General features: G+C 41.0%; 2 protein-coding genes and 1 long non-coding RNA gene across 5 annotated transcripts; 2 read left to right on the forward strand and 1 right to left on the reverse strand.

Annotated features, from left to right (window-relative positions):
• The first annotated feature begins 1,786 nt into the window (after window positions 1-1,786).
• MXI1 (MAX interactor 1, dimerization protein) lies at window positions 1,787-85,414 on the forward strand. 2 transcript variants are annotated; one of them, XM_044240484.1, is made up of 6 exons: window positions 1,787-2,214; window positions 20,337-20,469; window positions 46,282-46,311; window positions 78,970-79,084; window positions 79,699-79,870; window positions 82,863-85,414. In XM_044240484.1, exons 1-6 carry the CDS (start codon window positions 1,953-1,955, stop codon window positions 83,024-83,026), a joined length of 876 nt encoding a protein of 291 aa, XP_044096419.1. In that variant the 5' UTR covers window positions 1,787-1,952; the 3' UTR covers window positions 83,027-85,414. The 2 variants fall into 2 exon arrangements, with proteins under 2 accessions (XP_044096419.1, XP_044096420.1); XM_044240485.1 differs by lacking the exon at window positions 1,787-2,214 and adding an exon at window positions 18,856-18,998.
• A 5,625-nt stretch (window positions 85,415-91,039) lies between these two features.
• Window positions 91,040-103,367, reverse strand: SMNDC1 (survival motor neuron domain containing 1). 2 transcript variants are annotated; one of them, XM_044240486.1, is made up of 6 exons: window positions 103,177-103,367; window positions 101,850-101,969; window positions 96,837-96,979; window positions 96,073-96,234; window positions 92,826-92,979; window positions 91,040-92,349 (listed from the first exon to the last, which is right to left on the reverse strand). In XM_044240486.1, the coding sequence occupies exons 2-6, from the start codon at window positions 101,967-101,969 to the stop codon at window positions 92,212-92,214; spliced, it is 717 nt and encodes a 238-aa protein (XP_044096421.1). In that variant the 5' UTR covers window positions 103,177-103,367; the 3' UTR covers window positions 91,040-92,211. The 2 variants fall into 2 exon arrangements, with proteins under 2 accessions (XP_044096421.1, XP_044096422.1); XM_044240487.1 differs by lacking the exon at window positions 103,177-103,367 and adding an exon at window positions 98,973-99,160 and having other exon boundaries at window positions 101,850-101,927.
• Window positions 103,368-103,506: 139 nt separating this feature from the next.
• LOC122901105 lies at window positions 103,507-125,676 on the forward strand. The gene is made up of 3 exons (XR_006383359.1): window positions 103,507-103,566; window positions 107,650-107,747; window positions 125,548-125,676. It is a non-coding gene; the product is annotated as an uncharacterized LOC122901105 (long non-coding RNA).
• The last annotated feature ends 18,503 nt before the right edge of the window (window positions 125,677-144,179 follow it).

Genomic DNA, 144,179 nt, shown 5'->3' on the forward strand with positions numbered 1-144,179 from the left:
CACTTACAGGCTTTTAAACATGCGTTACTCAGGTTGTGGTCCCAACAGGAACAAAAAGTCAGTAGTTGTTCTGATAAGGTGAACTTTTATTTCATAGCTCCTAGGAGCCTTCATTCAATCCTAGCTAAAGGATGCAGAGATCAACCATGCAAAATTTGTCTCAGGACCGAAAATGGACAGACAGTATGTGTAGTAGGATTATATTATGGTCCGAAATGTGAATACATTTGGCTTTAAAATGCCAATTACTGATTGCTCCTCTCAGCAGCAAGGTTATTATATTCTGAAAGTACACAGACTTTCTTGAAGGTTCTGTGAGGGTATGTGTTCTCTAAGTTTTACATAATGAATGTTTTACAAAGAAATGTGCTTTCTCTCCTTTTAAAAAAAGTTTCCATTTCTAATAAGGGTCTTTCCAGACAAATGCCTATGAAGCCGCTTCTGAGCAGGATGGCTGGGTTGCTCAACTGCAGGGGGCAGTATTTAATGTGTCTTCTATGTAAATGGTTCCCCTGAAGGAAAATTCCAGTTGGCCTTGCAAGGTGACAATATTTAGATGGGTTTGTTGCAGAGACTTTTCCAACAGTGCAGAAGAGCCTTGTTTCCTGCGGCTTGTCCCCCACCCCACCCACCCCTTAGATGCAAGTAGGGGACCCAGGTTTTTATCTGGTCTGGGTTGAAAGAAAAAGATCTTACCATGGGTCAGGTAGTGTGCTAAGTGCAGATATGATTTAATCAACACAAGAAACTTATCAGAGTTTCATGGATGGGGAAATAGGCCAAGAGTGGTTAGGGAACTTGCCTGAAGCTTCAGGGAACAGCCTGTGAGCTTCAGAGCTGAATTTGAAGCCTTTCTCTGTGACACTCCCTAATGGGCTTCAGCTCTCCCTCTGACTCCCACTGTACCTCTCCCAAGCCTGGAAAGCATCCCTGTTGCCCCGCAGATCCTGACTAGGTGATAGCAGCAGTAAAAACAGCAATGTCAATAGGCAGGAGTCTTCAGAGCCAAAAGGCGGAATTCAGCTGGGGTGGGTGGTGGGGAGGGGGCCATGTCCCAAGCTGCCATTTCTGCTGCTCTGTCAAATAAAAGGGTGCCAGGTGCGGAGGCACCCTAGTGTGAGCTTTGCACAGCTGGACCAAGGCTGGGACGAGGAGTGTGGAGAGAGATGCTTACATCTCCTCCCCCTTCCTGGAAAATAACTTTGCATTTGAAGGGAGAAAGAAAGAGTGAGTAAATCTGTAACTGGGATTTGGTGGCCTGGGGATTTCATATGATCCGGTGAAGACACATGCCTGTTCCCGTCTGTGTGCAGGGGTGTGTGAATCGGGGGAAGGAAACTTCAGGATACATGTGATGGGGTTTTTTGGATTGGGTTTTTATTTAAAAAAAAAAAAAAAAAGTCCTAGCAGCTACTATTTAATGGGGACCCACTCACTACGTGCAAGGCATTGTGCTGGACCCTTTACGAGGTCTTATTTTTATGTGAAGAAAAAAATAGCTTACTAGTTTGTTTTTATGCAGGTCCACTTAGAGGCATCGAGTATTTTTTCCATTCGTGTTGAAATATAGCGCTCTACTCTGAGGTAAGATTTGGGGAGAGGCGGGGAAGGTGCGGGGACGGGCAGAGGGCGGTCCCTGCCTCGCTTGTCTCCACCTTTTATTTTGACCGGTCCGATGGCGACAGGCTCGCACTAGGACCCAGGCGCCAGAGCGCCTCCGTCTGTCCTGTAGGTTCATTCAATCTCCCATACACACAGACCCACTGCGAGACCGACACACACTCACACACACTCACACACACAACTGAACGCACCGAGGCTCGGGAAGTCAGGTCGCCTCCTAGCCTCAGCGCCTCCTCCGCTCCAGCCAGCCGGGTCTCCTCTGGGGACCGGAGCTCGGCCGGGCAGCGCAGCCCCAAAAGAGGACCAGCTCCGCGGACCCCGGTTCCTCCATGGGCAAACGCGGGCGGCCGCGCAAGGAAGCGCGCTGTGAAGGCGCGGGGCTGGCCCCCGCCGCGCCCCCCGCCGTGGCCGCGCCCCAGCCCCCGGCCCAGCCCGAGGAACCCGCGGGGGCCAAGCTCAGGTGCCCCTTCTCGGACATTTTCAACACCAGCGAGAACTCGATGGAGAAGCACATCAACACTTTTCTGCAGAACGTGCAGATTCTGCTCGAGGCCGCCAGCTACCTGGAGCAGATCGAGAAAGAAAACAAAAGTAAGTTTAGGGGCCCCGGCTCCGCCTCGGCGCCCGGCTCTTTCTTCCTCAACCACTTGGGCGACCCCTGTCGCCTGCTCGGCCCGCGCCCCCCTCCCCCCAACACACACATCCAGCCCTCGGCAGTAAAGCCGATGACACCGGAGAAAGGACACGCACGCACAAAGCTGCTAAAGATGTAACAAAGACGAGGGGGGGTGGGGGGGCCTGTTGGTGCGTCCGTCTGTCCGTCTCCCGGAGGCTGGGAGGACCGCGGGGAGCAAGCGGGGGAGTGTTGTTTGCTGACAACTGAGCCCAGAGCTCATCTCTTCGAGGTCGCCTTTCTTCCTTTTCCACCGCCCCCCCCCCCAGCCTTGTCGGGCAGACAAGTGTTGTTTTTCTGTCGCTCGTTTCTGGGTGGGGTGGGGATTAGAAGCCGAAAGTTGGAAATCGTAGGCAGAGCTCCGCGGTTCGAGAAAACACACACACACACACACTCACGCACACACATACACACAGAGACACACGACAACAATAACAACAACCACCACCACAACAACCAAACAGCCCTCCGCGGCGTGGGCTTGAGCTGGCTGACTCGGTTCTGCTTCTCCCTCCTGTCCACTGTGCTTTTTTCCTCCCCTCTCGCGGCAGGGTTCAGGCCATCACGTCCTCGGATACAGTCCCCCAGCACCTCGGTTGCCCTGGGGTGTCGCCGCCCCCCTCCCCCAAACAGGCCGGCTGGGCCAGGCAGCACCAGCAGCTCGCCCCGGACCCGCCGTCCTGCGCCCGGGAAACTTGGCGAGGGGGACACAGCTAAAAGGAAACTTTGGGATCTCGCAGGAAACAATAGTTGGGGAAGAAGGTGTGGGTTGTTGTGTGCGGTTTCTTTATTTTCCGCGAGACGACTTACGAGGGAGCGCGCCTGGCGAGGAAGGCAAGCGCCTGCCTTGTCGATTTCTGCCGTCCTCCCGCCCCCCCCCCACTCCTTCTCTTGGGTTCAGGTGGAGAGCAATGTTTGTTGGGGGGGGGGGGTGATGTGCTGGGAGCCCCACCCGGGCCTGGCCTCCTTTTTGTATTTGTTTGTTTCATTTTTGTCCCTGCCTGCTGGGTCCCCCAGTCTTCCCAGGCAGTCGACTCAGCGTCCTAACGGGGGCACGCGTGTGCGGCGTCTCCAGCACGGTGCTCACAAATAAGAGCTGGGGGAAGGGGTCGAGGCAGATAAACCCACGGACTGGAGAAAACCAGGCTGTTTAATCTGTCCCAACAAGTAGGAAGATCAATGAGACGAGAAAGAGAGAGAGAGAAAATGGTCCGATTGCAACGTGTCAGATCTTGCAACCCCCCCCCCCAAACACAACAACAACAGTCATCAAACACAAAAACACCTCAGCTGACCAACACCCCAGGCCTCCAGGGTGGAAGTAACCGTGTGTTGCCGGCGCAATTGTGCAGTGGCTGAAGGCAAAAACAAGGACCTATGTTGGGAGACGGTTGTGTGTGTTCTTTTCTTTCTCTTCTCTCCTGTTTTCTCGGAGTGCCAGGGTTGCCAGAAAGGCGCATCGCTGGCTGCGTAGCCGACTCAGTTTGCAATTATTCATGGTGTGTGTGGGGGGGCATTCGTCAGGAGGGTAGTTTCTGAAAAGCCAGAGCTGGTGGGGAGCTGGGTGAAGACGTGGTTTTGTTTGGCGTGTTTGCTTTTGTTGGAGGGGGGAGGGGCGCGATTTCTTTAGCTACCCCTCACCCCTGTCCGGGGTTCTCCGGAGTCTGTCCCATGGTGCCGACTCTGGCGGGGGGTGCACCCAAAGAGGGCACCTTGGCAATGTGTGGCAAACCTGGTCCTCCCCCCCACCCTCAGCATGGTGTACTAGGGAGGCTGCTGGAGCTTCCACCGCGTCCCGCCCCCCCCCGCACCCGCAGACAATCAGAGACCTCCGCCCCCCCCCTTGCCGCCTCCCCCGCGGCGTCCCTCGCCGCCCTGGCCGCCGCCACCTCCGAGTTTACCCCGTGCCGGGGCTCCGGCGTGGCCACCAGTCACGTAAGCAGAGGGCCGGGCGCGCCGGGCCGGGCTACCCCGCACGGGGCGGGCCAGCGGCAGCCGAGCCGGGCTCCTGTGGCGGAGGAAGCCAGGGGGCTTCCTCCCGGTCCCTCTCCCGAGCGTCAGCGCTGCAAGCCCCGCAGCCCCCCGAGAGGGGTTCTGGAACCTCAGCGCCCCAAAGTCAACTTCGTGTGCGTAATCAGCCCCTCGGCCCCACTGCCCCCCCTCCGGCCGGCTCCCCGCGGGAGTATTTTTAGCTCTCTTGCTTCTATTTGCCGCCGCTGTTTGGCTCTGCATGACGTGATGCCAACGGCCCCCAGATTTCCCCGAGAGCTTGGGGCGCTGCGCCTTGCCGGGCTTGGCTGCGGGGGCCCAGCTCCAGGCCCTCGCCCCCTCCCCAACAGCTCTCGCTGGCGAGGGTGACCTCCAGCAAACTACGGGCGACCATCGCCGGGTCCTCTATTATGCCCTTTGCAAAGAGAAGCGGCCCACGGGAGGCTGCTTTATCCTCCCCACTTTCGTACCCCCCCAACCCCTCCCGCTGGGTCTGGGTTTCCTGGTATGGAAAACGGCGGGCCCTACATCTGCCTCATTTTATTGGGGGCGCTTCTTCGCGCTGGCGCCGCTCGCCGTTGTTTTCTGCTCGCTGCACACAATGCCCGCGCGTCACGGCGGTCCGCGTGTGCACAGCAATAACGCGAGTTGGGGGGCGGGTCGTGCGTGCGCCGGGCTCGGGCACTGCGGGTCGCTCCGCGCGCGCGGGGCTTGTTTTGCTTCAGAGCCCCGCTTTCCGAAACGCTGACATCATTCAGTCGTTGGGGGAGGGAGGGGGATCTGGGCGTTCCGATAGGACTCCAGCATTTCTCAGGTCCCTGGTTTTTGGAAAGAAGCAGGGATCCTAGTTGTTTAATTATTATTATGATGGGAGGGGGGCTCAAGCTTTGTTTGTTGGGCAAGTTTTTTTTTTTTTTTTTTTTTTTTTGCTTTTTTGCTTTTTAGGTCACTACTGCAAAGGGCATTGCTGGCCGGCTCAGGTGCACAACCTCCCCGCCTTCATTTCTGCCAGTTCCCCTGTAATCACTTGATCTCAGTTTCTCCGCCTCCTCCTCCTCCCCCTCCCAGCTAGAGACACATGGTTTCCACATGGAGACAAACTTCTTTCCTCTGACTGGACTTGACCTAGCTGCGTTGTTCAGCCTATCGCCAGCTTCAGCTTTCTCTGACGTCACGCGTTGCTGAGGCCAGAGACTGGTGGGTGGAGCCCTGAGAACGGGGGTCAGCCTTGATTCTCCATTTCGGGTTCTGTGAGACCTTCCCGAAATGCACCAGTAGACCCTGGTCACGAGATCACACGTTTCGTTTTTACTGTTGTTTGCAAAGTACTTACTTGGCAGGAGCTTGCCTTATTTTCCATTGTTGCCAGAACTGCTTTTCATTGCCTCTTTGAGGTTTCCGTAGTAGGAGTGCTCACCAAGCTGTGGCCACAGTGTTGAATTATTCCCAGTAGATATGGTGCGTCTCCTCAGGGGAGGGTATTCAAATTAAGTCACCCACTACTGACCGGCTGCTCTGTGCAAGGCAAGGATTCCCAAGGATGTGTGGGTACATTTTCCTGCCATTCCAACTGATGTGACTCCTTAAGGATCTCAGATTAAAGGACTTCAGAAATATTAATCATGGAGACTAGGACCAGTTATCACAAAACCAGAAGTTTTACGTAAGTCACCTCTGGCTTGGTCTTCTATAACTATTTGGGGTCCAGTGAATGGGGCGGGGGCGGGTGGCCGCCTAGGACTGACTGATCGTTAGAAAAATATTTACTTCCTGTTTTGGAGAAGATTAAAACTGAAAGGGAAAAAGAACCAGACTCACAGAAAAGCTGCTCAGTGGACAAGCAGAAGCTGCTGCTAACAGGTGACATCCAGAGGATAGTAATGGGCTGCTCAGTCAGTGTCTGGGCAAGGTTGCTTTGGGGGGGCAATGCTTAAGACAGAGAAGAATGATTACATGGGAGTAGAGGTCATGGATTACTGTCTGGGGTGGATTATCTGGGTTTGAGGGTGAGATGCTTTCCTAGGGGCATGGACAGGCCAAGGAGCAGCCTCTTCCTCCTGATGGAGGAAACTGCTGCTTTGTGGTGTCATTTGGCTCCTCCCTGCCTTCCTGATCTCCTCTGCTCCTGTCCAGCAGGTCCACCTGCAAGCACGTTTCTCGGTCATGACTCTCTGCTTGACTCAGACTCTTCCCTCTGTCAGAATGGCTTCATTCTCTTACTCCTCTAGGGTTATCTGTATCTTACTCATCCTTCAAGACCTAGGTCAGCTCCCACCTCCTCTGACAGCCTCCTCTGGCTATTTCTTAATTCAGGGTAGTTGAGAGACTGAGAGCTTTACAGTGAACCCAGAGCAGGGCCCAGACTCCTCCTCCTTGCTGCTTACTGGCTTTGTGACTTCGGGTACAAGTTAACCAGCCTCTGAGGTTCCGTTTCTTTTTTGTAGATTGAGGATAACAATAGAACCAGCCTCACATCATTGCTGAACAACTAAACAAGGTGCTCCATTTAAACATTTAAAGTCCCTGGAATATAGTAAGTGCTCAATAAATAGCCTCTTCTCTGAGCTTTGATAATCAGTAACCATGCAATCTTCTACCCACTACCTGTGTATTAGCTTTATCTTCCCAGGGAGATGATTAGCATAAGGGAAAGATCACCTATAGCATTTCAGTGTATCCCACCATTGCATATAGCATTCCACTGGGCATACAGGAGACACTTAATATGCATTCTTTGGTTGGATTTGTCATTTACTGGCTATGGCACAGTGATCAGGTTTGAAGGCCAGGGGACACAGTAAAGACTTTCTGGGGGCTTGGAGAAGTGTTGGAAATTCTGATCTCTTCCAAGGAAAGAGGTTCTCCTGTAATCAACATAGGTTGCTCTTGGCCTTTAAAGACCAGGGGCTGCACAGAGATGGTAGGTTAGGGTTGTGTGAAAGTGCCCACTGTCATCCGCTGTGACCCAGAAAGTGAATAAGTTACTAGCTTAGAGAGCAGGGGACTAGGGCAGCCTTGCTAAAATTGAGGACTTTAATGGCAACTAATGTTCAAGCAGGTCACATTTCTACATAGCAGGCAACTTACAATTCATTCATTCATTCCACAAATATGTATTGAGCATGACTATGTGCATTCGCTTTTCCCTGACAACTCTGTGGGTTGATTTATGGTGGGGGTGGAGAGGGATATTTGTTTTTTGGGGGCTTTGTGAAAAGAACATTCTTAAGTCAGGTCTTTATTTTTGCTGCATCCTAAATTATGTTTCTCAGATTCAGTCCCCCCCCCCCCAGTTTTAAATATAATGTCTGTCCACTGGTAAATGCCAGAAGAAGACTTTGAGGATGTTGTTGTGGCTTTCAGAGCCCCAGAGCTCCTAGGGACTGGGCACACCACAGAGGGGACCCAAGGGACCCTTAGGAAATTGGAGAAGTTGAACTGAGCCATTCCTGGTGTGTGTGTAGGGGGGAAAGGAGGTCCCATCAGTTCCAAGACAAAACAATAGCTGCTCACTGACCCTCCATGGCTGATGGAAATACTCTCCCATTGACACACCCAGAAATGGGGGTTTTTATCTGAGGATGGCTGGGCAAGAGTTTGGAGGGAAAACTGAGGGAAATGAAGACGGTTGCATGTTGCAGCACCAATTAACTGTGTTGCATAATATAGGTACTGGCTACCATTTTTGAGCATGGACTATATACCAAGTATGGGGCTAAATGTGCATGATCTCCTCCAATCTTCACAACAACCCCATGATATGTGCAATTTTATTACCCCATTTTATGGAGGGGGTAACCAAGGTGCAGGGATGTTGAGTAACTTGCCCAAAGGTCATATGGTTTAGTAAGTTTTGAACCTAGGCTTCTGATTCCAGAATGAGCCTGCCGTCTTAAGCACTTATGCATGTACACATTTACCAGCCAAGGAATGAAGTCCAGAGACGTAAAATGACTTGCTCAAGGTCACCCAGCAACCCAAAGCAGAGCTGGTATTTGAAGCACTCTGTTGATTGTTCAAGGTCTTCCTGTACATACCCTGCTTAGAAAAGGCTTAGAAGTGAGGCCGAGGACAGAAGAGCCAACCAGAGAGGATTTTTTGTTTTGTTTTATTTTGTTTATTATTATTATTTTTTTTGTTGTTTTTCAAACTTGTTCAACTCTCCTGGCCCTAACTCAAGTTTAGGCTCCTAGGAAACACCACCCCCTCCTGCTGCCTTTCCCAAGTCTGTCCTCTGGGCATATCAGAGGACTTGGGCTGTTGCTATGGTACTGGGGCCAACAGCAGGTTCATCAAAAGCCGGGTCTTTTGCCTTTTAAAAAAAAAAAGCCTGGCCCTGCAGAAATGAATTGGCCACAAAGATTTGCATCTGTCATTGTGGCTTATTCTGTTGTAGATCCCCCCCTGCCTCCTTACCCCATCCCCTCCTCCCTACCACCACCACTTTCTATAAATACAGTTGGATAAATATTGATTTAAACTGGGTTTCTGGAGGAGAAGCACATGGCTGCCCTGGCCTGGTCTTTGCTTAGATACCACCAGTATGCCAGGCCTGACCCACCTAACCCCCCGACAGCTCTGGCTTCCAAATGACCCGTTTGGGGAAGGTGAGTTGTGGTTTTGTGGCTTTTGAGTTGAGAGAGAGAGAGAGAAGGAGAGAGACAGAGGAGAAAAAGGAGTAAAAAAGCAACAACCCAGCAAGAAATAGGAATCTTCTTGTGGAATGAAGAAAGCAGTTTTCAGCAGGCAGGAATCAGGGGTGGGAGGCACATACTGCAGTCTGGCCTGCTGAACCATTCTCTTGCCTTTCCCATTCTTCCTTCCACTCCATGTCGGGGTTTGTTTTTATTATTATTTTTTTTATTTTTTTAAAAGATGGGGCGCCTGGGTGGCTCAGTGGGTTAGGCCGCTGCCTTTGGCTCGGGTTATGGTCTCAGGGTCCTGGGATCGAGTCCCGCATCGGGCTCTCTGCTCAGCAGGGAGCCTGCTTCCCTTCCTCTCTCTCTCTGCCTGCCTCTCCATCTACTTGTGATTTCTCTCTGTCAAATAAATAAATAAAATCTTAAAAAAAAAAGATTTTGTTTATTTATTTGACAGATGGAGATCACAAGTAGGCAGAGAGGCAGGCAGAGAGAGAGAGGGAAGCAGGCTCCCTGCTGAGCAGAGAGCCCGATGTGGGGCTCGATCCCAGGACCCTGATATCATGACCTGAGCTGAAGGCAGAGGCTTAACCCACTGAGCCACCCATGCGCCCCTGGGGTTTGTTTTTTAAAGGAGGCAGGTGGTAAGATAGAGTGTCAGGGCTAGAAGGAACCCCAGCGGTCACAGCATCCATCACCCTCACTGTAGAGATGGGAAGGTGAGGCCCAGAGAGGGACAGTGGCTTTCCCAAGTTGACACAGCAGAGGCAGAACCAGACTCTTCTGGGCCTTTTGCCTGGTGGTGAGACTGTATTACAAGCAGAGCCCCAAACGGGGCTTTTGTTTTACAGGTCAGGTGCTTATAAAGTCAGCAGTTCTCAAACCTGGTTTACTGATCCTAGGGTGTGTCCAGTTATTGCAAAGGTCATTGCAACATTCTCAATAGTCTTTCAAAATGAAGCTCATTTGAATTTGCCATTTAGAAAAAAATATTTTCTTTTACATGGCTGCTGGAGGAAGCAGGACGAGCCCAAAGGCAGTGACAGTGACAGGATGGCTACCCAAGCCTTATCTGAGGAGGAGAAATAAAAGTCTTCCCAAAGGGGCCTCCTCTGGGAATGGTGGGTGGAGCTCTCGGCTCACACTGGAGAGAGGCTTCCATTCCAGAGGGACCAACACCTGCTCTCTGGCTCTTCTGCTACTAAGGGGAAGTAATTGTCCCTGATATCATTGTCCCTGAGTGGCCTGGCTGGAGGTGTGAAAGCTGTCAACAGCTGACTTGATCTCTCTGGCCAAAGATAATGGGAATTTACCACCACCCTCCAGAGCTTGCAGCTTCTTCTTTGCTTCCTCATCTTGGCCTGAGTTGGGTTAGGCCACTTGCTTGTGAAACATTTTGAAAGTTCAGGTGACCCTTGCTTTGAGCAATAAATCTCCAGGAAATATACGTAAATAGGAACCCTTTAAAAAAAAAAAGAAAAAAAAGAACTTAGATTGGAGAACCTCTCTTTAATTAAAAGGCCCTTGCGGCAAATCGTTTTACAATCTGTGGAACTAGGTTGCTTATCAAGAATTCTCCCTACATTTGTTCTGTGAATTTCTTCATTCATTCATTCATTCATTCAACTAATATTTAAAGAGCACATACTACTGCTTTATGTCAGGCACTGCTGTGCTAGTCCAGCCCTCATGCGTGGAGTGTATACTCTATTCCAGTGCTAGGTTTTAGAAATTCACTTGTCTTAAAGTGAACCCCAACAATGTAGCATTGCATCTGACTTGGACTTTGTGTCTTTGGTTCTAGCCATCATTGCAGATGGGACAAAAATTTATCTTAGGTTTCCTTAAAGGAATAGTCCCTCTCCCCTCCCTGCAGCCCCTACCCTCACCCTGTGTTTAAAATCTTTTGTGTTTAGTCTTTGTCTTTGTACTTTTTACAGATCTGACTTTTTTTTTCCCCCTGCCTGAGCTTAGGAAACTAAGTACCCTGTAAGCAGCCTTGTAAATAAACACATTCCACTCTCAGTTCTTTACAGATTGGGGCATCTGTACTTGGAGGTTTGTCCATAACTAGTGTTCCTACCAAGCCCACTCTCCCATATAACAAACATGCCCTTGGCCACATACCTCTTATATCCAACTCCAGCATCTGCTAAGGAAATTTAAACACTGCAAAATTAGAAAGATAAACATAGTGTCCTGGGGGAGATTGGGAAATTCAAACTAAAGCCAATAAAAAGGGATTTGGATTACCTATTGTTTGAGATATTTTACTCTTGTGTCTTTATGGCCATTAGCAGGAATACTTGAATAAAGATGATTTGGGACAATTTTGATACTGTTGTATTAAAATGGAGGGCATGCCCAGGGCTGCTCTGTTTGTGGCCGTGGGTGGCAGGTGGGAGCTGGGGTGGCCTCTGTTTTTCTTTCTGCAGGGGCCCAGAGCTACCCTATGGCATCCCTGTGTTAATCTCCCTCTTCCTCCACCACACCCAACCTCCCATACCATATTTCTTGGCTCCAAAGACTCTGAGTGCCTTGCATGCAACTTTCTTTCATTCTTTCTACCAGCTATAAAATTTAGCTCAATTCAACAGATAATTACTAAAACCTGCCAGGAGCCAAGCCCTGTGCTTGGTGCTTTCAAAGGGCAGACAATATGGTCTCCAGTTCCAGCTCATATTCCAGCACAAATGATAGACAAATAGAGACCAATAAATAATTCTTGCCTGTCTCCTAGGAGTTTGATAACCTGTCCCCAAGGGGACTGCTGACAAGTGCAATGTTGTCTCTGTTTTCCAAAGGCATAGCGATAATAACCCCTTTTACTGAGCAGTTACTATGTACCAGCACAATGCTAAGTGCTCTGTATTAAACCCTCACAACCATCCAAAAGGAGGGTGCTAGAATTATCCTGATTTGGAAATGAGGAAAGCCTCAGCCTTGGCAAGGCTAAGTTTCCCAAAGCCACATGCTAACACAGAGTGGAGCTGAGGCTCAAACCTAGGTTTTTCTTTCTTTTTTTTTTCCTTAGGAGAAGCTGGGCCTCAAGGGGCAAGAGGCAAGAGATGGAATCTGGAATGTTTGAAGTCCAAGCTGAGGGTTCCCCTTGGGGAATGCCTCCCTGGAGTGAGTTCCTTTACTTCCCACTCCTCCCAGGGCAGAGAGAAGGCCGCTGAAACCTTCCAGGGCTCCTTGGGTACTGACACTAAAGTCAGATTAAGGCCCGTTTTCTGAAGGGCAATAGTCCTAGGGTGTCGCTCCTTGCATGTGCAGTACCGCCTTGCCCAGCACCCCCTGGGGAACTCACCCAACCAGTAGAGCTCCTGTGGCTCTGCACACTAGGGTGTCAGGGGTGTGAATCCACACCCTATCAGGCTGTACTAGGTTTGCTGAAGGTGTTCGAGCTTGTAGGGCAACTGGTCTGGCCCTGCTTGGAGCCAAGGGCTTCTGCCAGAGAAGCTGGGGTGGGCGGGGGCGGGGGAGAAGCACGTGTGAGTGGCAGAGATGAGCTGTAGACCCTGGCTGCCACTGTGACCGTGTGGGCCAGCTGGTTCCGGTCAAGCGGCAAAGGTCCAGCCTCTTCTTCTCCTCAGTGGAGATCGAGGAAACAAGAGTGATCTTCAATATAACTGGGCTCATGTCGCGGACTTGTTTCAAACCTGTCAGTAGTTTCTTTCCTATCTCACCCTTACTGTTGAGAGCGAGTGTAGTCTCCTAAGATGGGCAGCCTTGGCCTCTGCTGGGAGCTTGCTGGAAAGGGGACTCCCAGGTTCCGCCTCAGACCTGCTGAATCTGAATCTGTATTTCACCACGATTTCCAGGTGGTTTGTGTCCTCGTTCAAGTTTGAGAAAGCCGGCCTAGACAGCCCTTGTGATTGCCCTGGTCTTTCTGTCCACCCGAAGCCATCCTGCATTTAGTATTTATCCTTTATCCTACGTATCACGATTTACCCTGAGTTTGCTTGCTTGTCATCAGTGTGCCGGGCTCGAATACAAGCACCGTGAAGTGAGCCCCGGGTCCGCTGACTGGTTTCATTCATGATTCTATCTTCGGCATCTAGCTTAGTGCCCAACACAGAACAGATGCTTAAGGAATAACTATTGAATGAAGGATGAGTTCTCTCTCTTTAACCTTCTGACCTAGTGTTTCTCAACAGGGGAGCTACTGGTGAGACAGTTGTTCTTATGCGGATTAGTCAAGAATACTGCAGGATGTAACATCCTCGGTTCCTACTCACTAAATGACAGCAGACCCTCAGTCATTGTAACACTCAAGAAAGACTCTCCTACTTATGTCCAAAGCCTCCCAGGGGATGGTATTACCCTTGGTTGAGACCATTGCCCTAAACAGTTTTGTTTGGTTGGTCTGTTTAAACATACCTTGATGTATGCTGTGGGGTTCCAGACTTAGAAAATCTAAGTTTGAATCTGGTCATTACCTGTGTGACCTTGGGCACATCTCTTAACCTTTCTGGACCTCATCTGCAAAACAGGGAGTCTCAGAGGTGTGCAGAGGAGCCCATGAGCTGACTGTAGGAGCAGCACTGTGTACGTAGTTGGCTGTCATGGCATGGAAGCTGGTATACAAAGGGAGGCATATTGTTCCAAGCTTTCTGGGGAATCCCAGAATCCTAGAATCAGAATGCTGCGGCTGGGAGAGATGGCAAGATCACGCTCATCCTTAAGCAGGCAAGGAAGGGCCTGGTGTTTTTATCCTAAATGGTGCATCTCAGGCAGAGAACTCAGCCCTAAGGCAGCAGGCTGGGTGTGTGACTTAACAGTGTCCAGGGCCTGGCAGGGCCTAAGAGTGACCGCCACAAGTTTCTGCTGCCTGGAAGGGAGCGGTGATGCCAGTGGATGGGGGCAGGGCGGCTCTAGCCAGGCTCCTGGCGGGGGAGGGAGGGTTACCCAGGACTGTGGCAAGAATGTGGGGTATCCTCTTACCAGCAGGGAAGGCCTCTGGCAGTCTTTTTTTTTTTTTAAGGTTTTAAAATCAAGTTGCATCTACCTTTGAAAGTAGAGATCATTGGATCCAAAGCCTGATACATGCAACAAAAGATATGAATAGTATATTCTTGCTTTTGAATATAGATGCAAACATTCTAAGGAAAATACTAATTCATGGAAGGAGCAGTGTTTCAAAAGAATAACATACCGTGGCTGAGTGGGCTCTATGCCAGGGATGGCTGAAAGTCACGAAATCTACCAGTATAAATGATTATAACCACAAATTAAAGGAGAAAAATAAGGGACTAGAGCAACAAATGATGAAATGTCATTTGAAAAAAGTAGTCAGGACGCATTCCCGATGAAGGAAACCATTTCCATACAAGAAAGATTATTGAGGTTAGGCCCATGGCTTGTGGTCATCACCAGCAAGGGAGTTGATTCCAAGGCCACCCTTTCCTTAGAGAAGAATGAACCTTAAGCCGAAAACAAAAGCAGGCGTTTGGGATGTAACCTGATATTTAAAGGTTTTGGGGCTCACGAATTTAAAAAATCAGAAAACTTATTCTAATTAATGAATTGATTTATATGTCACAAATCAACCAGAAAAAGACTTAGGGAGATGGGTAGAGAGCACAGGACGGGAGTCTGTGGGCCTGAATCCTAATCCTTGCTTCGTGGCTTTGATAGACAGCAGCTATGTGGCCTTTTGGTCAGTTCTGATATCTCTCTGGCCCTCAGTTTTCTCATCTGAAAAATGGAAAATGGAGACTGGATTGAGAAAGAAGCTTAATGATGTAAACGTCTATGAAATAAACCATGAAATGTTATGGGGGGGCATTAACTTGGCACATCCCTAGCAAAGTCCTTTTCCAAAATCCGGAAGATCGGTTTAGTTGCACCCCCAAGTGGGATGGGTGTTCCGGGGCAGCAGGTATCTTAGATGTGCCTATGAACAGAGTCCTGCAATGCAGATTTCTTCTTGGATCCAAGTTAATGCAAAAAAGAAGCGAAAGGACATTCGAGAAGTTAACACATCCATTATAATCACCGAAATAGGCTGCTGTAATAAGGGCCATTTAATGAAATTGTAAGAAGCCCTTTTCTAAGGGGGAAGAGATAGGCCAGGATGGAAGTCAAGTGCAGCTGTTTGAGCCTCTGCCAGTGGCCTGATCTCACCAGAAAACTGAAGTTAAAAAACAACAAACTTCCAGATTCAGCAATCTCAGATGAACACTGCCTCCCCCTGCCGTTTGCTCCCGCCCCCACGTCCTTTCTCTCCGCTCCCCAGCTCAGGCACCTGGGTGGCTCGGTGCTTTTCCGAGTGGTGGGGATGTCAGCCCGCAGCCCTGGCGACTGGAGCCCTGGGAGGCGGCAGCTACCTCTCGGGTTTAGCATTACGTCATCCTTTCTAGACCCAAATTTATCTCGGCTGCACGCAGATCCGCAGCTCTGAGCTGCTGCTGACTTGAGGAGAGCTTACGCATGAAGTTAGGCAAGGCTGACTCACTGGGCAGAAGGAAAGGTTTTCTGCTGCTCTTCACGTTTTTGGGCCCTGAGGGGGAAGGAGGCTGTGTTGTCATTTTGGGGTGGAGGATGGAAAAAGACGTATAACTGTTAAGGCTCTCATTTAGGAGCTCAGGACTCACCCTTCCTCCATCTTCAGCCTTCATTGCTTGAAACCCCCCCCCCCATCCTTACAGATAATGGCAGAAAACAGTGCCCTGCACACCAAGCGTTTTGCACTTTCAGGGAAGTTCTCTTAAGCACCAGGCGTTACCAGAGCAGTGACTTTGGACTTGTAACTTAACCTGACGGTCCCTTCCCCTCTTTCCACCTCTCCTGTCTGCAGAAAAGATGTAATACAGACCAGTTTCCATTGTTCATGAATCTGCAATAAGTCTTTTGGAAATCTGCATGGAGTAAACTGACAGAAAGGACCCCGAAGAATGGAGAGCTTTGCCTGCTTGCTCCAGGAGGCAGCGCATCCCCATCTGGGCTGTGTTTGTTAGAGGCCTGGGGGATTCAGGGGGACTTTTCCCATTTTCAAATAAGGCTCCCTTGAGAGAGATACTTTAGGGAGAGGACAGGACCAGAGATTGTGGGTAAGATTCCAGCTTCTTTGGTTCTTCTCTCAGTTTCCCCATCTGCGTTTGTAGGACAAACTGGATTCATTTGAATAAAAGAAAGGCCACAGCTGCCTCTGGGTTCCTCCAGGCTGGGACTGGAGCTGAGGGATGGGTTATGAAGAGTATTCCTTTGCTGAGGCTAGAGCCCCAAGCTTTGTGCTGTGGGAGGCCATTGTGGCCAATGCCAAAGCAAGAATTCTAGGAGTCAGCCAGAGCAGGGAGAAGGAAATGGCACCTTCAGTTGCTATTGGAAAAGAATGACTTCCTGTATATAAATCTGCCCTTAACACTGCCCACTGCCCTCCATCACCATTACCTCTGCTATTCTTCAACATAGGCAGGTGGGCCTTTTGGGTGACTCTCACCCTACTTTCCATTTCCTCCTCTCCCTCTTGGTCGTTGCTCTAAAAGAAGGGTTGGTTAATTAATTCATCTGGAGGTCAGCTGTGAAAGGTCAGGCACGTGCCCTGAGCGTCAAGCTTTCTCTTAATAACCTGCTAGGGCATAAGATCTACAGATTTAAACCCATGTGTATTTTCAGTTGGTACTTTTTCTTTTTTTTTTTCTTTTTTGATTGCATGTCACATGGTTTATCTCCCACTGGGGAGACTTTTATTTGTCATGAACCTACCTCTTTTAAATTCCTGCAGTAGCACTTAGCAGTTTGGGATCTAAAGCTTAAGGAGTCTACAAGTAGTAGAAACTAACTTTCAACCTATTAATTTCTGCCCTTAACTAACAGGTCTTAGCAGATAGCTATTTTCTTTTAAATAATTCCTTTCTTCGCTTTGCCCCATAGGTCCCTTGTTGAGAGTAGTTGTTACCAGTATCCAATGGGAAACCCCAGATCTGAAGTGATCTATCCAACAACAGAAGTAAGGTCCCTATTTTAAAGTCTTTAAAAAAAAAAAATGACTCTCCTGTGAACAGCTGGGAACACCTCTCATTTTGGGTTTCCTTGCATTTGATGGGACATCTATTTGGTTCTTAAATGTGGTTCCAAATGTAATATTTAAAAGGCTGGCATAATTTTGCAGTTTTTGACTTCACTGGAAATTGAAAAGAAGAAGAAGAGTGAAATGAGAGAGAGAGAAGGCATTAAAATGCAGCATGGATCTCGTGACATTTTTCAGAGTAAGATTTTCATTCTGACATGTTATTTTCTGCAGTAGCCACTGGAATGACCATAGGGAAGGGGAAATTCTCCCCTCACCAAGAGCTTCCTGTTGTTTTGGATGTCCACCAGCAGGTTAAAATAATCAGGGTGGGAAAAAGTTATGGATGTTTATACAATTCCCAGCTTGCTCCTAGAGCATTCAGCAGTTATGACCCTCTTGCCCTTCCTCTCCCTAGACCAGTGGTTCTCAACTGGGAGTGACTTTGTGCCCCGGGAGACATTTGGCAGCGTTTGGAGACGTTTTTGGTTGGTAGTGTGCTACTGGCATCTAGAGGCCAGGAATGCTGCTGGGCATCCCACAAAGCACAAGTCCGCCTCCCCCCCCTGCCCCACACGCATTATTTGCCTGAAATGTCAATAATGTAGAAGTTGAGAAACTCTGGTCTACACTTGAGGGCTTGTTAGATTGAGGACTTGAAAACAGAACGGCAGAGAAGATAGCCGTTGGCAATCCTTTAATGTGGTCCCTGCTCTCTTTAGCCACTGCTTTCAGTTCCCTCTCTGTGGGGGAGAACAAGAGAGGAAACAATTGCCATAGCTTCCATTAACTGAGTGGCATGTACTAAATGCTGGAATTTTTTCATTTAATCTTCACAATAAGCCCGCTTGCCCATAGACTCCTTGAGAGTAGGATCTATGTCTGTTTCTCTCATTACTGTACACATTATGTCCAGTACAGTGCTTGACACATGGCAGACCCTCAATGTTCGGATAAATGGAGTAACTATATCTATTTTATACATGAGGAAATGAGGCTTGGAGAGTCCAGACAGGTAGTATAAGTAGAAGAGTCAGGATTTGAACTGAACCCTTTGTGACTTCAGCACTAAGTCACTTACCCACTTAATTATGTCCTTCACTTGCAATAGTGGAAAGGATTTTTAGTCTCTCAAGTCACTAGTGAGGGCCTGAGGCAAAATAAGTTTTTAAACATACAATTAAAAAAAAACAAACCAAAAACACCACCATGAAAAACCGAACTACCTTTATGTGGAAACCACTGTGGAAGAAGGGCCTCATGGCAACTTTCTCTGGTACTGGAGGGATCATCCTCTGTTTTTGAACAGTGATCTTAGCTTTTCAAATGCTTATGTGTGCACCAGCTGAACAGCACATTTTGTGATGGGGAAACTGAGGCATGTAAGTTACATAGAAAATTTGCAGTAGTAGATAGAGGACTAGAACATGGCATTTCAGATAAAGAATGCTCCAGGTCCTGGGCACCCGTCGGAAGTCGCTGGGAAAAGAGCTTTCTGGAAACTGGCTCAAATTCTTCCTTCCCAGAAGTAAAGCCCAGAAAACTTCGTCTTTACACTCTGGAGACAGAAGTCGAATGGGACTACATTTCCCAGCTGCCATTGCGGAATTCGGCAAGGCGCAGGCCCACTGAAGTGGTGTGTGTACTACCACTCCCGATGTGCAGTGGGAGGGGGGGGGGACTACATTTCCCAGGAGGCAGAGGAAGGGGCGGGGCGGGGGCGGGCCTCGGTGCTGCGCCCGCCCCTCCCCCGTGCTCGCGCGGAGAGGTAAACAAACCGCGCGCGGGCTGCGGGCGGCGGCGGCGGCAGCGGCGGGCGCGGCGGGGGCGACAAGGGCGGCGGAGAGCGCGCCGAGCCGTGGCCGGGCTGGCCCGCCCGCCCGCCGCACATGTCCCCGGGCGGCACCGGCCTGTATCCGCCTGCGGCGCCTCCTGTCGGCCGGGGAAGGGAGCGCGTAGAGGTCCCGGTCGCCACCAGCGGTGCCCATGGAGAGGGTGCGGATGATCAACGTGCAGCGCCTGCTTGAGGCGGCCGAGTTTTTGGAGCGCCGGGACCGAGGTAACGGCTGGGCGCCTCCGCCTCCGCCACCACCTGAGCCCGCGCACCACTTCTCCACGCGGGGAGTGCGGTGTGGCGTGTGAGGGGAGGGAGGGTGCGTGTGTATTGGAAGGGGATGTGAGAAGGGGTGCGCGCGTGAGAACGGGGGTGCGTGCGTGAGCAGGGGAGGCAGGGGTGCGTGCGCGAAGGGTGCGTGTGTAAGAGGTGCGTGCATGAGCAGTGTGTGTGAGGGGAGGTTCGCGTGCAAGCAGGGGTGTGTGAGGGGAGGGAGGGTGCGTGTGTGAGGAGCGGTGCGCGTGCGACAGGTGCGTGCGTGATGAGGGGTGCGCGTGTGCGGGGAGGCGGGGGTGTGTGTGAGGAAGGGAGCGTGTGTGAGGGGGTGCGTGGTAAGGGTGTGAGGAGGGGTGTGCGCGTGAGGGGAGAGAGGGCGGGGAGGGGTGCGGGAGGTGGTGGGAACCCGGAGCCTGCGAGGGGAGGGGTGCGGGAGAGGCTGCGCTGGCCTGCTTGTGCCGGGAGGACTGGGGGACGAGGTAGGGGGGAGGGACGGGGATCTGGGGGCAGAGGGGAGGTGGGGAGGTGGGCAGAGCAGAGGGAGGGAGTGTGTTGAGAGTGGGCGCCAGCCCGAGGACTTGGGAGGTTGGAGGGAGGTAAGAGCCGAAGGAAGGGGGAGGCGGCGGCGCAGGTAGGGGTGGAGGAGGCGAGGCTGGGAGCCGAGGAGGGGAATGCCTGCTGAGGAGCCACTGGGGAGGAGGGTGCGCGCGTGTGGGGAGGAGACGTCTGAGAAACAGGTAGGAGGAGACGCGACCCTATTTAGGGACTGGGGCTGGAAAAGATGTAAAGAAACTGGGGAGTGAAGAGTGGGCACTCTGGAAATTATGGTGTCAAGGGAGAAAATGTCCTCTGAGACGAGGCAGTTGAATGGTTTGAAATACGTGAAAATGGTGCGCTTAGTGAGAGACCCAGAATGGGGAGAGTTAAAAGGGGATTTTGAGGCAGGTGAAGTAATTGAGGTGGATGGTAACTAGTCTCAGAAATTAGTGTGTTTCAGTTAAGAATTCTTGGAGAAAAGGATTTTTGGAAAGGGTGGAGAGATTACTTGGTTTAGAAGAAGTATTTGTACGCCTTTCAGGTGATGGGTTGGCTCTATATATAATGTTACAGGATAAATGTCCTCACAAGGACTGAGAATTTTATCTTCCAGCCAGAAAGTGGAAAAATTTTACCTCCTTTTCTTCTGCTGTTTTCAGCAACATATTACTGCAAGAACTTCAGATCTGTGGATCCATGGATTTGAGTAAATTCCTGTTCTCATATCTTTTTCTCTTGCTGTCTCTTTAGAGTGTGAACATGGCTATGCCTCAACGTTCCCCTCCATGCCGAGCCCCCGTCTGCAGCATTCAAAGCCCCCAAGGAGATTGAGCCGAGCACAGAAACACAGCAACGGGAGCAGCAACACCAGCACTGCCAACAGGTAGCAAGCTGGGGAGGTTTAGAAAGGGCACCTGGAGAGAGGGAGCACATACTCAGGCAAAAGTTCAGGTCCAACTGACCTCACTTCTTTAACACCAAGTCTGGAGCAACACTGAATAGTCAAATGAGTTCCTTTACCACCATCCCTGGAGATTTGGCCCTTTTAAACTGATACAGTCTAGATATCATAACCTGACTTTGTGGGGAAGGGCAGGAGTAGAATTCAAAGGAAAACCAAAGAGTTCTTGCTGGGTTTATTAAGTGGGAGCATCTGTGACTGAGAGGGACAATAAAGTGAAACCTGACATGTGTCCATGCATGCAACCACATGCTAAAAGTAATCTTAGTCCAGCTTTAAACTTGGATGATCCAAGAAGAATTTTTAAATGCCAGAAATAGCTCAGGCAGGATATAAAGCAGAATCAAGGGTTTTGTTAAAGGAATAAAAAATGTTTGGTTGGAGTAGGAAGTTAGTGGGCATGGTTTGTTTGTTGTTTAAGGGTGAAAGGGAAGACCATGCTATGAAAGTTGTGTCTCTTATTTGAGAAGACAGAGTTGGTAAGGGAGATTTTAAAGAAAAAACAAAACAAAACAGAAAAAGAATGAAGATGCTTATTTTTCAGTCCAAAGGGTTCCCTAGGAAATGCTTGTCTGGATGTACTCAGACATAGTTGACTTCCATTTTTTGAAGACTTTTGGTAGTGCCTGGCTGTCTTTTCAGTGTTTTGCCCCAGAGGGCCAGGGAATTCTAATGATTCAACTCATAGGAAGTTTTCAAAAGGCCACCTTAAAACCAACGGATGCTGTTTTTTCCATTTATAAGAGGAATTAAATGAGACCTCTTTTCCTGATTCCCCAAAGCTTTGTCTAGAGAATGTAAGAATTTATTTTGGAGAGACACAGAGCAATCTCTGGGAAACTAAGGTTACCTGATGAGTATGGGGAACTCCAGACAGGTAGTTAGGTAGTCACTTGGGGAAGTAGGTTGGGAAAAGAGCAGGAATAGGAGCTTTTACTAATAGATGGAGGAAACTTGAGGCTCTTATAGATAATAATTAGAGCTCGAAAGGTTGGATCTTTGTACTCTGCATTTTTGACATTGCTGAGGCGAAAGTAGGATTCACTCTTCCCTCTTTGACTCATCTTTAAAGCTGTGAGTTTCCTTTTTTGGCTTTTTCAGTAGGACTATTCTGTGTTTTTTAAACTTAGTTTTTAAAATTATAAAAATAGGTATAAGCGTAATATACTGTATTTATTTATTTAAAGATTATTTATTTATTTATTTATTTGACAGAGAGAGAGAGAGAGAGGGAGCGTGAGAGGGAACACAAGCAGGGGAACTAGGAGAGGGAAAGCAGGCTTCCCACCAAGCAGGGAGCCCCATGCAGGGCTCGATCCCAGGCTGTTGGGACCATGACCTGAGCCAAAGGCAGATGCCTAATGACTGAGCCACCCAGGCAACTCTTACTCTGCTGTATTTATGTTTATGTGTGGGTCTAGAAGGTTTTTCTATGATATGATAGGTTTGGAATGAAAGTATGTAATATGATACATAGCATTTATACAAATAAATTTCAGTTTTCTTGTTCTTCACTGTTTCTATTAGGATCTATATTTCAAGAATTCAGATTCAATCCATGTATAGATTAAAAAGGTTAAAAAAATTTTTTTTTTAAATTTTAGAGACATGCAGAGAGTATCAGGAAACCAGACCTGGGTTTTGTCATGCTACAAATATTTACTGAGTATTTCCTCTTTTGTAGAAGTTAGGTAAATGATCTTATTACATTTTCTCTTCATCCCTCTTCTCATCTATAAAATGAAGGGATGGACTACTTATTTACGAAGGTCCCTTTCTGCCCTGAAGTTCTGTGACACTGATTTATTGACAGTTCTAGAAATCAGTTATAATATTAGTTATTCAGTATACCACTCCATCATTACAGAGGCAGCCTCATTACTAACAATTCAAGGGTTATAGATGCATAAATAAGATACACATTTCTAGATTTTACCAGTTACGTTATAGGTCATTAATAAGTCTTTGTCATCTGTTGACTTAAACTTTGCTCAGCTTGGGGTTTTGACCCAGTGGTGTTTCTGTTTCATGGTAGGGTTCCTGTTAGGATTCTACTATGGTGTGTGGGGCCACAGTGCTAATTACTGTATGTTTTAGCAGAGCATCTCAGAAAATTTGTAAAACTAGAGGCATGCCATGTTCTTACAGTACCCATGGGAAAATAATTACGTATATATTGGACCACCCAAGACTAAGGAAGATAATTTTTCATAGGAATATAAGTAGTAAGAAGGAAGGAAAAAGAGAGAGAAAGAAACAGATTTTAGAATATACTAAGGTCCGCCCATGTGTGGGGTTTAGACTGGGGCCTATAGATGAGAATTAGTATGTTAAAGTGAAACTCTAGAAATTATTTTTTCTTACCGTTTGTTAAAACTTCTGCTTCATGGGATAGAGAAGCCAAGGATCAAATTCCCATGCTGGGATATGTGAGAAATGGGGTTGTTAGTCCATTTGAGGAAGACTTTATGGGCTTCCGATAACTTGAGGCCTATTACTGGATTTAGTAGAAATTTTATTACATTGGTTACATATAGCAGAAAGAAAGAAGACTTGTAAAAATTTTCCATTTACTAGTCTTCTGAAACAAGGAAGGTAATAGAATTATGGAATATCTGTCTTATTTTCCTGATCAAAAAGGTACTTGTGTGGAAGTTGCTGTTACTAGTATGCCTCTTGGACGTTTGTATCTTGTTTGTCCTGAGATGACGTTTATTTCCCTGACGTCGTAGCATCTTTCAGATACAATGTTGGCTTTCCCCCCCTAATATTCTCAGGTATAATATGATCTTCCTGATATAAAATGTTGTTTTTTAAGTTTATGCTGAATGTTAGCTCCTAATATTATGTCTAGAAATCTTATTTTTACAGAAGTACAAAGGAGAGAAAATAAGTGATATAATGTGATGTTACAAGCATGTACCTTGAAAATCCCAGTAATTTTATCATTTGGTATCCTTCTAACTGACAGCTCAGAAGTGGGTCCTGTAATATTTAATTATTTTTAAAATACCTGGTTGAATTTACTGTGGTCTTGGTCATGGCCTTCTGGCACATTTCCTAAAAATCACCCTTCCTAAGATGTTACTGCTGTTAGAAAACCTGGGTGCGTTGCTCTCTGGCTCATTGAGGAGCCTCACGTAAGTTCAAATTCCCAGTTTTTTACTGTTTGGTCTCACAACTGAAAAATTTCAAGATTTGTCATCTTTAAAATTCCACTAACACTACTCTGCCTGGCTTCATTGTAACACTCATTTTCTCCTAAATATTTCTTGAATCTGCTGTCTTTCCCCTTATCTTCATTACTTCCCTCCTAATGAGATACCATCTATCTCTCACCTGGAGACCTGTTATAACCTCCTAATCGGTATCCATGCAACTACACCTGGCCCATACACAATTCTGACGCATTATACTGGTTAGCTTCCTTTCTTTCTTCAATACACCATGTTTCTTCCTTCTTCAAGGTCTTTGCACATACTCTGTTCTTTCCCCTTTGCCAAGTAAGTTGTCCTTACCTAATAACACTCTTATCTCAGCTCAATCATAACTTCTTCAGGGAAGCCTTTTCTCATCAGGCAAAGTAGATTAGGTGTTCACATGATGGCACCCCTACTTTTCCTTCATGGTGTTTATTATAGTTTGTAGAAATACAGTTCTCTGATATAAATTCATGTCTCATTCATTGGGCTAAAAACTCCATGAAGGCAGAAGTTGAATCTCTTCTGCTTAAGGATTCATCCCCAGTATCTATCACAATGCCTTGTACATAGTAGGTGCTTCTTAAAAAATGGAAGGTTTTCAAACTCCAGGTAGATTGCCTTCTGTGGAACTGCATTTCTCTTTTGTGCTGATTACCATATTAAAGTATGGAAGGAGACATTATGCAACTCCTGCTTTGGCAAACTCTGATTACATTGTATTCTTTTTTTTTTTTTTTAAAGATTCTATTTATTTATTTGACAGACAGAGATCACAAATAGGCAGAGAGGCAGGCAGAGAGAGGGAGAGAGAGAGGAGGAAGCAGGCTCCCCGCTGAGCAGAGAGCCCCATGTAGGACTCGATCTCAAGACACGGGGATCATGACCTGAGCAGAAGGCAGAGGCTTTAACTCACTGAGCCACCCAGGCGCCCCTGATTACATTGTATTCTAAAGAATGTTAATGATAATATATTTGGAAAGGAAGATAATATGTAGTATTTGAAGAATAATAATCTCTAACTGCCAGTTCTTTTAAATGGGTATTACAGTATATTATAGTATTGTATATAAGTACATTATAGTAGACTATAGAATGCTGCAGTTAATTTTAAAAAACACTCACTGTCATCCAGTCATGAAATTAAAGTATTAAAACCTACCTGCCCTGCCAGAACCATAAGTCTGTCAAATATTGGCAATAAATGTTGGTATGAGGCTATGACACATAGTAATTGCATTGTTTTAAGGTGATGGAGAAGGTAATAGTAAGTACCAACTTGTGTTTGTATTTTAAGTTGACGAAAAATTTATTTTATTTGGTGTCCTTTGGCTATTAAAGAATCTCACAAGAGCAGCCACATTTCAATTCCTTCGGCTGGGATTGAGGACATCTTTTCCTTTTGCTTGTAAAGCTTTAGTTTAACTATTTTTTAACTACAGAATCATGAAATGTTTTAGTCTTAGAGGGAATGATTGTATTGTTGTATTTTCAGCTTTAAAGCCTTTTTGGTTATCTTTTGTAGAGGATTTTTTTTTTTCCAGTAGTAGTAATTTGAAATTTGTTTTATCTTCTGTTTTTATTCTTAAATACGTACCTGTTGGTTCACTGAATAGTTGAAGGAAACCTTTTTTTTTATTGTGAAATTTTACTATTCTATGCTTTTCAAATTTTCTATATAAAGAAATAGTTTCTGAGTCTCTGTCGAATAGATAATTCCTAGAGTATCAGGACAAAAGTAGAGATTAGTAACAGTTAAACTTTTGTGATGTTAGTATTGTTCTTCAGTATTTTCAAATGTTGAGTGATTAACACCTCCTGTGTGATGTTTTCTGTGATATTCTGTCTTCCCCTAAAACTGTTTAAATGAAAAATTATTAAGAATTATTTATATACCTCACTAAACAAACTCAGACTTTCCAATAAATGCTTCTTGGAAGCAGAAGTTTGCTGTGCAGAGTTTCTAAAGGACATATTCCCTTATGGAAGTATGTTTCAAGGAGACTTGACGATCATACCTTGTAAGTCAGTAGGACAGCTGCTTCTGTTCCTGTTTGATTAGTGGCCTTTTCCCAGAATATTGAATACATGATGTGGAAGATCACAAATTATAAAAAAGGAATTCAGGATTTCATTCCATGTAGTTCTCTGCTTTATGAAGGTATGATATTATCACTCATTTTATGATTAAAACTCATGTGGCCCAGAGATGGTAAGAGATACTTATTTAGCTTTAGGTGGTGGTTGCTTTAATATCAAGCTGGATATTCAGCAGAATTTGCATCATTCTAACCAGAGGACACTGTTGACCTGAAGAAAGCTTTTTCTTCTAGATTTCTCCTGATGAAGGGAACAGCATTGCTTTCTTTTGGTTATAGCATGATTCTTTGTCACTTCTTAAGTAAAGATAGTTTTCCAGATACTAATTTAATCAAAGAGCTTTGATGGTATCATTTGACAAAATGTATTTCCAGATCCTATTTGTGGTCGATAATGCTGATGTAATTAATATAAGCATACATATTTTTTGTTAGATTGTTTTTATTTTTCATTTTGGCTTTCTACATTTTAAAATATTGGCAGCTTTTCCTCCCCCTGCATATGTATATAGGAGTGTATGTGTGTGAGAGAGAGCGAGAGTGTGTGTGTATGTGTGCACCATCTTCATTACCATTTAATGAAGAAACACATGTTGTCAAAAGTAAACATATCAATGTATTATTTCAAGCTATGATGAGTTTAATGTAGGAAAAATAGATGATCCTATGAGGAGTATAACAGGGAGGACCTGATTAAGTTTGATAGATGAAGGGGTGCCTGGGTGGCTCAGTGGATTAGGCCACTGCCTTCGGCTCAGGTCATGATCTCAGGGTCCTGGGATCGAGGCCCGCATCGGGCTCTCTGCTCAGCAGGGAGCCTCCTTCCCTCTATCTCTCTCTCTGCCTGCCTCTCCATCTACTTGTGATCTCTCTCTGTCAAATAAATAAATAAAATCTTTAAAAAAAAAAAGTTTGATAGATGAAGGAAGGCATCTCAGAAGTGGAACCTCTTATAAAGCAGGGGTAAAGAGGTTTTCATGTTCATACACATCTGTTAAATCATTTTTAATTATAGCATGATATTCTGTTTCATGGGTATACCATAATTTGTTAAGCCAGTCACCCATTGATTTAAGTTCTTTTTAGATTTTTTTCATTCAAAATAGGGCTATTCAGAACATGTTTTTGCAGATAGCTTTGTGCATTTGTCTACCTAGATCCTTAGAATAAACATGAAGAATTAGAACTCTTGGGTCAAAGGGTAGGATCCATCTTCAATAATAAAAATAGTAACACCTTGCATTTAGTGTACTACTTGTCTATAAAGCCCTTTAATGTACGTTATTACCTCATTTGAATTTCAGAACAGTTCTGTGAGGTAAAATGAAAATATTTTCCTTACTTTTTTTGTTGAGGAAACTGGACTGGCAAGCAAGGTAACTTGCAAAAATAGAACTAGGAAATAAGACAGCTCTCTGGGATTTGTTTCTCTGGGATCAGCAAACAGCCCTTGGTAAGAATTTACTTAAAAAGTAAGACTTCGTGACCATAGCCTGACATGTGTTAGCACTCTCCTTTTCTGCTCTGCCTGAAACGCGTCGTCTGCATCTGCCGCTTTAAGGCTTTCCTGCCAGTGCTTTTTCAACTTTTGCAATTTGCTTCCTTTTTCACTAGTTACTGAAACTGCTTTCTTAAAGGTAATTTGTAACCAAATTTACTGAACTTATACAATGTACACAGAACATGCCTCCCGATGATAGAGGAGTTTATGGTGCTTTTGGAAAAATATGTATATAATAAAATGATAAATTATACAAATCAGTAAGATGTTATAAACATGGCTATTTTTATTTGTCAGATGATAGTATACAGATTAAATTATTTAAATTTATAGAAGATTATTACAGTAGGTTATTATAGAAATGTTAACGGATTCACAGTATATACTTATTCATTAACTTTGACATGCATTCTAGGAGACATAGGGATTCCATACCTTAGTATAAGTGAAATTCTTTATGTTTTATCTGAGTGAGTAATTTCTTATAAGAAAAAATATTTGGGGGGTGCCTGGGTGGCTCAGTGGGTTAAAAGCCTCTGCCTTCAGCTCGGGTCATGGTCCCAGGGTCCTGGAATCGAGTCCCGCCTCAGGCTCTCTGGTCGGCAGAGAGCCTCCTTCTCCCTCCGTCTCTCTGCCTGCCTCTCTGCCTTCTTGTGATCTCTCTCTGTCAAATAAACAAATAAAAATCTTAAAAAAAAAAAAAAAAGAAAAAATATTTGGTTTGGTAGACAATTTTGTTATTAATTTTACTATATACATTTCAGGGGAAAAGTGTGGGTTTTCTTTTTATTTAGCTTTATGATGTTAGATAAAAAGATTTCTGTGTGGTATTGATTTCCTTACATTTCTTTATTATGGGAATTATTTTCAATAGTCTTTTGAAAACACTATGTAAACACCATTTGTGGAGGCCACATGATGAGAGCTTTGAAGCCATTGAAATGGGCATTTTTAAATTATAAAAGGACATAATTTTATTTTATTTATTCATTTTTAAAGATTTTCTTTATTTATTCATGAGAAACAGAGAGTCAGAGGCAAAGGGAGAAGCAGGCTACCCATGGAGCAGGGAGCCTGATGTAAGACTCGATCCTAGGAACCTGGAATCAGGACCTGAGCCAAAGGCAGGCACGTAACTGACTGAGCCACGCAGACACCCAGAGTGTAATTTTAGTCTCAGTCAACGTATTTTGATAAAACAACTGATTTTCCTTTATTCTTAGTTTGATTAGACAGGGACAATTAGGATTCTCTTTAAGGAACTGTAAATAACTTTTTTATGCGATAAGAAACTAGAGGGTAAAATGTAGTAAGTTCGTCTTGGTATTAGAAGAAATGTAAATTTTGAGGTTTTTAATTTTGATTACCATAATCTTGTATGGGAGTATGTATCTTCAACATGAACAACAGAAAAAAAGTGATCTTCATATTTTACAAAAACTCTGGACAATATATTTTTGTTAATACTGAATCTGCTAGGATTGCTTTCTGTAGTCTTTGCTGGTAACAGTCAATGCACAGAGTTACAATTTAAAATTCAAACTTCTAGCTTGGATAGAAAACAAATTGACTGCTTTGTGTGAAGTTGATCTTGGGGTGTTGAATATCATTATTCTTATTGTCAGTTTATTTGTGGCAGATATGCTTACTGGAGACAAAGGTATGTTCGTGTTTTTAACATTGAAGTTGAAGCCTATATTAGAACAGCTGCGTAACGTGTTTCTTTTATTCTGCAAACATTCAAGTATCAGTAAGAATTTAATATTGACTTATTAAGTATGAGTATCTGTTTCATATTGTTGGCCATTTTCATAAATGTGGTAAATAACTTGGATGTTAATGGTAGAGTGTAACAAGCGTGAGGTACTGTCCTGTGAAATGAGGGTGTCCTATTCTGCATGTTCACATGAAGGAATTTTTGGGGTGATGGAGGTTTCCTAAAACTGGATTGTGGTAAAGGTTATGCAACTGTATAAATTTACTGAAGTTCATTGAACTGTACCCTTAAAATGGGTGAATTTTATTTTTTTTTTAAGATTTTATTTATTTATTTGACAGAGATCACAGGCAGGCAGAGAGACAGGCAGAGAGAGAGGAGGAAGCAGGCTCCCTGCCGAGCAGAGAGCTGGATGCCTGTCGTGATCCCAGTTCTGGGATCACGAGAGAGGCTTTAACCCACTGAGCCACCCAGGCACCCCAGGGTGAATTTTATAGTATGCAAATTATACCTCAGTAAAATCGTTTAAAAAAATTGCCTGTTGCTGTTTATTGCAGTAAGATAAGAAGAGTCTTGAACGTGTGATGGATGCTTAAAAGAACTAAAGGTGGAATGAACGAATATTAGACAACGAGGCCTTCAGAACTTGAAATGAGCCATTATGGGGTTAGGAGTAGGGAGTGTAGCTGTTTGGAAAAAGATACCCCCTCCATTCTGCAGCTACCAAAGCAAGGAGATTCAGCTACCCTGGCAGCCTCTCCTCCCTTACTTCCTTTGAGAATCTGTTTTCTGTATGATGTACTTGCCTTAGACATTAAGATTCTTTGAAATGCATGTGTAACATCTCTGTGCGTCTGCTTCTAGTACTATAGGGAAGAGTGGGACATATTAACAATAAAGCTTGGGATCTTTAGAAAAATGGGCTTTATATTTATAGAATTAATACTGTTAATTATGGTACCATTCATTTATTTTCCCTGCAAAGTACCTATTGAATATTTAAAAGGCTACTGTCTTTTTTTTTTAAAAGATTTTTATTTATTTGACAGACAGAGATCACAAGTAGGCAGAGAGGCAGGCAGAGAGAGAGAGAGAGGGGGAAGCAGGCTCCCTGCTGAGCAGAGAGCCCGATGCGGGGCTTGATCCCAGGACCCTGGGATCATGACCTGAGCCGAAGGCAATGGCTTTTTTTTTTTTTTTTAAAGATTTTATTTATTTATTTGACAGAGAGATCACAAGTAGGCAGAGAGGCAGGCAGAGAGAGAGAGAGAGAGAAGAGGAAGCAGGCTCCCCGCTGAGCAGAGAGCCCGACGTGGGACTCGATCCCAGGACCCTGAGATCATGACCTGAGCAGAAGGCAGAGGCTTAACCCACTGAGCCACCCAGGCGCCCAGACTTTCTACATTTTTAAAGGTTTTTAGAATGTTGCTCTGTGTTATCATATATTACGTGTTATCAAAATTAAATGTCCTGTTTTAACTTTTGGAAGTATGCTTAAGAGCAGTAATTTTAATTTTCAAAATTATCTCTGGTTTTTAACATTATTCTCTCACCTAAAAAGTGATGATTTCATGAGTAATGTGTAACTTTCGTATGTATCAGATGCTTTTTAATTTCTGGCACTACTAAGATTAGAAAGTGAAGTAGTTATTTTTTATTTTAAATTCTTAACATTTCAAAAAAAAGTAGGAGATGTATATAGTTGTAAGACTCCGCTAATACTAAATGACTTATAAAGAAGATTAACATTCCTCTGCCTCATCTTTCCCCTTCCAGTTTCTACTTCCTAGACGCCACCACTTCAGTGATTTCGCAGTTCATTGGCTGTTTGCTTTCTTACTTCTTTTCTTTTCCTTTTTTCTCCTTTTCTCTTTTCTTTTCTTTCCACGTTTTTACTTATTTAAGTAATCTCTGCACCTAACATGGGGCTTGACCTCACGACCCTGAGATCAAGAGTTGCAAGCTTTTCCAGCTGAGCCAGCCAGGTGCCCCTCCTTACTTATTTCTAAATAAGAAGCTTATTCTGAGAGTCATTGGGTGGCTTAGTCAGTTAAGCATCTGACTTTTAATTTCTACTCAGGTCATGATCTCAGCATCATGAGATCAAGCCCATATCAGGCTCTGTGCTTAGTGTAGGGTCTGCTTGAAATCCTCCCTGTGCCCCTCCCCTGCTCTATTTCTTTCTCTTCAAATAAATAAAATCTTTAAAAAAATTTTTTTTAAATAAGCTTATTCTGCTTATTATCTGATTTCCTGTTATGTTATTGATTTCCTATTATGGAAGATGAAGACTTGACTGTACTCTTCACTAACAGCAGATTAATTGTATGCCAGAAATGAAAATTTTTTTCAAGTACACATAAATATAGATATTTCCCAAAAGAATGAGGTTTTTAAATCATGTTCTTTCTAGTAATTTATATTATTAGTCTCCCACAATAAAGAATTAAAATTTTATTCTCATTTTTTGAGTGCTTTATGGTACAGTAGATTATTGCCTCAATTTCTGGATAAGCTCTATTACTTTTTAAAATTTAATTTAATTTTTTTATTTTTTTAAAGATTTTATTTATTTATTTGACAGACAGAGATCACAAGTAGGCAGAGAGGCAGGCAGAGAGAGAGAGAGGAGGAAGCAAGCTCCCTGCTGAGCGGAGAGCCCAATATGAGGCTTGATCCCAGGACCCTGGGATCATGACCTGAGCTGAAGGCAGAGGCTTTAACCCACTGAGCCACCCAGGTGCCCTGAGTTTTATTACTTTTTTGAAAAATAAGTTTTATTTGGATATAATTTCCATACAATAAAATTCCCCAGTTTTTAGTGTATAATTCAGTGACTTGACATATGTATACAGTCATGCAGCCTCCAGCAAAATCATAATAAAGAGCATGTTTATCAACTCAAAACATTACTTCGTGCTTCTCTCCAGTGAGTTTTCTATCTCTGTCTCTTGGACCTGGCAACTTCTCACATGTTTTCTGTCACTGCAGTTTTGCCATTTCTAGAGTTTCATATAAGAGGAATCATGTATATACTCTTTTTGTGTCAAACTCTTTTCACTTAGCATAGTGTTTTTTGAGATTCAGTTTTTCTGTTTCAGAAGTTCATATTTTTATATTGCCGAGTAATAATTTAATAATTTAATTTAATAATTTTATATTGATGAGTAATAATTTAATAATAATAATTACTTACTCAGCAATATTTTATATTGCTGAGTAATAATCCATTGTATGGATCTACCACAATTTGTCTATCCATTCACCAGTTGATAGACATTCAGGTTGCATATAGTTTTTAGCTGTTATAAGTAAAGATTCCATGTACTTCCATGGACAGGTCTTTTGTAGATGTATGTTTTCATTTTTCTTAGATAAATACCTAGGAGTGGAATTTCTAGGTCATATAATAAATATATATTTAACTTTATAAAGAAATTGTCAAACCATTCCCAAAAGTATCTGTACTATTTTATATCCTTTTTTTTTTTAGGATTTTATTTATTTATTTGACAGAGAGAGATCACAAGCAGGCAGAGAGGCAGGCATAGAGAGAGAGAGGAGGAAGCAGGCTCCCTGCTGAGCAGAGAGCCCAATTTGAGGCTGGATCCCATGACCCTGGGACCATGACCCGAGCCAAAGGCAGAGGCCTTAACCCACTGAGCCACCCAGGCACCCCATGTACCATTTTATACTCTGACTAGCAGTGTAGGAGACTTTCAGTAACCCCACAACCTGGTTGGCACATGGTATTGTCAGTCTTTGAAATTTTAGCCTTTCTAGTGGGTATGTCAGAATAACTTGTGGATTAGATAACATTTTCCTTATAACTAGTGATCTTGAGCGTCTTTCTATGGGCTTATTTGCTATTGATATATCTTCTTTGGTGAAGTATGTAATGATATTTTTTACCTTTTTTCTTTTGAGTTGTTTGTTTTCTTCTTGAGCTTTGTAAATTCTGGGGGCACCAGGATGGCTTAGTTGGTCAAATATCAGATTCTTGGTTTCAGCTCAGATGGCGTCAAGGGGCTCGTGAGCACAGAGTCTGCTTGAAATACCCTCTCCCTTCCTCTGCCCCCCACCTCACCCCCAAAAATAAATAACATCTAAAAAAAAGACTTCTCTAAAATATACAAAGACTTTCAAAAAAAGAGTTCTTTGTAAATTCTGGATACAAGTTCTTTATTACATATGTGTTTTGCGAATGTTTTCTCCTATTTAGGGTTTGCCTCTATCATTTTCTTAACAGTGTCTTTTGAAGAAACAAAGTTGCATATTTTGATGAAGTTCAGTTTATAATGTTTGTCTTTTATTATTTGTGATTCTAATGTCCTAAAAATCTCTGTATAATTCAAAATCATGAAAGATTTTCTCTTGTTTTCCCCTAGCAGTCTTACAGTTTTAGGTTTCATATTTAGATCTAAGTTTCATTTAGAGTTAATTTTTGTAGAAGGTGTGAAGTGAGGGCTAATGTTCATTTTTTGGCAAATACACTTTTTTTTTTGGACTCTACTTTCTCCATTGAATTTCCTTAGGATCTTTGTAAGAAATCAGTTGACCACATATGTGTGAGTCTATGATTGGTCCATTGATCAAAATTCTTTTTTTCCTTTCCTTTTTTTTCCCCAAAATATTTATTTTTATTCCAAAACCACAATGTCTTCATTACTTAGGTTTTTTTTTTTTTTTTTAAAGATTTTATTTGAGTGAAAGAGCAAGAGAGACCATGCACACACACTCAAGCAGGGGGCAGGGGCAGAAAGAGAGCAAGAAGCAGACTCCCCACTGAGCAGGACCCAGGACCCAGAGATCATGACCTGAGCCAAAGGCAGACACCTAAACTGACTGAGCCACCCAGGCACCCCTCCCCCCTTTTTTTTTTAATAAGTCATGAAATCAATAGATCTTCCAGTGTGGTTCTTCTTTTTCAGAACTTCTTTTGCCTATTCTAGGTCTTTTGCACTTTAACATATGTTATAGAATCTCCTTGTCAGTTTCTACAATAAAGCTTATTAGAATCTTGATTGGGATTGTATTGAATCTGTAGATTAATTTAGAGAGACTTCACACATCTGAACAATCTTGAATCTGATTCATGACCATGGTATATCTCTTCATTTACTCAATTATTTGGATGTTTTCATAGTTCAGCAATGTTTTGTATTTTTTCAGCATATGAGTAATATATATAATTTGTTAAATTTATCCTTAGGTATTTATTAATCTTTGATGCTATTATAAATGGACGTTGAATTTCTTAAATTAGTTCTAATAATTTGTATATTCCTTAGGATTTTCTAAATAGATAATAAGTGATGTTGTTTGCAGTACAGATATTTTTACTTCTTCATTTCCATTGTATATGATGTTTCTTTTTTCTGCCTTATTTCATTGGTGAGGCCTCTAATATGGTGCTGAAGAGCAATGGTGAGAGTGAATTATTCCTTGTTCTTAATCTTGAGAAAACTTGGATTCTCTTTCACCATTGAGTATGACAGTTGTATTTTTTGTAGATGCCTTTTCGCAGGTTCAGGAAATTCCTTTCTTTCCTAATTTACTGAGTTTTTTTTTTTTAAATCATGAATAGATGCTGAATTTTGTTAAATGTGCTTCTGCATTTATTGAGATTATACTGTATTTTTCAGATTATTCTGTTAATGCGGTCAGTTACATTGACTGGTATTTTTATTGAATCTTAAATTAGTCTTGCATTCCTAGAATAAACTCTTTGTGGTCATGGTATATTTTGTGATACTGACACCAACCACCCATAGTTAGCACTGTGTCCACAAGTTTAAGGGTGCGGTGTTTTTTTTTTTTTTTTTAATTTTATTTATTTGACAGACAGAGATCACAGGCAGGCAGAGAGAGAGAGAGGGGAGGAAGCCGGCTCCCTGCTGAGCAGAGAGCCCAACTTGGGGCTGGATCCCAGGACCCTGGGATCATGACCTGAGCTGAAGGCAGAGGCTTTAACCCACTGAGCCACCCAGGCGCCCCAAGGGTGCAGTTCTCAACATGACTGTCCTCACCATAAATGCCAGCTGTACTAACTGGCTAATTTCTGACTAACTGGCTACAGATTTAGGGGTTCTTAATCCCCTCAGGTTTGATAATTCACTAGAACTCCTCAGAGAACTCAGGAAGGCACTATACTTATGATTACAAATTGTATTATAAATAATAGAAATCAGGACCAGCCAAATGAAGAGAAATAATGGGGCAAAGTCTGGGAGAGTTGTGAACATGGAGCTTCTATGTCATTTTCGTGTGGAATCAAGATGCATTACCTTCTTGGCATGTTCATGTATTTATTAACCAGGAAGGTCACCTGAGCCTCACATTCCAGAGTTTTTATTTAAAAATCATTGCAGTCATGGGGCACCTGGGTGGCTCAGTGGGTTAAGCCTCTGCCTTCGGCTCAGGTCATAATCCCAGGGTCCTGGGATCGAGCCCCGAATCAGGCTCTCTGGTTAGCAGGGAGCCTGCCCCCTCCCACCTCTCTGCCTACTTGTGATCTCTTTCTCTCTGTCAAATAAATAAAATCTTTTTAAAAAAGAAATTTGTCCATTTCATCTAAGTTGTTTGAATTTATTGGCATAAAGTTTATAATATTCTCTTATCATCCTTGTAATGTGTATAGGATCTATAATGATGTGCACTTTTTCATCCTGTTATTACTTCTTTGTATTAGTAATTTTTCTTCTTTTTCTTAGAAGTTTGTCAATTTTTGTCTTTTTTGTCTTAGAAGTTTGTCAATTTTACTGACTTTTTTAAAGTCAACTTTCGGTGTTACTGATATTCTCTGTTGCTTCCTGTTTCTTATTTTATTTATTCCTCTTCTTGGCTTTATTATTTCTTTCCTCTACTTCAGATTTTCTCAGCCTCAGCACTATGGACAATTTGGGGCAGATAACTGTTTTGATCATCATAGGGCCTTTAGCAGCATCCTTGACCTCTCCTCACAAAATGCCAGTGATCCCCTCATTGTAATAATAGAAAATGTCTACATTGTCAGATACCTGCTGGTGAGCAAAATAGCCCATAGCTGAGAACCATTGCTCAACTTCTTTCAGTTTAGTTTGCTTCTTTTTCTAACTTCTAAAAGTGGAATCTCAGATCATTGATTTTAGACTCCACCCCCAGCATAAGGATTTAAAGCTAAACATTTCTCTTAAAATACTGCTTTAGCTGCATCAAACAAATTTTGATATCTTGCATTTTCTTTATCATCCTTCTGAAGACATGTTCTGATTTCTTTGTGATCTGTTCTTTAACCTGTGACTTATTTAATTTGCTCTTCTTTTTGAAGCTTCTTCTCTTTTTTTAACAAGATTTTATTTATTTATTTGACACAGAGTGAGAGAGCACAAGCAGGGGGAGCAGCAGAGGGAGAAGGAGAAGCAGGCTCTCTACTGAGCAGGGAACCTGATGTGAGGCTTGATCCCAGGACCTCTAGATCATGACCTGAGCCAAAGGCAGAGGCTTAACCCACTGAGCTACCCAGGCGCCCCTTTTTGTAGCTTCTTAAGGTGAAACTTAGACCACTGATTTTTAACCTTTTCTTTTTCTAATAGGAGAATTTAAAGTTAAACATTATTGTATGAGTGTTGCTTTAGCTACATCCAACAAATTTGGTATGTTGTGTTTTTATTTTCACTCAGAATATTTTCTAATTTCTCTGCATTTTGTTTTTTGATTTGTGGCTTACCTTCCAAATATTACTGTTTTTCTAGTTATCTTAACTATTTTTGATTTCTTTTTTTTTTTTTTTTAAGATTTTATTTTATTTATTTGAGAGAGAGAGACAGTGAGAGAGAGCATGAGCGAGGAGAAGGTCAGAGGGAGAAGCAGACTCATGGAGCTGGGAGCCTGATGTGGGACTTGATCCTGGGACTCCAGGATCACGCCCTGAGCCGGAGGCAGTCGTTTAACCAACTGCGCCACCCAGGCGTCCCCTATTTTTGATTTCTAATTTAATTCCATTGTGCTTAGAGAGAACATACTTAGTTCTTAGTTCTTAGAGAACTTACTCTGTGTAATTTTAATAGTTATAAACTTATTGAAAATTAGGCTTTACAAAGTGAATGACTTAGGCACGCTTATGTAGCGAGCCAAAAGATTTATCAGAGGCTTAAATTAGTTGTTTGCTATATTTGAAATAAGAATTGTTGGGGCACCTGGGTGGCTCAGTTGGTTAAACGTCTGTCTGCCTTTGGCTCGGGTCATGATCCCAGGGTCCTGAGATCCAGCCACATAGGGCTCTCTGCTTAGTGGGGAGCCTGCTTCTCCCTCTCCCAATCCCTCTGCTTGTGCGTGCACGCACGCTCTTTCTCTCTGTGAAATAAATAAATAAAGTCTTTAAAAAAGGATTTTTTTTTTTTACTGAATTCAGTTCATAAGCAATTAAAAGTTTTTTCCTGTTTATTGAAAATGTACATGCAGAAAAATATACAAATTCTAAATGTACAGCTTGATGAATATTCACGAAGGTAAAGAAATAAAATATAACAGACTCTTCTTAGAAACTCTTCCCTGGGGGCGCCTGGGTGGCTCAGTGGGTTGGGCCGCTGCCTTCGGCTCAGGTCATGATCCCAGAGTCCTGGGATCGAGTCCCGCATCGGGCTCTCTGCTCGGCAGGGAGCCTGCTTCCGCCTCTCTCTCTCTGCCTGCCTCTCTGCCTACTTGTGATCTCTCTCTGTCAAATGGATAAATAAAATCTTTAAAACAAAACAAAAAAAACAAAAAACAAAAAAAAAAGAAACTCTTCCCTGGTGGTTGGTGTCCAGGTGGCTCAGTTAGTTAAGCAACTGCCTTCTTGGGTCATGGTCCCAGGGTCCTGGGGTCCAGTCCTCCATCCGGCTCCCTGCTCCATGGGGAGCCTGCTTCTGTCTCTCCCTCTTCCTACCCTTCCCTCTGCTTGTTTTGTTCTTTCTCTCTGTCAAATAAATAAATAAAATCTTCAAAAAAATAAAAATAAAAGAAACTCTTCCCTTTGACTCTTTCTAGTCACTGTCATCCCTTCCCTGAAGTAACCAACTTTTCTAGCTTTTGATACCTTAATTTTGCCAGTTTTGCACTTTTTTTTTTTTTTAAGATTTTTAATTTATTTATTTGAGAGAGAGAGACAGTGAGAGAGAGCATGAGCGAGGAGAAGGTCAGAGAGCGAAGCAGACTTCCCATGGAGCTGGGAGCCCGATGTGGGACTCGATCCCGGGACTCCAGGATCACGCCCTGAGCCGAAGGCAGTCGTCCAACCAACTGAGCCACCCAGGTGTCCCGCCAGTTTTGCACTTTGTATGAATGGAATTATGCTGTATATATTTCTGTGTATCTGCCTTTTTTCATTCAACATTATGTTAAAGTTAGGAAGATTCACTCATGTTTTTGCACAATAGTCCATTTTCAGTGCTCTATGGTTTCACATTGTATGAGTACTTCACAGTTTGTTTATTTACTCCATTATTGATGGATGTTTGTTGCCAGCTTTTGGCTAGTATGAAAAGAATGAGTATTCTTTTGTATGTCCATCGATGAAAATATATTAGTTTGGTATTTGCCAACGAGTGGAGATGCTGAGTCATAAGGATGGTATATATTCAGTTTTGTTATGTAAGTTTTGAGAAAAATTTTATTGATTGTAGTTATTCTTATGTATCTTTTTTAGACACTTGCTTTTTTGTGGCTTTAGTTATTGGGGTGGTTATGTTTTTGTCATTCTTAAGGAAAAAGCAATACATTCCTTATAAGGCAGGTTTCCTAAAAGCCTGCAATGTTCAAGGTTTACTGTTTTTAATGGTTTTTAGAAATGTGTACCTTTGATAGAAATAAATATACAAAGTTATCTTTTTGAAATAATTACTTTAATAAGTCATGAAGGTGAGGAGCACCTGGGTGGCTCAGTTGGTTAAGTGTCTGCGCTTGGCTCTGGTCATGATCTCGGGGTCCTGGGATCAAGCCTCCTGTCTGCTCCTCCCTCTGCGCCTACCCCTGAATGTGTGCATGCATGTGCGCTTTCTCTCTCTCTCTCTCTCAAACACATAAATAAAATCTTTAAAAAATACATCTTGAAGATGAAGAGTATGACATAGAGGATGTAGTCAGTAAAATTGTAATAATATTGTTCAGTCACTACACTTACCGGGTGAGCGCTGAGCAATGTGTAGAATTGTTGAATCATTACGTTGTATTGAAACTAATTTAACACTGTATGTTAATTATACTTCAGTAAAATTTAACTTAAAAAAGAATTACTTTATTGGCAATTAGCATGATCTTCTATTACAGTGTTTTTCAAACTTTATTGAACACTGTATTATACAACCGGCAGCAAAAAATCTGTATTCTCATCAGCCCCCTTCAGGTATATACTTCAGAGACCCCACCTCTGATGTGGCTGAGGTTTTCTGTTTTTCTTGCCTTTTGAGTATATGTCGAGGAGATATAAACTTGAGGATACAATTAGAAGATAACGTGTTTAGCTTCAGAGAATGTGTTATTTTCATCATGTGGAGGGCAATGTTCATTTCACAACGCAAGTGAAACAAAAATGTTAACAAATTTGGGGCTTGCTCATTAACTCAACAAAGATAGAGAGGTCTTTTCTTTTGCTGGAAGAGAATATTAGTTCTGGGAATGGGGGCTTTTAGTTTTCTTCCACAGTGGCACTACTCTTGAGCCAAACTGTACTGTTTTGTTCCGTGTCAGTTCTTTGCTTCATTGCATTGACTGCCACCAAACTACACCCTACAGAATTAAAAGTTTATGTATTAGAGCTGTGTTGTAGTCCGTGAAAAGTCACAGATCTGGTTGAGATAATGACTCCCAAATAGTGAATTCATTAACGTGTCTCTCTTAAAGGGATATTATTTGTGAAAAAGATTACCTGCGATTCACTGATAAAATGATAGAAATGTCTTTTTTCCGTCCCTGGAAGTTGTTAAGAATTCAGAGTAAGGGTGTCTGAAAGGCTACAGTTCATTAGTGTTTGCTTTCAGAGGTACATTTTATTTGGAGAAGAAAAGTGGGCTAACCCAATGGATTATTAGAACATCTCAACCTTACAGAGAACTTACCATAATTGAATATCGCAATGGTATGTTATTGGAAGGATTTGGTTGGACATAATAGGCTCAGAGAAGCAAAAAGTTTGTTTCTGAGTGTACTAGTATGTGATACTCCTTTGTTGTCAGCACTATTTGGATCATCATTTTCTTTTTTTTTTTTTTAAAGATTTTATTTATTTATTTGACAGAGAGAGATTACAAGTAGGCAGAGAGGCAGGCAGAGAGAGAGAGGAGGAAGCAGGCTCCCTGCTGAGCAGAGAGCACGATGCGGGACTCGATCCCAGGATCCTGACATCATGACCTGAGCCGAAGGCAGAGGCTTAACCCACTGTGCCACCCAGGCGCCCCCACCATTTTCTTTATGTACATGTAATTAGTCATCTCTCTCTCTCTCTTAGACCCTAACCTTGTACTGTTTTCACAGCTGACTAAATGACTGAAATACTTCTCTTTTCTTTCAGTTTCTTTTTTCATCATTATGGTTGATTGTTTATTTCCAGGCTAATCTCAAGTGTTGTTGAGAATGTATCAATTTATTGCCTCATGTAGTATATACTTAATTGTTTTAGGTAGTATATTTTTAGTTTTATTAAAAATATTAAGTGTAGTTGCAATGACTAAAACATTTACTGAATGTTTATTATGTGTTAGATGCTTTTACATATTTTCCTCTCATTCTCACAGTAATCCAGCCAAGCCACATGTTATTATTTGTTTTACAAATGAGGAAACTGTTAATCAGAGAGGTTAAGTAATTTGTTTCAAGTCATACAGCTAATGTGAGTGATAGAGTTAAGACTCAGGACTTTTTTCCTCTAACACCACAGATCTTCATGACCTATACATTGTTGTTCTCTGGTTTTGCTTTGGACTTCATAGCCCTGCTTATTTATTTTATTTTTTTTTCCAAGTTTTTATTTAAATTTCAGTTAGTTAGCATACACGTTTCAGGTGTAGGATTTAATGATTCATCACTTCATCACAGAGAACACCAAGTGCTTATCACAAGTACCCTCCTTTTTTTTTTTTTTAAAGATTTTATTTATTTATTTGACAGAGAGAGAGATCACAAGTAGGCAGAGAGACAGGCAGAGAGAGAGGGGGAAGCAGGCTCCCTGCTGAGCAGAGAGCCCGATGGTGGGGCTCGATCCGAGGACCCTGAGATCATGACCTGACCAAAGGCAGGGGCTTTACCTACTGAGCCACCCAGGTGCTCCCACAAGTACCCACCTTAATATCCATCACTGATTTAACCCATCATCCTATCACCTCCTCTCCAGCAACCCTCAGTTTGTTTTCAGTAGTTAAGAGACTGTTGTATGGTTTGCCTCACTCTCTTTTTCCCCACCATGTTCATCTGTTCTGTTTCTTAAATTCCACATCTAAGAGTGAAATTATATGGTATTTACTTTTCTCTGAGTTGTTTCTTTTAGTATAATACTCTCTAGGCCCATTCACATAATTGCAAATGGAACTATTTCAGTCTTTTTTTATTGGTGAGTAACATTCCATTGTATACATACACCACAACTTCTTTATTCATTCATCAGTTGATGAACATTTGGGCTCTTTCCATAGTTTGGCTGTTGTGGATAATGCTGCTATAAACATCAGGATTCATGTGCCCCTTGGAATCAGAATTTTTGTATCCTTTGGGTAGATACCCAGCAATTGCTCGATCATAGGTTAGTTCTATTTTTAACTTTCTGAGGAAGCTCCACACTGTTTTCCAGAGTGGCTGCACTGGTTGCATTCACACCAGCTCTGTAAGAGGCTCCCCTTTCTCTGTGTCTTTGCCAAGATCTGTTGTTTCCTGTGCTGTTAATTTTAGCCTTTCTGACTGGTCTGAAGTGATACCTCATTGTAGTTTTTGATTTGCAGTTCCCTGATGATGAGTGGTGTTTGAGCATCTTTTCATGTGTCTGCTGGCCATCTGTATGTCTTCTTTGGAAGAATGTTCATGTTTTCTGCTCATTTTTTTTTTTAACTAAATTGTTTTCTGGGTATTGAGTTTTAGAAGTTCTTTATGTATTTTGGATACTAACCCTTTATCAGATATGTCACTTCCAAATATCTTCTCCCATTCCAAAGGTTAACTTTTAGTTTTGTTGATTGTTTCCTTTGCTGTACTTTTTATCTTGATGAAGATAAAGAGCTTTTTATCTTGATGAAGTCTTAGTATTTTATTTTTGCTTTTGTTTCCCTTGCCTCAGGAGACATAAGAAGTTGTTATGGCTGATGTCAGAGAGGTTACTGCCTGTGTTCTCTTGTAGGATTTTGATGGTTTCCTGTCTCATATTTAGTTCTTTCATACATTTTGTATTTATTATTGTGCATGGTATGAGAAAATGATCCAGTTTCATTCTTTTGTGTGTTGCTGTCCAGTTTTCCCAGCACCATTTGTTGTAAGGTCTTTTTACTATTGGGTCTTCTTTCCTGCTTTGTTGAAAATTAGTTGACCATATAGTAGTGGGCCAGCTGTGCTGCTTTATTTACGCTCCTTTCCACTTGGTACGTCCTCTCCCTTCCAAGTCTAGCCTCTACTAGTAGCAAATAGTCATCATTTAAGATTCATACCAAATGCTACCTTTTCCTAAAATTTACCCTGAAAGCCACATTTGGAAGTGAATTCTGCCTACTTTAAACTCCCACAATACTTTGTACTTTTCTTCATATATTTATTTTGCCTTGAATTATAATTATTCTTATACATGTCTTAAATTTATCAACTAGAGACTATCTTTGATGCCCTGTAGCCTAAGACAGTCTTAAAGAAGCAAAGTATTTGTTGACTTGAGATTACAGGTACAAAAGCCATCAAAATAGAAGTACTACTGTTGCATTTTTTTTTTAATTGGAAGATCATGACAGTATGGTAAAGATTATTACATACATGATCATTTTTGTTTCTTCGTATTTGAAAATGTTGTTAAATGTTACAAATGGTATAACTATATATGACATGTAATTATTGGTTTGGTGGAAAAGTTCATATTCTTGGCTATTTTATATTTTTTTAGAAAGGAGATAAATAAAAGGCTGAGATAGGTGGGTAGAACCTGCTGTTTTAATTTTGTTCACAGCAGTGGGTCAGATTATGTTCTTTTGGTGCTAGCTTTGATAATAAGCTTAATACAATATTGGAATTCAACAATTGGTTGTCTTTGGATGTATATATTCTTTTGTATTTATGGCTATGTGTGGGATTTCCAAACTGTTTAGAAAAAGTTTATGGTAAATAGTCTACCTCTCTCTAAATAGATTGTTTCCGTTATTACTTACTTTAGTATTCCATTGTTTGTTTCACTTGTTCTAAGTTTTCTTCAGATAAAGGCAATTAAAGCAAAACTTACTATGAGGGGTTGGGGAATTTCATATTGAATACCCATTCAAATTTTGAACAATATTCTTTATTTTAAACCTGTTTAAGATATGTCCTTTTCCTCTTCTGATTTACTGGTTTACTTTGACAAAAAAGAACTTAAACATTTTTATAAATAAGGGGTGCCTGGGTGGCTCAGTGGGTTAAGCCTCTGCCTTCCGGTCGGGTCATGATCTCAGGGTCCTGGGATAGAGCCCCACATTGGGCTCTTTGCTCAGCAGAGAGCCTGCTTCCCCCTCTACCTCTGCACTTCTGATCTCTCTCTCTCTGTGTCAAATAAATAAATAAAATCTTAAAAAAAAAGTTTTCAGGGGCGCCTGGGTGGTTCAGTGGGTTAAAGCCTCTGCTTTTGGCTCGGGTCATGATCCCAGGGTCCTGGGATTGAGCCCCGCATCGGGCTCTCTGCTCAGCAGCGAGCCTGCTTCCCCCTCTCTCTGCCTGCCTCTCTGCCTATTGTGATCTCTCTCTGTCAAATAAATAAATAAAATCTTAAAAAAAAAGTTTTTATAAATAATTATGTAGTGATAGAGATTTGGTTGTAATTTATTTATTAGGTTTTGAGCTCTTGGGTCTGTTAAACTGGAAATTCTGTGTTTTTATGATTTCTTTCATCTGAATTATGCATATCCTTGCTGTTCATTTGGCTGAACTCTTGAAGCATCTTAAAAATTTCTTTTCTTTTCTTTTCTTTTTTTTAACCTTTTAAGGGAGAAATTCTTTTATTAAGATAATCTCTTGAAAATGAACATTAGTCTTTTTCATCCTGTGTCACTTGGACCTTATGATACCATTAAGAAAGCAAAAAGTGGACAGGATACAATAACTCAAAGAAGGCTTTTGGCTTTTGAACTAAAACAGTGGGTAAAATTTCTACAAATTATAAGACTGACAAAAACACTCCTATTGTTAAAGTTTAGAAATATAATTTTTAAATATCCACTGGAATAATAATCAGATTAAAGTTATTAGTAATGTGATATTCTGAAAACGTTTGAAATTAACCAGGATGTATTAAATGATTAAAGTTTTAGTTCTGGTGACAGGAACTTAAATTCTCTTATATAAAATTACTATTATTGTTAATGCTAAATTATTATAAAAGTAGTACATGTTCATTTAAGAGAACTTGTAACATAATTCTAATAATAGCTAACTTTAGACTTTGTTATTTTGCTCTTCAGTATAAAGTTGTTTATTCCTCATAACAATCACGTGAGGACACATACTGTCACTTTTCCTATTTTACAGATGAGGAAACTGAGCACAGAGAAATGAAGGCACTTTAGGCCACACACTATTTGACCCCAGCAGTCTGGCCTTAGCCTCTGTGTTCTAACCTCTCTTCACCATGTAGTTAAGAATTTGGATTTTGAGATTGATGATTCACAGACCTGTACCCCTGAAGCAAATAATACATTATATGTTAATTAAAAAAAAAAGAATTTGGGAGCACCTGGGTGGCTCAGTGGGTTAAGCCTCTGCCTTCGGCTCAGGTCATGATCTAGGAGTTCTGGGATCGAGGCCTGCATGGTGCTCTCTGCTCAGCAGGGAGCCTGCTTCCCCCTCTCTCTGCCTGCCTCTCTGCCTGCTTGTGATCTCTGTCAAATAAATAAATAATTCTTTAAAAAAAAATAAAAAATTTTAAAAATTAAAAAAAAAGAATTTGGGTTTTGGGGCATTTGGGTGGCTCACTCCGATCAGTGTCTGCCTTTGGCTCAGGTCATGATCCTAGAGTCCCGGGATTAAGCCCCACATTGGGCTTCTTGCTCAGTGCGAAATCTACTTAATCACTTTCTCTCCGTCCCTCTGCCCCTCCCGCTGCTCATGCTTTTTCTTTCTCTCAAGTAAATAAATAAAAACTTAAAAAAAAAAAAAAAGAATTTGGGTTTTGGAGGAAGAGAGACCTGGGCTAAAATCAAAGCTACTACTTCTATTCTGGGGACAAGAGCCTGTCTCGACCTCTCAGAGGTTCTCAGAGGCTCAGAGATCTTATGTAAGGAAGAATATAAGTATTCTTACTTAGAAAACAAGAGTTGTTTGGGGGTAAAATGAAATATTGTATGTTAACTGCTTAACACACTGTTTAGCAGACACTATACTTGTTCAGTAGATGATGAGTATTATTATAACAAATACTGATAAGCAAAATGAAAAATAGTCCCCAAAAGAAAATAACCATTATTAGCATTTTGAGGCGTATCCTCCCAGTCTTTTAAAAGTGTGTTTCTTGATTTTGTTAATGTATTTTCTTTGATTTATATTATTTTCTTCATTGTATAACTTTGTTTTACACAAATGGCAGGAAAGCTTGAATTTGTATCACTTAGCAGTAAGGCCAACCTGTCAGCTTCTGTGCTAGCCAAAACGTTTTTCTCCCTCTGTTTAGGAGTTACTAAGTAGAGGTAGAAGAGGACATAGAAGTACATTTTTCTTTTTAAACAAAAATGGGATAATGTTTAAATTAAAAATCTGCAAGTAAACAAAATGTAGGGTATTAGAAGTAGGCAAGAGAACATGTGCTTGTATTAATGTTATTAAAATAAGAGTGAAACACCACTGTCAGAAGAGTTAGTTGTTAGCTGAAGACCCCTTATCCGAATAAATAGTTCTATTGAATGTAGACTGTTTCTTCCTGATGAGTGAGATTGTAGAAGTCTGACTATATATTGCATTGTTAAAGAAATTTGCTGGGTGTGGTATAGCAGTAACTAATCCCCCTTTCCATTGCCTTAGCAGCAAGTGGCTAAATGGTCTTTTTTGTTTTCCTTTTAGGTCTACACACAATGAGCTGGAAAAGAATCGGTGAGTCAGTTATGAGTGCAGCTTTCATTTACATTAAAAAGCAAACTCAATGTTTTACCTGTGAAAATAATGTAATAGCATGTATGTAGTTATATTTTTATTTTTTAAATGTATAGGATATCGTGATTCTGGTATATATGTATTAAAAAAAGACTTAAATAGTAAGTTTATACTGTCTAAACTGGAGGACATCAGTAAATCTTAAGCTCATTTGAATTTTGAGTTTATGGTGTAGCCGCCTTTCTTTATGTCTCTGAAAACAGGTTAACTGTGAAAGGCTTATGATTTAAATATGGTCATGCTATAGGTAGACAGAATAAAGGTTTCTGTAGTGTAGCTAATAAATAATAGTACAAATTGTCGGTCATTGGATTTCTCTTTCTTTGCAGTTTCTTCATTCATTTGTTCATTTACTCATCATCCATTCAACAAATCTTTATTGAGCATGAAGTCTATGTCAGTGCCAGGCAGGCATACTGCTTTAGATAAGAAATACAAGAATGTGTGATGTAGAGGACATAGAAGTACATTTTTCTTTTTAAACAAAAATGGGATAATGTTTAAATTAAAAATCTACAAGTAAGGGGCGCCTGGGTGGCTCAGTGGGTTGAGCCTCTGCTTTCGGCTCAGGTCATGATCTCAGGGTCCTGGGATCGAGCCCCGCATCGGGCTCTCTGCTCAGCGGGGAGCCTGCTTCCTCCTCTCTCTCTGCCTGCCTCTCTGCCTACTTGTGATCTCTGTGTGTCAAATAAATAAATAAAATCTTAAAAAAAAAAATCTACAAGTAAACAAAATGTAGGATATTTTTGTCCTTGAGGAGCTTCCAGCTTCCTGGGGGAGACAGACAGGTAATTAAAATACTGTATAGTGTGGTGAGTATGGTAATGGAGAAGCAGAAGGTGCTGAAAGATTCCTTTGGAGAGTCATCTGATTTTCTTTTGAGGGAGTTTTGGAAGGCTCTACAGAGGATGGTGAGTGAGTACTGTATATTGAGAAAACTCCAAGACACTCAGTATGAGTACTGTATTTAAGATTGTAGCAGGATGTAAGCCAAGCCAGATTATTGACAACTATGCTGAAGAGTTCGGGCTGCTTCTGAGAACAATGGGACGCAGTTCAGTGATTTTTTTTTTTTTTAAGATTTTATTTATTTATTTGACAGAGAACACAAGTAGGCAGAGAGACAGGCAGAGAGAGAGAGAGGAGGAAGTAGGTTCCCTGCTGAGCAGAGAGCCCGATGTGGGGCTCGATCCCAGGACCCTGAGATCATGACCTGAGCGGAAGGCAGAGGCTTAACCCACTGAGCCACCCAGGCGCCCCCAGTTCAGTGATTTTTAAGATGGGTTGTTATGTGATCAGATTTGTAAAATTTTCCTTTGGAAAATTATTTTGGCCATAATGTGAACACTTGGTTGATTGGGAGAAGGAATCTCAGAGGCAAGAAAACTCTTTTGGAAGCTATTGGAAGCTTCCAATGTAAGGGATGATGGTAATTATTGGAGATAGAAGTAGAATAAAGAGACTCTGGGGAGTAGAATCAGTAGAAACTGGTGGTTAGTTGACCATGGAAGGCTAGGTTTTAGATAGTATTACTGTTTACCAAGAAAGGGAATGCAGGAAGAGGACAAGTTTGGGAGAGAAGATGAGGATTGTATGAGTACAATATTTTGTTTTTGATACAGAGATTAGATTAGTAAACAATGAACTGAAATAATCTGCATCAGCCATTTTTGACAAACAAGATTTCCATGACCTTCAATTTTTTTGTCCTACCTTTTTTTTTTTTTTTTTAAATAGAAGGGACTTGGGGGCCTGGGTGGCTCAGTGGGTTAAGCCACTGCCTTCGGCTCGGGTCATGGTCTCAGGGTCCTGGGATCGAGTCCTGCATCAGGCTCTCTGCTCGGCGGGGAGCCTACTTCCCTCTCTCTCTCTGCCTGCCTGTCTGCTTGTGATCTCTGTCAAATAAATAAATAAAATCTTTTAAAAATAAATAAATAAATAAAAATTAAAAAAATAAAAATAAAATAGAAGGGACTTTACAAAGATTGACTAACCTAACTACCTCACTGCAGATGAATTTAAATGTCAAGTTCTCCTTAACAGGCTCTGCATAGTCCTCCAGGCTGACTTAGTGGCTTTTACTACTGTGTTTGAACAATGCTGTGTTCATCTCTCTTGTTGTAAAACTTACTCAGGTAGTATTGCAATTATCCGTTCATATGTCTCTTTCTGCTGAATGACTACGACTGCCTCAAAGGGAGAGATTTTTTCTTTTAAGATTTTATTTGTCAGAGAGAGAGAGAGAGAGCACAAGCAGGGGGAGCTGCCAGAGGGGGAAAGCAGGCTCCCCACTGAGCAAGGAACTTGATGATTTGGGACTGGATCCCAGGATCCTGGGAACATGACCTGAGCCTAAGGCAGATGCTTAATTGACTGAGCCACCCAGGCATCCCGAGAGATTCTGCTTTGTACAGTTTTGTAACCTCAGTACCTAGCATTTGATGCATTTATAGTTGATAGAAGCATAATATTGAGTGAAGCAGTATTAAAACTGGAGCAAAGTTAAGTGGTCTCGTAAAAAACTGCTTTGTGGCAAAGCAGTTTGGTAAACCTTACATTTTATTTATTTATGTTAAAGATTTTTATTTATTTTACAGAGAGAACACAAGGGGAGTGGGAGAAGCAGACTCCCCACTGAGCAGGGAGCCCAACACGGGGCTTGGTGACCTGAGCCAAAGGCAGACGCTTAACAACTGAGCCACCCAGGCGCCCCCCAACCTTTCATTTTAAAGAATCTCTTCTCTGCCTTTTATTTCTGGTGTGTTAAAGGAAGTAGCTGGCTAGTTTAAACATGGCGAAGACACTAAGAAGTGACAGCTCTGAGGATTCTAAAATTAAAACCTTATATTGTATTTTAAATTAGAGCATAGAGTATATATTGGACCACATGTTTTAAATACTGATAAACGTGGCTTTCATAATTATTTCACCCACCTTAATGTAGTCCTTGGGAGACCCTCATTGGAAAGCTGGCAAAAACCTTTAACACTGAAGAGACTCTTCAGTGAACTGTTTAGAATGGAGCTTTTTTAAGTCATTGAGTAAATTTTATTTAATGCATTCCATGTATCAATTCTGACTTCTTGATAACTTTATCACCCATATTATTACTTTGATATGTCCTAAAGTTGTTTAATATAGCATCTGTCTGTGGCACAGGTATAACATGCAGCTTTTGCTGGATATTATATGAACGCCAGTGTCTCCAGTGAAGGCATTTTTTCCCATTTTATTTACTTAGGTCAAAGACTCTCTCTCTCTCTTCTTTTTTTAAAGATTCTATTTATTTATTTACTTGAGAGAGACAGAGACAGAAGGAGTGTGCAGAAGCAGAGGGAGAAGCAGACTCCCCGATGATCAGGGAGCCCCATGTGGAGCTCGATCCCAGGACCCTGGGATCAGGACCCTGAGATCAGGACCTGAGCCCAAAGGCAGACGCTTAACCAACTAAGCCACCCAGGTGCCCCAGGTTTAAGACTCTCTGGCTGATTTCCTACCCTACCTCCCTTAAGACATGATTCTCTCATCCTCTTCTGTTTTCTTCTTTCTCCTTTCCTCTCTTCCTTGAGGCTTAATTGAAAGGTAATATAGAATTAATCTTTCCCAGATGCATTTGTTTTTAAAAGGGGTAGTTGTCAATATAAATAAATCTCAGCTTTAGTGGAATGTGTCAGAAGGTGAGTGCCAAAGGAAGAATCCAATTTAATAACCTGCACTCTACTTCTGAAAAGTTAGAGGCTGTGATCTAGCAAAAAATACAAATATTGGTAAACACAGGATGATTTAAAGTGAAGGAGGTGTTTTAGTCAAATAGCAAGAAGGCAGCACAGGAATACTTTTTAAATTTACATCTGTATTGTTATTACCTTTTTAAGCCCCCACCTGTTCTATTTAATGGTTCTCCTCCCCTGCGCCGGACCAAGACAACATTTTTATTTGATATATTAAAGAAAAAAGTTAACCTGGGTTTGCCTTTCATTTGCTTTTGAGTGTGAATTTACATGAGGAAAGTAATTCACTATCAAAAGGGTAATTTGATTTTGTCTTCATTCTGAGAAGATATTCCTAAAGTAATTTATAATCTTGAGATTTTGCCACTTTACATATGATATATTATGTCAGGAGTTACTTTTTTTAAACTTGGTTTAATATCTTGCATATAAAGCTGCTCTGAGTTAGTGTTTTTTATTGCAGCAAAGCAATGAGAATTAATGTAGATGATTTTAAATTGTTAGTGATTAACAGAAGAATTCCAAATTAAGGCTATCCCAAAGCCCTATGATTGTTGAAGCCCTGGTTCTGGCCTCAAAGAGAGAATACCCGGCAAACGTTGAGGTCCATACTCCTGCATCTCAGAGGAAAGCCTCATGGTAGAGATTTGGAATCTGGCAAGCCGATTGTAGTTTGGCTTACAATTACCCCAGTATGCAGATAGGCCAGTAGGAAGCTTAGGGTAGTTTCGGGACTTATCAAGGAATTCAGATTTTCTTGGATAAGTCCTAGGGCTTTATTTCTGCCTGAAGCCTGGATGGTTACACTGAGTCTACTCTAGATAGTTCAAAGACTTTGTTACTTGTATCCTCCCCTTGTGCCCCAAGACCCATAATGGCTTGAAACTGGCTCTGGAGGTGGAAGTAAAAGAGAAGCAGAGTACATTTAGATGTTCTGCATTCCTCAGGAATCTGTATGTGTCATTTCATGGGGAAATTAATGAATCTTTGAGATTTAAGGTTTAAGAATTTCATGTTATCCATTGGCTTATCAGTTGAATCCTTACCAGAGGAAAAAAAAAGCCATTCAGTACAGATTTTAGATCACTTCATTGCTTTTTCATTTTCTTAATTGAAATACGGGTGATGTTTTTGAAAGAGTCAACAATTTTAACAGGGCTTCAGCAGACTTTAATGGTCAAGAACCTTAGTGCTGACGGCAGGAGAGGCCATTCAACCCTAATAGCTGTCATTCCTTTGAAACAAAAGGCTCACCGTTATTGCAATTTTGGCAAAGCTAGATGGGCCAAATGAGGATACTGGCAGAACAGAAGTGCCTGAGTATTTGGGATAATAAAGAAGCAGTTCCGATGAATGGTAATGGTGTTCTCCATATAGAGACTCTCTCATATTTCTGAGGGAAAGATGAAAATGACATTTATGCAATACTTACTGTATTCCCGCACTATGCAAGACTATTATGTAATCCTATAAGGTAGGAAGGTGACAGTATAGGCTAAAGTGTTACTGAAAACTAGCCATTTTGACCATCATAACTACAATTTGAAGCAAGATGATGGGAACACAAAAGCAACCCTAACCATGGTTCCATCTAATCTTAAATATGATAGCTATATGTAATATCAGTCTTTATCTTCAGTAATGATTAATAAATACCATGTTTGGCATTGTGGTAGATAAAGTGATGTATGAGATACTGACTTTATCCTATCCTTGAGGTTAAGGACATTATAGTTTGGTAATTATGGATTTCATCTTTTAGTACTAGGATCTAGTTTAGTTACCAGTAAATGTCTAGAAAGGTGTATTAAAAGTATTTTCCCAATGAATCTTGGAACACTCAAAAAATAAAATGAAATGAAATAAAATAAAAATAATTTTTAAAAAGTGTTCTTCAAGTTGAAGGTTGAAACCCACTAGTAGTCTGTGCAATCATTTTAGTGAGTCATTTTGAAAAAGGAAATTTAAAAGAGTATGAAATACCAAAGTGCATTGCTTGAAGAAAAGTTAAATGGAGAATTTTGAAACTTGTACATACTTTTATGATATAAAACACTGTGGTCATAGAGAAAAAGCCACTGCTCCGAATTGTGAAGGAGAATGAATGTATGCTGAATCATGAAGAAGAGATAGAATTTGAATCTATGGAAAAAATAAGGGAAGGGGTCAGTGTGATTAGAGCCATGGAAGGGGACATCATAAGCTGTCTTCAGGACAGAGTGGACAGACATTAGTGCAAGAGTAAAGTCTATCAGATTAACAGTGGGAAATGAGGCCAGAAAAGTGTTTTGGGATTACATTGTACAATGTTATTGAATGTTACGGAATTTGGATTTTCTTTTGTTGAGAGCGGTGAGTTTTTGAGGCTTTTGAAGCAAAGAGATAGTATGATCAAAGCATTTATAAAGAAAAAAAGTACAGTCTAGGTTTAGAAGCTAGGAGACTAGTGTGGGTGCTTTTGAAGTAGTTCATGTAGTCATAGGATACAGGAACCAGCACTCAGGTGATGGACTTGGGAACAGCTAGGAAGAGAGAGGACTAAGAAACACCATAAAGAAAGAATATTATTTTCAGTTAACTACTACCATTCAGTTTTCCTTCCAATTCATTCTTCACATAGCAGCAAGAGTGATCCTCTTAAATGACATATCAGGGGTGCCTGGGTGGCTCAGTGGGTTAAAGCCTCTGCCTTTGGCTCAGGTCATGATTCCAGATCCTGGGATCAAGCCCCAGACTGGGATCTCTGCTCAGCAGGGAGCCTGCTCCCCCTCCTCTCTCTGCCTGCCTCTCTGTCTGCTTGTGATCTCTGTCTGTCAAATAAATAAATAAAATCTTAAAAAAAAGAAAAAGAAAAGGACATATCAGATCATGTCTTTTCTACTTATAATTCCTCCACAGGAGGAATTACTTTACCTAATTCCTGTTGCAATTAGGTAAAATCTATGACCTATGAAGTCCTACAACTCTATCCCTTGTCTCCTATGATCAAGCTGACACTGCATGGTTTCTTTTCCTGAAACACATCATGTTAATTTTCATCCTAAGGCTTTTGCACTTCTACCTTCTGCTTGGAAAACCCTTGCTCTACTAGTTCTTCATCATTGTTTAGTTGTCAGGTCATCTCCTTAGAGGACAATAATTGTTCCCCAGTCACTCTCTGTCCTGTTGCCTTTTCTGTCCCCTTAACATTTATCTGTGTCTGAATTATTTGTGTTTCGATTACTGGACTTCTTTGATAGAATGTATGTTTCAGGAAGGCAGGGACTTTGTTTTATTTACCCTTTACACAAAGCAGACATTCAGTTAGTATTTATTGAATGAAAAAATGATTATATGTGCTATTGAGTATATCCATAATCAATAGTATATGTAGTTGAATTCTAATGGCTTAAGTGAAAAATGACAACAACAAAAATACATGAGAGTTCAGCAGGCATATTATTATAGTAAAATAATTTCATAGGATGTATATGGAAAACAATGAATTTTTTAAAAGATTTTATTTACTTATTTGAGAGAGTGAGTGAGAACAGAGATCGTGAGAGAGAGAGAGATCATGGACAGGGAGAGGGGTAGAAGGAGAAGCAGACTCCCTGCCAAGCAGGGAGTCCTATGTGAGGCCAATCCCAGGACCATGGGATCATGACCTGAGCCGAAGCAGGTGCTTAACCAACTGAGCCACCCAGGTGCCCAAAAACTTAATGAATTCTTAAAACACAAATTATATGAAAAAAACTTGATAATTGGGAACATCTTAAAAGGTTTTTACCATAACAGATTTTATCTTGGTATCAGAAGAGAATCAAAAACTAATTGATTCTTTCAGTTCATTAGGATATTATATAGTGCGCTAAGGCACAGACATGTAATTTTGTAAAGAGGAATAGTTTACCTGATGGAGTTCATGCTCCACTTGTCTCCACTCCATGTCTTTATTTCTTTCTCATTCTGTGAGTTGAAAATGCCAAGTATTTTTACAGGGCAAAGATTTATATATACTCGGAGACTAAAATATCATAAATAATTTCAACTTTTTTGTATTAGAATTTTTGATGTATTAGTTACATTTATCCCAGTGGTTTGAACATGATAAAGAATACGATATTTCTTCCTTAGACTATCTACATATCCAATCCCCATTTGACATGAATATTTTGACAGAGTGATTGCTTTGGTCTACCTTATCCTAGAACAAAACAGAATACTAAATCTTTGTAACCATGGGTTAGGCAGTGGTTTCTTAGTATATTACCTGATTATTTAGGATTCCTTGGAAGGAGGAGCATACAGTAACTGGTTTTAGCTGCATATTTTGGGTGTTGGTATAACATTTCTTAAAAAGAGCATGCACTTTTATAAATAGTGAGTACATTTTAGAAAAAATTTACGTTTGTTAGGAGGAAAAGAAATTACCGGATTGGTTTGGCAGAACTTTCACTGAAACTCTTATCTCAACTAATAGTACCTAAGGATATTTACTTGCATTAAAGACAGGTTATGGGGTTAGGAAAACTAAACTTTTATTGTAAGTTTGAAATATATGACTATAGCTGAATCAAAAGTCCACAGTTGGGATTGGTTGGGTTCAGTAATTTTGGGAAGTTTAGTCAAAAACTCTTGGCCTTGGTTTATTACTAGATAATAAATCTCAGTATGAAAATACCTTATAGTAACTTCCTAAGCCTGGTAAAGGGCATTTTTGAAAACCCAAAACTAACATCATACTGTGGTGAAAGACTAAATGCTCTCCCCTAAGATCAGGAATAAAACAAGTATGTCTGCTCTTACAGCTTCTGCTCAACATTGTTCTGGAGGTTCTAGCCACGGCAGTTAGGCAAAAGAAAGAAATAAAAAGCATCAAGATCGGAAAGCAAGTAATAAATCCATTTTTATCCGCGTATGATATTATAGTCAGATGTATGGAAAATTTTTAGGAATCCACATATACAAAAAACCTATTAGAGCTCATAACCAAATTTAGAAGAGTTGGATGATTCAGGATTGACACACAAAAAACAATTGTGTTTCTATATACCAGTCTGAAAATGAATTTATGAGAACAATTTCATTTAGAGTAACATCCAAAAGAATAAAATTAACCTAGGAATAAATTTAACCAAGGAAGCAAAAGATTTGTATCCTGAAAACTACTACTTAATGTTGTTCAAGTGGCAATACTCCCTATATTGATCTACAGATACAGTGCAAAACCTGTCAAAATCCCAGTTTCCTTTTTAATAGGAATTGATAACTGATTTTAAAGTTCATATGGAAATGCAAGGTACCCAGAAGAATCAAAACAATCTTGGGCGCCTGGGTGGCTCAGTGGGTTGAGCCGCTGCCTTCGGCTCAGGTCATGATCTCAGCGTCCTGGGATCGAGTCCCGCATCAGGCTCTCTGCTCGGCGGGGAGCCTGCTTCCTCCTCTCTCTCTCTCTGCCTACTTGTGATCTCTCTCTGTCAAATAAATAAATAGAATCTTTAAAAAAAAAAAAAATCTTGAAAAGAACAAAATTGGAAGGCTCATACTTCCTTATTTCAAAACTTACTGTTATGCTTCATAATCAAGGCCACGTGGTATTGGCCAAAGAACAGACTTATAGACCGATGGAATGAAGTCTGGAGGTAATAACTCACATTTGTGATGTGCCAGAGACAGTTTTTTGACAAGGATACCAAGATAGTTTAGTGTCTTTTCAGCAAGTGGTAGCTGATACACTGGATATCTACAAGAAAAGAATGAAGTTGGATTCCTACCTCATACCATATGTAAAAATTAACTTAAATGAATCCTAGACCTGAATCAAGAGCTAAAACTATAAAATTCCTAGAAAATGAGAGTAAATCTTTGTGACTGTGTGCTAGGCAGTGATTTCTTATATATGACATAAAAGTACAAGCAACAAAAGAAAAAATAGATAACATTGAACTTTATCAAAATTAAAAATGTTTGTGCTTCAGAGGATACCATCAAGAAAGTGAAGACAAATCCCAGAATTGGAGAAAATACTTGTAAAGCATATATCCAGTAGGAGACCTGAATCCAGAATATAGAAGAAGCTTTTAAAACTAAACAATAAAAAACCCAATATTAAAAAATGGGCAAAAGATTTGAACACTTATTTCTCCAAAGAAAATATACAAATGACCAATAAGCACATGAAAAGGTGTTCAACATTAGTGGTCTTTAGGGAAATGCTAATCAAAAACTATGTGATATCACTTCATATTCACTAGTGGCTAACTTAAACTCAACAACTTCGTGGTCATCCATTCATCAGATCAGTCACCATAGGTTGGTAGAAAGGTCAGAAAGAATTGACTGACCTTATAGTTTGGCACTTAAAAGTAGTTATGTCATTATCATCTGATGGTGCTACACAAATGACTCAACACTTTATTACTTAAGACAGGTAATTAACCACAGATAAGTTTCCAATATATGATATGGTGCTGCTACCTACTACTGTCGGTACTTGATAATAAGTCAAGTTTGAGCTCTGTCACATATAAGAAGGGTATATTTAAAGGTCTTTAAGAACCTCTAATTAACAATGAAATTTTGTTAAAATTTTTACAATAATTTGTTTATTTACAATAATTTGTAAAATTTACAATAATTTGTAAAATTTACAGAAGTTTGTAAAATAATTACAAAATTAAGACCATATATTGAAAGGATGTATTAATGGTGTAAGTTTCATTTGAAGTGTAATAAAATGCAACCTGATTGTGTTTTAGGGGCCTTAAACAACAAGTTGTAAAAGTATAGTTGTGGAGGGAAGGAGAAATAGCATTGTACAGAGACCAGGAAATAGCTACTGATCTGGTTTTCTGATTAGGCAAATAAAATGATGGCTACTTTCCTTTTTAGTCTAAAGATGGAAAACTGACACCCATATTTTTAATTTATGTAAAAGTTCTGGAGAAGATAATTTTATTCTTTGTACTTTTTTAGATAGTAGGAGTCCAGTTACAGTACTGAGTTATTGAGAGCAACTATAGGACACTAAAAAAGTAGTTGTACATTGGAAAATAGGAGATATTATTTAATAGAGTTTTTCTACTTTTGAAGCCATAGAACCGATAAATGTGGATGCTAACATTATCCAACAGTATTCAAAGTACCGCCATTATTAGTCATGGAGACCTATAATTGATTCATTTACTTTTGTATGCAAGAAAATGAATATTTTAACCATATTTTTATAGGGATAGGAATGGTGAAAACTGCAGATAAACTAAAAATAGCTGTCAGAGTGCAGAGATGGGCACCTGTTGAAATTAAATGTTATATGAGAAAGAGATGAAGTAATTAGTGGGTTTTGGAGATAAAATTTATGGTTAATAAAGGAAGCGTAGCCAAGATAAAATTACACATCTAAAATGCAGCCTATGCAATGAAGTCATTGCATTAGTATCTAGCTAGATTCACAGTTTCTATATTGACCTTTGTCAGAAATAGCATATTAAGGTTAAGCTTTCTACTCCCTGACCCAGGTTGCAAGGTGATAGAGGCTGACTCAGGCAAGAATTACATGCTAAAACCAATTGTTCTCAGAACTTAAGCTGTACAGTTTCTAAACATTGAAATCACGTCTACAACTGATAACATGGGAAGAGATGAGGTCATTAGGTCTTAAAAATAATCCAGAAGTATTATAACTTGAAACTCTAAAATTATGTCTAGAAATAAATAATTGTTAGACTTTAAATAATTGACATGATGAATATTATTTACCATGGTGAATGTGTAGCACCTTTTCATCCAAGTGATTGCACAGTGTATATCTCTGTGCAACTATAACTTGTTTAAGAAAACACTTTCTCTCAAACCGTGAATTCGTATTTTTTTTAAAGATTTTATTTATTTATTTGACAGAGAGAGATCACAAGTAGGCAGAGAGCAAGCAGAGAGAGAGCGGGGAAAGAGACTCCCTGCAGAGCAGAGAGCCTGATGCAGGGCTCTATGCGGGGCTCGATCCCAGGACCCTGAGATCATGACCTGAGCTGAAGGCAGAGGCTTAACCCACTGAGCCACCCAGGTGCCCCTGAATTTGTATTTTTAAAAAAGGGAATAGTTTCATTAATGAACTTTCCTGGCATAGTTTAGATGATAAAGTATACAAAATTTATTTTTTTTTAATTTTTTATTGTTTATAAATATATATTTTTATCCCCAGGGGTACAGGTCTGTGAATCGCCAGGTTTACACACTTCACAGCACTCACCAAAGCACATACCCTCCCCAATGTCCATAACCCCACCCCCCTTCTCCCAACCCCCCTCCCCCCAGCAACCCTCAGTTTGTTTTGTGAGATTAAGAGTCGCTTATGGTTTGTCTCCCTCCCTATCCCATCTTGTTTCATGGATTCTTCTCCTACCCACTTAAGCCCCCATGTTGCATCACCACTTCCTCATATCAGGGAGATCATATAATAGTTGTCTTTCTCTGCTTGACTTATTTCGCTAAGCATGATACGCTCTAGTTCCATCCATGTTGTCGCAAATGGCAAGATTTCGTTTCTTTTGATGGCTGCATAGTATTCCATTGTGTATATATACCACATCTTCTTTATCCATTCATCTGTTGATGGACATGTAGGTTACCCTAAAGATACAAACGTAGTGATCCAAAGGGGCACATGCACCTGAATGTTTATAGCAGCAATGTCCACAATAGCCAAACTATACAAAATTTATTTTATATGCATCTTTGAGGAATATGTTTGATCCATAAAACTGGTTCTACCTTTTATACTGATACTCATAATAATAAGATAGCAGCAGAATTCTACTAGACTTTGAGGCAATGTGCTTTTTTGGCGAATTCCTTTGCCGCATATAGTAATGAGTATGGTATAAATGCTCTGATAAATATTGGTTTAATAGTAGTAGTAACTGAAAGTCGAGTACTTTTTCTTAAGCCGGCATCTTCTGCATTTAAAGAAATTTCTATTTTGGTAGAAATTTTGACAATTAAAGCATGCCAAGACGTTTATCAGTAAAAAACCTTTTTATTACATGAGAGATTTCTTTAGTATCTTACATTTCTTTATCTTTTAAAAGCTTAGGTTCACTTGATACATTTTAGCTGTTGCAGAGAAGAGAATAATTATTTTGTACTTGCTTATATTTTTCTATTTGTTCTAGCGATTAATGCCAATTGCAAGTCCCATGGGTGTTACTAGTGAAAAACCACAAGTCTAAAGAAGAATTCAGTAATGAGAATAAAATTTTCTAATATAGTTACTTGCTAACAGCTCTTGAAGGACAGATTTGCTTAGAAAATAATTAACAGCCCTGGGATAAACACATGACATGTTTCTTATATCTTCTAACTCAAGAGAAGTTGAAACTTAATGAACTCGTGACTTTGTTTTTTTGTTGTTATCTTGGGGAAAGCTAATGGAGAAAGGTAGATTTTAATACCAAACATGGTTTAAGAGCTAAATTCTTGAAAAGGATACCTAGAATCCAACACAAATAAATTCTTTGCAGATTTGTAATCTGTTGTGAGAATTGTACCAGAAGTCAGAAAGTAATGATTTTCCTTTCATCTCTACTACTGATAGGCTGTGGGTGTTATATATGAATTATTTGATTTCTTTGGGTCTTGCTTTCCCTGACAGTAAAAGGAAGAGACCTAAATGATTTCTGAATTCCCTTCTTACATGAAAAGTTTTAGAGTTTTATGAATTTTAAGTTTAGCAATCGTAGGAATATTTTTTTTTTAAGATTTTATTTATTTATTTGACAGAGAGAGAGAGAGATCACAAGCAGGCAGAGAGGCAGGCAGAGAGAGAGGAGGAAGCAGGCTCCCTGTTGAGCAGAGAGCCTGATGCGGGGCTCGATCCCAGGACCCTGAGATCACGACCCGAGCCGAAGGCAGCGGCTTAACCACTGAGCCACCCAAACGCCCCTCGTAGGAATATTTTTATTCTGTTGTCTGTAAAACTTTTTCCTGATACAATGTATGTGTCTATGCATGCAGCAACACCCCCAACACACACACACAAAATGAAAGAACAGCTGGAAAAATAAGCTTAGATCCTCACTTCATTCAAAATTTGGGATTCTGTAAAATATCTAAAGATTATTGTAACATATGGTGCTATGGCTATAATGATAAAAGCCCGTTTTGTAAGTACTTACTTTGTAATGATAAATAATAAATAGTTCTATAAAACCAGAATTTATACTGGGAAACCTATGTGTCTGTGTGTATATAAATAATAAAAATATGTTCCTCAAAGCTGTATACATGCACAAGAAAGATAGGTATGATTCTGAAATTCAAACACTATTGAATATTTAGGACCTTGTTCCTTTTGGAAAAATGCTTTTCATTGACTTCTAAGGAAATGTAGAAAGTTAATCTGTAAATGTTATTGTGCTAAATCTTTGTGTTTTTTTTCCCACTCTGAGTAGTTTATATCTGCTCAGACTCTAGAAATCCTGTTTTGTGATTATAACTGTATCATATTACTGTATCAGATCAGTCATTTTAACAGGCCCCTGTGATCATTAAATGAGATATGCCACACCAGGGGGGAAAAAGCACATAGCTGTTAAACAGAACTTTAAGGAAGGAAGGCTTAGCTTATTTAAAACATTTTGTCTATAAACAGTCTATAGACAAAGTAGCTGTAGGTCAATATATTGGAATCTTTCTTCCTTACCATTTGAAGAACCAAAGTAGCTTTTCAGTAATGTCCTCACTGCTTTGTTGGTCTGCCAACCCCTAATCTGGGGACATCTTAACTGTCCATCTGTCCTCTTTTCCCCACCTTGTTTCAAGTTGCTAAGGGCTGCTGGAAATGAGATGTGCTAAGTCCGCTAGAAATTTATGCTGTCTCTAACTGTAACCTCTTTGTGGATCAGCCGTTTTCACTTCTTACTGTCTCCTTACAGCGTTTACCAACAGTGACTATTCAACCTTACTGTTATTTTTTAATGCCCCCAGCAGAGTGTGAGGCAAAAACGCAAGCTAGGAGTCATCAAAATCACATTCTAGTTTACGGATAGGGCTTCCGTTTCTTTAAAATTAGGTGTAGGATTAAATGATCCTTAAGATCCTTTCTAGTCCAAAAAAATTCTGTGATTTCTAGTGCCTAATCCTACTTTTTACTCAGTTCTAGTTTTTGAACCAAGAGTTAGAACCCATATCCCTTTACGCCTAGTCTAAAGGCATTTCCAGTATATTATTGTGATTCCTATGTCCTCCTTTGCTCAAACTATGGACATTAGTTCAAACTTCATTTCTCTTTTCTACCATTATACTTTTGGCTCAAATTCCTTGACTCTCCCTACCCCTACTTCTCTTTTGGACATCTAATGCATGCATAAACAAGAGGCATGAACAAGAGTAACAAAGTTTTTAGGGCACCTGGGTGGCTCAGTGGGTTAAGCCGCTGCCTTGGGCTCAGGTCATGATCTCAGGGTCCTGGGATCGAGTCCCGCATCGGCCTCTCTGCTCAGCAGGGAGCCTGCTTCCTCCTCTCTCTCTCTGCCTGCCTCTTTGCCTACCTGTGATCTCTCTCTGTCAAATAAATAATAAAATCTTTTAAAAAAAAAAGTAACAAAGTTTTTACAATAACCAAAAATAAGGAATGGGAATTTCTATCAATAGGAGAATGGCTAAATAAATTATAATATATTCATAACTTGAAGCAGGTGAAAAGAATGTGTGTATATGGAGAGATTTCGAGGAATATTAAGCTAAAAAACAAATTGAAAAATAGTATTTCTGGTATGATCTCATTTATTTAAAAACGTAACTCAGTCCTGTATGTAAATATATTGGAAAATGGAGAGATATATGTCAACTTGATACACTTGTTACCTCTGGGGAAGAGAGTGGGAGTCAAGGAGAAGCTATTGTGTTGATTTTATTGTTAGAGTTTTTGTAGTAAAAGTGTATATTGTGAACTTAAAGATTATTAAAAAGGCAGTACATAGGGAGGGTATGTGCTTTTGGGTAAATTGGAAGGGGAGGTGAACCATGAGAGACTATGGACTCTGAAAAACAATCTGAGGGGTTTGAAGTGGCGGGGGGGGTAGGAGGTTGGGGTACCAGGTGGTGGGTATTATAGAGGGCACGGCTTGCATGGAGCACTGGGTGTGGTGAAAAAATAATGAATACTGTTTTTCTGAAAATAAATAAATTGGAAAAAAAAAAAGAAAACAACAACAACAACAAAAAAGGCAGTACATAAAATCATATTAATTTTTTCCATAGATAATAAGGCTGGAACGGGCCTTCGAAAATCATCTAGTCTGATACCCTTATTTTACGGATAAGGAGACCTGAGTCCATCTCTACCAAGTTGATTAATGGCAAAGTCAAGATTAGAATCTAGATTTTCTGATTTCCCAAACTAGAACTTTTTCACACTGTCTTCTAACTACAGCTAAAATAAACATTTTTCATGAAGTCTTTTCCTAATGATCCAAGGTGATGTGTTTTCTAAATTCCTATCTGTTCACTGTTTGTATCCGTTACATGAATATGAATTTTAACCTACACGACCCTACCATAATGTCCTCCCTTTCTAGATCATATATGTCCCTCCAGTGAGGGGGGAGGGACTTTAACTTGCTCATTTTTGTATCTGACACAGCATCTTGTGTGTAACAGGTGCTCAGTGAATTATTAATTCATATTTTTGTTTGATTTTTTGTGGCAGACTGTGCACTTCGTATTAGATTAAGAGAAAAAAGTTAAATGCCAAACCAAATAAACATCTGTCGGGGGGAGGTTTGTTTTTGTGTATGTTTTTGCTGTTTTGTTTTGCAAAGCCTGCCACTTCAAGATAAAAAGTATTTTAGGAAGGCACATAGTGAGATACTTGCTACCCTACAAATATCTTCCCTTTCCAAGGAAAATAGTTTGTTCTCCACTAGTGCTTCAGAGAGAACAGTTTGTCCCCATAGGATATTCTAGGTAATATGACCCACTTAGGAAATATGCGGTGATTGTGCTTCATAATGGGACCTCTTGCTAAAGTTTTATCAAGAATGCCTCTTGAGTGTGATGGTTTTACAGATGAAAGTACATTTTTCTCTGTATGTGAATTGGTACAGCAGACCAAGAAACTTGATTATGACTTAAGGTTTTACTATAAATAGCAGAGAAGCTGTGACAGACCTTTTTTTTGTTGTTGTTAAAACATTTCCTCAAAATGTTTGGAGTTATTACAAGTGTCTTGCCCTTGATGTCTTGTCCCCTTGTTCTGTTTAAATAGCTCTATAACTTGATATTAGCATCTTACTAAATTTCAGCTTTTTGAGATATAGAGTCTTGTCTATGATTTTTATATGTAGTTGTGTTAATTCTGTTTTTCTTTTGGTGTTTTGGTAACTTGGCTTATTCTTTTTCTTCTTCTTTTTTTTTTTTTATAAAGGAGGTGCCGGGGTTTGTTTATTTATTTATTTATTTATCTATTTTTTAAAAAATATTTATTTATTTGACAGAGAGAGATCACAAGCAGGCAGAGAGAGAGAGAGAAGGAAGCAGGCTCCCCGCGGAGCAGAGAGCCCGATGCGGGACTCGATCCCAGGACCCTGAGATCATGCCCTGAGCTGAAGGCAGCAGCTTAACCCACTGAGCCACCCAGGCGCCCCGCTCTTTTTTTTTAAATAAGGATTTTATTTATTTATTTGACAAAGAGATAGAGAGCACAAGTAGGCAGAGCGATAGGCAGAGGGAGATGGAGAAGCAGGCTCTCCGCCGAGCAGGGAGCCCAATGCAGGCGGATCCTAGGACCCCGGGATCATGACCTGAGCCAAAGGCAGATGCTTAAAGACTGAGCCACCCAGGCGTCCCTAACTTGGTTTATTCTGATAGCTATTTAATTTGACATCATTCAAATCCTGCAGAATTTTTAAAACAGATTTTTTCATGGAAGGTCCCATTATCAGCTAGAACACGGTGCTTGCCAGAGCCTTAGGAAGACTTCCTCTTTTTCTGGAAGGCTAATATTTCTCTTAGTTTAGAATTAATAACTTTAGGAAAACATCATAGAAACTAACAAGTTCCATAAATGTTTCTAGCCAAAGAGATTGTTATTGAAATGGCCAGTTGGTGCTCATAGGTGGGTTTTTTTTTTTTTTAAGATTTTATTTATTTATTTGAGAGAGAGAGAGAGCATGAGAGGGGAGGTCAGAGGGAGAAGCAGACCCCCCGTGGAGCTGGGAGCCCGATGTGGGACTCCATCCCAGGACTCCGGGATCATGACCTGAGCCAAAGGCAGTCGCTTAACCAACTGAGCCACCCAGGTGCCCTGGTGCTCATAAGTTTTCATCTAGATCATTCTTACTGTGTCAGAATTTAAAAATGTGTGTGTGTGTGTGTGTGTGTAGCTTTGTTTAAAAATGCAGTTATGAGTTTGGCTCATTTGAAAACTATGAAGTAATTAAAATAGAGATAAGAATGTATTAAATAGGAAGTGATCTGTAGTCAATTTCAAATGTGGTTATACTGAAACTTGTTCTTGGTTTGTTGAGCATTTTATTAGAAATTTTAAAAATAATAATGTTTAGCACATTTTGATCTGCTGTGCTTGGAAGGAAAGATTTTCGTGCTTAGTTTCTCACTGATCTTGAGATCACAGAATTTTTTTTTAACTTTCATACAGATAAAGATTTGTAGATTAATTTACTCACGGTGAAGTTAAAAGGCCTTTGTTGTTTTCTAAATTTTTTTGTTTGTTTTCTAAATTTTTAATTGGCTTTAGAATTTGCTATAAAAATTACTTTTATTTTAAAATTGTAGTCAGCAGTGATTAGTAATATTTGAATGGAATAGGAAAAAACAGATTTTTATTTTAAAAAATTTTTTTAAAGATTTTATTTATTTGACACAGAGAGAGAGAGAGAGATCACAAGTGGGCAGAGAGAGAGGGGGAAGCAGGCTCCCTGCTGAGCAGAGCACCAATGCAGGGATGCAGGGATGCAGGGCTTGATCCCAGGACCCTGAGATCATGACCTGAGCCGAAGGCAGAGGCTTAACCCCCGGAGCCACGCAGGTGTCCCGGATTTTATTTTTTAATTCAGGTCTAATTTGCTTAGTGTTATTATATTAGTTTCAGGTGTACAATATAATGATTCAGCAAATCTATACATTACTCAGTGCTTATCATGACAAGTGTTCCCTTAACCCTTCACCTGTTTCACTCATTCCCTACTCCTCCCCAGCCACCAGGTTCTTCTGTATAGTTAAGCATATGTTTCGAGAAAATGGATTTTTGAGGGCATTTTCTGGTTGGTGCTTTAATCTAAAAGTAATTTCTTTCAGGTGGTAGTTCTTTATGGTGAACATTTTTGGAAATGATCTAAAGAATTGTATTCTGGCTCTATCTGTGATTTCTTAGTTTAAGTCTAGCAAACCTGGAGCTGAAACATATGTTTGAAATTGGCAGCTTTAATTTGAAAAATGGCCCTACCTTTCTTGGCAAATGAAGGTTAATTAGAGGTTTCTCAACCTTTTTGAGTACTTTACTAGAGCTTTGAGTACTTTACTAGAGAGGGGTTGGATGCTGGGATAGGTCCAACAGGCAGAGGTTAGGAATAAATAATTTTAAGAATTATTCATCTCTTAGCTGCAGTTTTACCGTTAACACTAAAGTACAGTTGGACCTCTCTTTTCCCCCTTTTCCACTGTTTGCACTTTTACTTGAGAGAACTAAGAAATATGTTGAAAGTTAGAGTTTGGTTTAGGATTTGTTTCAAGCTTCTTTGATCTTGAAAAATTTAGGGTTTGTTTTGAACATTAAATCTAAGACGACTTATGAGAAATAGTCAGATGTCCATGCTAATGTCTCCTAACTGTCTTACATACCATTAACCCCACCATCATGTTTTCTGATTAAAATCTTTGGTGGAAATGGGAGTTCATTGAAGTTCATTGAAGTTGCTTGGTTTCCGGCATTGACAAAGGACTCCTAGAGGTAATTACAAACAACTGACAGGCACTTACTAGGTATTGACTGTGTGCTGGGTACTAGGGGATGGGATAAAAGGAGACTAGACTCTGTTTTTGAGGATTTATAGTCTAGGTAGAAGACAAAATATATGATTATTATAAAGCCCCTATAGACAGCATATAATTAAGTGTTAAGTTGTATATGTCCCAGATGGGAGCTGAGCTAAACTCACAGCAGCAGGTTATCATAGGCCCAAGCTAGCATGAAGAGCTTAGTGTTATGAGCGATTATTCCTGTGACTTGCATGCTTCTTTCTAGGAGTTTGACAGTTTGGTTTTATCACATTTTCAATATGTTTTTAAAGGCTTTCAGGAGAAATGCTGCATCTGAAGCCTTTTTGCTTTGTCTTTTAAACATTAAAATATGGTTTGTCATTTATTCTGAAGAGAAATTGAACTTCCAGCAATTAAGCATGGCTAAGATAGATATGGGCCTGGGACTACATTTAAAGACTGTGATAAAGCCTTCTTCATCTCTACTTGCTTTCCTGGTGTGTCTCTAATGGCAGCTAAAATACAGTGTTGTTTTTAGTGGCTGTTTTTCTTACGGAGGGGTGTCTACTATGGTTCTCTCTCTTTTGTAGCAATGTTGGTGAATACCCAAGTGTCTTGTGAAAAGACTTTGTGAAAAAAAGACTTTTCACAAAGTCTTTTCACAGGAAAATTTAACTGGGACAGTTCAGTCTGCTGTAACTTTGGGTAAATAAGGAAAACCAAAAGCCCATTTCCTTAGCTCTCCTTATCTTTTACATGTCATTTTGTTTTGGAGTACTGTTGAAGATGTTCATTTTATTCTAGTAAGCCCTGTATGATAAAGTCTTAGTAACTTTTGTGATCATGTTTTTCACCTTGTAACTTATATTTCTTCTGAGTGCTTCTCAATTTATCCTTAATAGAGAACCCAGTGTGCTTTTATAAACTTTTCTCTAGTACATCAACCTAGGTCACTGACTTAAAAATTTCAACATACTGCCTATCTCTTAAGTTTGCCTAAAAACTAAGATAGGTTGACATGGGATTTTATGCCATTTACCAAAAAAAAGTCTGTTTTTCATACCATGCTTTGTTTTCTGACACTTTTATCCCAAAGTAATTAGAGCAATGCCAACCCTTTAATATAAAATTAAATGAGAAAATTTGGGTTTTCTAATTTGGAAATGGAATAGCTAAATTAGAATAAGGAAGAAATCTAGAATTTTTTTTAAGAGTTTATTTATTCATTTAAGAGAGAGAGCACAAGCAGGGGAAGAGGCAGAAGCAGACTCACCACGGAGCTAGGAGCCTAACATGGGGCTTGATCCCAGGACCTGAGCCGAAGGCAGCCACTTAACAGACTGAGCCACCCAGGTGCCCCAGAAATCTAGAAATTAGGAAAGGGTACACTAAGATTTGTTTCACCAAAATAATAATGACTAGAATTAGGAAGTATAGGCCCTTGAAGTTTAAAAGAGGAATTTTTGGATTTAAGAAGTAAAATGGACAGTCCTGCTTTACATAGGGAAATCCTTATAGGGATTTATTACCCTAATAAAAAATGGAAATAAAATCAAACCACTTTAGATCAGTTCTTTAATAAAACATTGCTACTGGGATTTAGTAAGAAGATGTTAGGTGTATGTTTCTATTTTATATATATATATATATATATATATATATATATATATTTACTTCAGGGTTCATATATATATACATACATGGAGGGCAACCATCATAATTTCCTGAGCCATCTTTTGGAATCACTGACAAAAATGTACTCTTTAGTATTTGGATCATTGGCGTGACCAATTATGACATTTTTCTCTAGGGTTGTAATGTCTATGGTTTTTCTATCTTGATTTACTTTATTCCAGTCTGATTCACAATTATTCCTTTACAGAACAGCTTGTATTTGGCATAGCTGTTAAAAAAAAAAAAATCCAGTCTTTTCTAAATAAAGTTCTTTTTCAATTGGAAATTCCGTCTTTGTAGTTAAAACATTTGTAAACATAACACAATTTAGATAGAGCTGAATGACTTTGCAAGACTGCTATTTTTGTAATGCAGGAGGCTTTTCCTAAAGAGCGATTTGGTGATCCTGGACTCCTAAAACTCCTTTGAAAAGCAGTTGGAATTTACTGCTGTATGTATTGGGTCGGATGATGGAGGAAACATGCATCTGCCGGCTTGCAATGTTCAGGAAATATCGGTGTGTTTGCAAGAAAATACTGAATACGTTTTGGGTGTTATTTTTCATCATTTAAAAGGATCCTTCATATATCTTTTGTCTCCTAAGATTAGAGACTTTGGTGATCCTAGAGATATTTTAGGACTTTCATCCCGTGAAATCTCTAATATCTGAAAGGAAATACAGCTAAGTGGGACAAATTTATCCTCCAATTTCTATCACCTTCTTTGGTTGGAGCAATAGTTTTTGTGTCCTTATTGGAATATACTTAAGCGAACCATATAATCTGTCCTGCAGAAAAGCCTCGATTTTGATTAGCAGTGGTAAGAAACTGGAGCATGTTCCCTCAGCCTGGCTTTTTGTCTCCAGGTTCCTAGAGCGGTACAGATTTGTTCTGGAATCAAGATGTAATGGCACTTGTGCGGCAGGCCTTCTTGGACAGGAAGCTATGTTGGTGTTGAGTTAAGGCTGGAATCATAGAAAATAAATATCAAATCTCTGACTCTTCTCTCACTTAATTTTTTCCCTGGGTTTATCCAAAGGAGTGTCAAACTAAGATTTAGAGATAGAAACAAGTCATAAATTTGAACCCAGTTTTTTGTTGTTGTTGTTGTTGTTGTTGTTGTTTGTTTTTGTTTTTTTAACTGATAAATACCTTTTCCTTTTCAGAGGGTCTTAAAAAGTAAAGTTCATTAAAAAAAAAAAAAGAAGGAAAGTGCAGATTCTACCTGACTAAAAGTCCTCAATGCCTTAATACAACACTGAAAAAATGTCTCTTTTATTAGAAGAGAGTACGCCCAGAATTGGAGCCTGGTGTGACGCAAAGCTGCCTCTAGAAGTAACTTTCAAAAACGACACTTCAGTTGGACTCTTTGTAGTCATAAAAAAAAATGTGATACAGTATAATGAAAGAGAAAGATCCGAAGGGTTATGTAACTTTGAAATAAAGATAAACCAGAACATTAATTCTCTGTCATCGTCAGGACTGCCTGTGGCATGTTTAAAATGATCTGAGTCTTGTGTTTTTCGAGAGTCTCAATTCCCAGGGAATACCTCAGGATTATTATTATTAATTTAAAATTACACATTGGCCAATCGTTCCTCTTTGTTACCCTTTTCCTGCCCCAAATTTTACTCCCCCAAACAAAATAAAACAAAAAGCAAATAACCCTCCATTTCGGTTTCAGGGAAATTTTTCTAAAATGGGACTTTAAAAATAATCCCTGGCTCACCTGACTGAACTGGCAGATGTCCAGCAATGCCAGCCCATTTGCCCTCTGCCAGGAGGAAGCGCGGTCACCACTCGTAATCATTCAGCTCCCCGCATTCAGCTCCCCACTTCAGGTTCCTCATACTCAGTACGAACCGTGGCTCTCCTCTTCCAGAGATGTGTTCATTCTTAGGCCAGAGTGTTCCTCTTACGTTTAATAAAATGTGTCTTTCCTTCTAAGTGAGTACACCCCCTCTTAAAATGAACTATTATCCTCATCACATCTTAATAGCGGGGCCATGTTTAAAAGCACTGTGCTGTTTTCATTTTATACTTCTCAATGGACATTTATAATCCAAAGCCTTCTTCAAGCATGCTGTTTGTGCTGTGTGGAGTCATTGTTTCATTAAAGATAAGTAACACTATTTCTTCGTTTCCCTATACCATCCTGGGCTATATAGTTTGATGCAATGAAAGACTTGCCCTGGGCTGTGGGGAAGAGTGGGGCTGTGAGTGTGAGAGTCACACTCTTCTAGAAGAATAGACTAATGCTTGTTGGGTGTATTTTGTGTATAAAACTAGGGCAGTGTCTTACAGAACGTTATCACTGCGTCTCAAATCTGACTTGCCAGCACGTAGGAAGTTTGTTTTGGTTTCAAAATGTACTTTACCCCATGGTGGCTGGCAGGGTACAATACTATTGACATCACTGTGTTTCAAATAGAAAATTAACAAGTAGCTACTGTTGTGACTGCAGATTGCCTTCCCAGTCCCTGTGAGAGAATGCTTTTTCTTTGGACAGCAGCACTTCTCGGCCCCTTGGTACCATTAAATCGGCCAATGGGGGCTGCCAGAATAGGGATGAACACTCACAAAAAGCTGAAGAATAGGAAAACTGTTAATAATGCAAAAATCTTTAATCAGTTTCCAAATTGATGTGAAAGATAAATAATTGTTAAACATTTCTCTCCCACCCACAGCTAAGTTTTGACAGTAGGCCAGGTTCAGAGCCTGATCTCTCCAGAGAGGAGTATCCTTTCCCTCCACCCAAACCCCTGGAGAGTTGCCAAAGGAAAATAAGCTATTTTGTATTTAGAACAAATTGCCACTGTTTTCTCCAGTGATGTAGCCCTATTTCCCAGACTTTGAAACTTGGAATACAGAAAGTTCTTGTGTGACCAAAGAAGAAATATGGTGAATGAATGATCAAGTTTTTTTTTTTTTCCCCCTAAAACCGAGTACTCATAAACAGATAAGAAAGGGGATGAGATACATGTAGGGAAACTAAATTTAGCATAGAGTGGACTGTCAAATGAACAATTTCTGTTAAATCACTTTGTAAATTAGGTTCCTAATGGGGGTTTTCAGTGAAGAATATATGCCTCTGGAACCAGATTTTAATTATTTTTTTCAAAGTATTTTTTCAAAAGTCATGTTTTCCTTAGAGATGAATGCAGGACAGTTAAAAAAATTGTTTATGTGTCCTGCACTGGAGGCATCAACTGGTCAGCAGTCCTGTGATCTTTAAAGCTGCAGATACTAGTTTCTCATGTTATCAGATGGGATAAAAAAGAAATGTTCATTTAATTTTTTTTTCTCTCTTGCATTGTAGAGTATTTTCTTTTATACTTTCTTCTCTTATACCTGAGTTTGCTTAGCTGTGTCTTTTCTATTTTTTTCCTAGTAATGGCCTTCCTGCCGTTATACTTGTTATTATTATTTCTTGAACAACAGCTGGAACAGAGGGCCAGAATTAATTCAGTCAATATTTTTACTTGCAAGGAGGCTTATTAATTGGTGACCAAAAAATTGGATTAGAAAAAATTATCGGTGAATTTCATTTGACATTGTTGTCTTAGTTCTTCATCACTGTAAATATTTGGATAAATCGCTCTAATGGCTGCAATTCTCAGTCCTCTACTTCACTATTAAAAGAGATGTCGGCCCTAATCAGGAGTGAGGTTGGAGACTGTCAGTTCACTCTCCATGTAGTCCGTCATCTTTGGTGGTAACCTCAGCTGCACACAGAAATCCCCAGCGTACCGTTCTGGCATCCATAAGCAGTTCTCTCATGAATGTCGGCCTGGCATCTGAATACACTGTTTGGAGGCCCTAGTATTGTTACCTCAACTTTGGTGAGTTTGAGAGTCCCAAAAGTATCCACTAGAAATTATGTTACATCCCCCTCCACTGAGCATCAGTTATTCTGTTAGTTACTGAAAAAACTGAAATGACTTAAAGTATGGGTTCAGTCTTATCTAGAAAGTAACTAAAATACAGTGTGGTTAGTGTGAAAATCAAGTATTAATTTTCTGAGGAAGGGCTATGTCAAAGAAGATGTCATAGAAGAAACAGTAGTTTGGCTGTGGGCTGGTAAAGGAGTTAGATGTTCACCCCGTAGGCAGTGGAGAGGAGGACATTCCGGGTAGAGAAATGGGTAGATACAAAAGTGCATTTGGTTTGTGGAAGAGGTTTGCAAGGTATGGGTAAGGGGAAGTGAGGCAAGAAAGGTGGTAGGCCGAAGGCCAAGTGATGTAACATCTTCAAACATAAAAATTACTACTGGCATCTTTTAAAATTGTTACAGCATCTGGTTCAGGTGCAGCTCATTGTTTACTGATGATCATTGCTGTTGACTGAATGCCGTTTCATCCTCTTCAGACCTCTGAGATGGAAAGACGAAATAAACTTTCAGCCTACATGGAATCTGTGCAGTTTGAGAAAGAATGTATCATTTTTTTGTCGTGAATTTAGTGAGAACTCACGTCTCTCACCATCTCTTCTCCCTGACTCCACGTTCCCTCCTTCAGTAAACCTTTGAAAAACACAATCCCAGTTATGATTCAGAAATGATGTTCTGAATTCTAAAGCTCTTTAGTGATCTGAGGTCATTTGCTCTAGTAGTTTGAACAAATTCTGGGAGGTCTTGGGATGTGGCATAAAATTGTGCAAGATTTATTTAAAGTCTTTTTTTTTTTTGCCTTAAAAGTATACTTTGCCTTATTTCTGCTTATTTTCATATAAAATAGTATTTTCTTCCAAATTTTTGAGGAAAAGTATGATTTCTGGAAGTCATACTACAGTATATTTAACCTCCTGGCTGTAAATATTCTCTGGCTAAGATTTTATTGGGAGACTGTGATTTTCTTCCAAGAGTGAGTAAAGTGTATCCCAACTTTAACTGATTTCATTTAATTGTATATAGAGGAGCCCTTCAGTGATAAGGTGGACAATTTGACTATAGAGTAATTTATATTATCATAATATTATATAGTATATATAATTTATATAATTTGCAGTTTCATTATAATACCTGCCAATATTCCTATCTGGCTATTTTACAAGATGCCAATTGAATTACAAAAAATATTAGTGAAAGCAGCTTTTTTTTTTTTTTTTGAAAAAATGAGAAGAGAGTCCTAGCTGTTCTGAGTTTTTGTTTCGTTGTCATCAAGTCCCATGACAGAACAGTCAGCTCTGATGCTAAGGAAATGCCGTTTACCATCATTTACCAAGTTACAACCTGACAGTTAATAGCTCGTTTATTTTTTGTGAAGCAGTTAGCATGTAAGTTGTAAGTGAAATGTATATTTAGCACGTGCTATTTCACGGGAATAGCTTGTCTGAGTTTTCTTATTTCACAAACATAAACAGCTTGACAGCAGAAAATGATCATATTTGTTTTCATAAATAAGATCCATGAGTAGCATGCGTGCACCTGATATCTGGATTCATTTTTAATGTCATTTTTCTTAAGAAGAAGTAGGCATATAAATTTTTTGTGTATCTTTAGAGATTTTCAGAAGATTCTCAACACATTAAATATTAGAGAAACACTGAAATAAGAATGTGTAGGATAAGCAGCTAATTGCTGTCATGTGCAGAAGTGGTGTGTAGGGAGTTGGGAAACCTGGCCACAAGCCACTGCAGCTTTGAAGAATGTGGCTCAAGGGAGGACTCGTAGTCATTGCGTAACATTCGCAGAGAGGAAAGTACAAGTACTGTCCCTATCACTTGACTTGTTTTCCATTTTGCTTTAGTTCCTTGGCGAAGTTTTGATAATCCTTAGTGGAGGAACGAGAGACAAGCAAGTTGCAGTGAAGGACCGTGCCTCAAAGGACACCAGCCAGTGGATGGTTTGTGAGGCTGGGCAGGTGTTAAATTTCATATTGCTGTTGGGCAGAGGGATTAGAGTTTTAAGAGACGACTTGAAAAACATGATCCTATGGGACTTGCGATTTTTTTCTGAAAGGGAATTCTTTCCTCTCTCCTCTCTCAACACTGTGTGCTGCTCGTGGTTGATATACCTGTGCCTTAAAATATCACAGCTACTAGGAGGGGCCATTTTATAGCAAAATCACTTCCCCTCATGTTCTGTGATATTTCAGTTTGGCAGTAGAGTTTACAAGGTTTGAAATCAAAAGCAGCGTTGGTTCCTTCAGGGAAAAATGATCCCAATCTACCAAAATAAAAGCCAAACAGACTCTAATTGTTCCTTTTCCCACAAGGGGCTTGCCCTTTCTGAAGGTGTGGGTTAGTTCGATAGGACCTTCTCTCCAACAAGGTTAGTCACTGGAAATTGCCTTATCCCCTGGGTAAAACCCACTTTTAAATCTATTTTAAAACAGACCTCAAAGTGTCTTTGAAAATAAAAGTGCTTTGCTATCTCCATTCTCTTGCCCCCTCCCTCTCAGCAAGGAGATTCCAGTTTTCTCACAGGGCACCCCTGCGCAGTGTCTAATCATCATGCTAAATTAGGAAAGATTTACACTGTAGAGTTTTTACGGAGCCCTCCATGTGCTGTGAAAAGTTAAATAAATGCTAACCAGGGGGCTAAATTTTTTTCTTGTTTTCCATCAAGGCTAGTTCCATAAATTTTACAATGTCAGGTTTTTCTATTGGTTGTTAGTTTGGTGTTTATCGGAACATTCAGAACATCAGCCCTAACTTTCCCCAACCTTCCTTTTTTAAAATTTTATTTTGAAGATTTATTTATTTTAGAGAACGTGCGTGGATGTAAGCGGGGGGTGGGGGGGAGAGGGAGAGGGGGAACCTCCAGTAGACTCCTCACTGAGTGCAGAGTCTAACATGCGGCTCTATCTCACAACCCTGAGATTATGACCTGAGCCGAGATCAAGATTCAACTTGATTTCTTGCTCAACCAAGCCCCCCAGGCACCCCCCCCGACCCCCAGACTTCTTAACCTGCTTCGACTAAAGGTGCAGGGCTATACCATTCATGAATCCTTCTTTTCTGTGTCAGCTCTTCAACTTCTTGGAGATTGGAAAATATCATTTTATGCCACTTGCAAATTTTTTCTTAGTGTGTAAGGATTTTCAAATCAAACCAAGGTTGTTGGGTTTTTTTGTTTTGTTTTCCTCTTGTCCTCTTTTCTTCCTCCAGTGTCTTACGGTCCATGATTTGGCAACCCCATATGAGAGGCTCCTGAGCCACTGGTCACATGAGAATGAAGGCAAGAAAAGAAAGGACCAGATGGCATCAAAAGATATGCCTTTCTAGGTCGTTGGTGGTTAAGCTTGCAATCTGGTCACCAGCAGGGAGACCATGGGGGAAAGGGTGGAGAGCTGCACAGCACCATTGTAAGGGAAGAATTCTGCCGTACAGTGTGTTTCAGTAATCTGCTGGGGTGAAAAAAGTTACACGTCAAGGTGAATGAATTTTCTGGTTAGACTTCCCAGTTTATAGTCACAGGGTATTACATTGCTCTTGCAAGGGTGAATTCACCTAAAACCGGCATAATAAGCACGTATGGAAAACTGTGTGCAGTGTATCTGGATGGCAATTTGGAAAAGTGTGGCTCCCACTTGGTCAGTTTCTGTCCTTCAACTGCCATTTACCTTTTGTTTCTCTCTTCTCCAAATGCCCGATTCTCTTCCCAGTATAAAAACTGGAGGAAATGACATTTGGCTCTCACAGGGACCTTTCCCCACAGAAGAGCAAAGGACATCATTTACCATCCATTCTTCATACTCTTACCTATTTTAAAAGATTATGTTTATAAAACATGGAAAACGGCATCACTGGTCTTTGTGAGACATGATAACTCAGGGCATGTTTTCTTAAGCTCTAACTTGGAGCACATTTATAATTACTTGACTTGAAGAAATGTTCAATAGGGGCTAATAAACAACATTTTAGAGGATAGTCTGCCTTGCTGTTCATCTCGCCATCCTGCATGTTGACTCCCTTGGCTTGGGCACATTCTGATTTGTCAGCGCTGTTGCCGACCACCAGACTCCTGAACTTGGCTCTTACTTCCTTACAGAATTCCAGCTTCGTTGTTTTCCCCTGAAAGAAAAAAGTAACTTGATTTCGTTTTATGAACTGAGTCCCGTACTCTTTTAATTGCCTGGAAAAGGCTTGCTTTTCTGTAGACAAATCTGGTATCCTTCAAGTCCAAAGTCAAGTTTCAACTTCTAAGTGTGCTTTCTCCAGTTACAATCTCCTCTTTTATTCAGATTCTGTTGCCCTTGAATTCCGTGTGACTCATTTCATTATGAACCAGATGAAACAAACAATATATTTCATTCTGTAGTCTAGATTATAAACTCCTAAAGTTCACATTTCTTTTTTTACTTCCACCACTCAAGCAAGTGTATGGAATATTGCTGAATATACAAAATCATGTAGTAAATACATATCTCGATGATAAGAAGAAAGAGAAAAAAACATAGACATTTTATGATGTTAGTTGATTTCTACCTAGATTTTAAAGATTTTATTTATTTATCAGAGAGAGAGAGGGAGAGAGCGAGCACAGGCAGACTGAATGGCAGGCAGAGGCAGAGGGAGAAGCAGGCTCCCTGCCGAGCAAGGAGCCCGATGTGGGACTCGATCCCAGGACACTGGGATCATGACCCGAGCCGAAGGCAGCTGCTTAACCAACTGAGCCACCCAGGCATCCCTCTACCTAGATTTTAATATGACTTAGATCTGAAAAACAGAAAACTGAAGCACCCATTTTTTCCTTGATGTAAAACTCTAGTAAGGGGTCATTGTGAAGTTCCTTAAACTAAATGTAGAAGATATTTCCTGTATATACACTGAACTTCTGGGGTTAAGTAAACAAAATTGACAAGTTATTCTTGTGCCAACATACTTGTTAACTTTACTAGTTAGTTGCTTTATTAACTTTTTTAAATGCCCGAATTCAGGGCCCCCTCGGGAGCCTCTAGTTCTGAGCAAGACGACCACCAGCCTTCGTCTCCTTCCTCCAGTTGTATCGTAGCAGCGCAGTTGTTAGGCATAGATGCTAGAGTAATTCTAGAGTAATTCTAATTCTAGCATAGATGCTAGAGTAATTCTAGAGTAATTCTAATTCTAGCATATATGCTAGAGTAATGAAGAGTTTAAAGGCACTTTTTACTATGGATTTTTTTGTTTCGTTATTTTGCTACTGTTTTAGTCTGCCCAGCAGAAGCACTAAGTGATCATGTGAGTCTTCTAGTTTTCTAGTTAAAAATGAGAATTTTACTAAAGGTTCTGTGATTTGGGGTAACACAGCAGGACAGCACAATGACTTTAAAATTGTTAAGTCTCACTAAGGGGAATCCATTGATATACCTTTAATTTAGGGAAAAAATTTAAATTCCTTTATCTACATCAGTTATGTCAGATTTCAGCCTAGAGCCAACTATTAGATTGGAACTACTGAACTCAATAAAGAGGTTTGGAATGGATATACTAACGGACCCTTGACCAAAGCTGGGGTAGTGGGTGCTGGAAGAATCTTGACAGTTCATTACCAAACTCTGACCTCCGGACTCTTCATTATCCTTGCTTGTCAGCGACATAATTGGTTGCTTGCTGTCTTCTCCTGCCCCTCTTTCAGATTGCTAGCATTTGAGAATTTCACTTATTATTTCTTGTGTAGTAAGACCAAGAAAGCAGAGTTTGGTGGGTGAACTCATAAAATCATTTTGGCCCTCATTGAGAGGATGATGTGTTTTGTTCCTGGTACAAATGAGACAGTTGCTAAATGGTCAGTTACAACTCTTTAAGGAATAAGGATAAACTGTGAACACATTTGTGGATTTTCTTTTCAGATATACTCTTAATTGCTAAATTATGTTATGCCTATGAAGCAAAGAACCAGAGATGTAGACTCACATTGTGTTAGTATACAGTTCAGTACCCAGAATGCTCATCATGGTGATCGTAGTACCTTTAGGATACAGAGAGGGTAAAACCATGAGACTCTGTGCTAGCATTTTTAGTAGAAAATTTCCCTAAGTTGTCCATAGGATGTATTAAAGAATGGAATAATTTTTTTAAGATTTTATTTATTAATTTGACAGAGAGAGATCACAAGTAGGCAGAGGCAGGCAGAGAGAGAGAGGGAAGCAGGATCCCCACCGAGCAGAGAGCCCGACGCGGGGCTCCATCCCAGGAACCCAGGATCATGACCTGAGCCGAAGGCAGAGGCTCCAACCCACCGAGCCACCCAGACGCCCCAAGAATGGAATAATTTTTGTAAAGAGTTTTGTCTGGGCACCTGGGTGGCTCAGTTGGTTAAGCGTCTGCCTTTAGCTCAGGTCCTGATCCCAGGGTTCTGGGATCAAGCCCTGCAATGGACTCCCTGCTCAGCAGGAAGCCTGCTTCTCCCTCTCCTTGTGTCCCTCCCCCTGCTCGTGTTCTCTCTCAGATAAACAAAAATCTTAAAAAAAAATTTTTTTTTGTTACCTACCTTTTTCCCAATGTGTAGAAAATTGGAGGTGGGATAATGAGAGAGAGAGGTGAGGGAGAGAAATAAAAATTTTAAACTAATGAACTGGTGCACTGAGATGTTAGGAAGCAGGGGACTGTTTCCTGGGTTGTTGTGTCAGTGGCTGAAGTTGACCACAGAGCCATCTATTTTGCCCAACCCTGTCCTAGCCGGTCATACCATTTTGCTGTTTCTAATGTGTAGAATCATAAGAAGTTGGCATTTTTATGAGTGAGACTTGTATATCAGAATTTTTCTGTGGTTCAACCTAACATAACAACAGGTAACACTGCAGGATGGCTACAGTTGTAGAGAGAGGTGTGTGTGGGTGTGTGTAAAAGATGGGAGAGAAGAAATGGAAATTCCTGAGCATTTTATACTCCCTGAGGTTATTCCAGCTGAAAACTTCTACTATAGCCTGTCATTCTAGGCATTCAAAATCCATACAATTAATTGCCCTGCCCTGGTATGCTTTCCTACTTCCACATTAGTGCACTCGGAGACAGTTTATGGAGTGGCTTAAAAATAAAGCATCTCTGACAGAGATTACCACTGGGGAGAGTAATCTGAAGTGACTGTGTCTGCGGAGTACAAACGTCATGGTAGAGCCCGAAAACCAGTAAGCGTGCCTGTACTTGCACGTACTTTGCAACTGAAGAATTAGGGGTGTAACATGGATATAGACTAAGTAATCTGTGAATTATTATTTATCTTAAAATAGGCTTTAGGAGGTTTCTAGTGCTGTTTTAGGCTGTGCTGATTTGACTTTTGTTGTCTTTTGCAGACGAGCTCATCTGCGCCTGTGTTTAGAACGCTTAAAAGTTCTGATTCCACTAGGACCAGACTGTACCAGGCACACAACACTTGGTTTGCTTAACAAAGCCAAAGCACACATCAAGGTGAGAATTTCTTTCATATTTGTACGGGATTGTCTCAGCCCTTGTTTCATTATAAGCAGTGATTCCTGTTCATAAACATCAGCTAGCTCACTGTGCCCTCCTTAATAACTGACCTCAAGAGGAATCTTCCTGAAAACTTTTCAGCTAATCTGATGGGAGCAACATAACCTGATTAAACTAAATTGTTTTGACAGCATGGCCATCTGAGGAGCTGGGAATACTAGGAAAATAACAATTCCTCTGCTGATCTGCAGAAGGAAGGCAATTGTGCCCTCTGGTGGAGATGACGTTGTTTGGCTGTGTCCTCCAGTATTTTTCCATTGAACTAGAGCGCAGAGCAAGTTTCTCTGTTACGGAGATAACTTCACAGACTTTGCGAATTCCATACCGTTACAGTCATGTAGCATTCATTACACACAGACAGAAAAGAAAAATGAAGAAAATGATTTTTGATGTTTAAAAATACGTATTTATATATGTTTTTAGATACACACATGTATATACCTGTATATTCGGGTCTTCTCTGCCAAAGAAGAAAACTTTTAAGATGTTAGTTAAGAATGAATTTTATTGTTTGTACTGGACTGTACACAAGTATCATTTTATCATTTTAGAAACTTGAAGAAGCTGAAAGGAAGAGCCAGCACCAGCTAGAGAACTTGGAACGAGAACAGAGATTTTTAAAGCGGCGATTGGAACAGCTGCAGGGTCCTCAGGAGATGGAACGAATACGAATGGACAGCATTGGATCGACTATTTCTTCAGATCGTTCTGATTCAGAGCGAGGTAGGCTGTTTGCTTCTTCCCTAATGAAATACTAAGCATCCCTGTATCTAAATTTAGGCAGGGTACGTTGGAAAGCCCTGTATTTGCTTTCTCCTCTTCAGCCAGTACTGCACCATTCTGGATTTTGTGCAGTCACAACGTGCTCAAGCAATGCCGGAATGAACTATAGAACTTTTTTTATTCTTTATTATGTAGGTACGTATGTTTAACTTTCTACTTTGAAACAATTTTTTAAAGATTTTATTTATTTGAGAGAGACAAAATAGTGACAGAGAACATGAGCTGTGAGGAGGAGAAGCAGACTCCCCACTGAGTAGGGAGCCCAATGCGGGGCTCAGTCCCATGACCCTGGGATCATGACCTGAGCGGAAGGCAACGCGTAACCAACGGAGCCACCCAGGCGCCTCTCTACTTTGAAACAATTTTAAACTTACAGAAAAGTTGTGTCTTATATAGAAAATGGTAGAGTTCTCATATATTCTTCACCCAGGATTCCCTACTATTAACATCTTTTGTAGACATAATAGTTAGTGCAACCAGAAAATTAACATTCATGTAATATTATTAATCAATAGACATTACTCATATTTCACCAGTTTTCCCACTAATGTCCTTTGTCTGACCTAGGATCCAATGCAGGATCCAACATTGCATTCGGTAGTTCCTCAGTCTCTATGACCATGACACTTTTGAAGAATACTGGCCAGTTATTTTACATAGTGTCTTTCAAGTGTCTGAGGTTTTCTCATTATTAAGTGGAGGTTTTACATTTGGGGGGAAGAAATATCACAGAAGTGATGTGCTCTTCTCAATTTATTGTATTAGGAAGATACATGATGTTATGTTTCATCACTGGTCATGTTAATTTTTATGTCTGTATTTTAAAGGTCACACCCTTCATTTCTCTTTCCATCTGTCCCAGACTGTTTGTCTTTGGCAGAACGAAAGACCAAGAACAAACCAGGAATTTTGTTTGAATTTTACTGATCTGTTCATCTAAAGCTCCTACCACATCAGTCCTCACAACACAATAGAAGATCCCAGAGGTGAACGGTCATGATTTGAAGCTTTATATTAGGGAAAATAGAGCTCATGAGATCTTGAGGATTCTAAAACAAAGAATTGTTTGTAAGGACAAAAGAATTTCTTTTGACTATTTATATGGAAGTTTTCAAACATACACAAAAGTAGAATAGAATATTGAATTCTCATGTACCCATCATTCAGTTTCTTATATTCCATAGAAGCATTTCAAATTGATTTTTGATCCCTTTTAACACAACCCTAGGAGTCCTTGGGTTTGTTGTTTTTGTTGTTTTTCTGTGTAAGTTTGTTTTTATGTGGCACTCAATTTCAGAGAACAAAAGTTTATCAGAGACAACAGCAGGAACCTTGGGGACATGCTGCATCTGTCTGACAATTGTAGCAAGAATGACCCCAAATTAAGAGGCAGACCTTGATCCTAGTCTTTCTTCTACTGGTTACTAGCTGTCTGACTTTGTTAGGTCTGCAGGTTTCAGCTGCCCTTCCTGCTGTTAACTTGTCCTTGTACCCACCCCACCTCCAAATTTGAGAAAGAGTGTGTCTTCATCATTATAGTTCTCATTTTTTTTTTAGTAGTCCCCATGTGCCAGAACCTCTTTTCCTCTTCTCATCTAGAAGCTCTCTTTCCCAGTATTACATGGGACTTTTAGTGCGATCTCCAGTCCATTTGGCTAGACCAGTCTCTCATTTTACTTTGTGATGATTGAGTACAGCGAGCTCTGTTGGATAGGGTGTTTTGATTCTCTTTTCTAATTGTAGGTTGGATGAGTATTCTGTGATACCGGGAAAGACCAAATAGCCTGTGAAGCATTATGGATGTAAAACAAATAGTTATGAATTCATAGGATTGTTTGGACAGCTTGTTTGGACAGATGCCTGCATTTTAGAAACAGATTTCTAAAACTTTTTGAAGCAACAAGCCCTTTTGAAAATAATACTCTTTGAAATAACTTACTCTGTCTTCTTGGGCTCAGCAAGAATTCACTTTTCCTAAAGCAGTTGTGATCAGTGTGAACCCTTAGAATCAGTGCCAGATACGAAACATCAGACTTTGAGCTTAAAAGAATTGAAGAATCTTGAGTTCATTCTGGCTGTTCTGGGAGAGAACAGTTTTTCAACTGCCTTTTGCTTTTTAAAATGTATACTGTATTTTATGTAGTATTGGTGATTGCATATGTAGTAGTTAACACACTGTTGATAGCCAGTCATATATGTATTTAGGGATTAAAAAATCATGTTTGATTTTGAAGTAAAGTTAAATACCATCACTGAAATGCCTTTGCTGTTATCTTACTATAATCCAGAGACTTTTCAGGCTCATACCCTCATTTCAAGCTATATTTCATTCAAGAAAATTAAATTGAATTGAATATAAATCCCTCAGAGTTCACTCTGTAATGACTGGCTTAGTTTGGTTACTGGGTAGTCAGAGGTCTTTGTGATGAATCCTAGAAGTCTGTAGAACTGTCTGTAGAATGAGACTGCCAAAGGCAAGAATAAATGGATAAATTTTCTAGTTCACCTATACTAAACTAATGCTTTTTTCCCTCTTTAAGGCAACTCTGATTAATAAACAACACTGAGAATTAGTTTCTAGTTTAATGCAAAACAGATGTAGTTAAAGCACTTGGGGTTGGGATTTTTTAATATTAAGCACTAATTCCCAAATAGGCCGAGTTCTTCTGGTGGGAGGTCCAGACGGACTGGCGTCAAAGGCTTTAGTAAACTTGCTGATTGAGACCACCACTGGTTACCAGACATTCCCCTTTACAAAATGTATCCCTGTGTCTCTTCACCTTTAGTTACTTCTGTTCTCCAGAGATCACGGATAATAAGCTTGTATAATTATTTTACACTACAAAAACATAATCCCTTTTTCTTACGCCCTTTTCTCATTAGTTTTTGAAAGTCCAGATTACTAATGTTCTTCTTTTTCTCTCTTTGGCAGAGGAGATTGAAGTGGATGTTGAAAGCACAGAGTTCTCCCATGGAGAAGTGGACAATATCAGCACCACCAGCATCAGTGACATTGATGACCACAGCAGCCTGCAGAGTATTGGGAGTGACGAGGGTTACTCCAGTGCCAGTGTCAAACTTTCGTTCACTTCCTAGAACCCAGCATGACATAACAGTGCAGGGCAAAATATTCACTGGGCCAACTCAATCCAAACAATCTCTTAAATTGGGTTCATGATGCAGTCTCCTCTTTAAAACTAAACAAAACTATACTTGAACAAAAGGGTCGAAAGACCTCTATTTAAGCAAATACTTAGCAAAAAGTGGGGCAGAGCCTCCCCAGCAGAACAAATACTCATAATATTCATATTTGAAAATGTTTCTAATGGCAGCAGAAAACTTGGTGAAATTTTCTTGGTTTATTTGAAAGAGGACATTGGAGATTCTGTCCTCTTTTTCTTCTGTAGTTTGCTCATAATACAATGAGTAGACACATTTAAGGATGGGGTTATGAACCCTTCCTGAGTTTTATGGTCCTAAAAACAAAATCAAACCTATAGTAATGAGAAGAAAAGATAATCAGGCATTAACTTGGATGGCTAAAGAGCTATTAGAACTCAGCCTGGGACAGCTTATCATGAAGCCTGTGGATGATCAATTCTTGGGAAAAAAAAAAAAAAAAAAAAAAGCAAGCTCATTTCATGCTCTGCAAAAGGAGAGACTCCCATGAAGCCTTTTGAAAGGGATCATCACGCAGCTCAGCTTTCTGTTGGATTCCATGCTAAGCAAGCTAACCTTATCCTGCATTGTTTTCAGTAGGGCACCCCACCGCCAGCTCGACAGTCAGCCGCCCTTAGGCCCTTGGGCAGCATGGGGGCAGTATGACAGCCCCTACCACACAGGGCCTATGAATTCGGATTGAGGGGCCAGAAGGAAAAAGCTCTCCATGCCTCTGTGTCTGCGTGGGCCAGAAGAATCGGTGCACGCAGATTAGCAGGCCAAGGTCTGAGCCACGGCAGCATTTTTATTTCAGATTTTGATAACTGTTTGTATGTGTTGAAAACCAAAATGACATCTTTTTAAAGCTTGTCCATAAAGAACATAGATGTCTTTTATAGTGGAAAAACACATGGGAAAAAAAATCATCTATTTTGATGCAGCATTTGATAATGATAAAACACCTCACACCTCACTCTTTATAGTGCACAAAATGAATGAGGTCTGGGCTAGGTAGAGAAAAGGTCAATGCTGTTTTTATTTTCTTTTAGAATCATTACCTTTTACCAGCTTTTAACCATCTGATATCTATAGTAGACACGCTATATAATACTTAACATAGTTGAGTTCGGCACTTGTCTCGTTTTATTGTAAAGATTTGCTTTCGTTTTCCTACCGGCAGTCTCTCTCCTTCCTCACAGTCCCACTGTGCAGGTGCTGTTGTTGCTCTTCCCAATATTTTCAGAAACGTTTTAAGTGAAATTTCTTTTCTAGCCTGCACTTTGATGTCATGTGTTACCTTTGTCTTTCCAAATCCAAGGTGTTCACCCCACCCCACCCCACCTTCTCCTTTACCCCAGGAAGCCTTCTTGGACCCCCTTACCCCTGGCTCTTTGGACTTTGTATACTTTGAATAATTTAACTACCCTTAATTACTTAAAAAAAAAAAAGCTTTATGATTTTCGTAACTTATTGCTGATTTTAATGGGTTGTTAATTTCAGTCCTGTAGTTTTATTTTGTTTAGGTAGGGCTGGGCAAGGAAAAAGAAAATAAAGACCACCATATGTAGCAGTGCAGTTGACTTGTGTGTGTAATGTTAGACTATCCTTTGTAAGTAGCACTTTGACAGCTTTCACTGCTTCTGTGTACCATCTTGGTCACACACAAGGCCTCAGCATATACTTGTTTGTGCTCTTCCTGTGCCTCCGAAAACATTTTATCCTTGATTGTGCTCTGTTTGAGTGGAAGAAATCCTTTGAAGTAGATGTGTGAAAAACTGCATGCCTTTAGAAGCCCATTATTAGAACTTGCTACTTCAGGTGCTGGGGACTTAATGAAAAACATGATAAATTCATTTCTCTGGCCCAAGTCCATTATTTTTGGTTTCACTTATAATTACTCCTGGCTGGGTCAAAATGTTGCTCTATGTATTTGCTTACTTTTGACTTTCCCAAGGGAGACAGTTTAAAGACTCTGCTAACTACCATGATAGTAAATGGAAGCCAGTGACGAAGCTTCCGTTTTGTTGTTCTCAAGGCATTCACTGGCATCACTCGCCTCGGGCTGGAGTTTCGGACTTCATTCAGGAGACCTTGAGGTGCTGCCATTTTGTTGTATATGTACAGGTTGGTGGTCTGGAAAGCCTTTGTCACAAATCTACAGTAACTATTTCAACTGCCCTCTAAATTACTCTTTCCCTGGGTTTGTTTACCTTGTGGGAGGGGAGTGGATTGTATGATGAATAAGAAGTATTAATTTTTTAAAAGACAAATCGACTTTGAAGATATAAAAGTTAATTGCAAGAAATAAAAATTGTGAATGAAGAACACCCGAGTGCTTTTTGTCCCACCCTTCTCTATGAAGGAAAAAATCGGAATGAGCATCCACACCTTAAGAAGCAACTATCCCCTACATGTTCAAGTTAATACAACTTCAGTAGTCCGAATTAATGGCAATTTGAATCATTGCCATTCCTGTTCTGTAATTTAAACAGGTGCCTTCTTGACTGGTAACTCCACGTAACCTAACTGCAGATGGTTTAACGTACCCGATAATCTTAACTGCTTCAGGTAGGACACAAAGCCATTATTATCTGTTCTTAAGGACTTTTTAGGGTATCCCTTTGGCTATAACTATCCACCTAAATTGAAAATAAGTCTGGAAGTTCCCGTTTAGCCCCTACCTACTAACCTGAGTTAAGGTACCCTTTATGTAAAATGCCTGAGTAATATATTAATAGATAGAGGTAAGTCTTATTTCAGCGCCTATTTATTACCAAAGAAGATTCTGATGAAGTCAGACTGTAGTTTCTGGTTAGAATAGGTATGAGAACTCTGGTAGAAACGACTTTTCTAGTCCCCACGATGGTAGCTTTTAGCATTATGAAGGGATTTTAAAAGGCAGTGAGGATTATTGAGGCGAAATTTCCTAACCTAAGGCCACATTGCCTCCTGGGTCATTTCTCACAAGAAAATTGTTTAACTTCTTGGAGAAGGTTCTTTGGTAAGTTTTTTTTTTTCTTCCACTTGAAGAAGCAGGAGCTGCCTTTCCCCCCTTTCTTTTATTATCCTTACATCTCAAAAATTCCAAACTCCCTACAAACAGCAGCATAATCTGGGAAGAACAGGTTTTTTTGGGTCACATTTAAATACTGGTTCTAATATTTGCTGTGGACTCTGGGCAAGTTAATTTCTTCATGGAGCCTATTTCCTCCTGAAAAGTTGTTACAAATACTACCTCTATTTTGAAAGGTTGTAAGGATTAAAACTTATATATGTAAATCCCCACACATATTCAACCCAGGAGTTTGTAGCACCAAAAGAAAAATAAGGTTTGTACTTCTCCTTTCTCTGATGAATGCAACCTTCGAATTTCTTCATCCTTAATCTTGAACTTGAGTTATTCTGACTCTGGGTCTTGCAGAAAAAGACGATTTTAATAAATAAAATGGTTCACTTTCACAGAATTCCATGACAGGTTATACTTTGTAAGAAGTCACTTTTGATGTCCTATAGAATTTTTTAAATAAAGACTTTGTAAGATTGATGTATCAGCGGTTTTAGTGATTACCTGGATCTTTCTAAGAAAAAAAAAAAGACTAACCCGAGCTTCAGTCTGTTAAACACTAGTAATAACCACTGCATAATGCCCTAGTTAATATTTAATGCTGGCCTTGCCAAGAAAAAAATCTTGGCCCATGTACTGGGTCTAAGAGGAAACTGGTTTTCTTGTGGAATACATCTGATTCTTCCAAATAAGTGTAGTTCAAGATACAGGTACTGGCTGACAGCCTCACTTCTTGGTTGTTTTACCTTTCATTACCATCATCAGTTGTTAAGGGAAATGGCTTAGACGAAGCTCTTTTCAAGTACTGCCAGCTAACTTCCTAGAACTTTGAATTTTTTTCCTTTTCCTCAAACTCTTAGCTCTTTGTTATAGAGGAATGCTTGAAGTCTTTATTGGTAGGGCAATAACTGGGATATTGATCTCGGATTTTCACATCAGGGCACCAAACAGCATTATAGAAACATAAAAGCCATAAGGTGTCTCTAAAATGCATATTAAAAATACAAATTTAAGAAGCCAGTTGGTTCTAAACTAGCAGCTTTATCATACTCTGAAAGGTACGTCGACTAAACCTGACAGAGCTTTTGGAGGGAAAAACCTGGCAAAAGAACCAAAGGGATACGTCCCCCTTCCTGCATACTTCTGAGCAACGAACAACTGGACAATCACCATCTACGGAAGACCAGCCTCGCTGCAGGTCTCGGGCTTCAAGTCTGGTTTTCCCAGGACACAGAGTCAAGTGTCCTCCAAGCCTGAATGCTTTCTCGAGTCAGAAATGCACTGCATCTTGCTAAAGTGAGTACAGGGCTTGAAAGGGGAAAAGACAAAAGCACATCAGTTTTCACCAAGAAAGGCAAATCATAAGCCAGCAAAATAATCAACATGACTTTGGGCCTCAAGTTGAGAAAGTGGCTCTTCAAACAAAAAGCAACCTTTCTCTTAATGCCTGGAACTATGGCTTCTTTAGCTGTGATCTTAAGATAGGAACTGGGAAACTAATTACAACTTTATTTTTTTTTTTAATATTTTATTTATTTATTTGAGAGAGAGAGACAGTGAGAGAGAGCATGAGCGAGGAGAAGGTCAGAGAGCAAAGCAGACTCCCCATGGAGCTGGGAGCCCGATGTGGGACTCGATCCCGGGACTCCAGGATCACGCCCTGAGCCGAAGGCAGTCGTCCAACCAACTGAGCCACCCAGGCGTCCCACTAATTACAACTTTAATAATTTCAGTAACTTAAGTCTGTGCTCATTTCATAAAAGCGAATTGGTGAAGTGCCAAGTGTAAGTAAATTGTCAGTTTTTATTTCCTGGGAACTAAAATTGGTAATTTTAGCTAGTTCAGCAGTCAACTACCACAAACCCCATAGTATGCTCAGATCTGCTTTACCCCAGTCAAGGCCACAAAAGAACCACCTTTATGTATACATAAGCTGGAAAGCAGAAAAGGCAATCGAAGAACCTCACAGAACTCTAACAGCTTCGTCTTACATATGTTTTTTTACTTTCTGTTGGCTGGGCCAGGACAAATTCTTAGAATGCCAATTTTAGTCTCTGCACCTTTTAAGGTATTTAAAAACTTGCCTATACATAAAAATCATAGTATAAGAGGATTCATTTACTTGTGTTTTGTTTAAATTATGGTATTACCTGTTCTATTATCCACTATGTTCTTCCTCCCCACTGTAGTAAAAATTTTTAACTTGCAACTCAAAAACCCTAGATATAAAGAATGTTGACATTTACTGTTGATTAGGTAAATTACCATTTATACTGATTGTTTCATAGTATAATATAAATAATACAATACAGCAGATATTTATTGAACTGTAAAGATTTTAACAAATACAAAACCCTACTGGTTTTAAGATTTTTTTTTCTTCTTTCGTCTTCAGTTAATGTCCAAGTTGAGGCAAAAAGCCAAACCAAAGCTCCAAAATTTTTTGGCTGAATCTGCACAAGTGACATTTTTCACCTTTTATAATTACAACCTACAGTCACAACTTATAAAACTATGATTTTCATTTGTCACAAGATGGTTTTCTTTTTTTTTTTTTAAACATTTATTTGAGAGAGTTAGCACATGCACAGCAGTGGGAGGAAGAGGGGAAGGCCAGAGGGAGGGAAAGAGAATCTCAAGCAGACTCAGCTGAGTGTGAAGCCCCACACAGGGCTTGATCTCACAACCCTGAGATCATGACCTGAGCCAAAATCAAAAGTTGAACACAACCCACTGAGCCACCCAGGTGCCTCTTCTCCTCCTATTTTAAAGGCAGATATACTCAGCATTAAAACTGCATTGTAATGGAAACATACCCACATGCATATATACTGGGACAAAGCATACTAAAATAATGAGTGATAAACAGATGCATTTCATTTTGGTCTGATGCCTAATTTTAATAATTGGGCTAAGGAAATTGCCCGTTAGTAATTTTTCCTTCATTTCAAAAGTCAAACTGTTTTTGTATTTAACCTAAAACATGGTTCTAGCTCAGGGGATGCACATCAGAATCACTCACCTCTGGTGTTTGTCAAAAACAGATATACTTTGGTGGCCTGGAATAGGACCCAGATCCAGGAATCCCTCTTTTAATTTCAAGCAAGTATTAGGGTAACTTTATTATAACCTTTCCCATCAGAGACATGCCGTAAAATAGTCTAATACAAAAATTTAAACATCTACTAGCACGTACTGAATTTAATCACTTTGGTAATTTGACAGCATTTCAGTAATACATTTATAATTATGGGCTTCAAATTATAAGCAATGGACGTTGTTATCCATTATGATGTGAATTGTCATTGTTAAGGTTAAGGAAAAACAAGTCACCATCACCACTTGCATAGTAAATAGCAAACACTTCTACTGTGTTTACCATTTCGGGTATTCTAATAAGCACTTTACTAATTACCTCACTCATCTTTACTACATAATGAAACTGGTATTTTTATTCTACAGCTGAGAAAGCTAAGACAAAGAAGAGTTAGGCACACAGGTAGAAGTGAGGGGCCGGGATTCTAACAGCAGTCTGGCTCCAGAGTCCTTGCTCTTCCAGTGTGGTCTTTCTACATGTTAATTAAAAAAGCATTTGTTGTCTGTGATACTAAATTTATTGTTACTAAAATTTATTATTGGGGGGGGGTATGGGGCCTGTTCTTTCTTGAAATGATCAATAACAAAGTCAAATGTCAAGTTTTGAGAAGATCCGTGTAACCACAGCTACTTGGAGGCTGTGTATCACTCATGTCAGGAACTCATTCTGAGTTTCAGCTTCAAGACTCCCTTTTTGATGGGGAAACTACATTAAATTTTGTAACAGAGGGTTCTATATATCACAAAGTGTCATGTTTGGTTTTAGAGTTTTGAACTTAGCCACCTTCCCTTGTAAAATATCACTGGTATCATGCTTCTCACGAAAGCATACACTAGGACAAAGGTGCTCCATGCCCCCAGGGATCCTTTTCGTTTAGTTCAGAAACATGATCATTAACTTGACACTAGCACGTTTCAAAGGGCCAATCTACATCTTTTGACACAGAGACTAGGGATCTCATGCTGTATTTTTTTTTTTTTAAATGTTTTATAAAGTATGGCCATTATTCCTTCTCTCTCTCCTACAAAGCCCCTCCAGGAAAACTCATGTGCAGAAAGGCAGGCCCTTGGGTCAAAGGAGATACAAGTCTCAACACAAGAGTCTTGCCTATACAAATAACAGGTAAATTACTATACCAACAAATGTACCAAGGTGATCTCACCAAAACCCATCCTGTGTAGTCTAACATCGTACCAAATTTCTTTCCAAGTGCTTCTGAATTTAAAGGGATCCCTTGCAATCCTTCAAAGATACCATTATTAGGAGATTTGTTACACTGGTAACAAGAACAGTATATTTTTAGGAGTTCTTCAAGCTAAGTAGCCCTCTACTGCCTAATTTGTGCCTTGTATTTAAAAAAGACTTCACTTTTCATTCTGTCCTACATGCTCTACCCTGTGGCCATAAATTACAGGAAGGAAAACTGATCCTCCTGGGTTGGGAGGGAGGTGAAGGGACAAGATAAAGAATTCTACTTGTCAACACTGTACTCCCTTCCCTAAGTTTCAATTTGCCAGAATATTGAAGTCTTAAAATTTTTATTTTCTCCTTTAACTAAAAATGTACAAACACCTCTATACACAGTACAAGCCCTTAAGATAAAAATAGTTTGTCCTTGAGGATCCAATTTCTCATGTCTAATCGAAGTACACGAGGATTTACTGAAATCTTTGTCACATACTCAATACTCTCGCCTGTGGAAATGATGAATGCAAGCAAGAATACTGAAGCTTAATCACTGTATCAATGCTGCCAGCTAGAACTTCACCACCTTTCTGGTAACACACCCTGGAGATTTTAAAAAACACTTTATTTAATAAAAGTTAAACATACAAAAACTGAAATTAACACATACCCTAAAAATCACCATCTTCCATTAATAGGAAGACACTTTACTATGCATATATTTGGCTTAAACTCAACTCAGGATACTGTGATGTTCACTTATACCAACAAATGCTGACAACTTGATCTAGTTAACAAAAATTACAAACTCCTCTACATGAACATAATATACAGGGAAATTCTGGTGAGATTAATGCACAAGAAATACAATAAATTTTTAATGATGAAACATTCAGTACTCTTGTTCATTAATTTAGCCTTGGGTGGGTTTTGTTTTTTTTTACAAAAATAGTATCTACACTGTATACAGGGCTATACATCAGCTTTTTTTGTTTTCTTATATAAACATTACACATCCAAAAAATGGTACCACTACCATAAGGGAAAGATCAACACAGGAAAAGCGCAAACATTTTTAAAAAAAAGAGAGAAGAAGGAGGAGGAAAAAGAAACCAAAAACAAAAACAGAAAACAACAAAAAGCCCTTAGAAAAGGAAGCTGGTCCTAAACATGGTTCTTACATGAAATTAAAACTCAATGAAAAAGTTTTAAGAGCTGGATCAATTTTAGAGACAGCCTAATAAGCTTAGGAAACAAATTATTGAAGGAAAAAACTCAAAGTTTGAAATTTTAATCAAATTAACCTACTTTTAGGCTTCATTAGCAACAGCTAGGTTCAAGTTGAAGGAAAAAAAAAAAGATCTCTTTAGGTTGGTATTTTGCCTTGCTGTTCCAGTGAATTACTACAGTGTGTGGCAAATTCAAAGCATCTGAAAATTCCAGGTTAGGACTTTACAAAAAGTACACACCATCCATTAAGTAAGGGCCTGATATTTGGAAAATCAACAATTCATCTAAGTGCTGTATTTATGCAGCATCTATCTAGAAAAGTTGCTTTATTCAACAAACTTGGGAGGAAACTGGTAGTAGTAACGAAAAGTTAATGAATAGCAGTTATCAAATGCAATTTCTTCAAGTTTCATTCTATTGAAGTCAAACAAGGACGACAATGGTATCTTCCTTACTCATCTAACAAATAATTTACCTTTAGAAAAATATAAGGATAAAAAGGTAAATGTAAAGCCCTGCAGAGATGAAATCCAACAGTTCTTCTGATTATTGAGGCATCAAATGCCTGACATTGTATTTAGAGGTATCTTGATATTGTGTCATAGGTTTATCAGCAATTCCGCAAGTTCCTACTCCAACTTTTCCGGTTACACTCTCGGGTGAAGCAAAAATACTCCTTTTTACCTAGTGGAAATGAAACAGAAACCATTCTGATTAATTTGGGGGTGAAAACATTTCCAAAATACACTTAAGAAATACAGTACACATAAAGGGAACTGGAATGCTCTTTTAAATAAAATCTACCAGTGATGCCCAGCATATAAGCACGTTAACACGGCAGGTAGGGTTCATCATACTCCCTCTAAGTGGTATGTAAGGTAGCAAACAGTTTCTCAAACTTTAGTTTATAGAAGGGAAAACAATCTAGATCTTTTGTAATTTCTCATATAAACTCTCTCACTCATAGTGTTTCTACAAGAGAGACAGTGGCTAATAGAGATACTGTGCAATAAGCCAAACAGAAGATTAAAAAGGATTTTGAATTCAAGATCCAGTTATTTATTTTTTTAAACCTATGTATCTCCTTTTTCATTTTAAAGTTATTTTAATGACAATTACACTTTTCAAATTTATGAAATACGATGAAAGGATATACTAACCTGGCCTTTTTTATTTTTAGAATAGGCTCTGTTGTTGAACTGTTGCCATTTAACCTTCTGGTCCTCTCTTTCCTGCTCAAGTTCTTTTATTCTCTGTGCTTTTTTCAAAGCTTTCTTCTTTTTATATTCACGCTGCTGGGCAATCATTTCTTTTCTGTGTGGATATAACAGTTAATGTCAACTCTTAAGATTTAACAGATGATTTCCTTAGAGATATTTAGCAGTACAAAAAACAAACAAACAAAAAAAATCCATAATAAACTTAACACATCACATGAACAGAAGCACTAACACCAACACCACCAACCACCCAGTACTACTAAGAAATGTTATTTGAAATACACAGTATCCCTGGAAGCTTTCAAAACCTATCTGTAATCTACTACCTACTCAAATACATTTTTTATTTATTTACTTTACAGAGAGAAAGCAAGTGAGCGTGTGCAAGTTGGGGGGAGGAGCCAAGCGAGAGAGAGAAGCAGACTGCGCTGAGTGTGCGGAGCCTGACTTGGGATTTGATCCCAGGACCCCAAGATCATGACCTGAGCCAAAATCAAGAGTCGGTTGCTCAACTGACTGAGCCACCTAGGCATTCCCTCAAATCAAATATTTAAACTATGACACTGCTTTTGTCAAATACATTTAGAAATGAATTTTAACATTAACAGCTGTCTAAACCTTTATCCATTTCTAAATGGACAGTTACCAAGTTTAATATGCTGCACTTAGAAAAGAGATGCAGAGGTGCCTAGGTGGCTCAGTCAGTTAGGTGTCTGCCTTTGGATCAGGTCATGGTCCCAGGACTGATGGAGTCCCACACTGGGAATCCCTGCTCAGCAGGGAGTCTGCTTCTCCCTCTCTCTCTCTCTGCCTGCTGCTCCCCCTGCTTGTGCTCTCTCTCGATCATTCTCTCCCTCTCGAATAAGTAAAATCTTTAAAAATTAAAAAAAAAATTTATCTCTATTTCACCTCGACAGGAGAAGCACAGGAGAATAAAGGAAAATCACAGCTTAAAATTCTTAAAAACAAAAACTGGGGTTTTTCAAAAACACTCTTCTATATAGGATCAGAGCCTAAAGCTCTCTCAAGAATTTCTGCTGACTTTCAGTAATTTACATACTGACTTTCTCACCAAAAGGATGAAGAACGAGGTCTTTAAAAAAGAGGCAAAATGATCTAGATGCCTGTGCATCATATAATCACCACTAGGAAGCAAGGTGTGGTTTTTGTGGTTTTTTTTTTTTTTTTACACTGATGTCAAAGACTAAAAAAAATAGAGATGTTACAATGTTCTACAATCTGATATTCTCATCAGGATACTCAGGTGGTATAATTTTTCCAAGTTCAAATATATTTAAGTAGCAACTTAAGTTTTTTTTTTTAAAGATTTTATTTATTTATTTAACAGACAGATATCACAAGTAGGCAGAGAGGCAGGCAGAGAGAGAAAGGAAGGGAAACAGGCTCCCTGCTGAGCAGAAAGCCCAACGTGGGGCTCGATCCCAGGACCCTGAGATCATGACCTGAGCCGAAGGCAGAGGCTTAACCCACTGAGCCACCCAGGCGCCCCAAGTAGCAACTTAAGTTTTAAAAACCTGTGACAAATCCAAAAAAGAGAAAATTGGGGCAAATATGTGTAAGATAACCAACCATAATATTGTTAATTCTACCTCTTAAATACTATTCAAACCATACACTTCTCCCCTTCTACCGCTGCTCCCTGGGTTCAGGCCATATTACCTTACACCTGGATCATATCAGTAGCTGCCTTCCCTCTGCTGTCAGTGATTATTTGAAAGTTCAACTACGATCGCATGATATCTCCTCTATTTGAAATTCATCAGTGGCTGTCAAGCTCCTCATAATCTGGCCTTGACCTCTCTAACCTTGTCTCCTGTCAAACCACCCACTTTTAAGCCCCAAGTGTTATTACCACAGGAATTTGTTTCTGTTACCTCCATGTTCTAATCTTGTTTTCTATTTTAAAAGTTTTCTGAGGGGCACCTGGGTGGCTCAGTGGGTTAAGCCGCTGCCTTTGGCTCAGGTCATGATCCCAGGGTCCTGGGATCGAGCCCCGCATTGGGCTCTCTGCTCAGCAGGGAGCCTGCTTCCTCCTCTCTGCCTGCTTGTCATCTCTCTCTCTCTCTGACAAATAAATAAATAAGTAATCTTTAAAAAAAAAAAAGTTTTCTGAAAAGTTTTTTTTTTTTTTAAAGATTTATTTGACAGAGAGACAAAGAGCACAAGCAGGGGGAGAGGGAGAAGCAGACTCCCCTCTGAGCAGGGAGCCCAATGTGGGGCTTGATCCCAGGACCCTGGGGATCATGACCTGAACTGAAAGCTGATGCTTAACCGACTGAGCCACCCAGGCACCCCTGAAAGTTTTTCTTAAAACATTTACTAAACTCTTATTCCATGTCAAGAACTGCGCTACATGCTTTATAAATGTTAACATTTAATCCTTATAACCCTACAATGTAGAGATTATCAACCCTGTCTTACAAATAAGGAAAGAAGTTAAGCAGTTTGCCCAAGGTCATACCTTTAAGTTCATTCATGGTATACCTGGCTAACTCTTTTCCAAATCTCCATTAAAAAAAAATTTTTTTTTTAAAGATTTTATATATATATATATATATATATAAAGAGCATGCACATGCACACATGCGCACACACACACCAGCAGGGGGAGTGGCAGAGGGAGAAGCAGGCTTCACCCTGAGCAGGGAGACCAAGGCAAGAGGTCAATCCCAGGACCCGGAGACCGTGACCTGAGCTGAAGGCAGCCACTTCACCAACTGAGCCACCCACATGCCAGATGTCATTTTCTCAGACATTTACTCTGATGACTGAAGTGCAGTTTAGGTATCTTTGCTCCCTTAAAGCACCCATTATGTTCCCCCTTCATAACTTCTGTATTAATTATTAAAGTTCTCCTTTAATTTTATGTATCGTTCTCTAGCCTATAAACTCAATCAGGACAAGGCCCAAGCTGGAGTCTTCATTGTGGTAGAAACCCAACACCTGGCTTAATAAGAGGTACATAGTATCCTCTTAATAAATACACTGTATGCCTAAGTTGGCCTAGGCTATACAGACAGACAAAGTTGACCCTATACTGCTAATCTTCAAAATAATGGTAAAGAGTATTATAACCTTTTTACCTTAACCTAGCCTGCATGGATTCTACCTCAACTATCAAAGTGGGGAAGACTATACTTAAACTGCTAAAGTCAAAACCACTTACTTTGACATGGGTTTATTGCCACTGTCCTCCTTGGCCTTCCTTCCTTCTTCTACAGGCTTGAGGTTCAACAGTGGGGTCACTTCCGCATTGCCGTAGCCAGCAAAGGTGATTGCAGCAGTGCCGTTTTCTTCATCTATCTCCTCGATCTCCGCTTCGTAACACCTGTAAAGATATCATGACTGTAAGCAGGTGAGTAAAGGTTTGGTACTCAGCCTATAAGACTTACACTGTAGAGCTTCAACTATTACTGTGTCTTAAACGGAATGTCTGTCATCAGTTGGCTCTTTAGTAAAGGTAATATAAAAGAGTGGTTGGAATTAGCCATCTACTATGGAAAAAAGGGATCCTAATCAAAATATTGTCAAGAAAGTCCTTATAGGTCTTTTAAATGTGCTTTAGTCGGTCTCTTTAAGATATTTTTATATGTATAATTTAAGTGTCTATGTTTCACCTAAGTCTAAGATAGCCAACCATTCACTAAATTTTCAATTTGAGGAAAAAATTAAGATTATAAGCTACCCATTCATTTTCCTCGGCTTTGATTTTTCTCTTGTCTAGGATCCAAGCCCTTCAACTGCCCCAAAATGTAATAGAAAGCTAAAAACTAAACTGCATCAGTGGTAACCATCCAAGAATCAAACTGGCTCTACAAATCATATTGGCTACATAGAAGATTAAAACAGGGTAGTTCAAACTGAATAAAAACTTCTTACCATTGTGTTTTATTATTTCATGTTATAGTTAGAGTTTTTTTCTACACTTACTGTCCATCTTCACTCCAGATTGCCATACACTTGTCTCCCACTTTCCATGAATGAGTGGGCTGAGTAGAAGCAAAACTGTCTGAACTTGCAAGAGTTTCAGAAGGTTGAGTTGACAGAAGGTCTTTGGTTAGTTCTATAACTTCCTAAGAAGAAAAAACAAAAACCGAAATATTACTTTTATAATTCACGTATCACCTACTTTCAACAGGTTTTCAGTTTTTGATGACAACAGCTCTCACACCATATACCATTTATTAAGTACACTAAACATTTTCATTTGTAATTCATTAACAATACTATGATGTAGGTACTATGATTATCCTCAAAGAGAAACTAAGATACAATATTTTATGTAGTGGTGGAACTAGGATTTAAACCCATACATACAGTTGCCTTTCAACTTATTAACCTCAAATACTAACAAAAAAGGGTAGACCTGGCCTTATACCATGCATTATTTCTTTTTTCAAGAGAAAAAAGCCCCACCCAATGTGGGGCTTGAACTCCCAGCTCTGATATCAGGAGTCACCTGCTCTACTGACTGAGCCATCAAGGTACCCCTATCATGTAATATTTCTAAGTGCCTATTTTAGCTACATAGATCTAATATGAGAAATAGTCAATTATGAAGGACTAAACTAGGCTCAAGATCACTTTTTTCTCCTATCTTGTCACATATATTTCATGCACCTGGACTGTTTTACAGGGCATTAGTATTAACTCTCTAACCAACATGTTCTTCCCCACCCCTGTCCAAACAAAACAAAACAAAACCCAAACCTCTTGAAGCAGCCTTATTAGTAATAAAAATGTTCCTGCTCATACATATTTGTACTAAAATTCTATAGGCACATATAAAAAGCCAGTAGTCTTCCTATTCATTAATTGTAAAACTTACCCCCCCATCTATGTAAGTAAATTACCAGGTTAGATTTAAAATATTCTATAAAGCACGTTAGCACAGCTTCATTTAGAAGGGAAAAATAAAATAAATGTAACACACAAGTAGGCAATACCTTCCTGTGTGGCAAGTACTTTTTCTGTTTCAGGCTTATACTTACTGGCTTCGTTAAAGGGTGTTTGGTAGGGTTGGTTAAAAAACTTTAATAGCATGAACTGATAAGACTGTGCTACCTATTTACTATATTTTACTCTGATGAAGACCTATGCAATGCAGCTCCGTATCTGATTATTTTAAAAACTTGCATACCTGCCCCCACAGCTGCATATAAAATACCTTAATACATCACACTGTGTTTTAGGAGAAAATGTAGCAAAGTTAAACTCTATACTGAGTTTCTTATGGCTCCCATTGAAGTTTTATAATGGTAGTTTTGGTTCAGTAACCAAGAAATTACATATTAGCTTTCTCCTCAAGATTCTAGATCTTCATGGCTATTTTTGAAAAACTAATATTTGAGACTTCAAAAAAAAAAAAGAAAGAAAGAAAAAAGAAAAAAGGAATATTAATAAGCCCTTGGGAGAAAGGCCATTTTTGTGAATTAAAAAACTAAAAAACTAGAATAACTCAGATTTGAGTTAAAAACTCAGTAGAGTAGTATCTTTAATGAGATTTTATTAGGTGCCAAAGAGCCATTTAAATATCTTTTTATTAGACAATCCTTTGCAATAAAGCAAAGAACTTCCACATAAACACATAAATAGATCACGTACTATACAAAGGAGGAGAGTAAATTATCCAGTCTTGTTTTTAGTCAACCACTATTAGGGCCAAGAATATAATCTACTAAGCCTGACTCAAGAGCCCATATAAACCCTATCATTAAACATTTAACTAAAGCACAAACATGATTTCTATATTTGTAGGTCTCAGATTTAAAACTCTACCTCTCTTACCATAGAGCATCTTGCCATTTTATTTTCATAAGGAAATACATTTTAACCAAAGGGTCCTGAAAAGCTGTGCATGTTACAATTTTCAGAGGCCTGCCCTGAAGTGACACTTTTAAAAAACCAAAAGCATTTATCTCTAATAGTCCTTTCATTTTGCCATGTTTCATAAACCCCTCCCAACAAATTATGAAGACCCTTCTCAATGTTTTCTTTACATGTGCATACGGACCAAAGTATTAGAGAAACTATTTTATGTATGAGGGGGTTCTTAAAGGTACATACCATTAATTACTTTTCCTCCCCCAAGTCTGAGTTCTGAAACTGCTCCTTCATCGACAGATGGGCAGCAGTTACAGTAATCGGCAATTCCAGGAAGCATCAGATGTTGTGATCTACATATCAGCAGGTCAAAGGGTGCACTCAAGCACTCTGCTTACTGAAGGAAGGCGTTTCGGGGATGCAGAGAGCCACTGTAATATATGAGACAAGTGACTTGACCCCTGCCTCCTTTAGAACCAGTTTATTCAGCAAAACAGCCTAATAAATTGACTATTTTTGTGATTATCACAGACTGCCTGGGGAGCTAGTCAGGTAGCTAGCCTAGATCTTACTATATCCACTTTTTTAAGTGAAAAAAGGCAATTAGGACTTCAGCAGATTAATGTGCTGCCTGCTGTGTTAACTTTATTCTATATGAAAGACAGTACATAAAAAAATAAACATAGACGCCTTACTGGCAAAATGAAGTCACTGAAAAAATGCAGAAAAGCATTTTGTTATAAATGAAAGGGCAAACAAATTCGTAACCAGGGTAAAGACATTCCACTAAAGGAACACAAAACAAAGGAGGCCACAATCTCAGTCATCAGTCTGAACAAGTATTCAGCAAATATAAAAGGCAAAATTAAATATCGAAGTCATGAGGTATATATATATCCCAGAAAACAGAGAAAAGATAAAACGGAAAAATATTTTTTAAAAATCCATGATAAAACAGAAGCTCTAACTGTAATCAATGGAGACAACAATCGGTAGATGGAAGCAGATGTCCAAACACTTTTCAAAACGTTATCTAATCTTTAATGATGCCTTCTATCTTTGAGTAATTTTCAGTTCAAAAAAGACCTGTATCTAGCAAACAGATATGGAAAATTTGTTTTCATGACGAAATAAGAGGAAAAGAAACTGTGATCAAGACTGGTCAGGAAAAACATTCTGTATTATTATCTGAAGTTTCAGAACTTAGCTTCTGTGCTATCCAATATGGTAGTCACAAGTGGCTACTTAAAAAAAATTAAAAATTCAGTTCTTCAGCTACCCCAGTCATATTTCAAACATTCAGTAGTCCCTACTAGCTACAGGACAACAGAGTAGATATAAACATTTTCATCACAACACAAAGTTCTACTGGACAGTGCTGTTCTAAATGGTTGTAGAAAAGATGATACTTCACAGATCAATGACCACCAGGTCATTATTAACTGAACCCTAAGAAGGACATTTATGTGCTTACTACAATGCCTACCACTAGAGTCTCCCTCCCTACAATACTTCCACTAAAGATCATGTCACAGTAAGGCAATTCTGCCTAGACTCTTGACAGTTTATTCTAGAAATATTAAAAGAAAAAAACCCCTCACAATGTTTTAACCTTCACTCCCAACCTCCCCTCTACCAGTTCCATACATATCCTTCGTCCAACTGCCCAGGAAGCAATATATACATAATATCAACAATGTTTTATTTTCTTCAAAGAAAAAAAAGACTGCTTTTAAGCTAGTAGAAGAAGATGCATGCCAGAATTTCTCTTTGAGGTAAACAGAAAATTGGTCTGGGAGTGGGAGAAATTGCTCCCCAAACATCTTTTTAGTATTGGCTAGCACTCTCAAATCACTGGCCTGACTTCTACATACTGAAGAGGGGTCCTGGTTTTCTGTGTTTTCAAAAATTACATACTATTGCAATTTCAGGCAAGTTTATCCTAATTCCACAACTTGAACCTGAAAATACTCAACTCATTTTAATTATGCCCAGATAAACTCTTTCAAAGTCCTGTATCTGGATCCTATTTCAAATAAGTCTCATTTATTTGCAGTTCTAATAACTCTAAAATATTAATTTTATTGGGCAAGAGGATGATAAAGGGAGGGAAAGGATTTAGATAAAGATGATTCTAGTTTGGTACTGAATCAGTAAAGAAAAATCACCAAATCAAAACACATTTTAGAACTTTCAAAAAATCAGGTTCAAAATTTTAAGTTCTCAAATTTATTAAAATGAAGTGATACATATGTATAGATATACAGTATTTTTATTAATCAACCTCGTGTTCTGAAAAGCAACAGACATGTACTATATCTTTTTTTGTTTTGAAACCCCAAGTGCAGGTTTTAAAAAGGCAAGTTTCATACCTACTGAATTTTCCCATGACAAACAAAACAAATTAAGATCTTTCCACACCCATTCAATTTAACTTCAACAAGTGTCAACAACTACAATGTAAAATCTAGCCTTAAATTCAAATATTACGTAACATGTATGCAGAAAACAAGTATCTCTTTAGATATCTTTATGTATTTTTAATACAAGGTGTTCACCTGCTAGCTTTGAAACACACACACACACACACACACACATACACACACACATTCTCTAATTTTTCAAAGAACCTTGTGACATTAAAAAGACTCTTAATCAGGTTATATTTTTCTCATTGTTTTCATCATTTATAAAATGCTTCTACATTTGTTTTTTTCTAATACCAGTATAGGTAACATTTAATTCCATGTGTTTTCTTTTAGCTACTTCTCAGATTTCCTTTGCCAGATCTTTAAAAATAAAAGCACTCTCCACTGTAAAATTATATGTACCTCTTCTCTAGGTTTGACAGAGACTTAATTCAAATATTTTTTAAAATTGTGTGAACATACAAGATTTACATAAGAACAATGCTTTACTCATTCTGATGCATACGACTGAGGAAGCAACCCTACCACTGGGAGCCGTGCGCCCTGTGCACATACACATGCACACACGGGAAGAAAGGAGAAGAAACACTCCCCTCCAAATGGTGCTTTGGCTTCTAAGCAATAAATCATTTGAAAAACAGAGAAATACTTTTTCCAAGCGAAGTAACTATTAGTGTCCTCTTATACTTACTTGTAAATCTTTCTTTAATTTTAGCAAATCTTCATTTTCTCCGTTTCCGGACAATGCAGCTTCGACTTGCTGTAGTTGAGCTTTGTAGCTTGCCAGCTGCTTTGCTAGATCCTCTGACATCTGGGGGAAAATAAAAAGGGTAAGACCAGGAAAACAACCAAAAACACCATAAAAAAATAATTTTCCCTGTCTGCCTGACTTAATCCTTACCAGTTTTGCTCCCAACTCCTTAATATAATTCATTGCTGCAACTTAACTCATTACCATTACCTTTACTCTTAGCTCTGAGGAAAGCTGTGAGTCAAATCCAAGCTTCAAGGGAATGGATTCCGCAGATTATAAACTTGTTTTTGTTTCTGTGTGGAATTTATCGGACAACAGCTAAGGCAAAAGGAAAAAGGAGAATTTCTAATCTTCTTTAAACTCCTGTAACAGGGAAGACACTGTATTTGGCTCAATTAACAAGGTTGTTACATCTTCGCCGGGAAAAATTTTTAAAAAGCACTAACCTGATGGAAAAAATCGAGATTTAAGAAGAAAATATTTCTAAGCCCTAAGGCAGACTTCCTAAACAAAATATATATGACTTTTGGACTAACTACATAGATAATAATCTCTACATGAACTATTAATTGGTAAGTGTGTTCAGAAGCTCTTCTCCAGAGCAAAAATGTTTCACCGGGTCACTTAAAATATTGCCGATGCAGCGTCTTCATTAAAGAAAACGGCACAACCACTGGCCCGTTTAGGCATTCTAAGGAGCGTGCCTTTCACCCAATCTGCCTCATTCTTTTCCGGAAAATAAGATACAGGACTCCTTTCTCGGTTTGTAAAGACAACACGCGCGGGTTCCGAGGACCCTTCTCTGTCTTACAAGTCCCGTCCAACCACAGCCTGGAATTTGGAAGGGCTCCAAAGGGGCTAGAGTTAAGCCAGGCACCCAACACCTCAAAGCCCGCCACAACCAGACCTCGGAATTCAATTCAAGCTCCAGAGAAACGGAAAACAAACGGAGCGGACCCCAGCAGCGTCGGAGCCTCACACCCCCAAACGCGCTCCGCAGGGAACCGCTGAGGCCTCCCCATCCCAACCCCACCCGACTGCTTTCCCGGGTTAGCCCCGGTCGTTGCCACCGTACAGAGGTCCTGGCCGCGTTCGGGGCCACTCAGGGCCCAGCTCTGGGTGGCAGAAGAGGCCGGGCCCCTAAGACTCTTGCCGGCGCCCAGGCCTCTCTAACGCGGCCGGCTCCTCGGCCTCAGGCCTCGGCTTCAACTAGGGAGAGGCCGAGGCCCCGAGGCCCTGCTCTCGCCCTCGCCGGCTTCGTTACCTTGTGTGGGGCTGGGGGCAGGGCGACAGGAAGGGGTCGGGGCAAATGAGCCCAGTAGTGGCGGCGGCAACAGCGGCAGCAGCTGCAGTAGGAAAAATCTCCGCGGTAACAACAAGGCGACTCTGTCCGAAATGGGAGAACTTGGCCGGCGATGGGGGGGAGGGGAAGAAAGCCGGGCACTGGAAGGAGGAAAAGACAGAAGCGGATCAAGTCTCGCGAGAGGTTAAAAGCCTCGCGAGACGTCGCCCTACCCACGTGATTCCTAGCTGTCGCGGCGCGGCCCACCCTTGCGTTAGGGACGCGGAGTGGGCGGAGCTTCATAGAAAGGAAATGGCGTAGCTAGGTTGCTCTAGGCGCCGGATGTAGGTTTGTGTTATCCCGATTTCGGATGTGAGTGCAGAGTCTTTGACTTCTTTGGGAGTGGGTGTTGTTGGGCCGTTCGTGAAGTTCCCAGCGGAGTTACCGCGTTTTCCTTCTAAGACTAGCGGTGCTGGGAGGTGGGAGGAACGGAGTTTACAGCAGCGAGCATACTAGCGGTTGGTTCCCAAAATGTGGTTCCCGCAACTCCTGTATCACCATCGCGCGGTAACTTACTACAAGTGCAGATTCTCAGCCCCCACTCCAGACCTCCTGACTCAGAAACTCGAGGTGGCTCAGCAGCCTGTTTTAACACGCGCCGCAGGTGATACCAATATCTGCTCAAGTTTTAGAGCCATCGCTATATATAGTAAGAGAATACTTAGTAGCAATAAAAAGGTAATTGTGGCAGAACCTGTTGGAGCGAAGGTTGATTTATTTAAAACCTATTTTGTTAGACCCTGCTTGGTTTTAATAGCGTAAATTATATAGGTTAATCTCCCCTGATAGAAAACCATCTCCAGGTTATGTTTTCTTGAACGATAAGCAGAGTGATGTGAATACTTTATGTTTAAAAAGAAATGTATGTTTGTAATAATACATACTCTCTGGGCAGATGCATAAACCTATCTAGAGATTTGGAATAGAAGCCATATGTTTTCACTGGTTATATTTTTCACTGTTTGCCCTTTCTAAATTTTTCCATACATATATCATTTTTTCCAATTAAAAATATAAAATCCTGTGACACAAAGAGGCTACACGAATGCCTGGAAACCTTCTTTAGGGGGTCGGGGTATGTTGCTGGACCCCTAAGAAGGCCCTCCTCTCAGATGGGCTCTTTTGGACTGTGACATCTTGCTCTGATGCCCTCTTGCTTTTTTGAAGGGACCTTCCCTTCTCTAAATACACGGACATAAATGGAAACTAGATTAGGTTTGTGATCATTGGTGTGGCAATTTGGAAGAACTGAAATGCTGCAGAGGGCAGCCGTGTGTAGCTAGAATTAAGAGGCAAAACAGACCAGAAAGGATGTGCTTCATTAACATGGGAGAAGTTTGTTCAAAATATAATGTAGTTTTTTAAAACTGCACTTATTCTAATTGTGTATTTAAAGAACAAATGCCAGGAAGATCTTCCTTGAATATAAGGTATATTTTGCAGTTGTGTAAAAATCAATTAAGGGAACTCTTTTTTTATTATTTATTTCAGTAATCTTTACACCCAGTGAGGGGCTGAACTCACAACCCTGAGATCAAGAATTGCATGCTCTTCTGACTGAGCCAGCCAGGCACCCCTCAAATAGGAGAACTCTTAATGAACCACTTCCAGACAGAGAGAGAGGAAAGTATTTGTTATAAGCTCATGTATGGATTTCTGTATCATCTTGATAGCTTTTATTTTCAGGATTGCTTTTAATCTCTAGCTCCTCTGTACAACATGGATTGTATTTGGTGGGGAAAAAACAATATAGTTTTAATTTTAATTCTCATAAAGAAATAACAGTTGTATATACCAGACGACATTCTAAGCGCTTTACATGTACTCATTTAATTTCATAGTGGTTCAAAAGCTATTAGAGACAAAATTGGAGCAAGTATAAACTTTGACTAAGAGTGATGCTTCAAATAAATGTTCAGACTTACCACCTTCACTGAGTGTGAAAATCTACTCAGTGTCTAATTTTTCTTAAAATGTTCTCATTCAAATTTGATCATGCTTATTCTTCAAAAAGAGCAGTATCTAAAACCTCTAGTTTTAAAACCTGGTATTTATTTTATTGAAACCTAGTAGGTAAATAACATTTGAAGACTCCTGATTGTTTTTAGAATATAAGCTATTGCCTTTAATTACTAAAGAAAATTAAAATATAGCAGCTTCCTTTGGAAATGTGCCAACCCACTGCAGAGTACAAGAGTATGCAACAATTTATTGGTTAAATGACAGATTGCATTCTATTTTTTTTAAAAGATTTATTTATTTAAGAGAGAGTGAGAATGCATGTAGAGGTGGGACAGGGAGGGAAGAGCAGAGGGAGAGGAACAAGCTGACTCCACTGAGTGTGGGACCTGACTCAGGGCTTGATCCCAAGACCCTGAGACCATGACTTGAGCCAAAATCAAGAGCCAGTCGCTCAAATGATGAAGCCACCCAGGAGCTCCAAGAGATTACATCTTTATTTAGTTTAGCTTTTATTGCCTTCCCTCCTGACTAAAAGTAGGACCAGATTTGCCCACATTTTTTGCAATCTTGACAAATGCCTAAGATGATGAATTAGAGATATGTATATCATCATAATAACTGCTTGTACCTTTGCCCTCTTTAGTCATAATAGGTGTTTTGAATGTTTGCATGGAGAGTTGCCATAGGGCAAGCTACTGGCCTTTTGTACTTATTGAGTGTTTTTGCACACAGTGGATTGAAAATATACCCTGAGGTGATTCTTGGGTGTCATCATTCATTTAAAGGTGATGGAAAAACACCCTTAAATGCATGCTGTCCAGTGCAGGTGCTCATCAGTCATAGCAGTCTGGCTTGTCCACTTTTATTTGCACTGCCTTGCTTGTCTCAGGATGTGCATTTTCAGCTATTTCTGTGTTTTACATGTACCACTAAAGAACTGAAAACATACCACCAAAAAGAGAAAGCAGGATTCCTTGAGTTTGAAAAAGATTATAACCTAAGGCTTTACAGGGATCAGAAATGGCATTCAAAGTTCTTTAGACATATTTGGAAATGGTGTTTAATAATAGTCGTATGTGGATTCTTAGTGGGATATACTCTGAGGGCAAAAAGCACAACAACAACAAAAAATTTCAGATGTCACAGATTTAATAGTACTATTGGCAGTGCAACTTTGAAACTTTTTAGGTCTACTATAAAGTGAATAATACATGTTAGAAATCTAGGAGAAAACAAATGAAAAATATAAAATAAAAGAAGGTTTAGGAGGAAGGTCTCTGATGTTAAATTTGAATTAGGGTTTATTTGTGTATATTTCTTAGAAGAATATATATAATTTCTCCCAATGGAGGGTCCCCATATCTTGATACCTAGATCCCTTTCTCCACAAAAGAAACCGCATTTCTTGGAGAAATGGTTGTTTTCAGGTCTGAGGCCCAGAAAATACAAAAGTACAAAGGTGAGCCTAGATTACCTTGCCAGAAAGCAAGGAAGTACCCCCAAAACTATAGGATTAAGTGAAGGGTCACAGAATCAAGTTTGACTCCTTTGGCCAAATGTGAGTCAAGCTGGGCTAAACAGAATAATGACTATGATAGATGAGCGAAGCATTGAATACATTTTCTTTAAGATTTTATGTATTTATTTGACAGAGAGAAATCACAAGTAGATGGAGAGGCAGGCAGAGAGAGAGAGGGAAGCAGGCTCCCTGTTGAGCAGAGAGCCCGATGCGGGACTCGATCCCAGGACCCTGAGATCATGACCTGAGCCGAACTTAACCCACTGAGCCACCCAGGCGCCCCCATTGAATACATTTTTAAAGTTCCTAAGTCTAGGGGCGCCTGGGTGGCTCAGTGGGTTAAGTCGCTGCCTTTGGCTCAGGCCATGATCTCAGGGTCCTGGGATTGAGTCCTGTGTCGGGCTCTCTGCTCATCAGGGAGCATGCTTCCCTCTCACTCTCTTTGCCTGCCTCTCTGCCTACTTGTGATCTCTCTCTGTCAAATAAATAAATAAAATCTTTAAAAAAAAAATAAAGTTCCTAAGTCTAGAGTGATACTCAAAATCAAGGGTGAGAGAAGGGTTATTTTTTTTTGTTATAGGAGAATGCCAGCCAGTACCTACAGATGGAATAATACAAGTAGAAAAATCTGTGCAGTCCTTAATAATTGAGGTAAAGATCATCAGTAGATGCTAGAACCTGTCTTTAAAAGGAACTAGGGAAAAGGGGATGTTTGCAGTGTCACGGTATCACCCCACAGATTACTTAATTATAAAGTAATTAACCTAGTGATCACACTTAGCACCGCTAATAGTGAACAACCTGACTTTATAGGCCTTTTGATTTGATGCAACAACATCCCCAATGAAAGAACTCTGCCCCAAATGCTTAACCTAAATATAATCAAGCCTTTTGATCCAAATTTCTGTCTATAGGAACTAGAGATAGAGGAACAGAGAAAATGACCCTGAGGGAAGATTCTGATCCAGAATATGAAACATTCTATAAGAAAATGCCTAAATTCTTCAAAAAGGTCAGTGTCGTTAAAAAGAGTGGGGAAAGGACGCTTGGGTGGCTCAGTTGGTTAAGCTTCTGACTATTGATTTTGGCTCAGGTCATGATCTGAGGTTGTGAGATGGAGTCCTGTGTCAGGCTCTACACTAGCTGGGAGGCTGCTTAAGATTCTCTCTCTCCCTCTGCCCCTTCCCACCACACACACTTACACACACACTTAAACACACATGCACACACATACACACATACCCAAAGTGGGGTACTTCTAGATCAAGAGACAAAAAGACCAAAAACCTAACAATAATTGCAATGAGTAAATCTTGATTGGGTCTTGGTTTGAAAAAGCTATAAAAGAAATTTTGAGGATACTTTAGAAAATTTGAATATGGACTGGGTATTAGATGGTATTGTATTATTGTTAACTTTATTGAGTGTGAAATTTACTTAAGTTGCTAGAAGAATGACCTGTTCAGGTATTTAGGTATAAAGTAGCATACATCTGTAATTTATCTTTAAATGGTTCAGCCAAAACAATTGTATGAAATTTCATAAAAATCATATGGGTGTGAGTATGAACATATGTGTATATATATGTATATAGATGGCCTTCTGTGTATATATACACACACTAGTCTCCCTTCATCTACATTGTGGGGGGAGCATATGTTCCAAGACCCCCAGTGGATGCCTGAAACTGCAAATAGTACCAAACCCTATATATACAACTTTTTCCTATCTATGACATACCTATGACAAGAGTTTAATTTATAAATTAGGCACAGTAAGAGATTAAAAGTAATAAATAATAAAATAGAACTGTAACAATATACCATAATCGGGGCACCTGTGTGGCTCAGTTGGGTAAGCATCTGACTCTTGGTTTTGGCTCAGGTCATGCTATCAAGGGCATGAGATGGAGCGCCATATTGGGCTCCAGGCTCAGCTCAGCGTGGAGTCTGCTTGAGATTCTCTCTCCTCTCCCTAACCCTCTCCCTCCCTCTCTCCCTCTGCTCTTTCCATTGGCACCTGCATGCATGTTCTCTCACTCAAAGTCTTTAAAAAACAAACAATACACAATAATAAAAGTTACCTGACTGTTCTCTCAAAATATCTTCTTGTACTGCACTCACCCCCTCTTGCGAGGACGTGAGATGATAAAATAACCTGTGTGATGAGATGAAGTGAGGTAAATGACATGGCATTGTGACACAGTGTCAGGCTTCTCTTGACCTTCTGACTATACCTCAGGAGAGGATCACGTGCTTGTTGACTGCGGGTAATTGAAACCATGGAAAGTGAAACTGCAGATAAGAAGGGACTGCTGTGTGTGGTATAAACGTGTATGTGTACATGTTTATGTGTATGTGTGTAGATACCTATGTGTATACTTACATAAGTGTGTGCGTGTGTGTGTGTGTATGAAGAGAAGGAATTAAAATGTGGCAAGATGTTAATGGTCATCGTAGAAGATATATGTGTTCATTCTACTAATCTTTCAACTTTTCTGTATGTTTCAAATTTTTCAAAATAAAAAGATGGAGAAAAGTATTCAGAAACTAGCTAGAATGGTTTTAGGTGGTAGCGTGTGTGTGTGTGTGTTTGAAAAATGGTGGGGGAGAGCAGCGGGTGGATCATTGAGAGGGTCTCTAGGAACAGCTCAGAAGGTAATATGAGAGATCACAGAAGCATATGTGATTGTCAGAAACAAAAGGCTGTAGAAAGCCGTATGGGTCAAGGTCTAGCAGGAAGGTGTGGGCAGTGGAGGCCGAAGCAGTCAAAGGAGCTCTTTGAAGGCCAGGAAGGAAGGCATGAGAATGAATTACTTTGACTTCCCCACATGCAGGAGAGGTCCAATGGGCCTTGCCCTCTGATGTGGTGACAGGAGCTTTTATCATTTTTTTGGCCCTCTTTGGCTTTCTCATATAACAGTCTCTAGTGGTAGTCTTAAGATGGTCTTAAACTCAGAGTTAATTGGATTCATCTGCATCACAGTCCCTGAAAATACCATCATTATCTGTTTCCCAGCCCCCCCAATCCCCCCTTCACATTGATTGTTTATCTTAGAAAAAGCTTAGTTATTGAAGAAACCTGGAACATTCTAGGAAAGCCTGGAACATTCTATATCACCTTCAATACAGTGGGTAATAGAACAATCTTTTTTTTTTTTCCTTTTGAGAGAGAGAGACAGAACATGCATGAGCATGGCGGCAGAGGGGAGCTGGGGAGAGGGAGAAGCAGACTCCCTGCTTTGCAGGGAGCCCCACATGGGGCCCAGTCCCAGGACCCTGAGATCATGACCTGAAGGCAGACACTTAACCAACTGAGCCACCCAGGAGCCCCCATCCTTTTTTTGAGGATACTTACATCAAACAACCTGGGTGGCTCGGATCTACAAACCCAGATGTAAATAGGAAAAAGGAGACAGTTAACTTCTTTCCAGAAGTCAAAATAAGCCCCAGAATTGCCCCATGAAAACTAGTGGCCCGTAGCTTGATATGGTCACATTTAACCATTTTATTGACATAATATGTCAGCGGTTGAAAAAAAGTACTATTCCACGGAGGCTTCAATGCTCAAAGAACCCGTTAGGTGGCAGTGGGGACACAGGCATTGATCCGATTACCGCATGCGCAGGAGTGGGGGAGGCTGGTGCGGGCAACTCACCTCCTCCAGTGTTTGAGCCTTAGGGAAGTAACATTGTCAAGCAGCTTTTCAGGAGAGGAAATAGGGAAAAACCAACAACCAGAGGGAAAAAATGATGGTTTATAGTATCTAACAGGTGAACTGCTAGTCACCTGCTCTTGATTTTCATGTACATGTTTTCATTTGTTCTTGCTAGGATTCTTTCAGTAAAATAACTTCATGTCCAAAGTCCTTTAGATCACTTGTGTGCTGTTTACAACATCTCTGTGTTGTTGGTGTTAGAATATAAGCTAAAATATAGGTAGGGAGCATGGCTCATTTTGTACAAGACCCAGTGCATTTAGTATGTGCTTTTATAGTGACACTCTTCCTTCTGTGTAATTAGTGCTCGTGGAAGGCTTTGTGTGGTCCTGGTAGGTGCCATAGGCTGGGGTTCCTGGGAAAAGGACTCAGATTTCCATGAAGAAGTTTATTGGGTAGTGCTCTTGGGAACATCACCTGTGAGAGTGACAGGAGCGGGGCTGGGCAGAGAGAAAAGCAGCTGCCTCACGGCTGCAGCCAAGTCTTCAGTCATTCCTACAGGAGGTCTGGAGCTGAACGGCCCTTTAAAGACCCTCTACCCCTTAAGTGAAGGGTGCCTGGACTTTATACCCACCCAACCACAAATGATCAGCCAACAGATGTGGGCTGCCCCTGTGAAGGGGACAGAAAATAATTTAGCTGAAAACTGTCAGCCATCAACATGCCCTAGTTCCGGGTGAATGAGCTCCTGAGTCCTGAATGGGCAGTGCACCACCATAGGGAAGAAGGTGTACTTTCTCTGTATCACTCCTATTTTTAGGCATCTCTGATGCCTCTCTTGCAGAAGCTACCTGAATTAGAAACTGTGAAACAGGAGGGCCTGAGTGCTGGAGTCCATGAGGGCACTGGTGCAAAGGGGGTGTCATGTGGGGTCCCCGTGAGAGAGCTGCAGCAGCTCTGGTGCGGGAGGCAGAAGACTCCATGGTGAAGAGTCCGGAGAGAGAGAACATCTGGATGATGCGGGGCCTTCTTTTCCAGTGCAGTCCCAGTGCTGTGAGGACAGCCAGGCGTCCATGCAGCCAGGTGCACCAGTGCAGAGGTGCAGCTGCTGTGCACCTCTGGCCCAGGCCCAGCTGGAGAAGAGCCAGTGCACCATGCATTGCAATGACAAAGCCAAAGATTCAATAGATGCAGGAAGTAAAGAGCTTCAGGTGAAGTGGCAGCTGGAGACTTGTGTGGGGATGACCATAGGCACCCATCCCGACTGTGACCAAGAAGATGAAGTCTCTTATCCATTGGGAAATAGAAGTCTTTGCAATTGGCCATCAGGGTTGACAGCAGGAATCTATTTAAAAAGAGAATTGGGAGTTTTGGCCTTTTAAGTGACGTCCATGAAGAAATTAAGGGTGGTATCAAGTTTGAGGCATGTGTCCCTTCTTTCTGGACACTGGCTCCTTTGTTGAACCCTAGAAAATGAAATGGGAAAAAACTGGTGCTGAAATTTGGGTCAAAGATAGTACAGAACAGTTTTTAGTAGCTTAAATTTCACATGCTTGTCCTGGCACTAGGGATCTCATAGGCCAGGGATCTGGCCTAGAAGCCAGAGACCTTCAAGGTACCAGATTCTTCTTCGTACACAGGTTTGAACAGGCTGACAGCTTCTCCTAAACTGCCTCTGATCTGGTGGTATGTGAACAGAGGTGTTTCTGTTTGTGCCAACCTCCTGTTTACCAGAAGGATCACCAAATCATTTTCTGTAAGTTGTAAAACAAAATCTATGAGGTCACTAATTTAGAAGGGGAAAAAAGGTTTCTAGCTCTTTGTTTTGCTTGGTTTTGTTATTATACAAGGGAATGAAGTTGATTTAAGGTGTGGAGTTGGGAGAGGTAGTTTTGGTAAGAACTTTGAACAGTTCCTCATCGGTATATGTTTAACGCCATCAAGATACGTATATATATTTCTTGAAATACACATTACATATTTCAGCTAGGAGACCCTGCAAAAACATGAGAGGTGATGTTAGACTGGGTATGGCAAGCAGCCCTTCCTCTCACTGGCTGCTGTGATGGGCCCCGGGGCTCTCTGCAGCAGAGCCACAGGATAAAAATCTTGCAGTAGTTAATACTCTCCCTTGAAGGGAAAGGGGTTTTGATTGCACTGTATACCAGTATCCAGGAAATGAACATTGAAGGGGGCATTTCTTCTTAATTAAGAGAGTTAACTGGGACGCCTGGGTGGCTCAGTTGGTTAATCAGCTGCCTTCGGCTCAGGTCATGATCCCAGCGTCCTGGGATCGAGTCCCACATCGGGCTCCTTGCTCGGCAGGGTGCCTGCTTCTCCCTCTGCCTCTGCCTGCCTCTCTGTCTGCCTGTGCTCGCTCTCTCTCCCTCTCTCTGACAAATAAATATATAAAATAAAAAATCTTTAAAAAAAAAAAAAAAGAGAGTTACTAAGTACCAGATTTAGAAGAACCTGGTTTTTATAGAACAGAATGGAATGAAAGCCTGAACTCATTATTATTTAGCCCCCTCAAATAACAGAGCCCTATCAAGACAATCCCTTCACAATAGGAAGGGCAAAGGGGGAAGAACAAGCAACTCCCGTGAGCCATGATTCCTTTGAAGCAAAGGAGGGACATCCTCCCCACCATTACCAAATACCACTTTGCCAAGGGCCTTTGTAGCAAGCAGCATTCCTGCCCCAGCTCCAGCACCTTATCATTTTGATTAGGACCTTGTTGTTTTTACCAGCTTATTCTTTAAAGTGATAATATAGTCTATGCTTGGTGTTTCAAGGCTGTGATATACTTTCTAGTGGTTCAGTTTTAAAAAATAAGTAAGGGTTAGTTTTTCCTTAAAAAAAAAAAAAAAGAAAAGAAAGAAACCATGAAACAATGTCACCTTCTTATTTTGTTTTCCTCACATTAAAAGCTAATGGAAAAAATGCTTTGGCACTTCCTGCAGATGATATCATGTTGTTTTAAATCGATTTCTGATTGTGTGTGTGTGTGTGTGTGTGTGTGTAGAGAGCCACTAATGTATAGATGCTATCATATACGTATTATGCTGTAGGAGAGCTGCTCATGCATAAGCATCTCAGATACACAGATTAGGCATATCTTCTGTTGAAGAATTTCCCAAATTTTGGGGGGCACAATTGGTGATTATTTACTCTAGCACATCAAAGGCCATTAAGCATGAATTTTATAAACAGAAAAACCATTACAGTAAATTTTATAAAGAAGGAACAATTTTTGTTTACCTGAAAATAGACTCTTCCTAGGAAAATGATTGACTGTTATAAAGAAGTTTTAAAATTTTTTGAATTTTTCATTTTTGGCCTGACTTCCTCTTCTGTATTCTCTGACACTGGTGATCTTACTAATTTTCTTTCTAATTTCAGCTAAAAGAACTCCTTTCTCCCCCTTGTAGTCATTTCACTAATTCTTCCCCCTGGATGTGTTTTGGATGTATCCCCTCATCTCCACTCTAGTGCTGCAGCCGAGCTGCCATCATTGTCTCTCCTAGCCTGATGCAGTAGCCCAAGAATGGGGCTCCTTCCTTAAGATTCATCTCCCACACTTGGCTGCCAGATTGGTCTTCTGGAAATACCAGTCTGAGTGTGCCCACACCTACCTGTAAAATCCCAACTTGTTAGCTCACCCTACAAGGCCATTGGTGGTATGGTCACAGTCTGCTTCTCATCCTGGACACTGACCACACAGTGGTACCCATGTACAAACCTGCCCTGCGCTTTCATGCCTTACTGCTTTGCTGCTAGGCTCTGGTCCACATCACAAGCCTTTCCTCACTTCCCTGTCCAGGAGAATATCTTTAAAGACCTAGTTTTGAAAGGGCATTGGTGATTGTTTACCAGCTTCACTAGCAGGTAAATCCTTGCCTCCTCCTTCTGCTCCCTTAGTATTTTTACATCTAGACTAGTGGTTTAGCACAGAGCTCCCGAAGGCATCCTACCCAAGGGACCAGGTGTGCCTGGCACGAGTAGAATTCCGTCTTGAGAACAAGGAGGAAGCCAACATTCAATGGCAGTGGGCATTTGTTTTACATCGGAGAATATTTTAAGGATTTCTTGTGATTAGTGCTATGATAGTTCTCTGACACAGGCAGAAAATGCTAGTTTCTTCATAAGGCTATTACTATAATAACATAAAAGGAGTTAAAGTTTTGAAGCATTTTCTGGCTGGAGAGAACTTTTGATTGATCCTAATTAATGATGTGTCTCCACAGGCAGTTGGAGGCGATTTCTACATTCGTGTTTGTTGATGAGGATATAGATAGGAAAAACAGGACTATAGTAGCTTGATTATTTATTTTTTTTCCGTGTTACTCATTAGCTGTCTAAGTTGATGCTTTCTCCACAAGCAGAGGGAATTAGAACCAGTTAACCTGACAGTCAATGGAAGAATAAAACTAAGGAATCTGAAACAAGAAAGTGACTTTGTAGTAATTTCTATAAATTTTAAATTTATTTACAAATTATAAATTATAAATTTATTTATAATTTCTAAATTTATAATTTCTAAATTATAAATTTACAATTTCTAAATTATAATTTCTGAAAATTATAGAAATTATAGTAATTGTACAAATTATAATTTTTAGACATACATGGCTGTTTAGCTTGTGGTTCATGAAGAAAAAAGTATTGACCATGGAGCCCATGTTTATTGACTCTATTTTGCTATAACTTATAAAGTGTTCTGGGTCAAGTCACTTTACCTTTTTCTGTCCCAACTGAAAAAAAAGATGAGGATAACGTATCTACCTGTAGCCTCATAAGACAAACAAGTAGATGTGAATATAATAACTGCATCTAACAGTTTGTGAACGCAGATTAAATGGTCTTGGGCCTCTTTGGTTGCAATTGAATTCTCTTTTGTCTTACTTGGCTTTTCCTTTGCTTCACTCTCACACTTCTATTTTATGATCACAAGAGGCCGTGTCAACATGTTTTGCCTGGCAGGTGGAGCACCCTGGATCTGGGAGCTGTCGTTCTCATGTGCTTTCTGCCTCTCACTAGCTGGGAGACCTTAACTTCGGTCAGCCCCCATTTCCTTATCTATGTTTCATTTGTGATTCTTAGGTTGATAGCAGGTCAAGAAAGTTGACATATGGACTTCCCTGATTAATCCAGTCCTTATATAATTAACTTGATCTTGCCTTCATCTCTCCTTCCTCTTGAGTTTCTAAGGAATTATGTCAGGGTAACACAGTCTAACCTGTATTAGTCCTCTGATGGTAAGCTCTAGTAAAGCAAGGTTCTATGTAAGAAATCCTGTCTCATCCCCTACCACCCCGCCCCAGCCAGCTCCTAGATCTGGGCATTTGCTGTGGACTCAATTTATCCATGTCAGCTACAGGGGGAACCTCAGGGACTCCACAGTTTTCTCTTCAAAGTTGACTTCTCCTTTGACTTTACAGAGAAAAGAAATGTCACTTGGCAAGAATTTCCTTTGATACCGTCCCCCTCCAGCTCACACACCTAAAAATTATTTATATTGATTCATCCTCGAAAAGATTGAAAAACTTTATTAAAATATAATGTGTATACAGCCAAAAGCATCATTAAAAAAATTAAAGATAAGCCACAAAGCACAAGAAGATATTTGCATTAAAGAATCAGTAACCAGAATTCAAAAACCAAATAAACACCCCCATATATCATTAAGAAAAGTGAAAATGAGGAGAAGGGAAGGAAAAGTATATGAACAAAAAATTTACAAAAGAAAGAACCCCAAATAGCCAATAAGCATATGAAATACACTCAAACTTATGCATAATCAGGAATATGTCAACAAAAACTATAACCCATTAAATGGGAGAAAATTTAAAATTCTGAAAAGAAAAAAAAAAAAAAAACAGAAAACGGTAACACTCATGCCTGGTTGATGCCAGGACATGTTACTCTCTCCATAGGGAGAGCAAGTTGGCACCCCTCACAGACCAACAATTCCACTCTGAGAGAAGCTCTCGATATGTAATAAGGAGATACATAAAATTTATTGCGTCTTTGGTTTTAAAAACAGAAACCTTAAAAAGAATAACCTTTATGTCTACCAACAGAAATGGAGAAAAAAAGTGGAACATTTATTTAGTCAGTGGATGAATAAATATTCATGAAACTAATGAAAGTAAACTAAAGGTACATGTATCAACATGGATAACTTGCAATATAGGTAAATATTCAGCAAAAATAAATTACGGAGTAGTATGTATAGTAGGAGACCACTAATACAAATTTTAAAGCCATGCAAATATACACTGTTTATGGGAACACATGTATAGTAAAAGTGTAAGATCATGCATGGGAATCAAAACAACCAAATTCAGGATGGTGATTTTATCTGGGGAAGAAGAAGGGGCATTGCGACCAGAGAAGTAGTAGGCAAGAGGCTTCCACTATACCTGTAATATTTAATATATAAAGTTTAATATGTATGTTTATTTTAAAACATGTAAGTTCTATTCAAGGCCTCCTTTGTAAACTTTAGAAAAAGGTACGCAACACCGCAGAGGCATGGCTCTGTTACTACATTAATTCAAGGTGCTAACATAGCCCCATGTCAGGGCTTAATAACTTGGAGAGCAGAATGTCCCCCTCAGTCACTGGTCCTCAGACGGGACATAGCCCATACAACCATATGCACCAGCCTGACTCTGTACATCAAACAAACCCATCTTCTCCTTCCTAGCATCTCAGAGTCAAAGGGCAAGATCTTCCTTCTGCCTAAGGCAAACCCCTCCAGCTGAGCTGTGTTCATTTCTCAACTTTCTTTTATCATTAACCTCTTGTTCCTGAAGCTTCGGTCTTGCTTGCCTACTTGCCCTTTCCCCATATGTTTCTATTTGCTGCTACTGTCTCCCACTGTGGTCTGGTTTTCTCTTTGGCCATGTCACCAAAGTAGCTGTCACCCATAAGTCATGAATGCCAGACAGAGAGCCACTCCGCAGTTCTTGCCTCATCTGATCTTTGCAATATTTGGCACCTTCCTTGGAAACTCCTCTTTTGGCTTCTGGGACCTTATTCTCTCTTGAGTTTCCTTCCCTTGCCTGCTAGTCTGTTTTATAGGCTCTTGTTCTACCACCCAGCTTGTACATGCTCGTGTTCCTTCCTTACCCATGCTTCTTCTCACTCTCTTCTGGTCAAGTAGTTTCAATGTTTACTTAACAAATGTTTATTGAACACCTACTCCATGCTAGTCACTTTTCTCAATGCTAGGGATTTAGCAGTGATAAGGCCTTACCCTCATGGAGCTTACATTCCAGGGAGGCGAGACTGATGGCAACAGTTTTTTTTTTTTAATGTTTTATTCATTTATTTGACAGACAGTGATCACAAGTAGGCAGAGAGGCAGGCAGAGAGAGAGGGGGAAGCAGGCTCCCCACTGAGCAGAGAGCCTGGTGCAGAGATTGATCCCAGGACCCTGGGATCATGACCTGAGCCGAAGGCAGAGGCTTTAACCCACTGAGCCACCCAGGCGCCCTGATAGCAACAGTTTTAAAAGTAGATCTATGACATGTATGTGGTGATAAGTTCCCTGGAGAGAAATAAAGGAAAAGAAAGGGAAACATAGTGCAAAAGGAAGGGGCTATATTTATAATATAGTAAATTGTCAGGAAAACCTCATTTAAAAACTAACTTTGCAGTTGACACCTGAAGGGAGTAAGAATTGTGAACCATGTGGATATTTAGTGGTGTGTCATTCCATGCAGAGGGAACAGAAAATGCAGACTCTGGAATGAGAATGTTCCAGTCTGAGACATGTTGAGTTTGAAAGGCCTATTACACGTTTAGGTGGAAATGCCAAGAAGAAGATCAATCACCTCTAGAACCATTAGAACAAGAACTTATAAAATGGGCAAAGGTTCCACCAGCCCAAGGGAAGAAATCCAAGAGAGAATAATGTCATGGAAGCTACAAAAGGAGTTTCTGTAAGGATAGTGTCAAATATTGCAAAGATTGAGGTGAGGACTGCAGAGTAGCTCTCTGTCTTTAAGACTAGAGGGCCTTGGTGATTTTTGGATGATAGTCTTTCCATATATATATATGATATTTATATGTATCACATATATATAATATAGTGATTTGGGGAAGAACAAGTTTGCTAGAGGGGGAAGAGAGAGTATTGAGAGTAGCTTAATTTGAACTAGGTCAAGTGATAGTGTCTATTAGAGATCAGAATGCAGTTATACATTAGGTACTTCAATTTTGGGTCTTGAAATTCCATATCTGTTAATAGTAGAGTAGTTTCTATTGGATTAACCCTTTTGCAAATAATAATTTTAAACTCTAGAGGAAAAAACAATTACCTAAAGGTATTAAAGAGAAACAAAACTAGAAACTAGAGAAGAGTTGAGACTTCGAAGAGAATGGCCCTAGATGAGTTTCTTGTTTTTTTTTTTTAAATGGCTTTCTGCCTAAGGGCAAGCACCTGTCAGCGTCATGCTGGGGCAGCTAGAATATGGATAGAAACCCACAGTTTTGATGAATTTATTTGAGGAATCAACAGACAGAGTTTGAGGTTATTGCAACTGGAAAATGATAGTGTTGGGGGGTATCCTAGAAAGGAGAGAATTGCAGAGGAGAGGTTCCAGAATGTGTACATTGAGTTTACCCAATCTCTGACTGATCTCTGAACTACACACATGTGGGGAGGACTTTCAGTCAGCCCAACTAATGATAAAAGAACTGAATGGAAATTTCAACCCTTTCCCACTACAGAGGAGAAAAATTTAGTAACCAACTTAACTCTTCAGTAAAAATAAATTCAGAGCTTAACATAACAAAAACCATAGTCTCTACAATGCACCATTTGCAATGTGCTAGCACAATCCAAAATTACTAGACAGTCAAAAAAGCAGAAAAATGTTACCCATAATCAAGAGAAAAGAAATAGATGGAAATTGATCCTAAGATGATGCAGAAATCAGAATTAAGACACAATTATTTTAAACTAGCTATTATAACTGTTCAAGGACACGAACAAAAATATGTTCATAATGAACAAACAGGAAACTATTAGCAGAGGGAAAGAAACTGCAAAAAGGGAAACATTCTAGAAGTGAAAAATTTAATATCGGGAATAAAAAATTCACTTAATAAGCTTACCAAATGATTGGATATTGGATGGAAGGTCAGTGAGCCTGAAGGTAGATCAATAGAAATGATCAAAACTGAAGATGAGAAAAAAGGTGAAGAAAAATTAGGAGTACTTCAGGGACTTGAGTCAGTATCAAAAGTTCTAGCATATAGCAAAATAAGTCAATCATAGAAAGAAAACTATCATATGATCTCCCTGATATGAGGAAGTTGAGAGGCAACGTGGGGGGTTTGGGGGGTAGGAAAAGAATAAATGAAACAAGATGGGATTGGGAGGGAGACAAACCATAAGAGACTCTTAATCTCAGAAAAAAACTGAGTGTTGCTGGGGGTAGGGGAGTAGGGAGAGGGTGGTTGGGTTATGGACACTGGGGAAGGTATGTGCTATGGTGAGTGCTCTGAAGTGTGTAAACCTGGTGATTTACAGACCTGTACCCGTGGGGCTAATAATACATTACATGTTAATAAAAAAAATTTAAAAATTTTTTTAAAAAGTTCTAGCATAGGTATAACTATAATCTCCAAAGAAGATGAGAGAGAAAATAGTTCAGAATTTTTTTAAAAAGACTTTATTTATTTGACAGACAGAGATCACAAGTAGGCAGAGAGAGAGGAGGAAGCAGGCTCCCTGCCGCGCAGAGAGTGGAGAGCCCGGTGCGGGGTCTCAATCCCAGGACCCTGGGACCTGAGCCAAAGGCAGAGGCTTTAACCCACTGAGCCACCCAGGTGCCCCCAGAAATTTTTTTTATTATAAAATAGTGGCTAAAATTTTTCTAAATTTGGCAAAAAGACTTGAAATTATAGATTCAAGCTGCTTAGTAAACCCCAGGCAGAATAAATTAGTTAAAAATAAAATTGAATTAAAATCTTAAAAAAATTAAAGATGAGTAAAACAAACAAAACCTAGACACATTAAATTACTTAAACTGCTAAGAATTAAAGGTCCTTAAAAATATTTATGGAGGGCGCCTGCGTGACTCGGTTGGTTAAGCAACTGCCTTTGCGTCAGGTCATGATCCCGGGTTCCTGGGTTTAAGTCCCACTTTGGGCTTCCCCTGCTCTGCAGGGAGCCTACTTCTCCTTCCCCCTCTGCATGCCACTCCCCTTGCTTGTGCTCCCCCCCTCTCCTCTCTGTCAAATAAATAAAATCTTTAAAAAGTATATTTGTGGAGCACCTATTGTGTGCCAGGCTCTTTTAAGCAGTGGAATAAAATAATACACAAGACAGTTCCACTACTCACAGCCAATACAAATGCCATTCTCTTACAATACAGTTTTTACTGAGAAGACTTTTTTAAAGATTTTGTTTATTTATTATTTTGAGAAAGAGAAATAGAGATAGCAACAGAGGGAGCTCAAGTGGGGAGGAGAGGGAGAAGCAAGCTCCATGCTTGAGCAGGGAGCCTGACGCAGGGCTTCGACCCCAGCAACCTGGGATCATGACTGAGCCAAAAGCAGACACTTAACCAGCTGAGCCACCCAGGTGCCCCAAGAAAACATGTTTTTAAATATCAACTGATCATGGGGCCCCTGGGTGGCTTAGTCGGGTGAGTGTCCCAACTCTTGGTTTTGGCTCAGGTCATGATCTCATGGGTTGTGGGATCAAGTCCAGCACTAGGCACTCTCCTCAGTGGGGAGTCTGCTTGGGGAGTCTCTCCCTCTGCTCCTCCCCCCAACTCATGTGCTCGCTTTCTCCTTCTCTCTAAGATAAATGAATAAATCTTTAAAAATAAATAAACAAGTATCAACTGATCATTACCGGGGTGACCCAGAGATCATACACATTTCTAAAATGGAATTTACCTTTTCTCCAAAGTTACTCCTTTCCTTATACTTCCTTTTTCAAGAAGTAATGCCACCTGCAACATTCTCCTGTAAGAGAGAAGACTCATCCTTTCTTTTCTTTACCTCTATGAGACCTAGATTCTGACTGTTACACCATTATATTGCTCAAACCTCTTTCCCCCTGCACGGCACCTGTTTTAATTCAATCCTTTATTAGTTATGGCCTGGAAGCCTCCTAAGGTGTCATCTGTTCTTTCTTCTTTTAGCTGCCAGAATTTTCATTTTAAGTCCCGGTTCTTATCATGTCACTTTCCAGTATAAAATCTTCCAGTGGTTCTCCATCCCTTTGGAAATAAACTTTCTTTACCTTAGCATGATCTACAAAGTCCTGTAAGATCTGGGTCCTGCTGAAATCTCCAGCCTTAGTCATATCAAATCATTTGCAGTTCTCTGTTTGAGCCATGGTGTCAGACCTCTGTATCTTTACCAATGTTGATCTTTTGTGTGTGGTGTGGGGGAGGTTTTTCGTCTCTCATTTCTCTGGCTAACCTGTACTCATCCTTCAACTCCCACCTCAAAGATCACCTCCTCTTGTAAACCTTCCCTTACTCCTTTTCTCAACAGAATTGGATATTCCTATGCTCCTCCATTTTTCTAAAGATTTTATTTATTTATTCATTTGAGAGAGAGCATGAGCGAGCAGCAGGGTGGGCAGAGGGAGAGGGAGAGAATCTCAAGCAGACTCCATCCTGAGCACAGTGCTTGAAGCAGGCTCAATCTCATGACCCTGAAATCATGACTCAAGCCCAAATCAAGAGTTCAGTGCTTAGCCGACCAACCGAGCTACCCAGGCACCCCATTCATGCTCCTCCTTTTTGATATCATGGTATCTCGTGCTTATTTACCTCTGTTACAGCTGGTGTTCCACTATATTCTCACCATTGATTTTCCTTTAGGATCAGGTCTTACTCATCTGTAAGACTCCAGAACATGACATATAGTAGATGCTTGATGTTTGTTGAATATGTGAATGCCTGAGTAAAACAGAGTCTGAATTGATTATCTATACAGATCCTATCCATTTTTTAGCCACTCAGATCTTCTTTGCCGTGATAAACTTTCCCAAGATAAAACTGTCCATGTTGAAAAAAAGCAGAAAACTTGGGGGAAAAGCCCAAGGAGAGGGACTTTGTACACATGCTTAGGTAAGGAGACTTGAGGTTGCTGAAGCATAAATGGGCTTATTTTCCCACCACAATGATGACTCGAGCTAAATGATTCATCTCCTTAGGTGACCACCTTCTTGTATGATCATTAGACATAGGTAGACCAGCTGGCTTAAACTTGGGAGCGCAGTCTTTTTCAGTGAAACTATTTTTATACTCTTTTCTACTATAGGACTACACTTTTTCTTTTTATACCACTTATTGTTCAATAGTACTATGCCCACCGTTCATATTCCTGGGTCCTTTGCTTCTAAGCTAGATTTAGTAGGCCCTTTTATGAGCCTATTTTATAGACTCACAAATGGGATTAAGCAACTCATTTTCCAAAACAAGGCCTAAATTTTTCCAAAATATCTTTTGTTTGAAATCATTTTCAGCTCATCAGCATTACTGATTTCAGATCCACCATGATGGGAAATGATTCTCTCTGAACTTAGAGACCAACTCAAACCAGGAAGGTGGAACCCACAGAGAGGTTTGACTCTCACAGTTGAACGGGTGTGAATCATCTTTAACTTTGTAGGAAGGCCTTTGCTACGGCATCACCCCCATATCTGCTGCTTGCTTCTGCTCCGTCTTCCTTCTGCCAAAGCTGGCTGGGTACAGGGATAGAAACCAAGTGAGCCAGCATTCACCTCTGTTCTCACTGGTTTATACCAGTCCTCTTCTCTGTGGCCTGATCTCCTTCTAAGAGTTTCCAGACAAAATCATTCTCTTACGAAGTTTATCGTATGACCCCTCTTGAAAAGTATGCACATACTTTGTTTTTCTCTTTGCTGAAGCTAATTACCACATTAGTATTTTCTGTAGATACCTCTTGACTTACCCAGTATTTTTGCCCTGAACCCACTTAATAGGTAACATAGGGAGGGCTCTCGGAACCTGAGAGAGGCAATATTCCTCCAGAATGTTGAGCCCAAGCCACACATAGCAAGTCTGTTGTCAACTCTCCAACTCTCTGCCTCTCAGAAACTCACGTTAGGATGAGAGAAACTCCTTTAAAGTTCACTAAAAAGCAATTTAGATGCTGCAGAAGTAGCAACAACAAAGGTGTACCAAAGAAGGAAAATAAGTTGTCAAGAACAGTGAGTAATGGTAGAGTTTAAAAAAATCAATATCTGTTCACATATTTCTGTGCATGGGGTGCATCCATCAAAGTGAGTGGGTGACATTTGTCCCAGCCTGGCTGAGCCAGTCAGTGCTGTATGACTCACCTTCTGTGCTATCAGCAAACCACCAAGCCTCTTGCCTGAGAGTTAACAAACTCACTAAAGGAAACTCCATTCTGAATCTGTCATTAATTGAATCTTTAAATGTAATCCAATTGCCAGCCAATTTACAAATTTCCTCCATATTCTCTAGCTTGTTTCTAACTTTCCTCCCAATTACTTTTGCAGCCTAGCTGGATTTGATTGGATTTATCTTAGTTTGCTTTGAGGAGAAATTGAAATACCTCTGTCTCTAAGAAGATCATTGTGTCTCCCCCACAGAGGTCAGGTAGAGCAGAGAGGTGATCTCATAGGGTTTTTCCACCCAGTGATTCTGATTTTTTAAGACAAATATGTGAAAGCCCCAATCATTGCCTCTTAAAATCCCCTTTGTGCTCAAAGAGGAAGCTTGGTGAATAATTCCAGCAAAGTATCAGGAATATCAGATAGCACTGATTCACCAAGTTCTGGAAACAGACCTCAGTTTCTCCAATTATTGGTTCAAGATGAGAAAAACTGAAGATGAGGAAACTTCCCTTTCTCGACTAACAATGAGGTAACAAAACAGAGATCAGCTTGTCCTCTGACAAACATGACACATGAGTTGACAAGTGTTCCATTTTTTCCACCCCAGCTCATGCTGTGCCCTTCTGGCTGCATTGCTTCCGTGGGTTCTCTGTTCAAGTCTTACTCATCTTTGGAGGTCCCACTGTCTCTCAGGAACCTCTCCCAACTTACTAGATCAGAGGGAGCTTTTCTTTCCCTGAACTCCTTTGGCACATATGCCAAAATCTCTTCAAGGACACTTAGTGTAGGCTTTCCGGGGTAGGAATTGTGCTGAATTCTTGTTTGCACACTGGTGGGCTGGTGGCGCTTAGCTTACGGCACTTGCTTGCTGTGCAGCCTGGGCATCAGAATCACCCGTGCAGCTTTTAAGACATTACAAATGTCAAAGCCCCACAACAGACCTTCTGAATCAGAATCACTACTTAGGTGATCTTACAGATCTTCCTCAACTTATGGTGGTGCTACATCCCAATAAACCCTTTGTAGGTTGAAATTATCACAAGTCGAAAATTGCATTTAAGACACCTAACCTACCTACGGAATATCACAGCTTAGTCTAACCTATCTTAAGCGTTCTCAGAACACCTACCTTAGCATATAATTGGGCAAAATCATCTAATAGAAGTGTATTTTATAATGAAGTGTTGAATTTATCGAATTCATTTATCGAATACTGTACTGAAAGTGAAAAACAGAATGGTTGTCTGGATACAGATTGGTTATAAGTATAGCAGTTGGGTGCCTGGGTGACTAGTGGGTTAAGCGTCTGCCTTCGGCTCAGGTCATGATCTCGGGGTCCTGGGATTGAGCCCCATGCTGGGCTCCCTGCTTAGCGGGGAGCCTGCTTCTCCCTCTCCCTCTGCCTGCTGCTTCCCCTGCTTGTGCTCGCTCTCTCTGTGTCAAATGAATAAATCTTTAGAAAAAAGATGTAGCAGTTGTTTATTCTCATGATCACGTGGCCAACTGGCATCACAAGAGAGTATCCCATGGTATACTGCTAGCCTGGGAAGGATCAATAATCAAAATTTGAAGTATGGTTTCTACTGAATACATATCACTTTCACACCATTGTAAAGTTGAAAAATTGTAAGTCAAACCGTCGTAAGTTGGAGACTGTCTGTATATAGGCAGGCACTTTTTAAAACTCTAGACTTCCACCATAAATCTTGTGATGGTGTGTGGTATTGCTATGGGCACCCCCTTTCCCGACCTCTAGGTCCCTAACTCCTACTCCCTTCCTTCCTTACAGAACCCGCATGTGTTCAGAGAGCCACCCCTCCTCAGCATTAGTCCCCTTGCTTCAGAGAAGCATCCCATCACCCTCAGCGTGAAGGGAGGAGCCCTGTAGTCTGAAGCTAAACACCATGATTCAGGAATGGGTGAGTGACCCAATTCTGGCCTTTGAGAGAAGCAAGAGGGATGCTGGAGACCTCTGGGAAGGGTCTTTCTGTGTAGGAAGCTCTACTCTTTCCTGCTGTTGCACTAGTGGTTACCGGGGCCACCCTGTGATCTTTCTTGCTCCCCTCCCCTCTCCCACAGCGGGGAGCAAATCTTAGGATGAAACTGAAAAAATCTGGATCCCTGGGGGTGGATCAAGCCAGCCTGAGCTGATCTAAATTTAGACCGCTGCTTGTGCTACGTTAATAAATGCCTAATTGTTTAAGACAGTTCTCTTACTAGTGGTTGAAATAGCCTCCTAGATACACTTGTTTTTATTTCTTCAATCCCAAGTATCACCCACACTGCCCTCTTTAATAAGTGCTCAGTAAGCAATTGTTGAAGGAATGAATTCACGGTCATTGAGCACCGATATATGCCGAGAACCGGAGATAAAGTAGTAACTAAACAAAGTTCCTGTCATCTTGGGTTTTGTACTCTGGTGGGAATAAAACGGCCTTTGTGGGTCAGGTTAGCAGCCTCTATAGAGAAATAAGCTTTTTGTTTCTGTTTGTGCAAGTAGATGGGCTCAACCAACATTAAGTGGTTAGAATGAGAACACTTGTGCCAAAGGATCACTGCTAAGGAATTCACCTGACCACCAGAGTGACTTTCTGCAGTTAAAGAAAAAGGAAATAACAAGTGGGATCATGAAGAATACTTTGTCCCCAAGTTCATGACTCAGAGGAAAAACGACATTGCTCTTATTACTGTATCTCAGCCACAGAGCAGAAGACACGTCATTGCAGAGGACCAAATGGGGTGTAACATTTTGAAAGGGCTAGGAAAACTTGATTTTACTAAATAAATGGAATTTGGAGAAGGAAAAACGGATGACCTACTGAGTGTCATCTGTGAGTATATGAAAGGTAATCAAAAGGTAGGGATCAGCTCACCTCCAGCTCTTCCCTCTGTATGATGCCCATCACTAAAGATTAAGGAAGGAATGACCTGGTAAGGGAAATGCCTGATGGGAAGGCAGGTGTTGGGTAGCAGCAGACCTGGTCAGAAAGCAAATTCAGAGGGGTGGGGTAGGAAGCACAGTCCAGCCCCAGGAGTTGAGAAGCAAAATCAGGAAGACTAACAATGATGCAAGACAAAGGGAAGCATTCTAGACCTAGAGAGAGGAGGGCTTTGTGGACCAGGGCTCAGGAACTTTGAGGCCTGACACCAGAGAAATGAGAGTCTAGGACATTGACCCTCCTGTCCTGAGGTCTGGCCTTAATCATAAACTCAGTACCAGTGGACAGAGAAGAGACTGACAAAGCATGACCCCTTCCAGGGCAGGAGGTGTCACAAAGGCCCTATGAGATAAGGTGCATGACAGTCAGTGCTGTGTAAATATTCGGTGGGTAATTGAGCTCATCAGGCGGCCCTGTAAGATGGCAGCAGTCAGACCATCCTTCATCCCCAAGCATTAAAATCATAGTTATCCTGGAACTGGCATGAATTTCAGCTCCCTGAAACAAAAAGAGAATTGTGATGGACATCTTTTTTTTTTTTTCCCTCCTCCCACAACTTGCATCTCTGCCCTCTAGTGATAGCTTTGAAGTTTTTGGGGGGAGGCCACTCTCCTCTGCCCACAAACCATGTGACTCAGGTGAAACCAATTCCCAATCACATGTTGCCACCTAGGAGTGGTTGAGTGACTTGTCTTGACTAATTAGCATATTCCTTCCCTCTAGACACACTGATTGGTTCAGGGATGGGCGTGTGATCTAAGTTGGTCCAATGAAAGTCAATACTGAGATATTTTGCTTGAAAGGCTGGAAGAGGCAGCTCTGTTCCTGCTGGTTTGCCGAGCTGTACATGTAGAACATGAGCACAGAGCCGGCAGGAGCCACTGCTTGGGGAGTGCTTGCCAGCAAGTGGAACCAATCCAGAGGAGAGCAGGGCTAAGAGAGAAGAAGGGATTGCAAGGCAATAATTCTAACAATATAATTTTGAGTCTCTGGTACCCGCTATGCCGAAAGACAGGCCTAGTCTTGACCTTCAGTTACTATTGATTAAGACAGTCTAAACTGGGTTTCTGTTGCTTGCAATTTGGTGTCCTGAAATGATAAATAATGGAAGACCATATTATGATAACTTGCTTTCCCATCTTCTCAGGTGAGTTGATGAGATCTAGCCAGTCAACTTACATAGTGCCTCCTATTGCCAAATACTGTTCTTTTTTTTTTTTTTTAAAGATTTTATTTATTTATTTGACAGACAGAGATCACCAGTAGGCAGAGAGGCAGGCAGAGAGAGAGAGGGAAGCAGGCTCCCTGCCGAGCAGAGAGCCCGATGCAGGGCTCGATCCCAGGACCCTGAGATCACGACCTGAGCTGAAGGCAGCGGCTTTAACCCACTGAGCCACCCAGGCGCCCCACCAAATACTATTCTAAGCACTGGGAATAAAACCATGAATACAACGGAGTCCTTGCCCCCAAGAATCTTAACTCCTAGCAGGAGGAGCCTGCTAATGAACAAGTCAAAATAAATACATAAGAAAAGTACAGGCATAGCTACAAAGGATCAAGAAGATTACATTGAATCGTGAGCAGGAGAGGCTATTTTTAGTGGGGGTAGCCAGGGAAGGTCTCTTGAAGGAGGTAATGACATTTGAGATGAGGTCATAGTAATAAGAGGCAGCTGCTCAAGACTGGGGAAGAATGCTCCCACGGAAAGAAGAGCAGATGTAAAGGTCCTCAGACTGGAATAAGACTGGCCTGTTCAGGGGACGGAAAGGAAGTGAGAGTCGCTGCAGTGTCCTAAGTGAGGGACAAGTGGAGAGAGATGAGACTGGACCAGTAAGCTGCAGCAGCCCCTTGACCTTCTGAGAGTTTGGGTTTTATTCTGAATGCAGTGGGCACTCACTGGAGTGTACAGAGGACCTGACTTACCTTTTAAAAACATTATTCCCATTGTCAGGTAAATGTTAGACTAAAGGAAGATAAGAGGGAATAAGACCTATTGGGAGGTAATGCAGGCGTCCAGGTGAGAACTGATGGAGGGACTCTGGGCCAGGGTTAGAGCAGCGGAGGACAGGTGGTGGATTTGGGATACGTTTTGGAGGTGGAGCCAATAGGATACACCAGTGGGTTAGAAGTGAGGTGTGGGATGGGAAGAAGAGAAGTGTGAGGAAAGGGGATGATTCAAGCCCAAGCGGTTAGGTGGATGATGGTGTCACTTACAAAAGTGAGAAATCTGAGTTGGGGGGCAGACTTGCAGGAGGAAAGAATCCATATTTCTATCTTAGCTGTGTGAGATGTCCTACTAGGAATGTCAAATCGGCAGTTGGTTAACCACCCCTGGAATGCAACAGGTATATTTAGGCTGGAGATAGTTATTTGCAAGTCATAGTTATGTATGGACTGGATGAGGACACTGAGCTAGAGAAGAGAGGTGCTCAAACCCAGAACCCGAGGCCTGCACCAAGGGGAGGAGGAGCAAGGGAAATGAGGAATGGCGGTGAGCTAAGAAGAAAACCAGACAAACATGATGTCACAGAAGCCTAGACAAGTGTTTCAAGAGGGAGCGAGTTGTCATCTAGGGTTGCCCTGAGGTTGAGAAAGATGAGCTCAGAGCACGGCCCGTGGCTTTGGCAGAATGACCCTGATAAGGGACCGTTTCATGGAAAGATAAGGACAAAAGGCACAGGGCAGTGAAGAGAAGAAAGCCAAAGGAAAACATCCAGGTCAGGTGGTCAGTAAGTCTTGCTGGCTGGGTACCCGCAGGGCTAGACCTGTGGAAGGGATTGACAAGCCTTTGTTAGGGATATGCTGTCTTTAAGAATAGACTATATTTACAATTCATTCATACAATTTAGTTTAAATTTATATGCAATGAAATACACATATCTTAAGGGATGAGGGATTTTTTTTAATTACGGTAAAAATCACAGACCAAAATCAGCCATTTTAAAGTGAACAGTTCAGCAGCATTCAGTACATGGTGATGTGTAATCCCCACCTTTACTTAGTCCCAGTTTTCATCCTTCCCAAGGGAGACCCCATATTCCTTAATGGTACAGGGTTTCCTTTGGGAATATGCTGCCTTAATTCACATTTTACATTTATTTTTTAGGTCTGGGTAGCTAGCCTCCATGTAACCCAGCTTTTTATTGCAAGAAGCAGGGCCAAGCCAAAGCAACCTGTGATATTAGAAGTCAGGATCGTGATACTTTGGGGCAGGAGTGAGTTTGTAGTGAAGGGAAGGAGAACATCATGGGGGCTTCTGAGGTGGTCTGTGTCTTGACCCGGTTGGTGGCGCATGGGTTTGTTCCCATAAAGATAATTATTCACGTTGCTCACTCATGATACCCACACTTGTCTATATGTATGCTTCGATTTAAATTAAAAAAAGAAGGGCGCCTGGGTGGCTCAGTGGGTTGGGTCTCTGCCTTCAGCTCAGGTCATGATCTCAGGGTCCTGGGATCGAGCCCCGCATCAGGCTCTCTGCTCAGCAGGGAGCCTGCTTCCCCCTCCCTCTCTACCTGCCTCCCTGCCTACTTGTGAGCTCGCTCTCTCTCTGTGTCAAATAAATAAAATAAAATAATAAAAAAATCTTAAAAAAAAAGAAAGAACTAAGGAATCAGGAGGCCTGAGTGTTGGCTCCAGCGTAGGAAGTGAGGAGCTTCGTGACCCTACACAAGCCATTTAACCCCTCTGGGCCTCAAACTCCCTCACCTGTAAATGGAGAGGATTGATCCAGACGCCCTTCAAGGTTCCTTCCACCCAACATGGTTCCACACGCAGTTTCCTCCATCCAAAGTGGGGCATTTGTGCTGCGGAGATCAGCCCAAAGCCCTTACTGACCTTGGCAGAGGGAGAGTCAGGCCTCATTCATGTTCTTCCTTTCAGAAACTAACGGTTGCAGCTGATGTCTCTGTGGTACCACTTGTCAGCGGCAAGGCAGCTGTGAAGTTAATGATAGTGCAAATAAAAAGCTGCTAGTAATTAGGCGGCTGGATGTTCAAGCATTATTGTTATTTTAAAAAATCAATTAGCTGAATAAGAAAATGCCATTGAGACAAACATTTATTTTTCTCCCTAGCACAGTTCCAGCTGGGAAGGAGGATAATGTGGTCAATTCCAGAAGGGGGAAATATGGAGCTGATATATTGGAAATTAATATAGATTTTTAAAACTGCACAGGGGAAGATGGAAGCTTTTAAGTTTTTTTTAAAGCTTTTGTAAGGGAGGAAGAAGCTTCACATAATCACCTGTGATTTGTACCCACTATTGCTTTATTAGCAAGCCTCCAGCTCTGGCAATGACCACATCCCCATTTCTTCCTTTTAGAAGGCCTTTTGTAACAAAAAATGCTTTTAGGACATCTGGGGTTATTGATCGGTATTCCAAGCTCTGGAATAGGACCTGGGGAATCTACGAAGCAAGTAAATGAAAAAAAAAAAAAACCAGAAATGTTTTCCTGTACGTCTCTTGTTCATTGTTCGAATAACTGCCTTTAGCCAAGCAGATCGTATAATATGCTTGTGTTTGGTTAGAGTGCTCTTCTGAGGACCGCTGGGGTCTGTGTCCCGCATTAACCAGGTAACTCTGGGGCCAGGTGTGAACATTTCCTGGGCTTTAGTTTCCTTATCTGTGAAAGGAGATTCTGTTAGTGCCCACCTCAGGGGGGGCGTGTGTATGTCTGTGTGTGTACACGGGTGTGCACACACATGCACACAAAAATTAGTTTGCATAACCCACGGAGAATGCTTTGCTCGATGCCTGACACGTAGCAGGCACTAGGGAAATATTAGCTCTTTTCACGCTGGGGAAAAAGAGGGAGTTCTTTGGCCTGTGCGGAAGGGGCAGGGAAGGGGCAGGCAGCAGGAAGGGGATCCAACTGTTTGCCTTTTCTGTGGCCTTGTGGACTCCTGCATGCGAAGGCTCTTGACCACTGTGGCTCTCATAAGACCCCCGCCAGGGCTTTCAGGCTACTCTGTGCTTGTCAGTTTTGTGTCCCTGCTTGTTGCACTTTTAGAACCACAAATAGCCCTGGAGAGAGGGAGTCAGAAGATCGGTGATGAATGATGACCACGCCTCCTGCCGCCACAGCTGGTGACACAGGCCTTTAGCATAATGGAAGGCATTTGGGGATCTATTTTTCTCTCACTGCGTAGAGGATTACTCACCTCACTCCTCTGTGTCACAAGGAAGGAGGGGTGGGGGGGACACAATAAACTGCCAAGGATGAGTCAAGTTTTAATAGAACATCTTTGCTCTGAAGGCAGGGACTCCTGCTTCATACGCTTTCCCTGAGATTCAAATTGCAGAGCAAGCCTCGAACTCCTGCTCTTTTACTTCTTTCTTCTCAGGGGAGGGTGGCAACTGGAACTGTATTGTTTTTGGAACTGTGTTTTGACCGTGTTCCTTCTAGGATGGAGAATGAGGGAAGGGGATACTCCCCGAGCCGGCTCCCTTAGGGCCTCGGTGAGTCTTGATTACCAGCCCAGGCTGGTTCGTGGGGTCTTGATTACCAGCCCAGGCTGGTTCGTGGGGCTTCTGCTCTTACCTTCTCCTAAGACATCCACCCCCATCTGAGTCTTTCTGCCCTTCCCATCCAGGGGCGGCCAGGTTCGCTGGCTCTGGAATAGAAACAAGTGTGGAGAACATCTCCTTCCCTGACCAGTACGCAGCGGTGGCCTTAGTAGGTGTGTCATCTACCCCACTGCTGCGCTAGTCCTGACTTCCGGACGTCGCAGTCAGGAAGCCGGTTGAGTCCCACATGGGTGGCTCCAACCTCCCTGTGAAGCTCTTTCCTCAGGGTGGCACGGAGTCTTTCCCCAGGAGGTGTCCAGGGAGAGAAAGGCTAATAAGACAGAAGCGATATGATCAGTTTTGTGATCATTTAGTGTTGAAGCTAAAGGAGATTTCTTATAACATAGTGCATTTGTATGTATTTTCTTATTTCCGTGGTATGAAGCAGTGGAACAATCAGAAAGGAAGTAAAGGAGAGGGTCCAGTTCAGGTTACAGGCCAGGAGAGGAGGATGTAGGACATTGTTGAGTTGACCACCATTGGCAGGAGGCAGATTCTGAACATCTCCAAAGACCATAGGAAACAACATTGCAGAAGACATTGATTTTAACTGAGCTAGTGTTCTTGAGCCAGCAGCTCCCAAACTTAGCTGAGCATGAGAGTTACGGGGAACTTTCCAATGATACATGTTCTGGGCTGTGCGCTGGGGAATTCTGAGTCCCTGGTTTGGGATGGGAATCTTCATTTTAGAAGTTTTCCCGGGTGGTTCTGATGACCAGTCAGGTTGTTTAATTACTAAGTTGTGCCACATTTCGAGGGGAGATGGTCACGTATTATCTACCACCAACAAGGCAGCTCAGGCTTATTTCTAAACCTTTTGTTACGAAATGTAACACACAAACAGAAAAACACACAAAACAGAAAAGTGGCTCAAAGCAAACACCCAAGTGTTAAATAGAATATTGCCAATGGATATGTTTTTTGGCAATTAAATAAAAATCTTCAAAATTTCCATATTTATAAACCACTGAAGCTATTCCATTTCTTCAGCACCTGAATTGCAAGCCTTGGGATTCAGGTCTAATCTCTGATAACTTGCAAGTTTTTCTCTGGCTTAGGGGCTGACTTTCACACTTCATAATCTTGTACTTGACTCCGATGATGAACCAGGAGTCAGAATCTCAGTTCAAACCCCAACTAGTTCCTCTATTTGCCTGTGATCTTGGACAAGTTCCTTTACATCTGAAATAAGAAAAAGAACAACATCTACCCCATAGGATTTTGTGAACATTAAATTTATTGAGCCAACTCAATATTGCCTGGTGATCTACAGTTTTCCTATCAGACCCTGTTTTCACTTTGCTCATCTCCAAAACGTCTCTTCCCAGAAATTATCCCTGTGCCAGAGGCTTGTTGCATTTCCATCTGCATAGAGACATGCTCTCTTATCTCTTATCTTAAAAGGAAATAAGCGAATTAAAAACAAACAAAAACCCCCCTTCCTTGACCCCACATCCCTGTCCTGCTAATACCTTATTTTTCTGCCTCCATTCCTGCAACATTTCTGTAATTACCGTCTCTGCTTATCACTCTGTGTGGTCTCCTCTGTGCTCTGCAGTTTGGCCTCTGTTGTCCCAAAGCCACTGAGACCACACCTGTCAAGATGACCAAGAATGTCTGCTTTGCCCCAGTCTAGCAATTCTTGTTCTATTCTGAACTTAGTTGGTCTTTCAGCAGCATTTGACAGAGTGGGCGATGCTGAGAGCTGGAGAGAGAAGCTTCTGAGCAGAGGGAACTGAAAGCCCAAAGACACTGAGATGGGGACAAGCTTAGTGGATTCAAGAAGCAGGAAAAAAGGCTGGTGGGCTAGGGCACAAGAAGGGAGGAGTATGAGCTGAGAAGGCAAAGGTCTGCAGGGGCTAAGTCATGGGGCACCTCGTCAACTAGAGCGAAGCTTGTTCATGGCGCCTGGCACAGCGCAGGTGCTCGGGGTTAGCTGTTAAAATCACCCTTGTTATTAAGATCTTAATAATGCCGAGGGTGACAAAGAGGGAAAGGGAGCTTGGTAGGGAAATGGTTAAAATTCCCAGGTCTTGAAGAGCCTTCAGCATATGGAGGGTCTAGATTATACACAAGTAACTGAAGGGAAGCCCACAAGCCGATTTCTTAATGGTCAGTTGTCGTCATCACCCCTCCCCCTACCACACACACTTCCTTGGTGAATTGTGTCCCATCCTGTGAGTCTCCCTGGATAATTAAGGTTCAGTTTTTCACTTGAAAGGAAGCAAAAATGGACCATAAGTCCCTGTGAAGAAAGAGATGACTAAGAAGCTACCAACTCTGAGGTTACCACATGGGCTGAGGACAGACACTGGCGCCGTCTCCTCTCTCCTTTTCCAGATTGTTCAGAGTAATCACCTCCAGATAAATAGTAGCTGGTCTGTTGTTTCATTCGTGCCAAGCTGCAAACTGTACAAAGGAAATCGGACTCTGGAAGCCCCCCTTTGGTTTCCTGATGCAACGTGTGTGACCTAAAGCAGGTTTGTTTTTATCCTCTTCGTGTCGGCCACACACATTCCTACTGTGGGCACCTGCAGGCACACACACACACAACACACATTCACCATACAAACACACGCACACACTCAGTGCACCCCCAGATACCAGTGCACACACTCAGCACACATACATCTTTGTCATAGCTTCACTTCATTTGCTTTCATTTCCAAACTCTGACGCTTGCAGAGTTCTTCCTCAAAATGATAAGCCCATAGAGCATTCTGGGTAATGGCATGTAAATGAGTAAGATCACTGTGTTCCCTGTTTTTGATTCTGGTAGACCATTCATATGGCAAGAAATATGCTAGGGTAGAATGTATTCCATTCTTAATCTGATTGTTTTCTGACTTTTGTGCTTGAGGACATTTTGTCATTATACTGGTTTTCTGGTGTTCCTCTTTTTCATGTCTAGAAGCTCAGTATTCTTTTCTGTCATGCACCATTTCCAGCACTCCAGGCCAGTGTGATGTCTTTATCCTCTCCATTTTAGATTTGAAAGCATCTGTTGAGTGTCTGAATGTGTCTGGCTCAATACAGGTGCTTCGCTTGAAGAAAACCTAATAAAGTATGAAAAGTCAAAGCCACAGGAGGACTCAGCAAGATTTCCTTCCTATCTTAGTATTTTTCTTGTTTTTTAAAAAAAAATTTACTCTATGTTAATAATCTTATTTTATTTTATTTGAGAACCTATCAATCACCCTCTGATGGAAATGGGAAAAAAAATTATCTGTCACCCACAGATCATTTGAGAAACAATGAAATATATATTAGAACCAAGAAATTTTTAAAAAAGATTTTGTTTATTTATTTGATAGAGAGAGGGATGCAGAGCACAAGTAGGCAAAGGGGCAGGCAGAGGGAGAGAAAGAAGCAGGCTCTCCGCTGAGCAGAGAGCCCGATGTGGGGCTCGATCCCAGGACCCTGGGATCATGACCTGAGCTGAAGGCAGACACTTAACTGACGAGCCACCCACATGTCCCAGAACCAAGAAATTCAATTCATGAAAAGACACAGAGGTGGAAAAAACAAGCCACGTAATAGGGGAAATTGTTGGCAGCACATTAATGGTTAAGGGAGCTTTAAGAATCAATTCAAGTAAAAATGGGCGAAAAATCACTTTTTAGGAGAAATCTCAATGCCTGGTGAACATGTGAGTTATGCCCAACCTCACGATCACCTCACTGTCAACGAAAGCCACAGATTATTAATGGGGGTCAAATTTTAGATCGACAAAACCTAAGACGTCCACGCGGAGCAGCAGGCGCTCTGGCGGGAGGGTAAGCGACTCAAAGCCTTTGGAACATTCTTTGGCAGCATCCACTGACGCTGAACACAAAAAGCCAGACCCACAAACAGCAATTCCCCTCCAAGTCCTCGTCCTAGGAACTGACAACATACGCACAAGCCCGGCCGTGAAAGCGGCGTGATTTGTGATGGTTGCAAAGTGAAAATGAGACGAATGACCACCAGTAGCCGACCGGATAAAGAGACGTGTGCTGTTCGCGCTGCGGAATCATTAGCGACAGCGAAGACCATCAGGCCATAGCTCCAGACCGCGACGTCCGTGAAGCTCACGGATTGCACCCTCCATCCCTGCCAGACACCAGACACTCCAGGGTCAGGCGCTCCCTGTTACATTCAGTAACTTCTTGGTGCTGGAGTTAGTCCCGTCTGCAGAGCCTGTGCCCACTTGGTGCCCAGACATCTTGGCAGTGAGAGAGGGTCCCTGAAAGGGTCTGGGGGAAGTCCTTCTGGGCTCCCCTGGGCATTGCTCTGGTTGTTCCTGTCACTGCTGTTGAGAACCTTTGGCCTGATGGTTCTTGAATCACAGGAGCTTGCTCAGCTGAGTCGTACGTCCCTCCTGCTCCTCCGAGACTGGATACCCATCCTTCCCCAGGTGTTTCCCCAGCTCCTGCGGCTGCGCCCCACGGTGGACTCCCGGCTCCTGGTGCCAGCCCCTCGGCGGCCTGGGGATGGTGCAGGGACCATGAGATTCTTAGGTTCTTACATCCTTCATCCCTCTGTTCCCATCTCTTGAGCTTAGTACATTTGTAAATTTTTTTCTCATGTACAATTTCAAACCATATACCCGTTGTCCAAAATAAGGTTAATCCTAGAAGCATTGGAGAACGAGGCCGTCCTGGCGCTGGTCTCTGCAGGCATAGCCCAGATCGTGACTGGGAAGAAGACACACGGTGAAAATATTAAGACACTGAGTGAATGTAAAGTACCAGGAACCTACCTTTTCCTCCAGAAAATCACCAGCCACCTCTCTCCCTTTCCAGCTTCAGGTTCATTTCCAGCTCAAGGAGGGTGGTTACCCAGTTCATCCGGTTCGTAGTTCACCTGCAGCTCCGAAGGGGCCCAATCTGAGTGCTCCTTACAGGGGACCGGTGAGTGAGGGAGTGGAAGAGATGGTTAAGGTAGCAGCAGACTGAGGCAGCAGGGAGGAGGATTTCAGGGGAAAGACCACATGAACCCAGGGTCCAAGGGAACACAGCACGGGCATATGGCGGTACCGTGCGGAATCTAGTTCATTCATACATTCCAGCCTCCTTGAAGGAGCTGACTTCCCCAAGTCCCCTCAGAGCAGTTTCTTCCCTCACTGCTGTGTCTCAACAGCCCACCCTGTGCCGGAGGGGTTCCCAGCTTCCGTGGGCCCTTTTAGTTTGAGCCCAGTAAGTCCCCTCTGGCACTCCCTCTGGTAAGCTGTCCCCACCTTCCCCACTCTGTTTAGATGCCGCACTCCATTCCCTCGTGAAATAAAAGCCACTTAGTAACATCTTCAGTGTCTCTCTTTTCTGTCTCTCAACTCTGGCCTTCGACGGAGCTTCCATTTAGTGGTGTAGGGCGAGCAGTCTTCCCAGGAAAAGTTTTCCTACATGTCTGTGGTTTTACCTGAATTGTTTTTGTTTGAGGTCTAAATGGCTCTCTTGATTTTCTGACCCATTCAGGAACTTTGCTATTTTTAAATAAAAGAGGGATGTGCCAAGTAATAGCAAATCGAAACCATCTCCATTGGTGCAAATCACCTTCAGGAAGGACAGACCACCCTTTGGGGGCCTGACGCAGCAGAGGGAGGGGCTCCATTCTGGACACAGAAATCTTGGTGCTGAGCCTGCTCTGATTCCAGCCCCCCCGTTGGTGGCCCTGCACCAGCCCTGTCTGCACCATGAGGGGGTCTTCCCCAGGGTGAATCTCAAGCCCCTGGAACTCAGATGGTTCACCTGGGTCCCTGAGCTCAGGGTCAGTGGATGTCACGCTTTCCCCCTGTGCTTGAAGCCCAGGAAAGCCCCAGGGCATGGGTCACCAGGGCTTGCCTGTGTCCTTGGACAAACGTTGTGGCTGTCTGGGCAGGGGGAAGCAGGCTCCCCACTGAGCAGAGAGCCCGATGCAGGGCTCAACCCCTGGACCCTGGGATCGTGACCTGAGCTGAAGGCAGAGGCTTAACCCACTGAGCCACCCAGAGCTCAGGAGTGTAAGGGGTCCAATTTACAGGAGTGTAAGGAGACTAGAGAAATGGTTCTTTCTTTGTTCTGTGAAGACCCTAGTGAGCCGACCTCTTACTTTCACCCACTGGGACTGTGACATAGGAGCGGGCCTCATGGCTGGTGTTAAAGGATTGCATGTTTGTGTCCCCCACAACCCAAACTCATATGTTGAAACCCTAACCCCCAATGTGATGGTGAACTTTTATGAAGTGATTAGGTCATGACAGTGGAGCCCTCATGGATAGGACTAGTAACCTTAAAAGAGACCTCAGAGAGCTAGCTCCTGCTCTTTCTACCATGTGAGGATATGATGAGAAGTTGGCTCTCTGCAGCCTGAAAGAGGGTTTTCACCAAAAGCCAACCATACTGGTGTCTGCTTCTGAGTTTTTGGCCTCGAGAACTGTGAGAAATGATTATGTATGGTTTAAGCCACCCAGTCTATGATAATGTGTTATAGAAGCCTGAACTAAGACAGTTGGGTTGGAAGAGGTGCCTGTATATACGGGGGTCTCCCCATAGTCCCTCAGGTTCTTTTCCCTTCCCCAGTCCTTACCGCCACTGACTAGAATATGCCAGTATGGCCAGGCAGGAACTGTGAGGAGGTCTCTTCCACACCCCTAACCTGACCAGGGAGGCATATTAATCCCCAAAGGGACATAGCGCTGTTCAGTCATCAAGTATTTTCCCTCCCTGGGAGACACATCATAGTGGAACAGAAGAAAATCCTGGAAGGGTCACTGACTGTGTGGCCTATACAGCTAGTAACAAAACACCAGATTAATGTCTCACAGGGCCACAGAAAATAGGATCCATTCATCCCAGAGCCCCAGGAAACAATGGCAGCAACTCAAGAAAGCTTAGAGCTTGCTCAGAGTTTGTTGTTGGGCATTTGGAGGAGATGGTGGGTGGATGCCCAGGATTTCGTGTGCCAAGTGACTTGGCTGCCACCAAGTTGTGCTACCATATCTTGCTTCTGAAACAGGACGAGATTTATAGCTCCAAGCCTGGCTGGCCTTCTGGCTGCAGGCTTCACTCATCCAGACCCTTCTCTTCTTCCTAAATGCTTTCATTAGTCTTTTTCTGCTCAGAAAATTTTATGAGTCTCTAGCTTTCTAAAGAAAAAAAAAAAAAAAATTGACCTCCCTTGCCAAGTCAATGCTCAAGGCTGTTCTAGTGTTCCACAAGGGAAGCCTACTAAGCCCTTTTCCACTTCTGCTTCCATAAGATATCTGAAGGCAGTGAGGCACAAGCCTCCATTTTCATTCTCCTCTAGTCCTTGCTCCTTTTCCAAGGTCCATTTTCTGGGTCATCATTCTTCTTGAAGCATCCCCTATCCATGTGGTCCCTATGGGTTGTTTATCTCTCTGAATTCCACTATAGGATGGAAGTGTTACAACCCAGTTCTTTTTTTTTTTTTTTTAAGATTTATTTATTTATTTGACAGACAGAGATCACAAGTAGGTAGAGAGGCAGGCAGAGAAAGGAGGAAGCAAGCTCCCCGCAGAACAGAGAGCCCCATGCGGGGCTCGATCTCAGGACCCTGGGATCATGACCTGAGCTGAAGGCAGAGGCTTTAACCCACTGAGCCACCCAGGCACCCCCCACAACCGAGTTCTGACCTTCTGGATTATAAGCTGTATGGGGGCAAGGACTGGTCTTGTGTTGTTCACCACTGTATAACACTCATCATCCAGGGCAGTAACTGGCACATAATAGATGCTCAATAGATACTTGCTGATTTAATTAATTCCATTTTTTATTATCTGTTTTGTTTCATTTCATGTATGGAATTTGGTTGGCCCAAGTAGACTGCAAGGCTGTCAAAGCTTAAACCTGGTTCCATGACAGGTACTTGTGAAATTCTTGTTCACTGATTTAGCTGGCTCTCAGAGCCCAGAGGGAATAGGTACTTGGGCAAGGCTGAGTGTCTTTGCAGATGCTTTTTCTGGAATTTAATTTGACAATACAAACCAAGAGCCTTAAAACTGTCTATATCCCTTGATTTGAGAATAGTTTATCTATAAACCCATCCTAAGTAAATTAACCGACACGTCATCAATATTAATAAAATAAGAGTGGCTGCAATTTACTAGACTGCCAGGCCCTCGTATGTGCCAGATCCTCAGCTGCCAGCCACTTCACATACATTCTTTCCTGGGATCCTCTGAATCATCCCATGAGATAAGTACTTTGAGCCTCAGTTCACAAATGAGACACTGAGGCCAGAGAAGTTTATGGAACTTGACTAATCATCACATCCTTGGTAAGTGAGAAAGCCAGAACCAGAACTGGGAATGTGTGACTCCAAAGCCCATGCACTGTATCTTTATTATACCAGTAGAAAACCATGAGCAGGCTGCCTGGGTGGCTCAGTGGGTTAAGCCTCTGCCTTTGGCTCAGGTCATGATCCCAGGATCCTGGGATCGAGCCCCAGATCCGACTGTCTGCTCAGTGGGGAGCCTGCTCCCCACCCCCAACCTGCCTCTCTGCCTACTTGTGATCTCTCTCTGTCAAATAAATAAATAAAATCTTAAAAAAAAGAAAGAAAGAAAGAAAGAAAATCATGAGCATTATAAATTTCTAGCAAGAGGAAATGAATTATGGTATATCCACAATATAGGTTATTATTAGCTATCAGCAATAATGTTTTTGGAAGACCATTCAATGACATGGGAAATACTTTACATAAAAAGTTAGGTGAAAATAATAAGATTCTGCCATGCATTGAATGGTGACCCTAGAAGATATATTATATCTAAATCCTTGGAGTTTATGAGAGTCAGCTTGTTTAGAAAAAAGATCTTGCAGATGTAATTAAGTTAAGGAGATAAGATCTTGAGATAAGATCACCCTGGATTACCAGGCTGATCCCAAGTCAAATAACAAACATCCTTATGAGGGATGGGAACGAGAAAAGACACAAGAGTAGAAGGCAATGTAAAGATGGAAGCAGGGGTGCCTGGGTGGCTCAGTGGGTTAAGCCTCAGGTCATGATCCCAGGGTCCTGGGATCGAGCCTTGCATAGGGTTCCCTGCTGAGCAGGAAACAAACCTGCTTCCTTCTCTCTCTCTGTCTTTGCCTGCCTCTCTGCCTACTTGTGATCTCTGTCTGTCAAATAAATAAATAAAATCTTTTTAAAAAATAAATAAATAGATAAAAATAAAGATGGAAGCAAAGATTGGAGTGACGTGTCTACAAGTCAAGGAATGTTAGCAACTGTGAGAAAGAAGAAGCAAGAAACAAATTCTTCCCTACAACCTCTCTAGGGGATACAGCCCTGCTGACACCTTGATTTCAGACTTCTGGCCTCCTGAACTGTGAGAAAATAAATTTCTCTTGCTTTAAGCCACCAAGCTTGTGGTAATTTGTTGCATCAGCCCCTAGAATCTAATACAGATTTCTAGCCATATGTTGCCTTAGAAACCTTACTCCCTGCCGTGTCAGTCCCGACCTGCGGCTCTCTGACCCCAGCCTACATCTCAAGCTGACAAGCATTCCGTAGCTTCTACCCCAGGAAATGCTGTCCTTTCTCTCTCCTGGCCCTGTGTCCCCCGCTGAGTTTTCCAACTGCCCAAGAAGACCAATACAGAGATATAGACATATACCAGTATGTCTGTTATAAAAAAATGGTACTTAACACCACTACTGGCATTCGGTGCAGTCAAAGCAGACCAAGTGCCAAGCACGGTCCTAAGCACAGGGACAGCATGAAGACCCACTGCCATTATGTAGTGATTTAGAGTTTGCAAATCACATCCATGTGCCTTCTCTATTTGAGCTTCACGCCACCCTAGAAAGTAAGTAAAGCAAAACATTTACACCTGTTTTGTAGGTAAGTAAGCTGGGGCTTCACAGATAATAAGTGCCTTGCTCAAAGTCATGCAGTAGGGCAGAACATAAACCCAGGTTTCCTACTTATTCTTTCCATGATATTAAGTTCCTTCCCGACCCAGTGTTTGGGAAATTCAGGGAGAAGAAGGTGAATCTTCAAAGAGATAGAATTCAAGCAGAGTTTTGTAAAATGATAGAATCCCAATAGACTGGGGGTTGGCAAATTGTGGTCTACGGGCCACAGCCTCCTATTTTTATAAATAAAGTTTATTAGAACACAGCCTTGCTCACACATTCACCTATTGTGTGTGGCTGTTTACATAAATTGTATCGCCTGCGAAGTCAAATACAATTTGAGTCTTTACAGAAAAAGCTTGCTGGCCCCTGCCACATAGGGTTCCATGTGTATGGGAGGAGTTGTGGGGGTGGAGATTGCCTACAAGATAAGGAAATCCATAGCTTCTGGTTAAAAGTAATATTCAATTCCATGGAATAACTATATTTCTGGTCTTAATAATAATAGCAAACACTTAAATGTTGTACCTATTATGTGCCAGGCAGTATTTTATCTGCTTTACACATCGCAACAATTATGATTGTCGCCATCATCATCATCATCATCCCCCTTTTATAGCTGAGGAAGTAGGGCCAGAGAGATGGATTAGCATGCCCAAGTGTGCATAGCTAGGGAGAGGCACAGCCACTGTTCAGAGTAGCCACCAGAGACTGTGTGTGGAATCACCTCTACATTGTTCCTCACACCCTTAGGAATCCTGGGAATTCCCTCATTCATTCGACAAGAATGTCCAGAGCCCGGCTGTGACGTAGGCCGGCGCTGGATGCCGTCTGTTTCTTTCTGCTCAGGCAGTAGCTACCATTTTCCCGACAGACCCCCCACCACACACACACACACCCCCTGCCACTCACCTGGGAGCAGGAGCGTGTTGGCAGCCTGGTGACTCTCTTTTGATGCACTGGCCTGGGGAGGTCAGGGAAGCTATGACAGAGCAAATGTAAAGGCTTTTCCAAGACAGAGACAAAGTGCTAAAGCCATGATGCCATGATCAAAGACAGAGTCACCAGCTGAGTAAGGAAGGGAGGGAGGCTGCGGGGCCCTGTCGTGATGCCCAGAGACTAGTCACCTCGGCCACGAGGATGTTTTCCATCCACGGAGGCCATAGGATTCTCCTGCAAGCCATAGCGTGATAAGCTGGAGAAGGCAAGTCAGCTAGCTCCAGGATGGGACCCTGGCCCAGGCGCACCAATCAGCTTCGTTCAGAGGCCTTAGCATCCTATTGTGGCTTGTTTCTCTTCCCCCTTCAAGGTGACTGATTGGTACAAGAAAACGAGACACAAAATTTCATACTGATGATATCATCCGGGACTGGGGGGAGGGGAGGGTTGCTCTTTTGGGGTATGCTTAAGAGCCAGCAAGGGGGACATGGGGCAGGTGCCCATCCGCAGGGGTGGATGCACCTGTCTCTGGCTGCCTGCCCTCCAACCCCCCACCCCCAAGTGGCTGGGAAGTGGGAGTGGGAAGAGAAACCTTCTAGAGTCAGTATCAGCTCCTCTACCCCAACCACTGCTCCCCAGGCAGCAAGCCTGAGAGGGGAAGACCAACTTGTACGGCACCTTGTGCCTCTCTGTCACACGAACCCCTCCCCTCCTGAGAAGAAAAAGAATGAAGAATTGATCAAGGCTCTCGGCCCTTGCTCACAGCATCAGTCATGGAGTCCTGGGTGTCAGGTTAAAAAGAAAAAAAAAAAAAAAAAGCGTACACTCTACCCCAAACAAAATGGAATGAGAGAAAACACCCTTGAATATGCCCTCTCAAGATAGCTCCATCATCTGGAGGTGAGCCCAGAAGGCAGGAGAGAACCGTTTCTGAGTTTCTTCTTCGTTCCTGGGGGGCTGCAGCCCTCAGGAGAGGGGTCCCCCTCAGCCATCTGCCCATGACCTCCGCGGACAGTCCATAGCACAACAGCTGGTGTGCTGGCCGGCGGGGGCCCGGGGGACTCTCAGAGTACAAAGGGGTGGGCTCTTGAGAAGAAGGCAGAGCACCGGGATCCACTTCAAAGGCACACAGAGTCCGG

This window comes from Neovison vison, chromosome 2 (genome assembly GCF_020171115.1).
Source record: "Neovison vison isolate M4711 chromosome 2, ASM_NN_V1, whole genome shotgun sequence".
NCBI classification, from domain to species: Eukaryota; Metazoa; Chordata; class Mammalia; order Carnivora; family Mustelidae; genus Neogale; species Neogale vison.

What these genes read in the sequence shown, in the direction of transcription:
- SMNDC1 (XM_044240486.1), bottom strand. Translation starts at nt 101,969, where the DNA reads ATGTCAGAGGATCTAGCAAAGCAGCTGGCAAGCTACAAAGCTCAACTA. An exon ending in AATTAAAGAAAGATTTACAA is followed by an intron (nt 96,980 to 101,849) that starts GTAAGTATAAGA and finishes TTTTCTTCTTAG; the next exon opens with GAAGTTATAGAACTAACCAA. An exon ending in GGCAATAAACCCATGTCAAA is followed by an intron (nt 92,980 to 96,072) that starts GTAAGTGGTTTT and finishes ATATCCACACAG; the next exon opens with AAAAGAAATGATTGCCCAGC.
- MXI1 (XM_044240484.1), top strand. Translation starts at nt 1,953, where the DNA reads ATGGGCAAACGCGGGCGGCCGCGCAAGGAAGCGCGCTGTGAAGGCGCG. An exon ending in AATGAGCTGGAAAAGAATCG is followed by an intron (nt 46,312 to 78,969) that starts GTGAGTCAGTTA and finishes TGTCTTTTGCAG; the next exon opens with ACGAGCTCATCTGCGCCTGT. An exon ending in TCGTTCTGATTCAGAGCGAG is followed by an intron (nt 79,871 to 82,862) that starts GTAGGCTGTTTG and finishes TCTCTTTGGCAG; the next exon opens with AGGAGATTGAAGTGGATGTT.